At 53.3% G+C, this 115,263-nt stretch overlaps 6 protein-coding genes and 1 long non-coding RNA gene across 24 annotated transcripts; 4 read left to right on the forward strand and 3 right to left on the reverse strand.

The window, feature by feature from the left end:
• The first annotated feature begins 591 nt into the window (after window positions 1–591).
• NAGS (N-acetylglutamate synthase) lies at window positions 592–6,466 on the forward strand. The gene is made up of 7 exons (XM_033847911.2): window positions 592–1,017; window positions 1,584–1,858; window positions 1,973–2,186; window positions 2,487–2,667; window positions 3,221–3,392; window positions 3,491–3,673; window positions 4,877–6,466. The coding sequence occupies exons 1-7, from the start codon at window positions 592–594 to the stop codon at window positions 5,028–5,030; spliced, it is 1,605 nt and encodes a 534-aa protein (XP_033703802.1). The 3' UTR covers window positions 5,031–6,466.
• On the reverse strand, window positions 6,448–20,632 carry TMEM101 (transmembrane protein 101). 3 transcript variants are annotated; one of them, XM_019939464.3, is made up of 5 exons: window positions 19,619–20,632; window positions 9,754–10,119; window positions 9,247–9,427; window positions 8,214–8,360; window positions 6,448–7,495 (listed from the first exon to the last, which is right to left on the reverse strand). In XM_019939464.3, exons 2-5 carry the CDS (start codon window positions 9,888–9,890, stop codon window positions 7,187–7,189), a joined length of 774 nt encoding a protein of 257 aa, XP_019795023.1. In that variant the 5' UTR covers window positions 9,891–10,119; window positions 19,619–20,632; the 3' UTR covers window positions 6,448–7,186. The 3 variants fall into 3 exon arrangements, with proteins under 3 accessions (XP_019795023.1, XP_019795025.1, XP_073653798.1); XM_019939466.3 differs by lacking the exon at window positions 19,619–20,632 and adding an exon at window positions 16,451–18,779; XM_073797697.1 differs by lacking the exons at window positions 9,754–10,119; window positions 19,619–20,632 and adding an exon at window positions 9,590–9,747.
• A 150-nt stretch (window positions 20,633–20,782) lies between these two features.
• Window positions 20,783–40,522, reverse strand: LSM12 (LSM12 homolog). 2 transcript variants are annotated; one of them, XM_019939469.2, is made up of 5 exons: window positions 40,343–40,522; window positions 38,356–38,489; window positions 24,774–24,883; window positions 23,241–23,367; window positions 20,783–22,454 (listed from the first exon to the last, which is right to left on the reverse strand). In XM_019939469.2, exons 1-5 carry the CDS (start codon window positions 40,464–40,466, stop codon window positions 22,362–22,364), a joined length of 588 nt encoding a protein of 195 aa, XP_019795028.1. In that variant the 5' UTR covers window positions 40,467–40,522; the 3' UTR covers window positions 20,783–22,361. The 2 variants fall into 2 exon arrangements, with proteins under 2 accessions (XP_019795028.1, XP_073653808.1); XM_073797707.1 differs by lacking the exon at window positions 38,356–38,489 and having other exon boundaries at window positions 40,383–40,522.
• A 2,394-nt stretch (window positions 40,523–42,916) lies between these two features.
• G6PC3 (glucose-6-phosphatase catalytic subunit 3) lies at window positions 42,917–47,433 on the forward strand. 2 transcript variants are annotated; one of them, XM_033847932.2, is made up of 6 exons: window positions 42,945–43,486; window positions 45,382–45,488; window positions 45,805–45,895; window positions 46,093–46,211; window positions 46,395–46,536; window positions 46,762–47,433. In XM_033847932.2, exons 1-6 carry the CDS (start codon window positions 43,269–43,271, stop codon window positions 47,123–47,125), a joined length of 1,041 nt encoding a protein of 346 aa, XP_033703823.1. In that variant the 5' UTR covers window positions 42,945–43,268; the 3' UTR covers window positions 47,126–47,433. The 2 variants fall into 2 exon arrangements, with proteins under 2 accessions (XP_019795027.1, XP_033703823.1); XM_019939468.3 differs by lacking the exon at window positions 46,093–46,211 and having other exon boundaries at window positions 42,917–43,486; window positions 46,762–46,900.
• On the reverse strand, window positions 46,761–84,132 carry HDAC5 (histone deacetylase 5). 10 transcript variants are annotated; one of them, XM_033847888.2, is made up of 27 exons: window positions 83,974–84,132; window positions 78,365–78,575; window positions 71,443–71,514; window positions 60,329–60,588; window positions 60,087–60,231; window positions 59,862–59,976; window positions 59,449–59,579; window positions 59,167–59,313; window positions 58,965–59,077; window positions 58,541–58,672; window positions 58,098–58,320; window positions 56,911–57,122; window positions 56,311–56,637; window positions 55,368–55,533; window positions 54,418–54,551; window positions 53,940–54,060; window positions 53,448–53,497; window positions 53,198–53,305; window positions 52,776–52,831; window positions 52,551–52,638; window positions 51,506–51,625; window positions 51,156–51,253; window positions 50,865–50,983; window positions 50,261–50,394; window positions 49,912–49,996; window positions 49,603–49,768; window positions 46,761–49,511 (listed from the first exon to the last, which is right to left on the reverse strand). In XM_033847888.2, exons 2-27 carry the CDS (start codon window positions 78,384–78,386, stop codon window positions 49,472–49,474), a joined length of 3,384 nt encoding a protein of 1,127 aa, XP_033703779.1. In that variant the 5' UTR covers window positions 78,387–78,575; window positions 83,974–84,132; the 3' UTR covers window positions 46,761–49,471. The 10 variants fall into 10 exon arrangements, with proteins under 10 accessions (XP_033703779.1, XP_033703777.1, XP_033703778.1 ...); XM_033847886.2 differs by having other exon boundaries at window positions 53,448–53,518; XM_033847887.2 differs by having other exon boundaries at window positions 71,443–71,517.
• Window positions 75,163–77,070, forward strand: LOC117309611 (uncharacterized). Its single transcript, XR_004523931.2, has 3 exons — window positions 75,163–75,624; window positions 75,787–75,865; window positions 75,956–77,070. It is a non-coding gene; the product is annotated as an uncharacterized lncRNA (long non-coding RNA).
• A 15,483-nt stretch (window positions 84,133–99,615) lies between the features above and the next one.
• HROB (homologous recombination factor with OB-fold) lies at window positions 99,616–113,654 on the forward strand. 5 transcript variants are annotated; one of them, XR_004523861.2, is made up of 11 exons: window positions 99,616–99,843; window positions 101,177–101,227; window positions 104,428–105,597; window positions 106,808–106,891; window positions 108,004–108,144; window positions 108,743–108,851; window positions 109,040–109,125; window positions 109,501–109,626; window positions 109,978–110,018; window positions 111,474–111,594; window positions 113,521–113,654. XR_004523861.2 is itself a non-coding variant. In XM_019939472.3 (10 exons), exons 1-10 carry the CDS (start codon window positions 99,841–99,843, stop codon window positions 113,610–113,612), a joined length of 1,983 nt encoding a protein of 660 aa, XP_019795031.2. In that variant the 5' UTR covers window positions 99,616–99,840; the 3' UTR covers window positions 113,613–113,654. The 5 variants fall into 5 exon arrangements, 2 of the variants coding, with proteins under 2 accessions (XP_019795031.2, XP_073653201.1); XM_019939472.3 differs by lacking the exon at window positions 109,978–110,018; XR_004523863.2 differs by lacking the exons at window positions 109,040–109,125; window positions 113,521–113,654 and having other exon boundaries at window positions 111,474–111,543.
• Window positions 113,655–115,263: the final 1,609 nt, after the last annotated feature.

Genomic DNA, 115,263 nt, shown 5'->3' on the forward strand with positions numbered 1-115,263 from the left:
CAGCTGGAATTTATAACATTTTGTTCTCTCTTTATTTGTAAGACTTTCTTTCGAGTGATAATGGCCTTCTAGTTACACTCCTGATGTGGATACATTTTAAAATTAAGAAGTTCATTTTTAACAGGACAGAGGCATCCCCGCCCTCCACGCTCTCACTCTTCCCCCACCTCTCCCCCCAGTCTCCTCCCTCAGCCAGGCGTCAACTGCAACCTGCTCTCCCCTCTTGCCCTAATCAGACTCCCCCTTAATCATTCAAGACCCCGCAGAGCGCCAAATCCACCTGTGGGTCCCCTGAGCCCTTCCTGGAACCGGCCTTGGCAGCAAATTAAAGACACCCAGCCACCGTTTATCTCTGCCTCGTGACTCTCCCTAGCGGGTTCCATCCCCCCACCCCAGGCGGGGATCCTGTCGGCGCCGCCTTCTGACCCATGGCCTGACCCTCCTCAAACGCACCCGGAGGCGACTCCGCGGCCCCCGTCGGCGCCCCGCCCCGGCAGTCCCAGCCCCGCCCCGCCGTAGGTTAAGAGGCCCCCAGAGGCAGGAGCTCTGGACAGACGGTCACTTTTGGGGGGGCGAGCTGGTTTGGTTGTCATGGCGACGGCGCGGTTGGCCTGGGCCCTGCGGGCCGCCCCTGCGGGCGGGAGGCTGCGCGGCCCCCAAGGCACTGGGGGCGCCCGGAGGCTCAGCGGCAGCACGTGGCGGCGGGCGGCCAGGGGCACCAGCCCGGGACGCCGGCTCAGCACCGCCTGGGCGCCGGCCCAGCCCGCCCAAGAGGAGGCCGAAGGCGCCGTGTACGACATCCACTCGCCTGCAGCGGAGGAGCCGTCGTGGACACTGCCCCCCGCGCCCCCGGTGTCCCCCGACTCCCCCGGGCCCCCGGCCGGCCGCTCGCTGGTGCAGCGGGACATCCAGACCTTCCTGAACCAGTGTGGGGCCAGCCCCGGGGAGGCGCGCCACTGGCTCACGCAGTTCCAGACCTGCCACCACTCCGCGGACAGGCCCTTTGCCGTCATCGAGGTGAGAGAGCCCGGCGTCGGCCGGGTCACAGACAGGGGACGGGGGTTGTGTAGCGACGTTTTGCCAGGCATGGCAGGAATACGGACTCTGGGCAGCGGAGCCAGGAAGGGGCTCGACGGAGCCCAGACGAGCGCCTGGGACTGCGCGAGGCTGTGCGCTCCTCGAAAAGTCTCGCGCCCAGCCCGGGTGAGGAGCCTCGGGTCCCCAGCCCGTCAAACGTGATGCACCAGAGAAGTCCTCCCAACCTGGGCGCAGTTAGGGGTTCAGTTGGCGGTTAGGGAACCTGGATAGAAGCCGCCTGCGTCACCCCTCCCCCTATGGTGTCCTACAGTCCAAGGTCGCAGGGAGGAGCGGAGGGAGGAACACTAGTGTGAGATAAGAGGATGGCAAGACCCAACGGGGCAAAGGGCGAAGCAGGTGGGCGCAGGTGGCCAGAAATGGAGCCTGACAGCTCCTGGGCAGGGTGGGGGCCCCGAGAGGGCCCTGAGGACCCGGCTGTAGGAGCAAGCGGGTGCAGCAGGAGTCAGGGCCGGTGTCGTGCCCGTTGAACGCCCACTCCTCCGCAGGTGGACGAGGAGGTGCTCAAGTGCCCTAAGGCCGTATCCAGCCTGGCCTTCGCCCTGGCCTTCCTGCAGCGCATGGACATGAAGCCCCTGGTGGTCCTGGGGCTGCCCGCTCCCACGGCACCCTCGGGCTGTCTTTCCTTCTGGGAGGCCAAGGCACAGCTTGCCCAGAGATGCAAGGTGCTGGTGGACGCCCTGCGGCATAATGCCGCCACTGCCGTGCCTTTTTTTGGCGGCGGGTCGGTGCTGGGCGCTGCTGAGCCAGCCCCTCATGCCAGGTTAGTGCTGACCCTGCGTGCCCCTGCGTCCTCAGATCACGCTACTCCACCAGCCCAGCCCCAGACCCGCGGGTCCTGGAGGCAACCTCCTTGAGCACCACGTCTGGCCCCCAGCTATGGCGGCATCGTCTCGGTGGAGACCGACCTACTACAGTGGTGCCTGGAGTCGAGCAGCATCCCCATCCTGTGCCCCATCGGGGAGACGGCCGCCCGCCGCTCCGTGCTCCTGGACTCACTGGAGGTGACCGCGTCCCTGGCCAAGGCGCTGCGGCCCACCAAAATCATCTTCCTCAATACCACGGGCGGTCTGCACGACAGCAGTAACAAGGTGTGTCTCCTCCTTTTGGACCCCACTCCCCGCGACTCTGCGCCAGGCTGAGCCCCTCTCTTAGGTCCCCTGCACGCCTCCCAGACGGGCCCCAGAGTCACTCTCTCTCCAGCCGCATGAGTCGGAAATGGAGTGTCAGGGAAGGACTCAGCCTATGGTGCTCAGATCTGAGTCCCTTACTGGCCAAGGACTTCGGGAGGAAGTAAGGGAAAAGGGGTCAGTGAGGAGAGGTCCGTGGGGCGGGGGCACAGTCCTTGTCCGGCTGCAGGTCGGAGGCTCACCCCCTCGTCCTGGACACAGGTCCTGAGTAACGTGAACTTGCCCGCCGACCTGGACCTAGTGAACAACGCCGAGTGGGTGAGCACCAAAGAACGGCAGCAGATTCGGCTCATCGTAGACGTGCTCAGCCGCCTGCCTCACCACTCCTCGGCCGTCATCACCGACGCCAGCACGCTGCTCACCGAGCTCTTCAGCAACAAGGGTGAGGGCCGGGGCGGGGGGTGCGCCGGGGTTTGGGGAGCCAGGAGAAGCGGCTTCCTCTCCAGACAGTAAAGGCTTCCTGCTCTTGCCAAACCTAGGGGAGGTGAGCAAGGAGGTGGACGGCCCTGGGCTAGAACTTGGGTGGAACTAGACAGATGGGAGGGACTTGGGTGGGTGGGAGGAACCACAGACCCAGCGGAACCAAGTGGAATGGACAGAGCTAGGAAACGTGGGCGGGGTTTGGACGGGTGGGCGGGACCAGGGGCGGGGGAGGGCAAGGGTAGGCGGGACTAGGAGAGGTAGGTGGGACTACAGGCGATAGGCGGAACTTGAGGGACAAACTGCCTGGGGAAAAAGCAAATCCCTGAATGAAAATCGCGCATAAATCTATGCAGATCTTAGGAAGCGTCTCACTATGGAGAGCTCCCAAAGAGAGTAATTGCCCCACTAGCCCCTGTCCTATCTGGAATCCCCATCAGGCTGCGCAAACGGAGGAGCGAAGGGTACCTGGATCTCGGGCCGAACTCACCCCTCCTCCTCCATCCCACCCCCAGGGTCCGGGACGCTGTTCAAGAACGCCGAGCGGATGCTGCGAGTGCGCAGCCTGGACAACCTGGACCAGGGCCTCCTAGTGAACCTGGTCAACGTCAGCTTCGGCAAAAAGCTCCGGGACGACTACTTGGCCTCGCTGCGCCCGAGGTTGCACTCTGTCTACGTCTCTGAGGGGTGAGCCTGCGGGCCCCAGAGGGCAGGGACCAAGGGACAGAGCCGGGGAGCTTTGGACCAAGGAGAGGTCCCAGCCTGCCTCTCCCCCGCTGCGCCAGGTACAACGCGGCTGCCATTCTGACCACGGAGCCTGTACTTGGGGGCACCCCGTATCTAGACAAGTTTGTGGTGAGCTCCAGCCGCCAGGGCCAAGGCTCCGGCCAGATGCTGTGGGAGCGCCTGCGGCGGGACCTGCAGACGCTTTTCTGGCGCTCCCGGGTCACCAACCCCATCAATCCCTGGTAGGTCCCGCCCCTCCCGGCTCTGGGCTGGGCCCCGCCCCCACTCTCCTCTCCAGCTCTGGCCAGCTACTTCCGGGGGACCACCAGCCAGGAAGGCTGGGCCTCCCCTTCTTTCATTAGCCATTCTTCCCCAAGGGAAATGGCCCGCTCAGTGTGGCCCCACATTCCCCAGGGAGTGGACCACACACGGAGCCTGAGATTTCCCTAGAGGCAGAGCACACTTAACCCGGCTCTGCCCGGCTAGGGTAGATTCCTTGAAGACAGTCTCCACCCGGGAAGCAGCCTGCCTCTCCCAGGGTCTGCAGAAATCCAGCACCTCAGGGCTCTATTCCAGGCCGAGTTGCCAAGCTCCGACCCCAGGCCCACTGCATCTCCAGTGGAACACTCCCTCCTCTCTTTCCTTCTGCAGTTATCACCTCATCCCCCACTACTCTGCTCTGTGGGCACCAAGAAGTGAACAGGAACCCCTCCCCGGGCTGCACAGCCAAGGCAGTGTGCAGAGAGCAAAAGAGGGCCTCACTCTAACCCTCCTAGCTGTGTGACTCTGGCTAGTTAGCTAACTTCTCTGAGCCTTAGCTGCTTCTCCGTGAAAAAAGCATACCACCACCAGGCTATTGGCTAATGCTATAAGGATAAAATCAGATTACACACCATAGGTCCTAGCAGAGTGTCCAGCATGTACAGGCATACCCCAGAGATATTGCCAGTTTGGTTCCAGACCTCCACAATAAAGTGAATATTGCAATAAAGTCAATCACATGAATTTTTTGGTTTCCGAATATATATAAAAGTTATGTTTACACTATACTGTAGTCTATTAAGTGTGCAATAGCATTATGTCTTAAAAAAAAGTGTATATACCTTAATTTTAAAATACTTTTATTGCTAAAAACTGCTAACCATCACTTGAGCCTTCAGTGAATAATCACCTATTTGCTGGTGAAGGGTTTGAAATATTGCAAGAATTACCAAAATGCAACACAGAGATACGAAGTGAGCAAGTGCTGTTGGAAAAATTACCCTGATAGACTTGCTCCACACAGGGTTTCCACAAACCTTTAATTTGTAAAAAACGTAGTACCTGCAAAGCACAATAAAGTGAAGCGCCATAAAACGAGGTATGCCTGTAGTAGGTCCTCAGAAAATGAACCAGTGAGCAGTGAGCGCTGGCCTTGCCTAAAACCTGTCTCCCACCTCCACCAGGTACTTCAAGCACAGCGATGGCAGCTTCTCCAACAAGCAGTGGATCTTCTTCTGGTTTGGCCTAGCCGACATCCGGGACTCTTACGAGCTGGTCAACCACGCCAAGGGGCTGCCAGACTCCTTCTGCAAGCCAGCTTCTGACCCAGGCAGCTGACCCTCTCTACCAGCCCTGCAGGCCCTGGGACAGCCAGGGTGGACCAAAAGCCATGCCTGCTGAAGGTGACCCGAGGCAGCCACAGGCCGGACCAGGCTTGTTGGCTGAGTGAGCTGCAGAGAAGGCAGCAGCCCCTACTCTACCCTGCCCAGAGGGGGGCACCCAAGTGAGGACAAGTGCAGGAAGGAGAAGGGCCTGCCCAAGACCCCCTCCTTGCTCCAAAGCCACAACCAGATGGCCTTGAATTTTCAGTGTAGGGATTTGGGGGGAGGAGGGCTTGCCTTTGAGGGCTCTACTCAAGGCTTGAGGGTGGGCCAGTGTCTGTGGTCTCTGTGCTGTTTTGAGGCTCCCTTGCCCAAAATATCACCCACATCTGCCTGATATTCTACCATTCGTTTTAGTTCCTTCGGGTCTTGCAACTTTTCAGGAGACCTTGATTAAAATGCAAATACTTGTCTGAAAGTCAGCTCACACTTGAAAGGAAATTAGCAGTGACCCTCTGGAAACAAGATGTTGAGGGCTGGGGAACCTCTTCCTAGAGGGAAGAGAGGAGCTAAATGAGGCCGAGGCCCCCAGATGAATGCTGCCACCACCTCCCTCCCCCAGCTGTCAGCAGTCCCGAGAGACTCCCCTACCCCTTAGTTAGGAAACATCTTCCATGCCACAGACCAGACTGACAGCAGCCCCAGCTCCCTTTCCAGGCAGGGCTCAGGGCCAAGCCCAGACTTGGATGTTTTCCCCTGGGCCCCCCTGGAGGTTGTGTCTCCATCTTTGCAGGAAGAGAACATCTCAGACGGGTAGGAGTCCAAAGCCTGAGGTTTCGTTTCACATTTCTGTCCCCCACCGTGTGCCAGGAACCATACTGGCTGCTGGGGCTACTTTCTGTCAGGAGGTGTGCGGACGAGTAGGGAGAGGGTCACCATGGCGCACACACGGGGCTGCTGTGACACAACCCACCCCCAAGAGAGGGCTGGTGTCCCGTACATATCTGGGCGTGGGCATCAGACAGACCTGACCTGGAACCCAGCTCTGTGGCCTGAGGCAAGCTGCTCACCTTCTCTGAGCCTCCATTTCCTCACCTGTGAAATGAAAACTCCTCAGCCTCATAGTGACACTTATCAGTTCTCTCCCTCCAGCTGCCCTCACCAAAGGTTTCTTCGAAAAGACCTGGCACCAAATGGGGAGGAAAAGCTAAGCCACGAGAGGGACTGAAGTGAAAGGTCAAAGCATATACCACAGGGAGCATTCGGAGACTTGAAAAGAGAGCCAAAGGACTGTGGGAACTCTCAGAACAGGGGGAAGATCATGGGCGGATCAAGGTGGGGCTTAACCAGATATGGTATTTCAAGAAACCCGAGATCAATCCCAGCCAATGGCTAAGTGCCCCGTGGGGAGAACAGAGAAGCAAAGCCAAATGTCTATATAAAATGTTTATTTTCGGAGGACTGTGTGGTCTGGTGTTTGGGCGGGCACTCACCCCCACCAGGCCAACCACGGAGCTGGAAACAGAAGGCCAGAGGCAGGAAGCTGGCTGCTGCCTGTCCCACCCCTGCAAACCCCAGAGTAAACTGGGGCCTGCTCTACCCTCAAGGTGGGTGACAGCTAGTGCTGTTTCTGCCCCAGCACACCCTGAGAGCCCACATGACTTCCGTGGTGCCCGGCCCCTCTGCTCCTCCTGGGCCTGAGCCACGTGTCAACGTGCACACTCACTCGCTCTCAGTCTCAGAAAAGCACTGCGGAGCCTAGCTACATCTGCCAGGTTCAAAAAGGGCTGTTTCACATTGGCTCTCTTCCGGTTCTCCTCTGTCTCCCACTCTCAGTACCCCACCCTAGCCCTGCCTTACTCCCTTCCCTGGGACAGGAGACCCAAGGGAGCAGCTGGCCTCAGCTCTCCTCATAACAAACAGGAAAAAGAAACCTGTAAGGCAGAGTCATCAGGGCTCCCACCTCACCAAGGCCCAAGCCCAGGAACTGGGGAAGAGACCTGCCTCTTACCAACACACGCACACACATGCGTACGCACACACATGCACACAACGCAAGTGATCAAACAAACAGACCAAAAAGCATAAGTAAACATAACTGGGCCAGCAAGGAGGAAGGTAGGGTAGCCCTCACTGGCTCCCTGCACCCATCTCAGACTCCCGCTGTGCAACTCAGCCGTCGGTGGCCAGGATGACAGCGGCCCCAAAGATGCCCACGCTCTCTCCAAGGAGCTTCATCTGGTTCCAGAACTCCACACGCCGCGTGTTATGCCAGTAGGCAACGTTGCCATCAATGAGCAGCATAACCGGGGGCAGCAGAACAGCCAAGATCTGGGCAGCCAGGGTCACGTAGTAGCCTGACAGGAAAGCCAGGGCCAGGACGCCATACAGCACGAAGAAGAGCTGGATCATCAGCTCCCCGCCCGGGAGATGGTTCAGGTACGCCAGCCGGTCCTCCTTGCTGTGCTGCAGCGAGTAGGCCTAGAGACACACCATCCTCTAAGGCTCTCCAACAGGCTGAGGAGCCTGTCTGGGTAAGGCCACCCCTGGCATGCAAGCAGCCCCTACAAGGTGGGCTTCTGACTCCCCTCTCAGACTTGGGGCTTTCGGAAAGTAAAGCCTGTGTCTCCCCATCTGACTAGGGAGCTCCATGGGGTTAGGACCTCTGTCTCTCCTCACTCTGGGGTCTCAGAAGGGAGGAGGTTCCACGGTCAGACCGGGGCTCTCACCTCTGAATACAGAGCTCTGCACATGGGAGATGGTGCCCAGCAACTAAGATGAAGCCAAGTGACTTGGGGCCTGTTCACGTCCCCATCCACACTGGCCTCCCCGAGCACCAGGGAGGACATAACTGGCTACACTAGGCAGCCCCATCAGCTCCAAGTGGCAGAGTCCCATCTGGGACCTGAACTCTACCCAACCTCTCCTTTGTCCCCTCTCCCAGTCCTCTGGGGGCTGAAGCCATGAGAGGACCCGTCCCGCTTGCTCTTCTGGCTCTCAGGCTTGGGACTGAAGGATCAACCCATCCTCTTCTCTCCCCAGTGGCAATAATGCCGGAAGAAGGGCCTCTCGGCCAGGTCTCAGGCACTTGAAGGGCCCCCGAGGCCCAGAATTTGGCAGGGGCCACTGCCGGGAGCCAGGCACGGGCTCACTTCTCACTCCCAGTCAGGCACCTCCAGCCCACAGTCCCCCAACCTACCACGCAGATGAGGTAGATGCCCAGGAAGACCTGGCCGGTGGACTGGAGGGAACGGCTGCGGGGTTTCCGACGGTACAGCTCCCCAGCACCGCTGGCCAGCACAAGAAAGCCACCGATGATGGCAACTGTGCGAGAGTACATACGGACCTAGGCCGAGGTGAGGGGACCCCAGTCAGGACCTGAAGCCACCACACTCCTCCTGGCTTCCCGGAGCGCAGAACTGCCCATCTCTATACATCCCATTCCACCTGATGCACCCTCTTACCATTTCCAAGTGTGGTGGGCAGGTAGAGCAGAGATAGGTAATTTTTTTTTACCAGAAGTAGGAACGGAGGCCCAGAGGGGTTAATAAAATTGTCCAAGGTCCTACAGAAAGTAAGTGGCAGAACCCAGATACCAAGCGTTGCCCCCCTCCCCACCCCCAGGTCTGCACACTCGAAACCCAATGTTCTTTTTGCTATATAGTATACGCTGTTCCATAACTAACCATTGATCTCACTGTCCTATAGCTATTCACACATCTGCCTCCCCTGTTGGACTGACAGTCCACTCCTTGCGGGTAATGCCTTGGTTCAGGCTTATCTCCAAGCCTGTAGTGCCTGGCACAGGTCCTGGCATCTACAGGCTTAAATGCTGCCCTAGGATTAGATAAATTTCATAAAATCGGTTGGGTGGACCAGGTACTCTCTAAGGTCCCTTTTGCCCTAAGAGTCTGAGATAACTAATGGTTTAAAGGGTTCCGGGAACCAGGTGACCTGGGTTCTGGTCACACCTGTAATGCTAACTGTGGTGTAACTTTGGGAAAGTCTGTTTTGCACCTCTGGACCTCAGTTTCCACACTCTGAAGGGGAGGTTTGCGTGGTGTCTAAGGTCCTTCCATTCTCGCCGTCTGTAATAACCTCTACGCGCCTGGGGGTTCAGCCTTTCCAGGCTTCGCACTGTGCTCCTGGATAGCACCAGGCATCGCCCAACTGTCCCGGGCATTGGCTCCCCAACACCCCAGCGAAGTCCCACTTAGGGCCGAGGCGCTCACCTTCAGCCAGTCCCCGTAGTGGACGTAGCCCCCGATGTAGGCGGCGTAGGTACTAATGGCCAGCTGGAGTGCGGCCCCCAGAGCGAACCAGCGCCGCTTCACTCCAAAGGACATGAAGCTAGCGCACAGCACGGCCGCCCCCATGTCGAAGTACAGGTAGGGCACTGGGATGTCGGGCTTCCTGCGAGCCGGGAGGGGGGAAGGAACGAGGACAGCATGAAGCACAGAAGGAAGCGGGGAAAAGAGCCTTGAGACCCCTTAGGTTCCCGCAAGCTCCACTGCTTCCCCAAACCGGCGGCCCCTCTCATAGCTAGGACCCCCCCACACTCCGCTCCACGCCCACCTTGCTCCGGACCAGAGTCCCCAACAAGTCCAAGGTCCCAATTCCTCCCAGTCCAAGGGTCCCAACTTGTGGGCCGCAACTTCTTCCCCACCTCACCGCACCCTCGTTGCTGGGACAGGCCGGACCGCCCCCACCGCGTTCGGCGGCCGCGCGGGCCTGCTCACCGGCGCGCCTCGGCCCTCTCAGCGTACAGCATGAGCTGGCTGAAGCAGCCCCAGAACGGGCAGCGTGTGAGCAACACCGAACCCAACTGCATGATCAGCTGCAGCATCCACCGTCGCGAACCTATCTTCGACGCCATCTTGAGGAAGGGCAGTCCGCCGCGGCCTCACCCCGCGGCCCAGGAGGCCGGCGCGAGGACGCGACGCACAACTTCCGGCTCTCGCGGGGTTTTTTTCCCCCACTTCCGTCAGGAAACAAAGCTCTCGCTCTCTAGTTCTGGACCGAAGGAAGTGTTCTAGCTGCAGGGTTGTCTTTCCTTCTGCCCATGGAGGCTCAAGGGTCCCTTCTTGTAGCTGCAAAGTTGAAAACTAGAGTAGAGGAAGGAACAGTAAGCGAACTAGCCTTTGAATGCAGCTAAACTTAGGCTCCAACCCCTAATGCAACCCTGTGACTTTGGGCATATCGCTACACTTTCCAAGATTCATCTGGGAAACGGAGATGACGCCTATCTCACAGGGTTGTTGTGAGGTTTAAATGTGACAGTGTTGGTTCGAGCACATAGTAGGGGTTCAATAAATGGTACACAACACACACCCCAGAGGAAATCCCTCTGCTTCTGTTAAAGCTGAAAGTAGAAGGTTTTCCCCATAATTCAGAAAGACACATGCACCCCAGTGTTCATTGCAGCACTACTTACAGTAGCCAGGACATGGAAGCAACCTAGCCAGGACATGTCCATCAACAGAGGAATGGATAAAGAAGATGCGGTACATATATACAATGGAATATTACTCAGCCATAAAAAGGAACAAAATCGGGTCATTTGTAGAGACATGGATGGACCGAGAAACTGTTAAGAGTCTTTACAGAATGAAGTAAGTCAGAAAAACAAATATCATATATTAACGCATATATGTGGAATCTGAAAAAATTGGTATAGATGAACTTATTTACAAAGCAGAAATAGAGACACAGATGTACAGAACAAACATATGGATACCAAGGGGGAAAGGAGGGGGTATGATGAATTGGAAGACTGAGATTGACATATATACACTATTGATACTACGTATAAAACAGATAACTAATGAGAACCTACTGTATAGCACAGGGAACTCTACTCAATGCTCTGTGGTGACCTAAATGAGAAGGAAAACCAAAAAAGGGGGATATATGTATACATATAGCTGATTCACTTTGCTGTACAGTAGAAACTAACACAATGTTGTAAAGCAACTATACTCCAATAAAAGTTAAAAAAAAAAAAAAGAGGTTTTCCTAAGAGCCACTTGTAGAGAAGTGTGATCTTGGTCTGGCTTCCTTCTGTCCCCTGAGAGAAGAGAGATCTGATGTGGACATATGGGACAACTCAGGCAGTCCATTTCTCCAGCTCCGACGCTCCCACTCTAGCCCAAACTACCACCTTTTGTCAGTTTAGCTGCACCAGGTTTCCAACTGGTCTTCCCCACTTCTCCTTTGGTGCTGTCTGTTCTTAGTTCCTCTATTTTATGTTCTCATAACCAAAAGGCACCCTTCCTTTGAATCAGCACGGTGGCAATTATATATTTGTGATTTTTTTGTTGTCATTGATGACAAGATTAACACTAGACTGTGAGCTCCATGAGGGCACGGACAGTGTCTGGTTTCTGTTTACAATTATATCCTCCGGGCCTAGTAGACAGGATGCATTCAGGAAATGTGTGCCGAACAGATAAATAAATGAAAAGGTGTTACTGCTATTTCTTGCCTGAGGAATCATTTGCTGAATAAGTAAATGAGCAAAAGTTCTGGACACTCTGGGATTGCCACCACAAAGCCACCCCCACCTATCTTCCTGCACACCCCACCACCACCCTGCAACATACAAATTCATCTTCTGATATTCAAGTTAAGACTCTACAAGCACTTCCACAAGGCCATTTAATTCAGTTTTCATTCCCTGGGAAAGGGGCCTCCTGCCCAAGAAACATTTCTGACAATATGAATTTAAAATTCCCAATCAGCCAGTGAAAGCTTGGGACAACAAAACACCTTTTCACATCTAATTTCTTACAAAGTCACTAGGATAAAGCCTGGGTATGTGAGAAGGGATGTATCCAGGCAGAAAACTAGGGAATGAGATTGTGTGATTGCGGGGTGGGAAGACGCCAGTCAAGGGGAATGAGAAAAAAGACTGGGTTAAAGGTCATTTTGCCTTCCCCTCCCACCCCTCCCACCCCCTACCACATGAGGCAAGTTTTCTTCACCAAAATGCAGGCACATACTACAGAATCAACTTTCCAACTGATTTTCTTTTTCCAATCTCCTCACCCAACCCCGATTCAAACGGGACAAGACGCACAGCCATCGGGAAGGAGCTAAGGTGTTGAGAACTGGGATAGTGTACATCCACAAGATAGTTCTAGGAGCCTGCCTGGGTTGTGCCCACGGGAACAGTACCCTTACCCCACCTCCATCATAACTTTAGCAACCAGTTTCTGATCAAGTCCCCAACAGCAGAGGCCAGGGACATGTGTGAGGAAGGGGAAGGAGATGAGGATTAATGCTTTCCTTGTACCCATCCCACCCCAGTTCCCTCTGGTCTTCAGTTTCTACCTTTTAGTGTCCTCTTCCCCAAAGAAGTGTTGAGGACTAGGGGCCAGATCCCTCTTTTTCTAGGGCTGGAAAAGATGGCATTGTGCTAGATCGGGGGAAATACGTGAGGAGGGTGGTTGGCCCTCGGCCCTGAGAGATGAACACAGCCATTTCTCTCCCCTCCCACCATTCCTCCCACCCTGCCTGGGCAGACAACTGAGCCCCGAAGACTTCTAAGGACCATCCCTTTTCCTCTCTCACAGCTTCATCTTCTCCCCCTCCTCCAGCTGCCTCTCTAGAGGGCTCCCCTGCTCTCCAGTTCTCCTGGGGCCCCACCTGCACTTGCACTCAACCATGACCACAGCCACATTGACTAGAATGGTGCCCGATACCTAGCCAAGGCAGAGCTGGGGCTCCGCACTGCTTAGCACCGCCCCGCCAGCCGCCCAGGGCCACCACAAGTCATGCTACCCAGGTCAGCCACACACAAGCGCCACAGGTGGTCCAGCTTCCCAAAGGCCCACCGCAGGTCAGTCGCAGACCCAGGGGTTGCTGGTCAGCAGCAGCAGCATGCCTGCTGTCCGGATGCCCGCCACATCTTGAACTTGACATGCTGCAGCAGGCTGCCTACAATAGAGAGCTGGCCCAGCGCCTGCAGGGCTGCAAAGGCCTCAGCCTCCTGCTTGCTGACGTCGGTCCCAGCCAGAGAGCACCTCCAGGCTGGCGCCCCTGACTCACTGTGCCGGTTCCCAGCCAGCCCTGCCCGCACAGGTGGAAGAGGCCCCTGGCTCCAGCAGTGCCCAGCTCAGCCCGGCTGTGTGGCTCAGGTCCAGCTGCCCCAAGTTTCCCAGGCCCCACAGGCTGCAGGGCTCCAGGGTAGCAAGCAGGTTGTGATAGGTCTAGACAGAGCAGAGAGCACAGGGTGATGGAAAAGTCTGGGCACAGGTGAGCCAGGTGGTAAGGCTGAGGGCCAGATGCTCCAGGAAACCCAGCCCCTCAGCCAGGGCTCCACCAGCCAGATCCCACGGGACACTGTGAGAAAGCAGCGGCACCACAGTCCCCACAGGCCCTGGAAGGAGCCACCTGCCAGGTGGCTGAGACTACTGTGGCTCAGCTCCAGGAGCTAAACGGTCAGGGAGCCTGGGAGGGGGCTGAGCAAGTGGAGGCCCCCACAGTCCACACAGTGCCCAAGGCTGGGCAGGTACATGGTGCTGGCCACGCTGCCACCAGACTCCCAGCAAGGCCAATGCCACCATTGTGGCCACGGTCACCGTAAGGAAGGAGTGGCCACACCTGCCCCATCCTTGCCCCGTGAGGGGCTGGAGTGAGGGTGGCACCGGGCCGTCATGGATGCTGAGAGCCCACGCCACCCTCCTCCACCCAGGAGCCCGGGGAAGCACGGTGATGCCAGGAAAGAAAAATACACGCAAACACCATTCAGAGGTCGCGCCATGTTGCCAGGTCCCCCAACATGGTCTCAAGGTCACCTTCCCTCCATCTCCCAAGATTTTACCTGCTACCTAGGCTTCTGGCAAAAGCCAAAATTTCAGCCTGAGACCCCAGCAACCAGATCCCCCAGCCCCAGACACCCGCCCCCCCATTCCATTATTCCTACTAGGATGACAGACAATCAAGGAAGGCGGCCTTTTTAATCCTCTCGACCTTTTTTACTCACACTCCACACCCCACCTCACTTATTTCCCACACGATCGCAGGAGAAACGCTGCCTTCTCCTACAAGAAGAGCTTCAGCTAGATCCTGGCTTAATTTGGCCACTGAGGTCAGGGACTCAGGCGGAAGCCCTGGGCACTCACATATATTCCTGGCACTACTTGCTGAGTGCAATCCCAGCCCAGGAATGGCAGAGGAAGCTCAGCTCTAGTTACCTGCCTTGCTGGCCTCCTGCCAGAGCCCCACCCCCCAAAGCAGGAGCAATCAGCTCTCAGGAAGCCATAATCCTGAGGGTGGGGATGGAGGACAGGTTGAGGAAATCTCCAAGGCCTTTTGGCCTTATATCCAGGGGAGCAGGACCCTGCCCTGCTTTTCTAAGAGCAGGTGTTCCCCCCTCCACCTCTTTCTCCCTTCTGGAGACCCAGGCCCTCCTCTACTTCTTGTCAGGATGGCAGCTGGAGGCCCCTTGGAGCCCTCCCTCAAGTGAGGAAGCAGCCAGGTGTCTCTTCTTTCATTCTTACTTCCTGCCTAAGACATCTGGAGGCAAAGGAAGGGAATGCTCGCTCTTGTTCTCACTAGGCCAAAGGTCAAAGTACTCCACTCTGGCCTTCCAGGAGTACCCAGCATCTCCTTCTGAAACGGAGGGGTCTGGGGCCAGGGTACCCCGTGCTTCTGCCTTGCCCTGGGAGGCTAAACAAGTTACTTTCTCTCTAGGTTCCTGAGTGTGCTCACGAGCCCCACCCAGCAAACTCTTAAAGAGAATAATAATAATGGCCGTATGGAAGAGATGGTTACCAAGGGCCAGGCATCTCATTAAAGGCTTCATTTAATTCTCAACTAAGACACTCATTTCACAGATGCGGGAACTGATGCTTGGCAGGGCAAGGTAAGTTGCCAAGTCATACTGCTAACTAGTGGCAGAGGTGAAATCTGACATGACTCAGGCTTCTTTGAATCCAGGCAAGCGCCTAACCACTAAGCTACAAGGCCCCAAAGAGTGGGCCACTGTTTCCCATGCCAGCCAAACATCCCCCTAAGAAGTCAAGGTCCCAGGTGAATAATACAGATGATGCCCAGAATGGTAAGAGCAGCTGAGCCACCACCAACGTGGGAAATTAGTCTCGGCTTGTGGTTGATCAGACTTGAGCCCCTTTGAATTAATTCAAGTGTGATCTCGTTCAAGCAAATTATACCGGAAAAACTTGAGGAATCAGTCAATAATCTTTGAGAAAACATTACACACAGAGGGTTGCCAGAGACTAGAACTCAGCACAAGTTCCAGTTTTCAAAAGTCGATAAATGTAACAACAGTTAACAAAATTTAAAAAGAGCTCATGAAACAGGTAGTCTCATCAGTTACCGAAAGCATGATGGCCACTAGGTGCCCACATGAGTCTACCCAAACAAGTTTATTTCCCTTTTTGGTAAGAGTTGTCATGTGGCTATCACAGACAAACATCTGGATCTTATTAAAGTCTCTCATGATATCCCTTTAGATAATATGAAAAGACAGTTTATAAAAACTGGAACACAACGTTGGGATGGATAACTAGTATATTAGATTATAGCACCAAAATTTTTTAAAAGCTCTTAAGAGGCTGGAATAGTTGGCTAAAAATAAGCCATTTCACTGGAGAAGACAAGACAGCTCCCAGTCATATCTGCCTGTTTAGCTACTTCAGTGACCCTCACTCAAGGACATAAAGAGCAAGGACTAGAGTGCAGGAGACCGGAGCTCTAGCCTCAGTTCTAGAGCTGCTGCGTGGAGGACCAAACAGCGAGGTACAGCTATCACACGTTGCTTTTCAAAGTAATGAGCTCCCCATCAATGGAAGTGTTCGAGTAGGGGCAGCCTGTCAAGGATGCTATAAGAGTGGATATTTAAACTGGGAGGCAGTTTAAAACAAGCTCCAAAATCGTTGGCATTTCTCAGTGCTAGGATACCTGTGCTGAGCTTCGGACACCACACCTGGGCCACCCCTGGAACTAGAAGCATCCTGTCTAGAAGCACACTGTTCACACACTGCCTTCTGGAGTTACATGGCTGCATATCCTTCCATTAGCCAGTGCATGTGAATGACGGCACGACACTTTCATAAAGGTTAATCTGAGCAAGAACTGAACTGTATTTGACAGGAGCATGCATTGTAGGGGTCAAGGGACCACGGCTATAATCACTCCCCCTTGCAAACATCCTCAGCTGAATTCCCTTCTCCCACCACAGTACAGACCTGATAAACCTCCCATCCTGCTTACACCTAACCATCCACTCTCTGTGTCTACACCAAGTCACTCAATATGACTCACACAGTGGCCACGCGGTTACACCCTGATGCTTGAGCAAGCACCTCTGAAGAGCACTCAGCAATCTTAAGGTAGTTCCCTCACGTGTTTACTGAACCACTGGCCACATACTCCTTCACCCCCAGCTCCCTGCCAAATCTACAAACTCACCTGCAACGGTACTATCTTCTCCTTCCTTCCTCTTTATTATGGAGGAAGAGCCCCCTTCAATCAGAGGCCAAAACCCCTACTGCGGCCATGGATCCTCATCCGCTTCTCGGCATTCAGGACGAGGTCACAACTCCTAAAAGTCTAGCTCCAGCCCACTCCTCTCCTCTGAACTCCAAGCTCGTTATCCAGCTGCCCATCTGCCATCTGCTCTCCAGCTTTTCATGGGTGAGACAAAATAACAGAACTCCACTTTCCCACAAACCTCTTCCCCTCCCACTGTTGGCCATCCACTCAGATGTCATTCTTAGTTCCTCTTTCTCTGACCACCTTGCCCTCACATCCAATCTATTAGCCAGTCCAATCAGTCCTGCAATGTTTCTGCCACCACCATCTCTTCTCTGAACCACTGCAACAGGCTCTTAATGCCAACAGTCTTTCTACTTCCACTGCTGCCATCTAACATCAGCCTACATCCCCTGACAGCTTAAAACCCTCTAACACCTTCCCACTGTGTCTGAGAGCAGAGATTCCAGTCCCTGCTACAATGGCTACAAGGCCCTGCGTGATCTGGCTGCTGCCAAGTTCTCCATCTTGCTCACCAGGCTTCAGCCTCCTACATTCTAGCAGTTCCTGAACATCCCTAAGCTCCTGTCAACCTCAACTTTACCTCCTGCTGGTCCCTCTAACCAAGCACCCTTTGCTGGCGCCTTGTTCTTCAGATTTCAGCTTCAATTACATCTCAGGAGCCATCCCAGAATACTCTCTTTAGAGCAGTACACGTACCTCCCTACAGTAAGCATAAGCAACTACTTTAAGACTAACTGCTGCAGTCAGCATCAGGATTAGCTGGGGGAAAGGGAAGAGAGGTTGGTTGAGAAGTCACTAGAGAACTGCCTTACCTTGCCAGTTCAGGAACTTAGTTTTTTAGTCTTTTCAACAAAACTGGAAATTTGGGAGGCCACAATCTGACCTACCTTGGTCCTAGCTGCCAAAGTCTGCTCTGGAGAAACCTGGGGGAGGGCCCCGGTGCTGTTCAAGCTGGAACCCGGTAAACCCTCCTCCCCAGCTCCTCCCATGCTCTTTACTGGACCCTCATCCTTTTTCCAAATTTGACTTCAAGCTTTCCTCAAAACTCAGTCAGCCTGGACCACTTTTCATCTTGGCTCAGGCAACTCATCCGGTTATTAAACTGATGACTTTCAAAACTCTACCTTTAGTCTTACCTTGATGGCTGGATGCTAGGGAATAATACATTATCCTCGCCTTAGGGCCTCAAAATTCCTCATCAGACCATTTAAGATAAACCCAAATAACTATAATGCAGGTTATACATGCCACACGGTACGAGTGATATAAACAAATTGTAGGAACCCCTTTCCATTCTCACTGTCAAAGATGGCTTCACAGGTGGCACTGAAGCAAGATATTGCAGGAAAGGACAGAGAAGATAAAATAAAATAGAACAGATTATTGAGCTTGGAAGTAATCTTAGAGATCACCTAGCCCCCATACCTTTTACATGTATCAGTTCTAAGGTGCCAACTGATTAAAGAGTGCACTCTGCGGGCTGGGGATGAGGGAACTGGTGGGCAAGTTTCTTTTGACATGGTGAAGCACGCTGCATTTTCAGAAATGCAAGGGTCAGGGAGAAGGGTGTTAACATCTAGAGGATATGAAAGATGTCAATAATGTTTTGGGGGGTGGTAGATGGAACATATTTGACTTGCTTTCTCATTTTCCCGTAACAAGCCATGTCAGGTTTTTATAATAAAGAAGAACAAACCCATTCTGAAACTTCATTGCCCAGCAGCAGTCTATCACCAGTGGATGGCAGCCCAACAGCACCCCTTTTTCACCTGTAAAGTACTTCACGCCGTTATGTTAAACCCCTGAAGTCTAGGCAGTACATGACGATTTCACGTTTCTTAAAGGGGAACGTTCTGGCACCGGCGGCCTCCAGCAGGGATGGGAAAGCAAATCTGCCACGTAAACAATGACTATCCTCCAACCCAGATGACCAATCCCAGTTCCCAAACTCTTGTCCCCAGCCTGTCCCCACAACACATCCCGTACAATGCAGCTTCTAAGCTTCTAGTATTACACATTCTCAGTATCCTCCACATCAGCAGGACAGTAGATTCTATTTCTGTGCATGACTGAACGCCCTCTACATCTTCCTTTACCAGTATGTCTTATGGGAAAACAGATTTTTGACACACACACTCTTACCTTCAAAAATGTCAAGGAGGGCTTCCCTGGTGGCACAGTGGTTGGGAATCTGCCTGCCAATGCAGGGGACGCGGGTTCGAGCCCTGGTCCAGGAGGATCCCACATGCCGCAGAGCAACTAAGCCCGTGCACCACAGCTGCTGAACCTGCGCTCTGGAGCCCGCGAGCCACAACTACTGAAGCCCGCACGCCTAGAGCCCGTGCTCTGCAACGGGAGGCCACCGCAATGAGAAGCCCGTACACCGCAATGAGGAGTGGCCCCCGCTCGCCGCAGCTGGAGAGGGCCCACGCCCAGCAACAAGGACCCAATTCAGCCAAAAATAAATAAAATTATTTTTTAAAAAATGTCAAGGAGCCTTTACCATGAATCAGTGGTTCCTAGGCTGCAGCCCCTTAACTAATATTGAAGTGCTTGAGCAATATTCAATACACGAAACATAAATCAGCAATGAGCTGTTCAGACTTACAACAGCACAGATTCAGTATCAACTCACCGTGGTAAGGCTGTTTTACCATACTGACCAGACGCTCTAATTAGCAGTAAACCCAAAGGCATGTATGTGGTAGTGCGGTGGTGACCGGGTGCTGGGGTATAAAGGTATGTGTGTTTCAGGAGAAAGGAGAATGCCTCAAAACTAAGGAAACACTGCAAAACCCCCTGTACGTGTTCCACCATAGATGCAAGCCCTCTGCACCACATTCAATAGTTCAATGTTCTTTCCATCCAGGGCACAACTCCTGCCCCTCTCACCAAGCTCCTCTGTGTTCCACCCCAAACCTGGCTAACAAAGTGAACAATACACATACCATCAGTTCGTAAAGTCACAGGGAAGCACTAGGAGCCCACAAGTGCATAAAGCCTGGGGTTTGTCCCAGCGCTGCCACTGTGGGCAGCGGCAGTTTCTAAACAAGTCACTTAGCCCTGGTGGAACCCACTCACCTTCTGTAAAATGAGTGGTTTTCAAATTATAATCAAAGAAACTTCTCAGAGACTTCAGGGAAGAGGTAGGGATGAAATCTGTAAGAGACTGAGAGGGCAGGGCTCCGAGGCCCCCTATCTCTGCCCAAATGTTTTACATATTAGCCTCACTTAAAATGGCATCTAAACAAAGACTTCTAAAACAAAGCTGGAGCTTCTGAAAACCAGGTAATTCAATCTCATCTCCAGATTTAACAACCCCAGGACCAAGCTAACATGTATACTAACATTTACAGAGTACCTTCTAAGTATTAAGCATTTTAAATATCTTATTTAACCCTTCACATCAGTTCTAGGAGACGAGCATTAGTTTCATGTTTACAGGTGAGGAAACTAAAGCTTGGACAAATAAAATGACTTATCCACAGTCACAAAGGGAGGAAATGGAAGTGTGAGAATTTGAAGCTAACTATTTATGTCTCCAAAGCCTTTGTTCTTCCTTCCACACTGCATGTCTTTCCCACCATACTAACTCCACCTCTTGAATTGCTCAAAGTTCCCCCACATCATTTCATGAAATAAAACCAAAGAGTCAAAAGTGCTTCCTACCAGAAACAGTTGGTACCCACTGTCTCCCATTCACAGACCTAGAGACCAATGGGGAGAAAGTGATGATGTGGGACACGTGACACAGAGCTTCCTTCCAGGATTGCCATTTCCCATTAACCACGTTCACTTCTTTAATCACATCTCTCAGGTTTTCTAGACCTCGCAAGGGCGCCTCTCTTCTCCCTCTTTTATCTTCTCCAGAAGTCTACATTTCCATGCGGACTAAATCAAAGGCTTGGTACTTTAAATCAAGTTTTGGCCAACGGCAGGTGATATGAAAGTATACTTCTTAGTCTTCTCTCATTTTTCCTCCAACCAGTCCTATAACAAATGGTCTCATGTATGTACCCACCCCCTTTATTTCCTCTACTCCACTTACATGCAGCTCCCAACCCTGGATCCCCTTCTTAACTTATATACCTGGCACTGTTTTCTAGATGAGTTCTCAGTGGTAGAAGGAGAGAGGGTAAAGAGTAGGAAGCCAGAGAGTTTAAAGGGAAAGCTTAAACCAAACACACACATCCTCAGACCCCTCCCTCTGGGGCCTCTAGAGCACGCACAAACCCGAGACATGAGTGATGGTTAAAAAAATTTGGGTTTTATTGTTTTTGCTAAACAATACTAAAAAAAAAAATTTCATTTTGAAGGCAGGGCTTGAATTATTTAATTTTGATCCATTTATTTAATTAAAAAAAAAAGGAAGGGGAAAGAGATCATGGCCAAAGCAATAGTAGTTAACCCCCACCCCACCCCCAAAGCTCTAGCCAGTCACATGAGCATCACCCACCTCCCACGCCACGGTGCCTGATATTCAGATGGTGGTACACTCTACCCACTGGACCGCCTTGCAAGTGCAGGGGCAACGGGTGCCAGTCTAACTCTCAGCAGGTTAGTCAAACCAGACAAACCGGTGGGCTGAAGTCCAGAAATTCTTCCCAGGTTTTCTGCCCATCGGCTGAGCACATACAAACTGTCATAAGCTTGTAAAACTTAAGGGGGGGTAGGGAAGGGCATAAGAGCAGGAGGTTGGCAGAAGAGAAATGATAGGTCACCCAAGCTTTCTCCTGGGCTAGTGGCTCTGGATACAGACTTAAAGAGAGGTCGGAACAGGCAGACTCCAGGTTTCTCATGAAAGAAAACCATCCTTCGAGAAGGAGCTGAGATGTGCCGTGCAAAACAGTTCTTCCTGCAGAGGGCACAGGAGAAAGGGCAGTGGACGCTCCCATCTAGGAGACAGGAGAGTGGTGAGGAAGTTCTTCTAGTACCGTGAAGTAAGACAAAGGCAGAGGGAGAATCCTGAGGTTTTTGCCAAATGGGAGACTGGTACACATACAGTTAAAGACTAAAAAGCTACCAGGAACCCTCAAAGCCAGATCCCATCTGCATACACTGGCTCTACAAAGTGCTGCAGGAGATTCTTGCTGTGAACTAAGTCAAGTCAGTTGCCTGGCTATGGGTGGTGGGGAGGACAATACACTTTTATTTTCAGAGGGATGAGGTGGGAAGAGTGGCCATGATCTAGTAAAAAGAGACCTGCAAGAAGCAGAAAATATTTAGAGAACATTTTAATATATATTTTCATATATATATTTAAAGTTAAGAAAAATAAAACTAATTCAAGCCATGCCCTGTGCAAAAAAAGAAAAACAAAACAAAACAAAAAAAAAATTTAAAGTGAGACCTCTGTCTGCTGCTCTAGTCTCAACTTAAGTATCACAGTCAGCTTGTTACTTTTATTTTGGAAGAGAAGATGTAAAAGTTTCTTTCAATCACTCAGAAGGCAAGTGTAGCCACTTATAAAAACAGAATGGCAGAGACAGACTGGGAAAGGAAAGTCAGAGGTGAAAGGGCAGAGCAGGAAAGGAATTTTCAAAAATAAAATTAACAAGGTGACTGTTCCAGAAGGGGGCTGTGAAAAGGACATGGTGGACCGAAGTCTGTTAGTCAAGTAATGATTCAACTTTTAAATTATTCTCTTGTTCTTTTCTGTTGGGTGTTTTGTTTGTTCAAGTCTAAGATTTGGAAATGCTGACCCTTTGTTGACAAGAGCCAACAGGAAATATGGAATCCCTTCCCTCCCCCGGCCTGCCTCCGCTGAAGCCACCACCATCGCCTCCTTGGCTGGATGCTGGAAGAGTCCTCTGTATGTGTGGACTCAGGATGACAGGGCAGCCTCCTTCTGTGGTTGCTGGGCTTGTGAACGCTGCAGTATCTTTTGGCTTTCCACGTCTCTAAAATGTTTTTCAACCTGAAAGAGACCAGTCAGCCTAGATCAGAAAAAGAGATGGGCACACAAGGCCTCCCAAACAGTTCACTCTAGACGTCAACAGCCCGTCCTGGCTGTCTAGCTCGTGGGTTATTCAGCACCTTTGCCCTTGCTGTCTGTTGGCCTTCCCGACAAGATAGCTGGGGGGATCCTCTTGTTTCAGCCACATTTTTTTGCAGCTTCAGCTAAGACTGTCTAAAAGAAGGGGAATCTATAAAGTAGAGTATGAAGGGAGATTATTATGACCCAAACTCCCTCTCCCCTCCTTACACAAGTGCAGAATGAAAAGCTGGTGGGGAATTACAGTCTTAAAACTTTTTACATCCACAATGTTGGTCTCTCAATGCTCAGTTTGTTTTTACAAATGCTGCAACTCAATCTAGAAAGTCAGATGACACATGAAGGGTCACAGACTCCAACAGCCACTGATGTACACTAACCAGCCCTTCTCGAGAAGAACCCTGCCTGGGTTCAGACGCAATATCATGGGATGGTCTGGATAATTCCAAAAGGCCACACTGCAGAGGACACAGGGTTGACCACTCGCTTTATTCTGCACCGCCCAGTGGTTCCACACCCCCCAAGTGTCCAAGCCATGGCTGCAGAGCACCATGGTGCCGGGAGGCAGGGTGATCAGGCAGGGCTGCTCGCAGGCTGGCTGTGTCGAAAGGGGCAGGGACTGTGGCGTAATGTCTTGCCCTGAGGCTGGCGGGGGGAGAAGGCTGAGGAATCACCCTCTCCCTAAGGTTTCACGGCTTCTTTACTTACTATTTTGCGTACATGGCTCAGTGCACTCCCCTCTTTGCCTTTACAGTTTTCCACTTGATATGGGGGTGTAATAACAACTTCTTCCATGACTACGATGTTTTTTTCTTGCCATTTACAGTCTTTAATGCTGGAAGGAGAAGAGAGCAGGTGAAAGTTACCTCTTGCGGGGCATCCCACACCTCCTGCCTGATGAATAAATAACTCCAGAAAGCTAACCCCAAGTTCCTAGCTCACCACTCAGCCAACAACTGGTTGCCATCAGCCCACAGGGAGAAGTAGCCAAGAAACATTTCCTGGGCACCACTGGCTAGGAAAAGCAATGAAACCAATGCACACTTATTCCAAGGATGGTCCAGAAGAGTTAAGAAGCATTAGGGACCTGAAAAACCGCAGAAAACTTGGTGGCAGCCTCAGAAGTCCAAACTAATTTGACTTACAAATAAATAGCTAGGCTCAGGCCACTAGATTCAATTTAAATAGCAGCCTAGGGCAGGGGTTGGCAAATTTTTTCTGTAAAGAGTCGGACAGCAAGTATTTCTGGCTTTGCAGGCCATACAATCTCTGTCACAACTACTCTGCTGCTGTACCTCAAAAGCAGTCACAGATGATACATAAACAAATGAGTAGATCTGGCCCACTGGCTGCAGTTTGTCAACCTTTGGCCTAGGGGGAAATGGTACCTTTAAAAAGACAGAACAAACTCCCCATCTTATTGCAATCTGTACTCTGCTCCCCACCACCCGAAATGATAGCTGCTCCTCAAACTGGCCCTTCTCAATTATCAGACAGCTGGGTAACTTGCCAGACTGGGAAAATCCATCCCAGTTCACACTTGGGGGAACCTAGGGCAGCTGCCACTGCTAAGAGAGTTCCTTCACATACCTGTAAATGCTTAGATACTCACACCATGGCCTCAAACAGCTCTGATGCCAGCTACCATCTGTGCACCAGACTCAGGTGGTTAAATAGGGTAACAGAAGGCAGCAGGAGGAAGGGGGAGTGTCAAATGTTTCCGTTTTTCAGCAGCTAGGGAAGCTAGTGGAGAGTCAAATGACTTCTGCTGTGACAAAATGTCTTTTATGAGGTGGTAATAAGGTGGCCTTCTGCTCTCCCTATGTTCACCCCAATATATAATTGGGAAGAGGGAGACAGATATAACTTTCCCTTAATAAAACTGCATCAGCTTTTAGAGAAAGGTACAAGATCAAAATAATAAAAGAGAAAGAAATCACTAGTTCTAAATTATGGAATACTAGGTCTGGAAGGGACCCTTAGGGATACTCTAATCCAAAACTAAGTTCTACAGATGAAGAAACTGAAGCCCAGAGCAGACAACTTGTTGGAGATTACACCATTCTGCCATATAGAAAGGCAACAAGCGCCGCACCCCTGGAAGCCGAGGTACTGCTAACACACTACCCAGCTTCCCTTGTGACATTCATAAACACAACTACCCCAAAATCATCCACCAGACAGCACAGCCAGGCAGCATCACCCCCGGGGCAAGGGACCCCTATGCTCCCCCCAACTCACGTCTTGTGTATGGTCTGGAAGAGCTGCTGGCCCTCTAGGGAGACACCAGCGCTGATTGCATAGGCCTGGCTCAGCTTCTCCTCCTTCTCTGTCCGTGCTTTGCTGGCAAGCTAGGGTGGGGGAAAGGAAAGAGACTCAGAAAAGCGTTCACCTTCATCCTTCCTTCAGGACCTAAGTTGAGGAAAAGGTGCTGGAAAAGACTGATTTGGGTAGATTCAGTTTTCTCAGAGATCAAAAGTGAAACAAACAAAAACACACACAATATACCTCAACAGTTTCTGCTATTCCTGGCAAACATGCGTTCCTTCCAGTACTTACTGAATGCCTACCATGTGCCAGACACTCACTGCACTAAGCTAGAGATACAGCACAGAAGGGGGCAGGGGAGACCGACTATAAACAAAAACAAACAAGATAACTTCAGACAGGGCTAAGTGCTAGGAAGAAAACAGAGCAGGACAAGGTTATAGAGTATGACTGGGGGGCGGGGGGGACCCTACCTGATGGAAAGTGATGGTCAGACATAAAAGGTAATGCATACATTTCTACGAAAGGAAAGAATTAAGAATTTTTATCAGCTACTGCGCTAGAGCCTCAGGTTTAGAAATAAATGTCTACCACACCTTCAAAGACCAGGATTTGAAGTTCTAAAGACTCAAGCATTCTAGTACCATTATCTGTACTCACATAGGGAGCCAGGACTCCAGGAAACCTAACCATGGATACCGTCCACCGACTTGGGCTGTAGATACCATGCTCTTTAAAAAAAAGGAATGGTCTGCATTCTACCGCGTGTCTGTTCCTTAACTGCCCTCTAGTGGAACAACCATAAACTGATCAAGAATTGTAGTAAAATCTAGTAGGTCTACTCAAATCTAGTAAATCGCTCCCAGCAGGGGTGGGTATCCTGTCTATCCCTACTGCCCCTCTAATACATTTCTGGTCCCCAACCCACACTATTGGTTGCTAGACTACAGAAGTACAAATTCGAGTGGAAGCCAAAACAAATACACTGATGGTTTACACGAGAGGCAGATAATGCATCTGAAAGTCAAACAAATGACTTGGAGATTTTCAGATCCATGAACAAGAACATATACTTAGTATACTGATGCTGCAGCATACTAAAGAGATATGCACAAACATACACATGAGAACACCCAACCTGTCCCCAAATACCAGCTCCTTAAATGCAAAGAGAGATCATACCTCCAGCACATTCCCAAAGTACCTAGATGCTTGGAATTCTTAAACATTCATATTCTGCTTTAACAGTGACCTTTCAAACCATAAGCCAAACATAGTTCTACAGCGGGAAAAATAAGCAAAGTGTCTAATTGTTGGTAAAATGAAGCACTTTCTTAAGTGTGGGTTTGACTATGAAGAAGAGAAAAGGAGGCCTTCAATCAGGTTAGGGTAACTGAGGAGTCTCAACTGCCCCTGAGTTTCAAGGACTGTCTGAGGGAGGAGGGGGTATGAGCACAGCTCATACATGCTGTCACTTCGGACTCCCTAGGTAAAAGCGGGAAGAAAGGCCAAAACTCTGCAGTGATTTAAAGCCAGAGCTCCCTTTTCACTTGGTCCCCAGGACATGGAAAGAGACAAATACAGCAGCAGTAAATAAATGATCTTTCAAGCCAGGTTCTGCCATTGTGGTCCCACCAGGCTCCAACTTTACAGAGAAGGAAATGCACAGGGCTGACTCCCCAGAGCACTGGCAATCCCAACTGCAGCAAGGAAGCCTCGTGGCTTGAAAGCACTCAGTTTCTATGGAACGAGAACTGCTAGGGGTGTGTTTTAAGCAGCAACAAGCAAAGCTTACTTGGTCACCAAGAAAACCCTAGTAACAAGGAGTTTCCTTGAGTCTCACTTTCCAAACAATCCTGAAGAAAATCTGAAGTCTCCAAGGAAAGAAAGGAAAACTGGAGGGAAGCAGAGCTCCCTTGGATTAACCAAGCTCCTGCAGAGCTCCTGAGAAGTGGCTAGTGGTCAGGCAGATGTCTACCCCATGAGCAGGCAGAAGGGTCTCACTTTGAGGTCTTTTAAAAAATATTTATCCCTGAAGACCAAAAACATCTCCCAATGTTGGGTCAGACAAAGCTGCTTCTATAAAGCTTGTGTTGCCTAGATAGTAACAGCACCCATTCAGGAAGACAAGAGTTGGCTCAGGAAAAGCAGGCATCCATGCAGAATATTTAAGAATGGAACTGACAAATTAAGCTGGGGTTGGGGAGGGGCAGGAAGGCTGGAAGAAGAACCAGTTTTGAATTTCTGCCAGAGGCAGAGTAAAATGGATATAAATCTCAGCCACAAGTGACTTGTTTAGACAGCCTGAGTCAAATCAACACAATGGTTATAGAACAATGATTTCAAAATACGCCCTAGCCACTCCCACCCCCGACCTCCGCCAAATACCTGTTGTACAATCTCTTCTAAAGGGTCTGAAAGCAAAGGAGAATGGACTAGATGACTCTCCATCTCAACCCATAGTGCAGACTGATCCCAAATGCTAAATGATACAAGGGAGAGCCTTGGAAAAGTCAGCAGAAGTCAGTGTAAGCTGACTATTTCAATCTGCCCCAATACCCTCAACTACTCTACCTGTACCTGCAATTGTGCTTTGGGGATTTGGATTCACAGCAAACCCTGAAGCCTCCAGCTGCCAGTTTATGAACTATTTTCATGGCTATCTGAAAATGCTTAAACCTAATATTCAGCTACACAGATCTGCTTTCACTAAGAAGCTGTATAAATGGGGTAAATTTCTGCCACAGAGAACTGCATCAATTAGGCAGGAGGAAGATTACCTTCACAAAAAGAATCTAGAAATGTTTCTTCTCAAAACTGGGGTGAGAAGGGAAGGGAGATTACCCTGCTCTTTTCACACATGTTCCTGAAAACCCATAACAAACGTGGATAAGCCTCCTTTTGTAAAGCAAGTGACTATCACTCTACCCTCAAGTTAGCTGTAGCTCTACATTTCCCCACATCATATTTTTGTAAACTAATGCATATCTATAAACGGTCCAGTTACTCCAAGTTCATAAGTTTATGGTTACTGTCAAATCGCCAGACAGAACCAATAAAAGCTGTCCCCAATAGAGAAGGTGTAGGGTGTGCCTTTTAGGCTTCGGAGGGTCTTCAGGACTGCGGTTTTTAAATTCAGTAACTAAAATTAAATTAAATTCAGTAACCATACTACATTCATTTTCAATGCAAGCATGCTAACTGCTGGCCTCTCTTCCAATCAAAACTGAAGCACTAACCGGTTAGAATCATAAAGAATGTTAAAGGCACCAACTTTAAGAATACACTGGGTTCAGGCAAACTGAGAAGCACAAACCTACAAATACATGTTACTAATGTACATGTGACCTAATTGAAATAACTGCACAAGACAACCTGCATTTATCTACCCCTCCTTTTATTTTGCACAATTCCCAGTGAAAACATTCATTCTTTGTCTACTAACCAGTTCTTCCTCTCTTGGCCATTTTATATATAGCATCTTGATGTGGGCAAAACAAAGAAAAGTGCATGAACGTGACTCCAAAGCACATCAATATTAAAAGGCTTCTAGTCATGCCCGCTGCTGGGTAACCCTCAAGTGAGTGAATCAGTGAACAGCGGCAACACATCTCTCCTCCTGCACTCAGTGACATGGAGAAGAGGAAGCAGCCACAACAACATAATCCAAGCATCTTGTTATAACCTCATCTTGTTACTTGGTAACCAGCTGGGCCATCTTATTTCCACATACCCAGACCAGGAAAGCACAGGTGCTGTGAGGAATCCAGAGGGATTCCTACTGCAAGTATTTAACAGGCTGTGACAGCTGATCCAACAAGGGAAGCAAAGTCCAGAGAGGAACCTGCTGGATGTGACCTACTGACTCCACTGAGCCACTCTTGGTTTGTCTTCCCTCTGTATTCGGGCCTTCCAACCAGCTGCCCTCACTGAGGGGTTAGGAAGCACTGCAGCTGCTGCCCAGAACTGGCAGTGCTGCCTGCAAGGCCTGATGGAGGCTGAGGGACGGCAGACCAAAGCAGCCAAGAACCACTGTCATCTTAAGGGCCCACACTTGCTCCTGCTGTTTCAATTCTGGGGTGCACTCCTGGAAAGCCCTCATTCTTGGCTAGCAACAAGAAGGCTCAAAAATATTTCTTCTGGGGCTTCCCTGGTGGCGCAGTGGTTAAGAATTCGCCTGCCAATGCAGGGGACAAGGGTTCGAGCCCTGGTCCGGGAAGATCCCACATGCCGCGGAGCCACTAAGCCCGTGCATCACAACTACTGAGCCTGTGCTCTAGAGCCCGTGAGCCACAACTACTGAACCCGCATGCCTAGAGCCCGTGCTCCGCAGCAAGAGAAGCCACTGCACTGAGAAGCCCAGGCACAGCAACGAGGAGCGGCCCCCACTCGCTGCAACTAGAGAAAGCCCGCGCACAGCAGCGAACACCCAACGCAACCAAAAATAAATACATAATATAAATAAATTTTTTAAAAAGTAACCTGAGATAGATGAATAATATGAAAACCCCAAAATAACCCAAATATTCATCAATATGAGATTCATTAAATAAAGTTATTTTAAAAAATATATATATATATTTCTTCCAACTATCAATATCCCCAAGTCTTCCTGCTCCCTGGCTGAAAGCTCCTGTCTGAAAGTTTCTAAAAAAATACTGTTCTTTACAACCTCAGATAGCTGGGAACTCAAATAGAGAACCCTGCTTGAAGTCATGTCCCAGAATACATAACAATGAACCAAAACACTGAATCAAACAGGGGAACAGTAGAGTCCAAGAGGCCTGGCAGTGAACACTAAAATCCTAAGAGCTAATTTGTTGAGTGAGAAATTACTCCACGCAATGCACGGAACAACACGCTTTACATGTATTAAATGTTTAATCTTCCCAACAATTCTGTGAAATAGGGACTAAAATTACTCCAACTTAACAGATGGACTTGCCCAAGTTTACCAAGTCACATGTGGGAGAGTCTGGATTTGAACCCAGACAGTCTGACTCCAGAGCTTGCATTCTGAACTCTGCACTATACTCAAATAGTTCCACCTAAGAGAAATGTTGAAAATACACTTATAAATTTGAATGTAAAAGAAAATGTTTTATAAAAGAGAAAACATTTTAAGCCTCAGCTGCCATCTTCTTTTTATCAGTGAATTCTGACATTTCCATCAATGTCCTCTGTACAGAACACAATTGTCTGCCTTTTAATGAAGGGCCTCTGTTTTCTGAAAAGGGTCCCAGTCTCACCCTAAACCTCAAGGACATCCTTTATTTCTTTGGTTGAAGGTAATTCATAGGAATGCATTTAAGAAAACAGATCCTATGTGAGAAAGCATTTCAGGCCGATAATAATGGGCATTCCCTGAACCCATCATTTTCTGATGTGCCAAGACTAGAGAAGGTAAGTCAAGCAAGTCTTCTGCACTAGAAAGTTAAGGTACATTGAGAGTGTTGAGCTCTGATGAAAAACACCGTGCAGCAATTAAACTCCAATAAAGATGTTTTAAAAAAAAAAAGGAAAAACACCCTTGCAAATCCAGGGGCCACAGTGCCACCTCAGTCTCCAGGCTCTGACCACCATATTGCTGTCGTACAATACAGGCCAGCCTCAAGACAGTCAGTACACGCTATAAGCAAAGTTTTATACTTCACCTGGCTTAGAATAAAAACTAGTTGCCAGCAAAGTCAATAGTTTTTCTTAGTTATTTGTAATTATGTCAACAAACACTATTCATAGCTACAAAAGACAGCTAAACCTCCTGGACACCAACAGAGTAACTTCCTAGTCCCAAGACCCTGACACCAGCACTGCTGTGGAACCTCCACAGGACTCTGCCAGGAAAAAAAACTGGCGCAGATATAAACTGAAATTTGACCTCAGCAACCTATCTGTGAGAGTACACGCTCAAATTAGCCATCTCACACATGGCCATGAGGATTAAGGGAGATAACATGGGTGAAAGCACTAGGTGAGTTGTAAAGCACTGTACAAATATTAGCTGTTAACATTATTATTATAATAACATCATTATTATTAGCACAGAGAAGGTGGCTTGTGTGTTATTTCAAAAAAATTCATATAATCCAACCTTCCTTTAGCCAATGAGCTCAGGGCTCTCTCTCTTCTGCTTTCTGTAAGAGCTGCTAGAGAGGCTATAAATCCTTAACAGAATAAATTCCAAAATATAACTGGAATAGTAAGTTGGAAAATGCACTTTATGTGCCAAAATGGGGGCTTTGCTTATAGAATAAAGAGTTGATTTTATTCAGAGATAGTGAAAGAACCAAGTGCTGTCGTTTCCTGGGCTCTGAAGAGGGCAGAAAAAGAAAAGTAAAAATGAAAAGCCACCCCCTTGCCACCCCACCCCAAACAAAAGAGATTCCAGATCAAACCCCTACCTACCACTCCCTAGCTACATGAATCTGAGCAAGATGCATAACCTCTCTTGAGCCTTAGTCCATTCATGGGGGCCCGTCCTAAAGGGTTGTTATTGGAGTTCAGTAAGATACACATCTAACACCAATACTGGCACTTAACTAGTCCCTTCCTTCATTTCTAAGAACTGCCACCAGTTTAGCTCACTGACAGAACAGCAAAAGTTTTTAAAATTGCAAAGATGGACAAACTGAAGTCAATCCAAGTCAGCTTGATTCCATTTAACTTCCCTCCCTTTACCTAATGAATTGTGATTTATTCTTCAAGACCCTACTCCACTGTTACATCTGAGAAGGCTTTCCTAAAATGTTCACTACTCTAAGCCAAGGATTGGCAAACTACAGCCTGTGGGCCAAATTCAGACAACCACCTGTTTTAGTTAAGTTTTATTGGAACGACCATCACCATTTGTTTACATATCACCCACGGCTGTTTTTGCGGCAAAGGCAAAGTTGATAGTTGTGACAGAGAATGTATAGCCCACAAAGCCTAAAATATTTACTATTGGGCCCTTTACAGAAAAGGTTTGCTGCCCCCCTGCAAAAAGTTAAATGCTGCTGTCTCTCACCACTCCCAAACATGAGATTTTTGAGGGCAAAAGCAGTATCTTAATCATCCTGACATTCCCAGCACCAGGAAGGCAGGGGGAGAGAGAGGGAAGTCAGATCAAAGGAAAAGAAACCTTGACTATTAGAGATTCACAGAACAGTTCCCAATGGTTAAGTGGCTAACACACAGTCATACAACAATTCACTAGCAGCCCAGCTGTGAAAAGAACCCAGTTCTTCAAACTCCCCACATTCTACCACACTATACTGTTAGCTTTTGGCATGGTATATAGATCCTTTAACTTTCTAGTTCATGTACAATTTGCTTCACTCTCCAGGGTAGTTTCTGGTATTTATCTAAGCTAGCCTTAAATTCCAATGCTAGAACTTGACTGCACCACTTGTTTTTTTCTTCCCCCCAAGCCTGGTCTCTGCCAGGAAAATTAAACCAGTTAGAATGCCCCTTTCTTAACACTGTAAGAGATACTACCACTGAGCTATCAGTAAAGTGCTTATTTTGAATCGTCTCTGTGTCAAAGAGATAGAATGCAGGGGTGGCTGCAACAACACACCTATGGCACGTCTCTGCCAGTCACCTGGGCCGAGCAATCTGTCTTTTCACGTAGACGATTCTCCCCACACCCCTGTGATGTCAGGAAAGCCCCCTTCAGAACCAAACTCTTGACCTGAGGACGGCTCCACCAAGTCAGCTGGCTGCCATGCACTACAGCCTGAAGTGAGTCATGAGCTGTAGCCTGGAACACCGCACCCCCTATTATAGTTATCAGGTTGACCCCAATGTTTTAATGCCACCAAATGTGACCTCTTTCAAAGGTTAGTGATTTTTAAAATGGCAGTCAATCACCTACCTCTCTGACTTCAGCTCACACCACTCACTACTTACTGTGTCCCTGTTACTCAGCAATGATGGGTTCTTCCTCTTCACCCCACACTTGCTTGCATCTTCATGACACTTCTGTGAGGAAGCAGCTGTCTGCTCAGAGTCAGGTGCAAAACTTACTGGTGGACTCTAACCTGGGACTGTGGCCTTGACAACATATTTTAATCAAGTGAGCCAGTAGGTTACACGTAGCTTCTAGAAGCCAGAAAAATTTTATCTGACAAAAAAGTCTTGCCTTCCCTAGACAAGTTATTTTCCTTCCACTTTCACAATATGAACACATTCTACCTTTTACTAATATATACATAGCTAAACATAGGGTGGTCAAGTCGTCTGATTCTACTTGGTGATAACTCCATACCTCAACACATTAGGGTCAAGATATGGTCAAGGTCTCAGCTAACAGGATACGTCCATGAACACAGGCCACAATGCAGTAGCTACCAACGACCCCAGGAATTTTCTCACACTTGAGGATTATCCCTCACATCAACAAAAAGCCGTACGGTTATGCTAAATCTTAGCTTTCAAGCTGGTTAGAAATCAAAACAAAAACCAAGTCAGTTCTTCCCTGTGTGACATCATACCTAAAGGTAAGCAATGACGTCAGTTCCTTTCAAAAGTGAACTTTGTGACTCTTCCATTTTCTCAGCCTTCCCAGGCCCTTCCACTCCCAGACCAATCTCCCAAGTATCATTTTTATCCAAAGGCAGCAAACTCATTCTTCACTACCAGGTGCTGATGAAAAGCTCTTTGAATCTCTTCTTCCTGGTTCTTCTTCCATTTAATCACTCACTGCTGGTTAGTAAGGTACAAATGGGTAATAAATACTCAAAACAGGCTGATCAATCAGTCAGTGGTTTGGTAAGGGAGGTAGATGCCTTATCTGTGGAGTTCACTTTTCCATGCTTTGTCCCTTTTCCTGCCTCCTGCACAATATACGAGCATCTCCTCCAGAAAGTCTTCTCCAAATCAGCAAAGTGAAAAGAAGACTTACATATCATTCGATGCACTGGAGGCATTTATCCAAACAAATGAATACCTAACACTTGCCTTGGCTGTCTCAGTGAGTTTTTTCCTAAGAGTCTCAGGAGTTGAAAGCACAACCTCTTAGGTTCTGTGACTGCTCACACTAACCTCCAGTACTCAGGCAAGAGTTCACTTAATTATGCCCCTTGATAACACTGCCCTGGAAACTCACATTAATTCTGGTCACAACAAGAGGTATCCAATATAATTTTGATTTTCCCCAGTCTTGGGTTGGCAAGTTCTGATATCTGAGTGAATGTCAGATCCAGTATCAGGAAAGACTGATATAGGAACAGTGCCAATGTTCTTGGCTGCTTCCCTTTGTCATACTGTCCCTCTCCCCCCATCCTGCTCCTACACCATAATTCAAGGAACATCAACTGGCTGCACATAGCTAATGCGGGAGAATAGGACTAACATCTGCCAACTCTGGTCAACTTGACCTAATCCTCCAAACAACTCTATGAGATAGGCACTAACATGATCCCATCTCCATAGTGAGAAAGCTGATGCTTAGCAAGGTTAAGAGGCAGAGAAGTGACTTTAACGACTTATCCACTTGGTTCCAATGTTCTTTCTACTAGACCATTCTGCTCCTGACCACACAACACAGATGTTTCTCTTTACTCAGAAAGATTACTTAGGATTATAGATATCTGCATACTCATTTCATGTCATCAACCTACTCTATAAGTTCCTTGGGTATGCACACTGAAGCAGAAAAAACATGGAACTTTGCCATCAAAACATTAGACCTGAGTTCAAATCCCAGCTCGATCACTTACTAGTTGAATGACCTTAAGCTAGTGACTCATCCTCTCTGAGACTCAGTTTACTCTTCTGTAAGATGGTGATGGTACGCACACCGTAAGAACTATTGTTAGGATTAAACGAGATGTCTACCGATTACTAGTTCAGAGCGTGGCATGTAAAAATACTAGTTCCCACACTACTTGCCATATAACCTAGAACAAGTCACTTAAACTGATAAGCCTATCTTCCCATCCGTTAAACTAAAAGGAAAAGAATACACTCTAAAGATCACAAAGCATGGTTTTGAGAATGAACCTAGATGTGTCAAAGCTCTTTGTAAACTGTAAAGCCCTAGAAAAATGTAAGGTGTGGTCCCCAACAGAGCTTACCACAATGCCTTGCACAAAATAATTTTCAGTAAATGTTTGATAAATGCTACATAGAAGAGAACTCTGTTAATACTGACATGTCCCAAATCATCTGAGAGCACTGCTAACTCATGGGCAATCTCTATCCCCAGAGAACAAAATGTGGAGTCAACTCAAAGGAACTTGTTAAGAAACACTTTACTTCACCCTACCATGCAGACCCTGGGCTCTCATCCTCATGCAAGATTTAAACCTTCCTTGTGACAGAAAACTAATAAGCCACATGGTGAATAACCTGAACCTCACTTATGATTGGCTTTGGTGTGCTTTTGTACTTTTACAGTCAGGAAATTCTAAACAATTTTACAGGGTACAATGTTACTGTGGAGAAGATAAAATGACATTCAAAACTTCCACCTTCTGCGACCTCACTGTCGTCTTCCAAGCTTCCTCCTACATCTCACTGCTGTGGACAGACATAGGACATCTTAGCCTGCAGTGAAAGTGCCAACCAAAAACTAAGCAAACTCATCTCCAAGAATTGCTAGTTCATACCATCTCTAGTTGGGCTGGAATTAAATATTTCCTTTAAAAGGCCTTCTATTCCATTTCCTGCTGGGTCGGAGTAAATATCCGGTTTATATCAACACGTTTAATTAAACACAGCACTTACTATGTCAGCAAGATGAGCCATCATGTGATGTTATCTTCCACTGCAAGTGGAGTACACAGGTAGTGCTCCCTAGACTGCAAGTATCAACAGTTTTCTTCCAGGGATTTCAAGGCACTTTAGTTCCCTTCTAAAATGCTTAAACAATCCTCCATCCTAAAAAAAAAAACCTCAAGCTCATGCTCTTAAATGAGATGAACTTTTCATGTCATTCAAGCAACATGTAGTTGCCCAGATTAGCTGTTTTCAGTAACAGTAAGAGCCCTCAGGAAGAATCACAAAGCATCCTCAAAGGTTGGTTTCAAGGGAAAACCAATATAGCTTATTCATAAACAACTCTACGAATGAAGAATGAATAAATGAAACCCAAAGATAGCCCTCCAACCTAATTTTAGTCTTCAGTTTCTGACTCCTTTTTCAAGACTTGGCTAGCAGGCCACAAAGTAAGAAAAGTAAAGATTTCTGGTATTCCACAATCTATTACTTCTGGCTGCTTTCTTGAAAGAGTGGGTAAACAACTAGTTTACAATAATGCCAGTAGACAACTGACCAGCAGAAAGCAAAACCCTAAAGGCAAAGATAATCCGCAAACTAATAACCAAGAACCATTTATACTTGAAGTCAAATGTAAGAAAAGAATTGCTTCTCAACAGCTCCCACTTAACAGTCCCACCCACACCACTCCAGCCCCTCTCAGATAGATGGTGGCACTTGGTGGTCATAAGAGCAGAATCTTGTATCTTTTAAATTTGAGAAAATCATCCCTCTTTCAGATAACCTTTCCTCAACTACTCACTAAAGGTTGTTGACAAACTTCTCATACCCTACAAACACTAAAGGATAACTTAGAGCCCCTTTCACCCTCAACATACCAGGCATAAACTATTTTATTTGAAACTTTTTAAATCTCTTCTGGGGACTTCCCTGATGGCACAGTGGTTAAGAATCCACCTGCCAGTGCAGGGGACACGGGTTCGAGCCCTGGTCCGGGAAGATCCCACATGCCACAGAGTCACTAAGCCGTAGCACCATAACTACTGAGCCTGCACTCTACAGCCCGCGTGCCACTACTGAGCCTGCGCTCTAGAGCCCACGAGCCACAACTACTGAGCCTGTGCTCTAGCGCCTGCGCTCTAGAGCCCGCGAGCCACAACTACTGAAGCCGTGCACCTAGAGCCCGTGCTCCGCAACAAGAGAAGCCACCGCAACAAGAAGCCTGCGCACCGCAATGAAGAGTAGCCCCCGTTCACCACAACTAGAGAAAGCCTGCACGCAGCAACAAAGACCCAACGCAGCCAAAAATAAAATAAATAATCTCTTCTGCTAACAGAAGATCATCCAAAGACGACCTATACTTTAATAGGAGGACTGAGCCAGTGTTCTAAAAGTCTATAAGTCTAAGAATGGGACATTCTGTGCGCAACAGCCTTTAATATGAAACCCAAGACCCTTCTGAATCTGTCCTCAGACATCAGTAAAACAGAAAAGTGTGGCACTTCCCTGGGACCTAGTAAGAAGGGAGCTCCAGATCTGAGGTAACTGCGTTCTGCCGGCCTCAGTCACTCTCCTTTGTTTCAGCTGCCTGAGTGTCTCCCTGCTTTGCTGAATTGTAGCAAACACACTACATTCCCAAGAGAGGCAAGAGAATATACATTATTACAATACTCATATACAGGGAAAAAAACTTCCACCACACTAACTCAAGAGACTTAAGGCAACAGTTATGAAAATTGAAGGCCTAACTTACTCATTCAACAAGTACTTACGAAGCACCTACTCTGTGCAAGGCTCTGTATATTTAGTGATGAACAAAACAGGTATAGCTCCGATCCCCACAAAACAAATTTTGGTTAGATAGAAAAGTAAACAAATGATATACAATTATAATTACAAAAAAGCTATGAAGAGGGTAACCTTAAGTCGCAATTTGCCCAGGACACACCAATCTATACTTGGTGTAAAACAAAAGCACCACCCACCCCTTTACTCTCGAAAATGTCCCAGGTTGGACTGTAAATGATATGTCACCTTATCTCTGAAGGCTAAGGTACTGTAAGCGAGAATGGGGGCAAATCACTTTAGCCCGAATGATCAGAGAAGACTTCTTGAAAGAGGTGCCATTAAACTGAGTCCTGATGGATACGACTCCAGTCATTCTGAAAGGGTGTTCCCAGTGCAGGGGACAGCAAAGGCTACAACAGGGCTTGGGGTATTACTATTATTGACCAACATGAACTCTGGCTAACAGAACAAAAGAATCAGGAAAGTTATTTGAGGGTTCCCAGAGACCAATTTGTACATCCAAGATTAAAATATCCTAAAACTCTAATTTTGTTAGACCTCGAAATTCAAACATAAAGACAAAAACAAAGCTCTAAGGCAGTGGTTTTCAAATTTTTGTAGGTCATTAATCCCTCTGAGAATCTAAAAACATATTCCAAATCTTCACCCAGGAAACATATATTCTCATGTGCACACATACACAATTTCAGGAGGTTCAGAAGCAACGCCCCTACCCAACCCTCCCAACACTGGAAGTTCACACATGGACTGCAGGTTGTGGGGGCGGGGGGCGGGGAAGCCCTCTTTCACAAAGGACAAAAGCCAGCTCTCAACTCTATTTCTCTATTTGGGCATTAAGACATTTCTTAAAATCTTCTGAAGATACCCAGGAATAAAGAGAAAAGTTAAACTGATATATTTTTTTAAAAAATATATCAAAACAAGCAATTGTAAATCACTGGAAAAAATGAAAAACAAACAATGGACAATGTATGTACCACCAAGAGTCAATGAGACTCAAATTTCCCATCATTTTGGAGAACCAGAACTGCCCTCAAGTCCTTACCTTACTAACATTGAGTGAAGCTAGGGGAGGAGGGGTTTCTGTTCGGTCATTAATTATTTCCACTTCTGAAACATACTGTAAGTTTATGAGCAAGATGTCTGCGTGGTTGGGCTTTCCACTGGAAGAGGGACATTCTGGTGAAAAAATAAAGTTAAGGAAAATAGGGGCAAGCAGAGAACTGACACATCCCAAAGGGGCATGGAAAACACAATTCACCCAAGGCTTGTGTAAAAGGTGTGCCACAAGCAAGAGAGGGAGCCTCACAAGAATCACACCTCTCCTCAGGAAATCTCTGCCTGTCACTTTCCTGCCGCACAACCCCATAACCAAAAGATCTCAAGCTTTTCAAAGCCAAACACGATCCAAAACTGGAAGCCTCAACAGTGTTTCTGTCACCTTCTCTTTACCGGTTTTATGAAGAGGCTTAATACAGTTTTAATGCCGTTATGTATACTGTTTGTCTTGAACCTAATGAACCACACTGAAGAGCAAGTACTTTCTGTTCTTGGTATAATACTCCCTATATCTAAACAGTGCTCTTTTCTCTTTTTCAGATTTGAGATTTCCCATTTTGCACAGGAAAACTACAACACTGGAAAGGAAGCTCACTCAAGGTGACCCAGCTAGCTAACCCATTCATTCATTAATTCATTCATTCACTCACTCACTCATTCACTCATTCTCCAACCATTTCTCAAAAGCATACTGTATGTCAAATAAAGGTAGAGTAATTCTTCATTCCGAAACCCTTCCAACTAAACCACTAATGTAAAAGGTCTTACTTGGTCCAGGTATGAAGTCTTGTGTTCAAAAAACAAAAACAAAAATTAAAAAAAACCTGCAACTCTTCTTGCTGTAATTAGTTTCAAAGGACATCTTCCTAAGCTACAAATCCACAACCAGTAGTTAAATGAATTAAAATACTTGCCAGTCAAAGGCAGCAGCAGACTCAGTAAGAAACTTCCTTTTGAAAGGTGCCATAAGAGATTACTTAAAAAAAAAAAATCCAAATAAACCCACCTGTGGCTCAAATAAAAGGGGAAGGGGTGGCATATTTATTACAACCAGGTAGTATTCCATTTCCACGACTGAGTTTCCTGGAGTAATTCAGAAATCACTTCCACCCCAAAGAAAGAGACCACCTTTTCCATTCTGTTAAACACTGACACATTCAAAAGGGAAGGCTACTGCTATGGAGAAGTCAGGACTCCATGTGCTGAGCTGACAAGAGAAGACAGTTTACTCTTTCACCTGTAACCCACACGTCCATACATAAGCCCCTGAAAAACGTGGTCCTCTCTCTAGACCAGGTTTCCAATACAAACATCCCCAAAACAGCAACTTCCAAATCACTGAGAAGCCGAAAATTCAGCACTCCCTGCCCCCAGCGGCACCACGCATACACAAGCACCAGCAAAACAAGCCCCTATCCCCAGTTCTGCTACAAACTCTGTCCTGCAGTTACTCTCCCCCCAAACAGGCGAGGCCCATTTGGTCACCACCCCACCGCCCTTTCTTGGACCAAATCCCATCAGTGGACAACCCCTCCTGAACTCCATACCCTTGTACCACTCACTAGCAGTTCCTTACTCTACACACCCCTTCCCCACATGATTTTACCCGTCCCCCTCCCATCCGGGCTCCAATCACCAGCCCCCTCCCACGACCACCCCTCTCCGGATTACTGTGTCCCCTCTCCTAGCGTTCCCCCCGAAAAGCAATCAGCGTGTCAAGCCCCCCTCCACCCACCCACCCTCGATCGGGGCCCAGCTCCCACAAGGGGTGGGAGACAAGGGTCCCCAAGGCGGACCGAGGGACCCACGAGAGGGGGAGGGGAGCTCAGGGCCGTGCGCATGCGCTCCGGGCGCCGCGGTAGCCGGTCGCCCCTAGGCCCGGAGAGGGCCCCAGCCACCGCCGTCGTCCCCCGCCCCCCCACCGCCGCACATACACGCCGGCCCGGCCTCGGGCTCCGCGCAGGGAAGGATACTTAAAGCCAGCATCTTGGACTGGTAGTCGAAGGCTACCACCTCGCCCTGCAGCCGCTGCTCCTGGCACGTCCGGCACGACACCTGGCTCCCAACGCTGAAGTACTCGCCCGGAGGAGCCGCCATCTTGGGAGAGCAGCCGCGGCCGGCGGCGGCGGCGGCAGCAGCGGGCGAAAGCCGGGCCCCCAGTGAGCGCCGCGCCGCGACGCACGGGGCGTGCTGACGTCACACGCTAGGGCGTGGCCTGGACTGGGTGGGGCGGGAGCCTAGGTGGATGAGGAGAAAAGAGGAAATAAAGAGGAATGTGAATAATTACGTTTGTGCGGCTGCGCCCGGTTTGTAACAGGCTTGCAAGGTCCGTTTTAGAAGTTAAAGATAAATGACCTACGTGGAATGAAAAGGGGAGGGAGGAGGGAACTGCAGTCTCCCTTATGTGCACACCTTGACACAGGAGTTTGATGAATGAACTCTATATTTTACAAATGAGGAATCCGAGGCCCAGAAGACTTAACTAAACTTGCTCAAAACGGTTACACCTAACTACAAAGTGGTAGTGGAAAGAACATTGGCTGTAGACTTAGCTAAAACGGAATCGGAATTCCACTGAGTTATGTGACCTTGAGCAAATTACTAAGCCTGATTCTTTTCTTTATTCCTTCTGTATTACCACCGTTGAGCATCCAGCAACCTTTCGATGTAGGAATCAATATCCTCATTTTACAGAGGAAGTAACTAAGTCTTAGACTAAACTTTGTCCAGGGGGGTCGCACAACTAGCAAGGATCCGTTCTACCTGTTTCCAAAGGCGGTGCTATTTACTGCTATGCTAATTAGATAATACCTCACAGAGTAGTTAGGAGGAGCGGGAGATAATGAGATAATGTGTACAAATGCATGGCACGTAGTAGATCCTCAATAAATGGTAGTTCCTCCGTGATCACCCATCACTGTTGGAACTCAAGATGCTTCCCCATCTCCCATCTTGCCCTCTCCTCTAGAAAACCGGGCAAAGAGCCAGAATGAGGAGCAATGGTATTGACAAAGGGAGCCTTGGGGCAGGAGTTTTGGGCCCCCCATTAATGACTGTGTAATATACGAAACAGTTTTCTTAACATGTAAGTACGATGCAGATGCATTTTCAAGCCCTACCATCACCAGTTGCCATCCCTAACCCACCTACCCTTCCACTAAAGAAATTCTAGAGCCTCATGTATGAGTAACAACAGGCAAAGAGAGGGAGGCAAAGGGCCAGTCCTGGCACTACTTAACCTGAACAAGTTTCAAAAGTGTTTCCTTGCCTTGCAAGAGACATCAACTTCCTAAAGTTGGGCCCATATTAGTACAATCATTGTAATAGAAATAAACATACTGCTCCCTCATACTTGGGTTTTTCCAGAGAACTTTCACATCTACCCCATAACAAGTCATACATAACTGCCACTCCACCTTTTATATAACATTGTGATTATAGGTTCTCATAAATGACTGCCAGGCACTGTAAGGAAAAGCTTCCTGGAAGAAGTGGAAAAATCTGAGATCTGAAAGACAAGCAGGGAGAGTGGCCACGTTCTAAGCAGAGGTAACTGCAGACGTCAGGACCCCTAAAAGGAGAGAGCTTGGTGATTTCAGGGAGCGTAGAGTAGCTCAGAAATATCATGAAACAGAATGTGGGACTGGGCTGGTAAAGGTTGTTGTGGCTAGAGGCCAAGCAAACTTTCAAAGACAGAAAATTTAGGCTTTTTCCTTGGGGCAATTGAAAAACATTTAGCAAGGGAGCAAAATGAGATTTGTATCCAGCTTCCTTTCCCCACACCCTTTTAATTAGTTAAATTAATCTCTTTCCAAGAAGAACCCAAATTTACATTCTCATTTTTACCCCTCAAAAACTCTCCAAGAACAAAGTTGCTTGAGGTAGGAAGGAACCACTTCACCAGTCTCCTCCCACCTCACCTCTGCCTCTAGGCAAGACCTCACCTAGAATTGCTGAGATTTCTATTTTCTGTGTGTTCCTCCAAGGGATTATTCCAATTTTTGTCGTGAGTGTGTGCCTTTCCTCTTCCTTTACCAACCCAGCTACTATCTCATGGTTTATCTGCCCAGCGGGGTTCTGGAAGGCAAGATGACAAGACGACGAAAGGAGAGGAGCAAGGCGAGCACAGAACTGGGAGGAAGGGTGATTTAGACTGTGCTATGCGTAACAACTCTCAAGCCGTTAGGCATGACCCCTCAAAATCAAGAGGCTGATCTGTCAGCCTCCAAATCAACAGCAGAGGAATTCAAGCAGGAGAGTCTTGGGCTGGGGGAGGAAGGCGTGTACCGATTAGCCAGCTGTGTGTGCAAACGTAGGGGCCCGCTTCAGCACCAACCAGGGATGCCCGGCTCCCCGGAGCAGGGGTTGTCCCTAGCCTTCTCTCCAAGAGATCTCGAAATATTTTTGGAGGGTAGCTGTACTGGAGGAGAAAGGTCTGGTCTGGAAGGAATCCTGGCCCGGGATATTACATATCCATCTTCACAGAAGTAAAGGAGGGACCCTGGACGCACCGCCGACCCTCAGGTTAGTCTGTCCCATGACCCGGAACAGCAGCTGGAGCCGCCTCTACGCCCTCTGCCCACGTGCCGGCAATAGCAGCCACGTGGGGCTCTGCGGAAACGCCTTCGAAAAGATTTGTCCCCTGCGCTGCCCAGTAGAGAGGGAGGCCCGGGAAGAGCGCAGGAGGAGGAAACGGTACCGGCAGGAGGCCTGGCTCGCGCGAGCCTGAGGCTGCAGGGGGCGGGGCAGGAGGCGGGGCTTTCCCGGCCAACGCCAGGGGGCGGGCCTCGGATCCGAAGGGTGGGCTTTGGAGGGCCGTGAGGAGCTGCTTCCTGGTCGCCTGGACTCCTCGGCTTCCGCCTTAGCTCAAAGCCTGGCCGGGCCGGCCCCGTGGTCGCCATGGAGTCCACGCTGGGCGCCGGCATCGCGATGGCCGAGGCGCTGCAGAACCAGCTGCCCTGGTTGGAGAACGTGTGGCTCTGGGTCACCTTTCTGGGCGACCCCAAGAGCCTCTTTCTGTTCTACTTTCCCGTGGCCTACTACGCCTCTCGCCGGGTGGGCATCGCGGTGCTCTGGATCAGCCTCATCACCGAGTGGCTCAACCTCGTCTTCAAGTGGTGAGACAGCGAAGCCCTCCCGCGTCCTGGTCCCCCACCCCCAAAGGCCCTGAGCCCTGTGCAGTCCTTGATCTCTCTCGTCAGCTGCCTCAAAGGCCTGGCTTCCCCCCCACCCCACCCCGACAGTGAACCCATGGCCTTAAGACGTCCCACCCCTACCCCGTGGCCACTGACTTTTCCCCTATGAGCATCTTTGTGCATCTTGGACCTCAGAGTCCCCATCCTAATCACTAAACTAGTGTTTAACGGGCCTGATCAGAGAAATCACCTAAGGGGGCGTATTTAAAATGCAAATACCCCATTCCACCTCAGACAGACAGATTTTGAAACTCCAGGGGAGGGGCTGGGAATCTGTATTTTAACAGGCATCTGTGGTGACTTAAGTAGCAGAAAGTCCTGCTTCTCAACTCACTCTTTGATTCATTTATTCATTCGTTTATTTGACATAGTTTTTAAGAAGCATGCTTTGTGCCAGGCTTCACACTAGTGGCTAAGGACAGAAAAGGCTTGCAGATTAAGGTGTGGTCCCCCAGACCGTGGCCAGCAGCATAAGGAGCATTTGAAAACTTGCTAGAAATGCAGAATCTCAGGCCCCACGCCAGAGCTACTGAATCAGAATCTGCATTTTAGCAAGGACCCCAGGCGATTTGTGTGCACAGTAAATTTCAAAAAGCACTGGGCTAAAGCATTGCCTTCCAGGGAACACTTTCTCTTCTCCCTTTTCCCCTTCATTCACTAGTAGGCTCTGCACACAGACTTAGAAGCCAGGAACCCCAGGCAAGTGGGTGGGGCCCTTGGGGTGTATCTCTTTGTGCCACCTGTTCTCTCTTGGGTGCAGAAGGGAGCTATACTTCCCGCTGGGCATGCAGCTGCACCTCCCCTCACCCCTCACCACTGTCTCTGTTGCCAGATTGCCAGCCTGGGGGAGGGAAGGGAGGTTCATAGGAGACACTTGAATGGATGGGCTGGAATGACTTGCTGAAAAACAAAATACCTTCCCTTCCACTCTTCTCAGCCAGGGCTTCATCCCTGCTGTAAACGGAAAGCAATTGTCTGATCATTTCCTTCCTACTGAATTGCTCTTTGCTTTGTGCTCTTCTTCCTCAGAGTCTGTATAAGCCTTCCTCTCTAGTCCTGTTCCCCTAAGACCGCCCCCTTGGGTAGACACCCTTAATGCCCCCCACATGGCAGAGCCCCTGTTCATTTCCTAAGTATGTGTTGAGCATCTGGTGCATGATCCAGGCTCACTTTTTGGCAGGGAGAGGCAAGTCCCTTCCGCACCTCCCTCCCCAGCACTTGGCTTCCTGCCAGCATCTCTTCTGCTCTCCCACCTTTTCTCTTTCTGGCCACAGCAGCCTCTGCAGTGTGTTTCCCAGGGTCCAGTGAAGCACCTGGCTAAGCCAGTGGATTTTGAATTTTTTTGTCTTCCTTATTCTCTCTCAGCCTCCTTGTCCATTCCCCACTCCCATTTTCAAAGACCAGAGGCTTAACCTAAGTAACTCAGGCTGGAATTTGGGAAATGGAGAGAGGAGAAGCAGGAGGGTCAGTGAGGGTCTGGGGAGGGAGGGCGAGGGGCAGGTCCTGGGCTCTCTATAGATGGCAAGAGCAGAGCTGGCCCTGTAGCGGGAGGGCTAAGGATGGGACTTCTGAGCATCTCAGAGCACACACACGCACACACCACAATCTCTTGCCTCCTTATCACTTTAAAAAAAAAATAGCATGCTTTCTCCTGTTCCAAGGTAAAAAACCCTGGCAAGGCAATGGCACAGAACTGGACACCCTTTCTGACTCCAGCCTATAAGCCCTCCAGAGTACTCCAGGTGTCCTTCTGCCTCGGCCCCCGTTCCCCTGGCTGTGTGTGCGTGTCATGGCATCTCGCATCTGTTCTCTTCTAGGTTTCTGTTTGGAGACAGGCCCTTTTGGTGGGTCCATGAGTCTGGGTACTACAGCCAGGCTCCAGCCCAGGTTCACCAGTTCCCCCCTTCTTGTGAAACTGGTCCAGGTGAGAAGCCTCAAACTTCCCTCTCCCAGTGTGGTTAGGGTTCAGTGAGTGTTTGGTCGTACTTTTCAGCTAGGGCAACCTAATCAGAGGCCCAGCCTCTCAGTTACTGGGCCAGAGAACAAAGAAACCCAGGGAAGACCATGTTGAATTATAGGAGGAGAGCACCCATGCCGCTTCAGGGCAGAGGGAGCTAAGGGTCAGTGCTGGAGGAAGGCTCCCCCCTCGGCCACGGGGAGGCAGCCGTGTTGAGCGATCACCAGGGGCACCTGGGTTCCACCAGCATCCTCTCACCACAAGCTTCTAAATCCCCTGGCAGGCAGCCCTTCCGGACACTGTATGATCACAGGAGCAGCCCTTTGGCCCATAATGACGGCCATCTCTTCCCAAGTGGCCACTCGGACCCACAGGTACACCTTGGCATTGCCCACCAACGGGGGCAGAGGTGATGGTACCCTGGACCCAAAAGACCCAGCAGCAGGGCAGCCTGGGAGCTGGAGTTCTGCAGACGCCAGGGCATCTGGTCAAACCGTGAGGTGCCTGGGTGCTGAGGGAAGCGCAGCTGTGCGTGGACGCCTCCTGAACCATTTGCCTCTCTTCTTTTTAGCCGCTGGGTGAGGGTGATGCCTAGCTTGGCTTACTGCACCTTCCTGCTGGCGGTCGGCTTGTCCCGGGTCTTCCTCTTAGCACATTTCCCTCACCAGGTGTTGGCTGGCCTAATAACTGGTGAGCAACTGGGGCAACAGGGTGGACCCAGAGGGTGCCGTTGGCAGTGGGAGGACCAGCGTATGATCTTCCCATTGTACAGCCAACCCCAAGGGCCCCCTTCTCCTGCCAAACTACCCTGCGGCTCGGGGTGGGGGTCATATCCCCAAACTCCTTGAAGCTGCTGTCACCCCACTTCCCTAGGTGCTGTCCTGGGCTGGCTGATGACCCCCCGGGTGCCCACGGAGCGGGAGCTAAGCTTCTACGGGTTGACCTCACTGGCCCTCTTGCTGGGTGCCAGCCTCATCTATTGGACCCTCTTTACACTGGGCCTGGATCTTTCTTGGTAAGTCCTGCTTTGAAGCTTGGGCAAGTTGGGGTCTCACCTATACCTGGCCCGGTGGGTCTCTGGTTGGTTGTAGCTAAAATGGGACACATTAGCTGTTCACAAACATTGAGTCTCCTGGGGTCACGGCAGAACATGGCGGTAGGCCCCAAAGGGGTGGAGAGCCATCAGCCCTCTAGGACCCAGGGGAATCTCTCTCCTGGCAAAGACTCTCGCTCCCCACAGGTCCATCAACCTAGCCTCTAAGTGGTGTGAACGGCCTGAGTGGGTGCACTTGGACAGCCGGCCCTTTGCCTCTCTGAGCCGTGACTCAGGGGCCGCCCTGGGTCTGGGCATCGCCCTTCACTCCCCCTGCTATGCCCAGGTGCGGCGGGCATACCTGGGACATGGCCAGAAGCTAGCCTGCCTTGTGTTGGCCATGGGGCTGCTGGGCCCCCTGGACTGGCTGGGCTACCCGCCTCAGATCAGCCTTTTCTACATCTTCAGTTTCCTCAAGCACACCCTCTGGCCATGCCTGGTCCTGGCCCTCGTGCCCTGGCTGGTGCACACGTTCAGTGCCCAGGAAGCACCACCCATCCGCTCTTCCTGACTCTAGGTGCCTCCTACTGCCACTTTCCCTCTCCCAAAGCCCACACACTCCGTGACCTCCACACTCCGGGGAGGCAGCCCCGTCCCCTTCCAGCCCCCAACAGGCCCTGCTCATGGTGAATTTTCTACTTCTCCCACCACCTGGTCTCAGCCCCAAAGAAGGGCCTTCTCTCTCCCAGGAAGGCTGGTCCTCCTCCTGCCTTCCCTCCCATGTCCCCAAAGGGCAAAGGCAACAGCGAGACCAGTGGGTTCCTGTAACACTGTGAGGGGCTCAGAGCAGCCCCAATAAAGCCCTTCCACACCTCTGGACTCCTCTCTTGACTCTGTGCACATCTCCACTGGACTTGCCCGTGTGGCTGCAGGTGGAACCCTTGCCAGGCCACCTGTTCTGCACCCGCTTCAACCCTGTGCCCCCAGAGACTGAGAGTCAAAAGGAACAGGGAGACCTTCAGCCCGGACCCTCTCCCCACCATCACCACGTAGGCCACACAGAGGTTCCAGGAGATGCTGTGGCTACGTTCAGTGAAACCTTGTTCTTAACCCACAGGACAGAGATCCCACTCCCTCCCACCCCAGCCTCTTGTTTCCTAAATTGGCTAGTCTAGGGGCTGGAGAAAAGTAGTTTTTTTTTTGGCCAGGAGGGGGAATGAGACCCTCAACTCCATTTGAGAGCCCAGAGAACAGAGACATTGGCCCCAGAAGGCACTGCCAGAAACAAGTTTATTTACACAAGGACACACAGTGTAACAGGTTACACAATACTTAACTGAAATCCATGTCCAAGGAGACAAAGCAAGGAGTGGGTTTACATGAGAACCAGACCAGCCGTGGGGAGAGGGAGGGTAAGCGGCCCGGAGCTGGGGCTCGGCATGGGGAGGCCTGGTACCCTGGGCCCAGCCCCATCCCCATCCCCCAGGAGGATCTAGAACACACAAGACACAAGCGCACAATGAACCAATGGTGGTGGGACTCCTGCCCCTCCCCTGGCTCCCTCAACCCTGCTCAGGCCCCCATTAGGATAATAAATATGTAAACAGATTGGTGGAGCCCTGGGGACGGGAGGAAAGAAAGTATATGCGGTGTTGGGGAGAAGGAGGGAGGAAGACTCAGCCCCCTAGGAGCTGCTTCCCATCTTTGGTTTCCCACAGGCTGGAGAGCATTTGCTAGAAGCCTTGTGGGCTCCTAGCCCTGGAAACAAGAAGGCTAGCAGGGCTTCTGGGAAAGAGAAAGGGCAGTGCCCAGCCCCATCCTGGTCTTAGTTCCCTTGGGCTGGTGGCCCACAAAGGAAGCCCAGGAGGAAGGCAAGCTACAGCTGAGGGCAGACTCCTGGGTTCTGGCCCTGCCCCTTCTAGAACTCCCACTCACCATCCCCAGGCTTCAAAGCCAAAGGCCCCAGGAGAGAGGTGGGCCACTGACCCTTCTGCTTGCAGCGTGCTGGACGGCTGGGGAAATCTGGTCCTGAACAGCAGGGGGGCTCTCACCAGCCTGGAGCCCCCCTGCAGGGACCACCTTCTCCCCGCTCCCCAGACTGTGCCAGCAGAGGGGCAGGGAGGCCGACAGAATAAGATGGAGAGCAGGCCCGGTTCTGCGCCTCCCCTTGGCCCCTCAGAACCCAGGAGTGCAGCTCCAAACCTCCCCCCACGCTTTCACCCTCTCCAGCCCCTGAGAAGGGGAAATAGGCCCTGAGGAGGGTAAGGCAAGACAGCCCTGCCCACAGACCTCAGGCCCACATCCGACGGCACAAAGCTTCCCTTCGCTGCTGAGGCCAGGAGAAAGGAGGAGGAGAGAGGGGTCTGTGTGGAGATGGTGAGGACACTGGGGGAAAAGAGTGAGAATCGCAGGGCGGGAGCCCACCTCCCCTCCACGCTACACCTTAAGACTGTAGAGGGACCCTCCGGACCCTCCCCTGGGGCTGGAGAGGGGAGGAGGGTGAAATTAAGGCATTTCCCCCTAAGTCAGCTGAAGCCAAGGCACCAAACTTACTGTTCCCTCCTCACTCGGGGACCCCAGGACCGGAAGGTGCTATCTGGGCCCCAGGCCCACCTTGAGCTGGCCCAAGCTCCAAGGGGGACAAAGACAGAATGCAGGAAGTGGGTGTGGGATACAACGTGAGGGAAGGGCTGGAAAGGGTACCCCTGGCCCTACAGAGGGCGCAAACTTCTAGAGCTGAGACATGGGCCACGGGGGGTGGGGGGAAGGGGGGGCCTGAGGCAGCTTAGAGGAGCAGGAGGGGCGAGGCTGAGAGACCCACACGGCAGACGTTGTTGAATGTGTGACTTTTTGTTTTTTAATAGAAAAAATAAACAAAATCACAATGATGAAGCCCAGAGGGGTGGGGGCCAGGGCGTCACAGGGCAGGTTCCTGCTCCATGGGCTCCTCTGCTGGCCTGTGGGCACAAGCACAGGGAAGGGCACTGAAGCGCCGTGGGATGGGGGGCAGCAGTCTGGGCGAGGGCAGGGAGGTGGGCGGCACCTCACCTGGGGCTGTGCTCCCGGCCTGCAGCAGCCTGGGCCTGCTCGGCCCCCACCGACAGCAAGGCCATGGCGCTCACAGTCTCAGCCTCCTCTGTCTCACCGGCCTGGGCCTCCCGCAGGGAACGGCCTAGACCAGCAGCGAACCTCTGCACACAGCTCCAGTGTTTGCCTGTGGATGAGGGATGGGCCGGGGGTCAGGGAGAGCCAGAAACCCCCAAACGTACGGACACCCCCAGCCCTAGCCCTGGCGTCGCGCAAGCTCCGCCCCCTTGGCAAGCTGGGCCCTGAGTCCCTCTGCCTGTGCCCACGCACTCTGGATCTCGATGACTTTCTCTAGCGTGGCCACTGCGTTGACGTTGGGCTTTTGTTGCAAGACTGCCTCGTCCAAGGGCTGCAGCTGGCAGGGGAAAGAAGAGAAGGCTTCGAGTGGCTGCCCCTCTAACCGTCCCGCCGTTCAGCCCCATGACAGGGGCAAGCATAGCCTTTCTGGGGAAACCTCTATTTAGAAAGCCTTCCCTGGCCACCACCTGTCCTCAGGAATCAGGAAAACCTCCCCAAGGGCCCTCGGTGCTGCCTGACCCAGGAAAGGGACCCTCCCTCGCTGGCCCCTTCCCCCTGGCCTACTGGCCCACCTCCCCCAGTCCCACTGTGCACCCCTCACCTCCACGCTGAGCAGAGCGGAGACACAGGCCTCAGAGGCATCACAGATGGCGGTCAAGTCGTGGCCTCCCTCGAGGGCCAGCACCACCCGGCCCCCTGCCAGCGTCATCAGCTGCCTGGTCAAGTGGCCAAAACCTTTAGGGACGGGTGAAGGGAGGAAGAGGAAACGGTTAAAGAAAAAACTCAACTCAAGAAAAAGTCAGAAAGGAGAGAAAAAGAAACGAGATGGGACAAACAGCACAAAAGAAGATGGTGGATTTAAACCCAAATAGATATCCATAATAAAATTCAGTGTCAATGGACTAAATGCTCCATAAAAGACAAAACGTAAGAGGCTAAAAAGATCCAGTTACACATCTCCCAAGGAGCACCATGAAAAACCACCACTGAAACATGAGGGATCAGCGAGCTCCATCCCTACAACTGGAGGAGATGCTCCCCCGCCACCTGCTTGCCCCTCAAGGCCAGGATTGGCAGAGGGAGAGTGGCAGGATGCTGCCAGGACGATTCCAAGTCTTAGACCTGCCTTCAACCCTCCTCCCAACCTCCCACTCGACCCCACCTTCACTGCTCCATAGCCTCCCTCGATCCCCCCACAGGCTCACATCTGGCGGTGACCGAGTAGCCACCCAGCGGAGACAGGTGTCCCTCGACAGCATCAAACCCGGCGGAGACCAGGACCACGTCAGGTGAGAACTCGTGGGCAATGGGCATCACCACTGTCCTGCAAAGGGAGGGCCCAAGCTGACCCTGGCAGGTGGCTCGGCCAGGCCTCCCCAGGCTCTGCCCCCCACAGAGCCGACCCCCTCCACCCATGCGGAACTGAGTGCCTTCTGCCCCTCCCGAGGCAGGGCCCGGGGGTTCCCACCCCTCCCTCGGCTCTTCTCAGTCCCCACCTGAAGGCCGTTAGGTACTCCACGTCTCCGATGGGGGGATCCACACCTCCCGTCCATGCCACGTTCACATTGTACCCCACGCCCGGCCCTCCGCCAACCTGGCAGCATGGTGGGGGAGGGGTTACTCTCACTGCCTGGGGATCCCAGACGTTGCCCCGCCCTCAGCCCTGCCTCCAGCCCTCACTCCACTGACCTCTGTTCTGCATGGAGGGGCAGTTGGCTGGCGTGGTCCTCCCACTAGGAGCCCAGACTCCCCAGGTACCAGCACCACCACGGGCCTCCATGGCTCCCTGCCAGGTCCCATTCTGCTATCTCCCCGAGGGCCCCACGTTTGAGCCCAGGAGCTGTACCTCTTCAGGAGCCCCAGAGCCCGGAAAGAAGTTCCCGTTGTCATAGCGATGCAGGGAGATGTAGAGCACGGAGGGGTCGTTGTAGAATGCTTGCTGGGTGCCGTTGCCGTGGTGAATGTCCTAGTGGGAAGGGGCGGGAGCGTCAGGGAAGAGGCCCAGGGTCTGACCCAAAGGTCAAAATTCTGCTTGGCCCACCCCAACCCTGTGGTGGACTCTGGGGGTGCAGCCCACCACTAGCTACGTGGCATCTGTGTTCTGTCCGCCACGGAATCACCCCACGCTTTTCTAACCAGGGTCTGCGGGCTGGGACATGGCACTGCACAGAGGAGACACAAAGCCAGGGGACGAATGTGGTGGATCTCCCTGCGAGCCCACTCTGCTCAGCAGTGTGGAGGGAAACAGTACGGCTAGTCAGGAATTGAAAGCAAACAGATGCATTCTGAAGGAGAACCCAACGTCATGAACTTTGAAGCCCAAGCTGGGCTTCGAACAGATTAGATCCCTCCTTGCTGAGGCCTGCTCCTCACAGGGAGCGGTAGGGGCCTTTCCCTCTGCTGTGAGAGGCAGAGGCGGAGAAGCACAGCGTGGCAGCAGGAGCAGAAATGCCGGGGCCCACAGGCCTGATCTGAAACCCAGTACCCAATATCCCAAGCTAAGTAACCTTGGTTGGGTAAGTCCCCCAACAGCCCAGTGTCTCTGTTTATCGAAATGGACATCCTACTACTTAGGAAGCAAGGCGGCCACGAAGCAGCACCGCGTGTCTGGCACACGGTCAGCCCCCAGTCAACAGGGACTCCAGCAACGGCAGGAGCTGTCTCTACCACTCAAGGCAGAAAATCTCCTCGGCCGCTCAAGGCTGCGGGCTGGGGGCCAAGGTGGACCAGGGGCTAAAAGCATTTCGAGTCTCCACTAGTGAGGAGGGGGGCCCCATGGGACTGTGAAGGCTGGGCTAACAGCCCCAGCACGGGCACCTGAGGACGAGGGCGTGGGGCTGGGGTGGAGGCTTCCTGAAGGCTGACCCTGGTCCCACCAGCCCACTGCCTACCCAGTCCACGATGAGAACCTTGCCCACATTCAGCTTCTGCTGCAGGAGTTTGGTTGTGATGGCTACAGAGTTGAAAAAGCAGAATCCCCTGCGGGGGTGAGCGGAGAAGAGGGCAGGTCGTCAGCCTTAGTGGACGTTTGCTCACAGATACACGCGCATCAGCTCTGCTGAGAGGGAGACGGTGTGAGGGCAGTGGGTCTGGGGCAGGGCTGCGGTGGCACTCACATGGCTGTGGACTCCTCCGCGTGGTGTCCTGGGGGCCGGATGATGGCAAAACCATTCTGGAGAGGTACAGACGGAGGGACAAACAAGAGGCAGACAGGCGGGCAAGGTGGCCACGAAGTGGGTGGACACAGAAGGAGAGAAGCATAAGTCAGGACGAGAACATACGTCATAAGCATCAATCCCACGACCTTTAGGAACGCCAGCCGAGGGCCACGTGAGACCCATGACAGCACAGACCTTAGTGCCTCTTGGTCGTTCCCGCTTTACCCCTCACCCCCCAGCTGGCCTGGAGCTAGCACCTCCTCCCCACATCTGCACCTGAGAGTTGAGATTACAGAGGATGGTGCCTTACTGACAGGAAAGCCACAGCTGCCCCCATCACCCGCTCCTGAGGCAACAGGACCAAGGCCCCACACACTCACCTTGAGCTCCCCCGTCGCCACCTTGAAAGCCAGCTCCACCAGGCAGCCCACCGCCATGCGCACGGCACTGGAGGAGTGCATCTCATTCCACACGGTGTCACTGTCTACCTGCGGGGGCAGGAGAGCAGGCTTCAGCGTGCCCCCTGCAGGGGGAGGGCGAGAATGGGGGTGCAGCTGTGGTGGGCAGGAAGGGAGGGGCTGGAGCTGGGAGCACCACCCACCCATCCCCACTGGCAGGTGCCCTACTCACCCCGATGCCCCCACAAGGCAGCATGGCGTACATCTTCTGGCTGATGGGGCCTGCAGGGAAGAGGAACAGAGCTACTCTGGAAGTTGCCTCAACTGCCAAAGCCGCAGGTTGGGGTGTGCAGAGGGCAGTAAACTCAATCACAGAAAAAGAAGGCCAGGCCCCAGCACACGACAGGCCTCTGCAGCCCATGCCAGCTGGGAGATGTCTGTCCCCCGTGCTGGGGGGGGGGCATCCTACCTCTGGGGCAAATGGCAGGGAGAAAAAGGGGCCTGACAGGTTAGGGAGAAGGGCAAAGCCCATCACCAGGCCTGACCTGTCACCTCCCATCCTCCTGCACACATCCCACCAGCATGCCGTAGTCTGTGTGAGTGGCGCCCTCTGGAGGCGTGCAATGTAGCAACTGCGCCCACGGGAACCCACCCGCCTACCCCAGTCCCACCGGGGCAGAAGACCTGGCCTGGCCCACGCCCCGCCATCGGCCGGCCAGCTCACCGAGCAGCTTCTTGCTGTCCAGCTTCTGTCGGTTGAGGGGGCTGGTCCCATAGAGCAGGGTGTGGTATTCGGAGTGCACCGTCTGGATCTCATCCAGCGTGGCTTTGCGACCCCGGATCCGCTGCCAGGAAGAGAGGCCGGTGAGAGGGATGGTACCACAGGCTCAGCTCCCCCGAGGCCCAGCCCCTCTCTCTGCCCCACAGCCTGGGGCACATGGGGCCACTTTCTAGCCTCGGGAGATCAAAGGTTGTTGAGAAAGTATGCCCCGGTCCCCCAGGGACCCCAGTCCAGGACCCTCCCCCATTCAGCTGGGGATCATGGGGGAACCAGGCTACAAGGGATGGAACTGGCAGGTGCCTGGGGGGCCTGGCCCTGAAGTCAGGGGTGGAAGAGACCCAGACAGAGGCTTCCCCGACAGGGGAAACACAAAGGCTTTCGCTGGGTTTGAGGTGGAAGCTGGAAGGACGGGCTCCCTTACCTCACACTTGCTGAGCAGGCCTGTCTCCTGCAGCCGAGACCAGATGCTCTGGATCCGGCCAGCGTGCTCAGGGTGCACGTGTGTGTTGCCGCACATGCACTGGTGCTTCAGCATGAACGTGTCATAGACCACACCTGGGCCAGAGACACACCTGTCAGCCAGCACTGCTCTGGGCCGTGTGACAGCCTGGCCCCCGCCATCCTCAGCAGAGCTCACTGAGCTTTTCCCCAGCCCACCCTGGTCCCAGCACCTCCTCACAGGCACCCCAGCTGCCCTCCCACACACCTGCCCCTCTTCTTTTCATGAAATTCCTTTCCCCCATCGCCGCCTGTCAAAAGCCTCCCTGCTCCTCAAGGCTCCAGCAGGCCGCCCTTGACACCCCCGTCGGTTTTGACCTCATGGCGCATCCTCCTTTCCCCTCCTGTCACAGCCCCTGTGTGCTGCCCCTCTACCCCCCGATGCACCCCACTGGTGAGTGGGGACCGTCCTCAAGCATCTGTGCCCCTCAGAGCCCAGCACAGAGCAGTTTCACATGGAAGAGCTTCTGGAATGGACTGAGGCCTTACAGGGCAGAGGGAGCTAGAACAGCAGGACCAAGCTGAGACAGTGGGCTCCCTCCACCTAGGCCTCCAGGGCTTGTGTGGCGAGGGCGCAAAACTGGTGGTCCCTCAGCAGTGGTGGGATGGGCCCCTGAAAGACGACGCTGCCCCAGTGGGCAGGGACACTCACCGCCCTCCCACTGACGCAGAGGCTGCCACCACTACCACAGGTGGCTGTGGTGCAGAGGGAGGGGGCCAAGGCCTGTTTTCTCCCCCTTCGGGATGCTCTGAGGGGCCCTGGCCCTCTCTCCAGGGCAAGGGCTGTATCTTATCTCTTCACGATGCCCAAGGCTGGATGCCATGCACAGGCCCCCTGGCAGACGATGTGAGGACAGCGGGCGCGGGGCTCACCTGTGGTGAAGAGGTGCTTGGTGGGCTGGTCCGGGGGGCTCTTCATGCCCCCAGGGGCAGCAGGTGAGGACTGGGTGCGGCCCAGGGCCTGATGAGGCACAGTGGCCAGGCTGAGGGGCGCCTGGTACACCTGCAGAGGCTGCAGCTGCTGGGCATCTGCAAACACCTGGGAAGGAGGAGAGTGGGAGGGAGCCTGGGTGAGGCTTAGTCTGAAATGGAAGTGAGAACAGGTGGCCTCCCAGGGGGTGGGGGGCCTGAATCCAGCCCTTCTCTTCTGTATCGCCTCCTCCCCCCACCCTCCTCCCTCCAGGGACAGGAGACACTCCAGCCTTAGCCATCCTCATCTCCATCTCCGAGGAGATGGGGAGAGATGGGGGGGGGGGACGTGATGAGTCATGCTACCGGAGTAGCATTGAGGTAAGAGGCTGGGAGGGACGGGGGTGTGAGAGGGGGTGGGATGAGTCAGGCCCAGAGGGCTCAGCTGTGTCCGCAATGAATGGAGTGCGTGCTAGGCACCAGGGCAGACTGTAGTAACAGCGGGGGCGTGTGTGTACACACGCACGCAGAGACCGACGCACAACCGGCCCTACGCAGGCAGAAACGCAGATATACATGGACCACGTGCACGTGCACACGTGCGCGCGCGCGCGCACACACACACACACACACACACACACACACACACACACACTGAAGCAGACAGGCGGGGGCAGTCACAGACGCAGGGAGGGGCTGGCAGACGGGGCACAGACAGCTGTGAGACTGACACAAGCAGCTCCCTCCCTTCCACAGCCCCTTGTCTCTTTCCTGCTCCCCTTTCACTCTTAAAAAGTTGTTCCTGCACAGCCTGGAAACTGCAGACTGGGGAATGGGAAGGGTAAAGGTGGAAAGATAGCGGGGAGGATGCAGGGGTGGTGATCAAGGGCTGGGGCGGACGGGGCACCTTTTTGTAACCAGCACTGGACTCCTCCAAGTCGGGCCCCTCCTCAGCACCACTCTCGCCCTCCTCATCCTTGACCTGGATGCAGTCCTCCTCCTCCTCCTCCTCCTCCTCCTCCTCCTCCTCCTCCTCCTCTCCCTCCTCCTCCTCCTCCTCCTCTTCCTCCTCCTCCAGGTCTTCCTGTGTGCTCTCACTCTCCGTGGAGCCTTCTCGGGGTATGGCCAGGGCCCCCTCCCCCAGGAAGGCCTCCTGCTGCTCTGTCAGCTCCTCCTCTGTCTCCTCGGGGTGGGTGGTGGGCTGCCGTGGCAGCTCCCCAGTCTTGGTGAGGATCTAGGAGCAGAGCAAGGAGGCACGTCAGCTGGGAGGGGGCGCAGCTGTGCAGCCTGCGGCCCAGGAGGTTCTATCCTTCCCTCCTCTCTCCCCGGCAGACAGCCGCCCAGCCCATACAGACCTTTGATGTGAATCAGAAAAAGGCAAGGCGGCTCCTCTGATGCAGCCTGGGGAGTGGCCTGGGTGTCAGCCCCCTGCCAGCCCCCTGCCAGCCCGGCACCCTCTCTGTCCTGACCCCAGCACGGCCCCGGATGTTTGCTTCTCCCGGCTCACCTTGCCCAGCTGCAGCTGCTGCTGCTTCTGCTTCTCTAGGAACTGCTGGTGCTGCTGCTGCATGACCAGCTGCTGCAGGGCCTGGGGGCTCTGGGGCAGCGGCGAGGACTGAGTGCGGCTCAGGGGCCGGTGCCGAGGGAGCTTGCCCACCGTCCGCATGCTGGTGGCCACGCGCTCACCCGTCACCAGCGGGGACTGCCCGTGGAGCGGCACTGTGGAGGTGGTGCGGGGAGGGGAGTAACCATCACTGTCAGGGCACCAGGCTCCCACTCCCACCCCGAGACTCTCCCCCTTCTGGAACAGCGCCGCCTCCATACTCAGGAGAAACCCGCGAGGGGCCTGGAGCACCCTGTCCCCAAACCTGAACCCCATTCTTCCTCCTCCCCACAACTGAACAGTCTCGCAGCTCAGAGCCACCACCTCCGGCAAGACGTCCTGGATTCACTTACGAGCACGTATAGTCTCGGGCCCTCCGTGTGCATGAACAATGACTAGTTCTCCCCAACTGCAAGACCTCCCTGATCATGGACGTGGATCCCACCCAGCTGGGAAGCCTGGAGGCCAGGATCACGTGTCTTTTAAGCAGGACCTCTTCTGATGCCACCAGCTACTTATGGGCTGACTGTCCAAAGCCGCGCTGTCCAATCCCATAGCTGCCAGCCACACGTGACCACTGAGCACTTGAAACATGGCCTGTCTCAACTGAGATGTGCTCTAAGTGTGAAGTACGCACCAGATTTCAAAAGCGGTATGAAACAAAGTAAAATGTTTCATTGCTAACTCTTCATATTCATTTCATGCTCAAATGATAGTATCCTAGATATACTGAGTTAAGTATACGTTATTAAAACTAATTTCACCTGTTCCTTTTTACATTTTTTAACGTGGCCACCAGAACACTTTAAAGTACACATATGGCTTGTACTATATTTCTACTGGACAGCACTGCTCTGGAATGTGAGCTCCATTACGACGGCAGAGTTCGGGAACAGTGCCTGGCCGGCTGTAGGTACTCAATAACGTCTGTAGAATATGGAAGAAATCAATGATGCCATGGAGGGGAGCTGTGACAGGGCTGGTGAGTATCCCTGGCTACTTCTCCCTGGCAGTTGGTCCTTCCTTGAGCCCTCAGAATGGGGGGGGGGGGGCCTGACACCCCCTCCTTGGACAGCTGCCCGCCCACTCACCAGCAATGAGGGTGCTCTGCTGCCGGGCCTGCTCCAGCAGCAGCACATGCTGCAGCAGGGAAGCATGCCCGTGGGGGCTGGTGTCGCCCTCCAGTGCCACGCCCAGCAGGCAGCCGGGGATAGAGGATGTGCTCATGAACTTGCCCGTCAGTGCACCACCCTGCCGCAGGGACTGGAGGGCCTGCCTCTCGGCCTCCTGCTGCGTCGAAAGCTTTGGGGAGGCCTGGGGAGAGGAGATGGAGATGAGGGAGGGGTTTATACTGCCCCCAGTCCTGCCGACTTTGGACCAGCATCCCTCACCTACCCTCTGCCCACCCCCAGCTCTGGGGGAGGGCCATCTGATCTCCATCAGGACCCTGGGAGGACAACAGCCCCAGCCGGGGACATCCAGGACCGAAGACCTCAACACCAGAGGGAGGACACGGTATGTGCCCCGTACTTACGGTGAGGTGCGAGTTGGTGACAGTGACCGTGGCCTGCAGCCCTAGGGAGATGTTGGGCAGAGAGGGAGACGTGTAGAGGCTGAACTGGTTGGGGGAGCTGTCCAGAGGGAGGGCCCGGTGCTGGGGGAGCATCTGGGGAGCAGTTGGGAGAGACAAGCATGAGAGCAGGCAAAGGGGGGCCACCTGGGGCCAAGGCTGAGGGCTCTGAATGGCGCCCCGCTTCCTGCACCAAGCCCCACCTTGGGGGGGACTGAGAGATAAGAGCCCTTCAGAGGCCCATGGGACAGATCCCACTTCGGGGCAATAGGTCCCTCTAGCCTGTCCACGCAGGCAGAGGGTCCCTGCTGGGCACGCTCAGCCAGACAGACTGGACGGGACAGAAAGCAGCGCTGGCCCACCCGCCCAGCCCTTGGCAGGCCTGTACCTCGGTGGGGATGTTGGGGACTGAGCCAGTAAAGCCATTCTCGGCGATGGTGCTGTGGGAGCTGTTAGGAGAGCTGGGGCCGGAGCCTGGCGCGCTGTTGCACACGGCTGCCGCTACGGGAGAAGTGGCTGTCACCTGGGCCTGCTCGGAGCCACCCCCCACTCCCCGGCCCTCAGAACAGGGACAGGAGAGGAGCCCTCACCTCCAGGCCCGGCACCTGTGATCTCAACAGCTCTCTTCTTAAAGGTGCTAATGACAGTCCCGTCCTTGCGACGCAGGAGGGGACTGCTTCTCCGCTCGGCCACCTTCTGCTTTAGCCTCGAACGTACTTTTAAGTTGGGTTCGGAGGCTGGGGAGAAGGCAGCCGGGGCTCAGACACACGCACACAAACGGACACACCTGCGGCCTAGCCTGGCCCCTCCACATTCCCACCTCTGCCCACCCCCCCACCCATACCCTGGGAGGCCAGGTTGTACTCACTCACCTGTTTTGCGGAGGGGGAAGTCATCACGGCTGTCGTAGGGCCCAAGCAAAGGCAGTTTGTAGGAGGGAGGCGTCCCAGGGGGGCCGCTCTGGGGAGGGGAACTCTGGTCCAAAGAAGCATGGTGGGCTCCCCTGCAGGGTGGAGGGAGGGGAATGGAAACAGATGTAGGTTATCACCCAGGCAGCTGGACCGGCCACCAGCAATCTACATTTATGAAACATCCGCTGCATATGGGGATAGGAAATGGATCCTGGGGAGGGCAGCGAGGAGACAAACAGGGGTGGGAGTCTCGTCTCCTAGGAGAGGTTACAGGGCCCCTATATGGCTTCAGGCCAGGAGCCCCTTGCCATCCTGCAGCCAAGCAGCCCCTGAGCAGGACACCTGTGCAACCCGTGCCTGCCGAGGGCCATTACCAGCATTTGGGATGCTGTGGGAGGGAATGGTTGAGGCCGCCTGGTGTGGGCTCCTTTGACTTCGACAGGAGGAATTCCTGGAGCCTCAGCTTCACCTCGGTGCTGGCGATGGCACCTGCGGGACAGGGCACAGCTGACCAGGGAGCTTGGGGCCAGGTCCCCACAGCTGGGAGGCGTGGGGCGGGGCAGGAGTCCCAGCTGGCCCCGGGCGGCCCCAGGCCTTACTCTCTTTGCTCTTCTCCTTGTTTCGCAGGATGAGCAGCTGCTGCTCCAGCCGCTGCTTCTCCAGCTCCTCCTGCCGTTGCTGCTCCCGCTGCCGCTGCTGCTCCAGCTCCTGCTGCCTCTTGGCTGCCAGCATCTCCTGCTGCTGCTGCAGGGGCGCAGGGGGAGCGAGGCTGGGTGAGCCGGGTCCGGGCGGGGGTCAGAGGTCTGGGTGGCCCCCCACCCCCGCGCCCTCCCTCGCTCACCTTGAGGTGCTTCTGCAGCTGGACCTCATGCTGCCGGGTCAGGTGGTCGTGCTGTTTCTGGAACTCAGCGAACAGGAGCTGCTTCTGCAGCTGCTGCTGCTGCTTGAGCGCCAGGAGCTCCTGTTGTAGCTGCTGCTCCCGCAGCGCGGGGTCCACGGGGCCTGCCAGCGCACCCCGCAGCTCCACGGGGCTGGGGCTTCCTCCTCCCCCGCCCCCCATGGAGCTGGGCATGGCTCCTGGCAGCACCGGCTTCACCTCCACTGCGGGGAGAAGAGACAGGAAGGGGTCGGTGAGCCATCCCAGACCCCACCGGGCCCTGGCCGCTATGCCTGGGGCCCAGAAAGCTACCAGGCAGGACTACTAGACCCAAAGAGAATGGGGGAGGGGGGAGTCAAATCCCTCTGCTCTGTGGATACAACCTTCTGCCTTAAATAGATGAGATCGAAGCCATGAACTTCACTAAGAAAACGTGCAGGGCTTCCCTGGTGGCGCAGTGGTTAAGAATCCACCTGCCGATGCAGGGCACACAGGTTCGAGCCCTGGTCCGGGAAAATCCCACATGCCGCAGAGCAACTAAGCCCGTGCGCCACAGCTACTGAAGCCCGCGTGCCTAGAGCCTGTGCTCCGCAACAAGAGAAGCCACCGCAATGAGAAGCCCACGCACTGCAATGAAGAGTAGCCCCTGCTCACCGCAACTAGAGAAAGCTCGCATGCAGCAACGAAGACCCAACACAGCCAAAATTAAATAAATAAATTTATTAAAAAAGGAAAAAAGAGAGAAAACATGCATAAGCAAAGCAGGGTACCTGGAAGATCACGAGTGTTCAACGAAGAATATCGTCATTGATAGTTAAGGCCACTGAGCATTTTATGTGAGTTACTTTAGTGATAAGGAAATTGAGGTTTAGAGAGGTGTAAGTAACGTGACCAAAGACATACAGCCAGGTGATCAATGAACCAAGATGTGATTCCAAACCCTATACTTTTTTTGTTTGTTTGTTTGTTTTTTTGTGGTACGCGGGCATCTCACTGTTGTGGCCTCTCCCGTCGCGGAGCACAGGCTCCGGACGCGCAGGCTCAGCGGCCATGGCTCACGGGCCCAGCTGCTCCGCGGCATGTGGGATCTTCCCAGACCGGGGCACGAACCTGTGTCCCCTGCATCGGCAGGCGGACTCTCAACCAATGCGCCACCAGGGAAGCCCCAAATCCTATACTTTTAACCACCGTCCTTCCTGTGCCTCCTCCCCCACCTCTCAACACCACACAATCCCCGCCAAGAGGCCTAAATACTACAGGAGAAACCGAGGCACAGACGTTAGTTCTAGAACTAACGTGGCTAGCAGCCAGGGATCTTACTAAGCCCAGGAGAGGCCTGTGGAGAGCCTCTGGGCATCCCTATCTGTTCCCCTTTTCTCTGCCCCACACTCAGCTAGGGCAGATGGGGCAGGCAAGAGAGGCTATGGGAATACGGGGTGGGGTGGGAGCAGGAGACCGCAGGAAAAGGGGGGGGTGCAGGGCTGCACCAAACCAGGGACAGGAGGGGGCTGGGAGTCAGACTTGCTTCCTTTGCTGGATTATCTCCTTTCAACAGTTTTATTGTAATTACCCTGAAAATGCCGCTATATATAGAGTGAGCCAAACAGCAGCTGTGCCTGGGGGGAGGGGGGAAGAGAGAGAGAATGGGCGGGCAGGCGCGGGGAGGAGGTGGGAGGAGGAGACAGGAAAGGAAAGGGAATCAGACAGGAAGAAGGGTAATGGCAGGGGGGGCTGGCTGGAGCCAAGGCAGAGATCTCAGAACTCCAGTCCCAGGGAGAACCCGCGGGGAAAGGGGAAAGGGGTGGAGGGACCTGCTGGGTCCCAAGACCTTGCGTCCAGGCCCCCATGTGGACCATGGACCAAAGGGCCCCAGGAAGTGGCAAAAGATTCCAATGGGTTTATGGGAAAGATGGGTCTCGACCTCTTGATCCCTGTATACTGTCCTCTGGTCACTGAATGTCACTCTCCACCACTGCCCTATGGTTGCCAGGGCAACTGGGCAAACACCACGCCAGCAGGGAGCCCCAAGCCCAGCCCACACCCCACAAAGCCTCCTGACGCCTGCAGGAAAGGGAAGGCAAGCTACCCACTGCCTGGAAAGGAGGAAGTGAGAGAGGCAGGGCCAGACCGTCTTGTTTCTTTTCCACTTCTTTCTCCAAAGACAGCCCTCACTTTCCCCACTCCAGCCCAGGGAGGCCACAGGGAGCTGGGCAGACTTTCCGGTGGCAAGGAGGCCCACTCCAGCCCAGGCCTGCAGAAGGAAAGACCCCACCATCCTGATGGCTGCCGGTGTCCCCTGCCCTCGCGAGCAGGCCTCTGCCCAGGCCCCCACTGCCATCTCTTATCAGGAGTGGAGAGGGAGCCGGGAGGGGGGCTAAGGGCTGAGCTAAGAAAGGCTCCCACACCCACTGCAGTCTGTGAGCCTGGATCTCTCCAGGGAGCCTGCACTGAACAAGTGTCCCCCCAAGGCAGGGACAAGGCCTGCTGAAGGCCAAGGCCATGCTACCCTCATGGCTGAACATGGCTCCTGGGACCCATTGGAGATGGGAGAGGAAAGGTGGCCTGAGCAGAGTTATCTTTCATGCTCCCCATTAGCCCTTCTTCCCCCAGCACTGCCGGGCACATTCCTCTGTGGTTTGCCCGCCAGCCACACTGACGACTCTGCGGCCACAAGGCCAGAGCCACATCTGCAGGAGTGGCCAGATGTGACCAGGAGGGTGGGGTCCATGTCCTGCCCCAGCACCAGGAGGAAAGGCCCTGGGAAACTACAGAGGCCCTTTCTGGAGGTGGCCGGCCCTGTCCAGGGTGCAAAAGTAGGGTGGCAGCAAGGACCCAGCAGCCAGCCTCAGGTGTCCCCAGCCCTGGAAACACTCAGCAAGGTCCCGGGCTGGCCGCAGTGTTATCTGTTCCTAGGCGAGGCTGGCTTGGCCCACGGCACTCTGATCACTCAGCCAAGGTGGACAGGCTTCAACCTGCTGCTCCCGGCAGTGCCGGGGCTGTGGGAGCCGGATGCCAGCCCGCCTGCCCGCCCAGGGAAGGGCAGGGGTCCAAGTGCTCCTGGCTCCCAGCAGATAACCCTGCTTGGGCTGGAACTGCCGCCAGCAGTGCTGGCTTCCCTTGCAGGAGCCCTGCAGAGAGGGCGCGGGCTCAGGCGAGGGGACTCTCCCACCAGGGCTCCTGCACAGCCGCTGCCACCGCTGCCACCGCGGCAGAGATGCTAGGTCCTGTGCTGCAGTCGCAGCCTCAGTCCCATTGGTATGCAGGTGGCGGGGCGGCCGGCGGGCTCTGCCACACAGCCTTGTTCCCACACAAGCAGGAAGCACGAGCGACTGGGAATATTAATCTGCAGGCCCTGTGGGGCCTGGACAGGATGCAGCAGCCCGTGGGTCTGCAGGTAGTAGCCCAGCTCCATCCAAGATGGAAGGGGCTGCGGCTGGACAGCTGGAGTCAGGGAAAGGGTGGGGGGAGGCACAGAGCCCCCCAAATGCAGTTTTCTGGGCATGACACCTAGAGTGTGGCTGGCCTTGCTCCCCTCGAGGATCTGTGCCCTCTGCAAGCTTAGCATGAGCAGAGCAGGTGGTAGTGGCTGCCTTGAGAACCAAGCACCTGGAAGGGGAAATGGGAGTGTCATGATAGGAGGAGGCTCTCGACCGCCTCCTGGTGGACTGAAAAAGGTGGCAGGACCTCTGGAAAGGGAAGAAAGTAGATGGAGGACAGGCTGGGGACTCTGGCCAGCAAAGGCCTGGGAAGGGGTCACATGGGAGGGCACGGCATCCTACCCCAGGGCTCCTCCTGACAGAGAGCTGCAGAAGTGGAGAGGAAGCCGGTAACTGACCCAGGGACCTCCTGCAGAGGCAGACAGAAGGGTTCAGGTCTGCCCGCTCCATACTCCTCCCCTTCCGGGGACTCTGACCCTGCCTCCTGGGAGCTGTGGCCTTAGGAACTGGCAGCAAGAGCATCCTGTCCTCCAGCCTTCGGAAGGACTAACCAACACTGCCTCCCCGGAGAAGCCCCGGCCCAGGCAGCTGGGTAGGCAGCCATCAGAAGGGCCCCGCACACACCAGGCTCTGGCTTAGAGCAGACCACTCTGCCCAGCTCATGGGTACAACTGAGCAGCGCCAGTGATACTTCAGTGACACTTCCTTCCCATCTAGCTGGGCCTCCGATCTCTCCATGAGCCCCACTGCCCCATCAGCCCAGCGGGGGCTCCCACAGCAGATTCTCTGGGCAGTACAGCCAGGGATATCCTGACTCCTGGGGCGGGGGCGGGGCCGGGGGGGGGGGAAGGATGACGCAGGTGCTGACAGGGTAACCTCTGGGATGACTGCCAGCACAGACTTAGACTAAAAAGAGAGTGTCCAGGCAAAGGGACACTGCCCCCCGAGCAGACAAGGGGTTCTAGGACACCAAGAGCAGGTTTTTAGCAGCACCTTTGGGAAAAGGGTTCAAAATAAAAACCAAGGTCAAGCCTTCCTCCTTGCTCTGAACACAGCACAGGCCATGCCCCAGCTCCCAGCCTTCTCTTGGAGAAGTCACCAACTCCAGTATCCCTGTGACCCAAACCCTAGCAGCAAGGAAATGGTACCTTGAGTTCCCCCTGGAGAAGCACCAGAGTGGGTAGACTGACCTGGCTGACCTAAGCAGCTTAACAATTGGCTCTAAAAAGACCCTGCTCCCAGAAGCCACCAGCCACAGAAGGCTGGGGGGAGGAGGGGAGCCAGGGTACACAGAGTTTGAGGGAGGGGTGTATTAAGCGGTTTGGAATGTCTACACAGGATGAAAACGAGGCCTCTGCAGATAAGCCCTGGATCTGAAGAGCTACCCCCAACAACAAGAGCGAAGAGGGAGAAAGGGGAGGGACCATCTGCTTCAGCTGCCTCGTGTCACAGACAAGGAAACCAAGCCTCTCAGGGACTCAAACCCAGGTGTCCTGGCTCCCAGCTCAGGCGGGCTCCGTCTGAACACTAACCTATGCAGTGCTAACTCCAGTGCGGGGCATCCTGGGTGCTCAGCAAGAGCCAGCCTGGCCCCTCTGGAGAGGCAGCAGGCTGGCAGCCCACCCTAGAGGGCAGTGCCTTCCACCAGCACCCAGGCCCTCCGGAGCTCCCTCAGCAGTCTGGGGTGTCAGCAGCTTCCTTAAATGTCAAATGACCTCGTTCTGTTCCTCTGGAGAATGGGAAAAGGCTCTTGTCCCCTTGCTGGCCTTGAGGGATTTTGGAAGGAGGCAGGGAACAGCATTTCACACTCCTCCCCATGACGCCGATGACCCCTCCCCACCAAGGACGGTTTCCCATGATCTATTTCTGGGCTCTTACGTGACTAGGGAGGCCAATTTAGGCTCGACAGGTTCTACCACAATGCAGACAGTATTTCCACATGTGCGAGCTGGGGATGACGCTCACCTAGCAATTTTCCCAACTCCCCATGCAGCGCAAGGCAACACACATCACGTAATTGGTTAAGAGCGAGGGCTCTGGAATAAGAGAACACCAGGGTTCAAGTCGGCCTCTGCCACTTCCCAGGGCAAGACACCAAGCCCCTCCTTGTGCTGCGTGCGGGCATCTGTGAAATGGGAGGAAGAACAGCACCCACCTCCCAGAGCTGCTAGGGCTCCGGAGAGATAACACGTGCAGTGGGGCTTGGCGCAGAGCCTGGGAAAATCTCAGGAGGCACTAGTAGAGGCTATTAATGGCTGACATTTGTGTGTGTCCTGGACCCCTCTGGCGGTCTAGTGAAGCCTAAGCCCTCTTAGCGCTCTCATTTCAGACCGTCCCAAGGTCACTCTGTGGTCCTGTCCCAATCAAAGCCCTTCCAGTGGGCCCCACACAAGCTGGAGCAGCCGGCAGCTGGATCCCAGCGCAGGAGGAGGCATCCCTGGGGAGAGCCTCCTCCCGATGGCAGCTCTTCCTAGCCTGTCTCTCCGGCCTCCCCTGCCTTGTTAGCTCCAAGAAGGGCCACCCTGTCCTCTGAGGCTCAGCCCACAGCGGTGGGATCCCTCAGTCCCTTAAAAGCATTACTTAACACAGGTGAACACAAGCTTTGGTCCCTGCTCTGGGGCCCCAGCTCCCGGCAGTCAGAAAGCCTTTCCAGGTATCTAACTTCGCTGTGCCTGCTGCAGGCAACACCCCTCTCCCCAGGACCATTCTACATCCACCTGGGGCCAGGACTCGGGTGACCCGAAGCCCCTCTTAGGCGGAAGCAACGTGAAACTGATGTCAAAGACTTAGAATGTCACTGAAAGGAGTGCCAGCCGGATCAGCCACTCAACTCCCCCAGCTGACAGAGGAGGAAAGCAAAGCCAGAGATGGAAGAAATTCATCCAAAGTCACCTGGAAAGGAGGCAGAGGAGCCGGGACTTAACCCTGGGTCTTCTGGTTCTCTCTTGCCTCCCACCAAAACCCAGGAGAAATCTTGAAGGCTATTCCTGAACTTAATGACAGCAGGGAGACAAACTCCGTATGAAGGATCCAGGGATCTAGATGGGAGACCTGGTTGGCCCCAGAACCCCAGAGCCAGGAGTGCAGGGGAAAAGGGGGCCAAGTGAACGGAACCCCCAGAAACCTTGAGGTAGACTGTGCCTCTCAAGGACCTTAAGCTTAAGGGATGCAGAGCCCTGGCGGAAGGCACAAAGCATCTCTCACCGGCAAAAACAGAGTCAGTCACTGGTCTTGAGCAGCTCTCTGGAGGAGAAGCAGACTCACTTCTCCCAGCCCAGCCATTTCCAGGAAACACTTGGGCACTGAGCTAGAGGCAATTAAAAGACACACTAACCATTCAAAGTCTGCAGATGTCGCTGGGACTGCTCGCTCCACACCTGGGGTGGACAGCAGGGGCTCCAGGGCAGGAGCTCTGCCTGCACTACTCCCCGAACACAGCCCAGCCCAGAGCGTCCAGCAGAGCGCCCTGTCCCCCTGGCCACTTGTCATAATCCCCTGCCCCGCTGGGATTTAGACACCTGCTCCCCAGTGTCTTAAGACATCCTCTGTCTCCAGACTGCCAGGCTGCTGGGAGCTGGATTTGAATCTGACTGAGGCAACAGCCTCCCTCCCTCTGCAGCTGGCCTTCTCCCAAGAGTCCCAAAGCCCATCGAGGCCTTCTAGGGAGACGGGTGACATCCACGGGCAGGCTGCTAGGCCCCATGACCCCTGTCCATAGGACCCCTGCCCATACTCCAAGCATGGTCTGAGCCTACTCACATCAAAATCATCTGAGATGTGTTAAAAATGCTGGTTCCTGGGCTGCCCTACGGAATCCGAACCTTGGGGTGGGGGGGTAAGGCTTGGGAATCCTAATTTTAATAGCTCCCCTCGGTAACTCTGTGGCAACGGAAAGTTTGAGAACTACTTTCTCACAGTGTCCCCCGCTGGCGGCATTTCTGCTGCCAACCTGACAGCTGTTACAGCTGTGTGCGTGGACACGGTTAATCTGATTTCCTGTCTGGCAGCTGTGCAGCAGGGAAGGGACAGCTGAGGGTCTCAAAAACAAGAAGAGGGGATGGGGTAGGGGGGATGGGGGCAGGGGAGGCTGTCTGAATGGGACAGGGTGTTCAACTTTGTTCCTGAGCCCGCTTCTCCCGCCTTGGGCCGAAATCCCTACAGGGAGGGAAACAGCAGATCCAGCGGCCCCCAGTATTGGTAGAAAACAGTCTCCTCCCAGAAACCTCAGGAGCCCCCCAAGACCAGAATGGTCTCTCTTGTCGAGGAGCACAAACTTTGGAAGCAACAAAGGCAGACCCACCACATAAGGTTGTGCAGGCTGTGTACTGCACAAGGGCACCCAACTGAAGGGGCAAGTTGGGGGCTGAAGTCTAGCCCATGCTCCCAGTGCTAAGCCATGCACTCTGGCTTGAGGATACAGCCACCTGGAAGAAGGGCCGCCTTTAAGACATTTGTCCAGGGAAGCTCTTGTACGGGTTAGACTTCGCCTTACACAAAGCCCTGAGTCGGAAGCCCAGCCATCATTTACTCTGGGACCTCGCGCAAGTTCCTTAACTTCTCAGATCCTCCTCAATTGTAAAACATAGCTATTAATACCTTTCCGAGGGAGATAAGGTAAGGAAAGCACCCTAATACCCATCATTTAGTAGATTATAATATTAATTCCCCTCCCACCCCAGTCTCGCACTTCCGACCTACCCACACCCCTATGCCTACACACCCACCTACCTAGCCAAGCTTGGAATGGTATGAAGAACGTGAATAAGAATATCCAGGGGGAAACCTCAATACCAAAACCAAACCCCAAGGCACTTCCATAGCATCCCTTCCTGGCATAAGCGGGATTCACACCCTCCCTCACTGGGGAAAGAAGACTCCTCCTCCACGCCTGCTTTTAACATCCTACACGTTGCCCAAGCAGCAGAGCGCTGCCCAGTCCAGGCCAGAAGGAAATCCAAGGTCCAACAGAAGGGAGGCAGGGGATCCCCCAGCACCGCATCCCTGGGAAACCCTCACCAGAGTTCAAGCTCCTGGGCTCCCCGAGCCGGGACCGAGCCTGTACGAGAGGGGTGTCCACTGTGTGCTGGGCTGTTGCGGGAGGAGCCAGGCAGAGACCCCATCTATCAAGGAAGACCTGACGGCACTAGCAGAAGCTGTGTTTTGTCCCCGTCCTCAAGCAGGAACAGAGGCGAGCACCCCACATCCTTCGTGGGCTCGCCTGCCAAGACTCTGGCTCACCCACCAGGGCAACTTACCATATCTGTCTATTCACCTAGAGGGCCAAGCCCCAGAATAGAGCCCAGGAATCCTGCTGTGAACCCTGGATGCCAGTCCCCTCAAGCAACATTCATTCATCCATGTGCCAGGCACTGTGCTAAGTGCGCACAAGACAGTCCAGAGAGCCAAGGATGCCCCTAAAATAGGGCTCCAAAGACTTACTGCTGGAGCGGGCGGAGAGTTCGGGGCAGACACCCACCGTGGAAAGCCCCTTTTCCACAAACCCTCCGGCTGGGGAGGCCTGGCAACACACACGGCCCAAGAAGCGTCCCTGGACACCTGCTTTTTTAGCCACAGGCTTTTGCATCCTGTCTGGAGACTGATCAAGAGATGGAGAGAGGAGGTGGCGGGGGAGGGTTGGGGGGGGGAACACCAGGCTGCCTGGCCCTCATGGCCGTGTTTATCCGGGGTGGATTTTTTTTTAACCCAAAGGTTAAAGCGTTTCTATTTGAAACATCTATTTACATTCCAGAGTCCAAAAAAAAAAAACAAGGCAGCCGAGCTCCAGGCCTATATCTGTCCCCAGCCGCGTCACAGACACAGCATCAGAGCTGCGCAGGGGGAACATTCTTAGCCCTCTCCCCGAGCCGCTGAGGTGACTCACGCCTCCCTCCTGCCAGCATGGACCACGCCACCGCTCAGAAGGCTAGGCAGCGTGCATGTGTCGGGGTGGGGGGTGGGGGGAGGGACTGGCTGGGGGGTGGTCTATGCAGGGACAGGGAGCCTTAGGGAAGTGATGGGATCAGCAGGGTTCCAGCCTGCAAGGACTCTGGGGCCCAACTAGAAAGAGGATGAGAGAACGTGCTGAGGAGGAAACTTCAGGCCAAGCGCCAACTGCTTCTGGGAGGCAAGGGGCAGTGGGGACAGGAGGGGTGGGCTGCTATGGCATCTGCCGAATGGGGCAGAAGCACCCCCCAGGCAGATGCTCTGCACAGTCAGCCCTTTGCTTGGCAAGGGACCACCTTGACTCCCAGAGGCTTCAGGATAGGAGCGAGCAGGCGGGTCTTTAGCTAGAGCTGTGAGCTCCACTAGACCAGGGCTAGAACGGCCCTCTGCGTTTACACCCCTCCCAGGGGACTGTGCAGAGACTCTGCACGGCTGGCCCCAAGGTTCCACCCCCCCCCCCCATCCCAGGGGCCTGCACGGGCACTCTCAGGGCTGGTCCCCAGGGTTATGCCGCGACCTTAGGAGACTACATGGGCATCCCTGCTCAGGCAGACGGTAGGCTTGGTTTGAAGGCTTTTCCAAATGTTCCCCAAACCTCCATCCTCTCACACATCCCAGTCCAGCTGCAACCTTATCCCTGGACAGCTCAGAGTCAAATCACTGGCACTTACACAGGCACACGGCTCCCACCTTCCAGTTCAAAGCCTGGGACCCACACCCACATATCCAGAGGCAAAGACTCCTCACACATACACACACAGACGCCCACACCCAAGTGCCAAGCCACTGCCAGGAGGGGCCAAGTGGGCATGGATCCAGCAGGCCCCTCCCTAGAGGAAGCATCTTGTGGTGCCGGCCTGGTGGGGAGGCTGTGCCAGGAAGGCCTGATGCTGCCAACAGGTTCCTGGGAGGGAGGGAAGGAGTGGCCTGGCTCTGGGGGACGCCATCCCCAGCCGAGAGCCAAAAAGGTCCCCGCTGAGAAGGTGGGAGGGCTAGGGAGTCCTCAAGCCCTGTGAGCCTGAGTAACATTCCTTCATCCTCATGGGCTGAGGATAAACCAAAGCTTGGGGGGAGGAGAGGTACGGGGGAGCCAGAAGCCAAGGCAGCCAAGGCCCCCAACATCCCAGCTGCCGGCCTCTGCCTACCTCCACCACAACTGCATCAAGCCTCCTCCCCAGGTGTGTGATTCCCAGGGCACTCCTGACCGGGCACCGGCAGAAATCACTGCACTGGACCCTCTGACCCTAAGAACCCAGCCAGAGGAGTGGGGGTAGCCTTTATTCTTATGGACACTCGGGCCGTGGGTTCCTCCCTTGTCCAGACCCGGGGAGCAGACAGCCTGGAGGCAGGTCACTGACCCACTTCCTCCCCTCTGACCATGGTGCCAACTAGGCCAGGATCCTCTAGTAATCCACAGCCCCCAGCAGCTGATGTCGACCCTGCCTGAGGCCAAAGGGACTCGAAGAGATGCAGCAGAGTGCAGCTGGAGGGCATGGTGGGAGGGCAGGTTTTGGCCCAGGGAGAGCAGGGAAGCCCATCCCGGTAAGCACACCTCCCCTGACTGCACATATCCTCAACAAAGACCTCCAGGAAGATCCAAGCAGGACCCCATCTGGGTGAGACTTGGAGCCAGACGCTCAGCCCCAGAGGCAAGGATGCCCAATGGCAGAGGGCAGGCGGGGACACCGAGGCACTTACCTGCCACAGGGAGGCCATGTAGAGGGGTCCGAGGCAGGATTTCCAAGGATGGTTCCCGGCCTGGCATCCCATCTGCTGAGAAACAGGATTCCGTCTCATAGATGGTCTGCAGCATCTCCACAAGCCCCTGAGCCTTGGGCACCAGCAGCATGCCCGGCAGGGGGCCGCCTGAGGCGGGAGTCGGCCAAAGGGAAGGTGGCTGGGCGGGGCCCTCGCTGCTCAGGGGCTCCCTCAGGCCACTGCTGCTGGGACCCGCGCTGCGGGGAGGTGCCTCATCCGGCCTGGGCACTGCAGGCGGCAGGAGGAGCCAGGAGCCCCGGAGCCACAGGCCCAGCTCCCTGCTAGAGGGGCATCCAACCACTGGCCCTTCCAGAGCTCCCAGAAGCGGGTATGGCTGAGCACTCAGGGGACAGGAAGGGGAGCTGAGCAGGCAGGCGGGCTCTCTGCGTTCCCTCCCAGCCCTGGGTGACAGCTCTGGGCCCGGCTCCCTGCTCCTCCTTCCCGAATGAGCCGCCGGCAGCTGGCAGGAGACTGAAATAGCAGTTGGGGGAGGGCCCTGTCTATAAATAGGTGGAGCATGCTCAGGGAGCCGCCGGCCGGCTGCCAGGAGCCGGGGCCTGGCGGAGGCCCCGAGTGGGGGAAGGGAAGGCGCGTTCCACCCCAGGAGGAAGCGCCAGGCAGGGGGATGGGGACAGGGGAGGGCCTGCATTCAGGGCCAACGCCACAGAGCCGGGTGGCCAGAGCCTGCGCTGGGGAAGGGCACACGCTGGAATACCCACGCATCTGGGAGCAGCTCTGGCGCTGCTCTTGGCAGGCGAGGGGCTAGAGACCAAAAAGCCAGATTTCCTCCTCTATCTGCCCTCTTGCCATCCAGAGCAAGTAAAGGAGCTGGAAGGGTCTGGGAGAGGGTGGCAGACAGGGCCACCTGGCCTAAACTTGCATCTTCCCTGGAGTCCCTCTAACAGCCGACGGATGGGAGTTGATTTAATTTCTGCCCTCTTTCCGAGCTGGGGGGTGGCTCCCCCACCCCCTCAACCGGCAGGGAGACCCCCGAGCAGCAGCTAAAGGGCAGCTCCCTCCTACCCATTAGGGGTGTCACCTCCAGAGGCTGCTCGGCTTCCTTCCAGGGGGCAGGGAGACTCTTCCTGGACGGGCCTCACCCCACCCAGGGAAGGGCACCTGGGAGCACCTGCCCGTTCTCAGAGCACAGGTAGCTCTTCCTGTGGCAGTGTGCCAGGTGTAATGCTAAGAGCAGCACATACATCACCTTGTTTATTCTGCACGATCACCTCAGAAGAGAGGTGCAGACGGGGAAACCGAGGCACAGAGAGATGAAGTCGCTCACCCTAGGTCATACAGCTGTTTCAGTGGTAGGTCTGGGATGTCTGAAGTTCAAGTCTGAGCTCTAACCACCACAGCCCACTGCCTCCTGCACAGGGAGCACACGAAGCTGCCCCAGGGTTTCCATTAACAGGTATAATGACCCCCAGTTCCCAGGCAGGAAGAGACTTGAGGTTGGAGCCCCTTCAGGAAGAGTCAAGGGGCTGCCAGCATCCTGCCCTTCCCCACCAGCCAGCAGCCCCAGGCCTGGCAGAGCAGCCCCGGCTCCTGGGGCCCTGCTGGCACCTAAGGCTAGAGCGCCATGAGGACTGGTGACACCCGCCTACCCAGCCCACTGCTGGCCCATCCCTCCTCCTGAGGTTGTGCCTCCCACTTGGCCCCCTGACCTCACTGGAGCCTTTTAATAGCCTGGTTATTCCTGGGTCTGTGTCCCCCTCCCCCTTCCTGACGTCACAGTGGCTATTTTGGAGCCCCCTCCTGGCCCCCTTTGCCCCCAACTCTAGGCATGGAGCCAGGGACACCTGTCCTCTCCCTGGACTGGATGACCTCACCCTCCTGTCGGGAGTCCAGGAGGAGCTGGCCAACCAAGGTCACAGTAGCTGTGGCTCCCGCCAGCTGGGGATGGCAAAGGGGCCTCCTGCCCTCAGGTGGGGGGATCACGTGGATGGGTAAGGGGCAGAGGTGGGCTTTCCCAGGCCCTAGACTGGCTGGCAAGATGTATGTTGAGGGAGTTGGAGGTCAACAGGAACGAAAACAAAGCTCTGGAGCCTCAGCTTCTCAGCCAGGGCAGACTCCAGAAAACTGGTGATGGAGCAATGCTCCCCACAGGGCTCTGGAGTCGGTGGACATTTCAGGGTAGGTCTGGGGACTTTGCTCAGCACCCCTTGCCCTAATCTCATCCTAGCCAACCAGGCTCTCTCAAGAGCAAGGGAAGGGAAGGTCAAGGTCTCCTTAACAGGTGACAGGCAGCAGACTCAAGGGAACCCAGAAAGCTGGGGGCAGCAGCCCCTCCCAGCCAGGACTCCACCCACCCACGCTGAAAGCAACCAGAAGGGCTGGCTAGCCCTGTCCTGACTCTCTCTGCCTGCCCCAGGCACAGGAGAGTATGGTAGGGCAGCCCTGTTCTGGAAGAGAGGAAATCATCAGTTACAGTGACTCAAAAGCAGGGGCGCCAGAACGTGGAGCAGTCAGAAACCTAAGCAAACACAACTCCCTGTTTAGGAAAGCTGGGAGCACCCAGGAGACTGGGCACCCAGAGGTGGCCAGAGCTGGGGACTCGGGGCAGTTCCCAGCACTACTATGACTTCCAGTAACAGCTTGAAGTGGGAAGTGAAGTGTCAGACACAGCCAGACAATCCTCAGTGTAGTTCCCAGAATCCTCCAGGGGAAGACAGGAGGCCTGGGATGGGGACAAGTGTCTTTTTTTTCCTTCGGAGATTCAAGTCATGCAACAAAGTCTTCCTAATGTCTAACCGCAATCCTTCTCGCTTTCTGGCCCCTCTCCTTGTGGTTCGCGTCTCTTCTCCATCCCCACGCATCTGGCTCTCCCGTGTGTCATCCCACAGACCTTACAGAGCACCCACAAAGCGTGGCTTACAGGGGCCCCGTTGGGAACAGGCACCGACCCCTCCCTGGTGCCGCAATGACCTTGCTCACTCTGCTCCCTCCCCCGAAGGCTGGGCTCAGGCCTCCTAACCCTCTAAACCTGGAGGAGGAGAACCTAATGTGGCTCCTTGAGCTCTCGAAGGCTCCCACTTCCTGGGCTCAAGAGGCTGGAGTGGGGGCCTGACTGAAAAGAAAAAAGCAAAGTCTGCTCTGTGCACAGTAAAAAAGCCAAGGGCTGGCCGGGGAGCACCCCACATGGAGTGTGGGGTGCCAGCTGCCCTGGGGTCCTGGAGATACAGGGCCTGCCTGCCCTCCGGTCCTCTCCTGCCCTTGCAGCCCAGTCATGCTGGAGCCCGTCAGCATCGCCCAGGAGCTGCCATGCGCCAGGTCCCATGCTAGGTGCTGGCTGAACCCTCTCATTTGAGACCGAGTCTGGGAAAAATGTGAACACCTACTTTGGCATCCTGCACATCCCCTCAGGGTTGAGCCTGCCTCCTCCGGACGTCCCGTGCTAAGCCTTCAATCCCTCTGGAATGATGGGACAGGGGAGGGGAGAGTGGGGCAGATCCTGATCTACAGTGAGCACAGAGGTGTGCCAGGGGGGCATCTAAGTGGAGAAGGGACACCAGAGTCCACTTCCCAGACCCCCCGCCCCACGCCGACTCTGACCCACTTTCTCCGCCTTCCCTGGGGGCTCAGAGGCAGAGCCCAAGGCTGGGAGGCGGGACGCCGAGGTTCCTGGCTCCACCCCACGCCTATGCCCCAGTTTCTCTGGTCACCCAGAAAGGAGGGGGCAGCCAGGAAAGGGAAGGAGAGAAAGTGTGCAGCGAGCTGGGAGGTGCTGGGCCAGCAGGTGTTGTCATGAAGCTTCTCTCCCTCCCAAGCTGGGGCTAAGGAACCTGGCCACCTTCTCTCCTGGGGCCCTGTCGCCCCACAGACTGGCTCGAGCCTCACCCTTGCCCTCTCCTCTGGGCAACAGCATGGAGGACAGGGCGGGCACCAGAGTGGGCCCAGGCTGGCCAGGGGCACAGTCTGTCAGTCCTTCAGTCCCACTAAGGGGAGCAGAAATGAAAATAAAGCCTCGCTCCTCAAGTCCCCCGTTGCCTGAAGAGAAGCCAGCCCCCGGGCAGTGGCCTCCTCAGGGAAGCGGGCAGCCCATCAGCGGCTCTGCCTGTACTCCCGAGACTGCAGGAGAGGCAAATCAGGTCAAACGCTGGCCCTCGGCCCGGCCCAGAGGTAACTGGATCAGCTCCCACTCCCTGGGGAGGACGGGCGAGCCCCAGAAGTAAACCTCTCCAAATCTCTACCTGCCACCCCTCACCCGGAATGTGCTCTCTTACTAACTTGTTTGCTATGAAGGCCGGGATGGACCATCTTCTATTTTTCTTTTCCAAACAGGGAAGTTCCTGCACTGAGAGAAATGGAGGGAAACTGCCCCTCACCCAGGCCTGCCGTTCTGCGCCCTAAGGAGAGAGAAGTGAGTCTCGGGACGGGGTGGGAGGTGCTCAGGGGCCGGGGCACCCAGGCCCCGGGTACTAACCGTTCTCATCCCCACCTCTATCCCCAGCCCCACAGCCTCATGCTCTTCCTGGGGCGCCCTGTGAGGTGTCTACCCGGGATGTGGACATCCAGCTACAATTCGTGGTTTCATTTGACTTCCGTGGAGTCCAAGCATGTGGTTTCCAGGCTTCTGCCAGGCGCCGGACACCCGCAGCCCCAGCCCAGATGCCACCCTGAGCTCTGGGAATGGCAGATGCTGGGCCCCTCGAAGGGGGAGGCTGTGTGGAGGCTGGCCCTCTCCCTGGGCCAGAGCAGCTGGAACTCCACAAGCGGGAGAGCCAGGCCCGGAGCCCCGGGAAAACTCGGTGGGAAAGACTTCAGGGCGCTGCCCTGAACAATGACGACGATCCCAGCTCTGAGGTCTGGCCACAGTCCTAAAACCAGCTTCCCAATCTCTGGCCCCCTCTCTTTCTCCCTCCTTCCTGAACACGAGAAGACGGCATCTCCCCCTGCTGGGGGGAGCGGGAAAGCCAGCCAGGAGGCACGGCCAATTCCATAGGCCCCACTCTGGAGGCCCCTCCTGGCCCAGCTCAGCGCAGATGGATACCTCCAGCCCCTGCCAGCCCTGGCACCAGTGGCTACAAGGGGGGACTCGGACCACCTGCATGTGGAAAGGCAACCCACTGACCTGATCTATCTGAGGCTGATTACCTCAGCCTTTCACTGTAAGGGAAGAAAATCCCAAAGCTGGAAGACGTCCTCCCCACGCCACCAACGGATGCCTCTGGGAGGCTCCTGTTCCCTTGGCCAAGGGTTAGACCCCAGGCCCGGTGTGACTGGAAGTGGCTCCTGGACAGGTCAGCATAGTAGCTCAGAGGAAGGGAGCGGTTGGCACCCCTGCCGGGCACAACTGACCCTGCAAGGGGCAGTGTCCAGCTGAGATGGCCGAGGGGTTGATGAGAACCCACCAGGCCTCTCCTTCCCTTCGCCAGCCCCACCTCAGAGGAGGAAGCAGGAAGTCAGGGCAGCCCCCCTCCAGCACCAGAGTCACACAGACCTCTCCACGTCTAACACCTGGCACAGCCCCTGCAGGGGGAATGGAGGCAGGCAGAGGCGGGAGGACCTGAGGGGGAGCCACAGACCCTGCAGGAGGGGGCCCATCGGCAAAGCTGACCCGGTAAGTCTCGGGAGCCCAGCCTCCTCCAGCTGGCTCTCTACTCTCTCTGTGCCCGGGGTATGTCATGCTGGAAAGGGAAAGGGGAGGGGGCACAGCCTTGACCAAAGCCAAGCAATCCCGCCAGCTTCGGCTTCCCTGTATCGAATCTGCTGGAAGCCCTGGGGCCGTGGTCAGGGCCACAGGTCGCCAGCAGGGGATCCTCACAACAGGAAGCATGAGATTCAGCACAGTGACAAGGACAGGGAAGGAGAGGCGAAGGGGCCTGCATGCCTCCCTGCTGCTGCTTCAGTACCATCCTGCAAGTGGGTTCTGGTCTCTAGGCCCTAGTTTCCCTATCTCTAAAGAAGGAGAAATAGCTCCCACCCTTACAGAAAAAGATGTTAAGTGACCGGATGGCCTGTGTGGGGGGGCGGTTAAAGTTGAGCAAGATGGACTCTGATCCTTTAAGTCTATGCAGAAGGAGACAGCCAAGGAGGGAAGGCAGTTATTACTCTGACCACGCTGACCCAAGACCCCCCGTGACACTCCTGAGGGTCCAGCTCAGGCCATTTGGACACATCCTCACGGGCACGAACCCAGACCCACCCGTTCACAAAGCTGCCTGGAGTCCTACCCCTAGACTATTTCTGGAAGCACCAGGCAGGCTCCCACGAGCAGAGGGGAATAAGAAACCTCAGAGACCCCGAATTAGGACTCTCCCATGTCCAGGGCATGTCTACCTGGACTCAAAGGAGAGAGCCGAGTCTCCTCCGCCAACATGTCACTGCACGCCCACCCCAATACCACATATCCCAACATAGGCTAAGGCTGAAGGCCCTGCAAAGCTCCAGTAAGAATAAAGTATGGAACACAGAGAAACACTCCACCAGGAAGAGGACACCACCACAGAAAAGGAAGCTGGACGTTCAGCTATCATAGGGACCTTCTTCCAACATCATCCCCGCACCGCCTGCAGAGGTTCAGGGGCACACATTCCCCTCAGCCCTGCCTGTCTTGGTGAACAGGGCAGGGTGGCACGGAATTGAAGGCCCCCGAGTTGAGAGGGCAGGCCTGGGCACAGAGTTGAACCCATGCCCTCCCAGGGCCAGGCTGGACCGTCAACCCATCAGTCTCAGGTCTACCCCATGGTCAATCACTTTGGGTTTGCCTCTGTCCTTTTCTCACGATGCTTCTCCACTCCTCACCCCTTGTTCCCTTACGGCTCAGACCCTGAAGGGCAGCTGGCCTGGGCTGGATACCCATACAGCCCATTACATCCAAAGCCACCCCAGGTGCCTTCTCCAGCCTCCCAGCTCTTACCCGACTCGGTGGGAGAGTTCATGCCGGCTCTGGGCCCGCAGGAAGCTGGCGTTGGGGGCTGGGACGGGAGGGGGTGGAGCTGCGGTGATGTCAAGAGAGACAGACGATAACAGACAGACGGACGGGACAGGAGCCCGGGGCCGCTGTGCCTCTAACGCCCATCCGAGGCCATCCTTCGGGGCGAGGCAGTCAGGCACTCAGAACGGCATCCCTGGGGAGAGACGGAGCAGGGTTAGAGGTCCCCAACTCTGGAATCTGAGAGTCGAAGGAGACCTTGGAGCTTGTCAGTTACACCTAGGGAAGAGAGGGAGGGCCACGGGCCCAGGGGCACAGAACTGGACCAGACCCTGGTTTCTTCTCTTTCTAATTGGTGAGGACGTCAGCCCTCAAGGGAAGGGAAACGGCTACAGTAGCCACAACAAAATTCTTTTTTAGGTGACAATGTCCACTGCCAGGTGGGGAGACCTCACAGACTCCCAAGGGTGCCTGACGTGGGAGATGGTGCTCACCAAAGGAGAAAGTGCAGGGAAAGTGCTTCTGAACTCTGTCCAGGGCAGCGGGGAGACGCAGGGCTGACCTGGAGCCCCTCGCAGAACTTAAGGGAGAGACTGGTATCCCAGCCCCAGCAGCCTGAGGTGGGACTCTCATCTTCTCCCTACTCCCTGATCCTTGTGCCACCCAACTCTGGAAACGTGATGTGCTTCTGTCTTGGTCTCCCCCATTCAACAACAGGTCAGAAAAAAGAGGGCAACAATTGCTTTTCCTCTACCCATTAACCATGCTGTTTCCAAGAATTTCGAAAGACAGAGACGTTCATCCCACATCCGGTGCCCTCTGGACTGGGGGTCCAAGGCCCAAGCCCAGGGCCTTGTGTGTGTTGTATAGGTTGTGCCCTGTGCAACGAGGTCTGAAATCCAGCCTTTGCTCTGCCTGCCAAGCTACACAGGCTAAATCCACCCAGAATAAGGGACACCGTTTTCCAGTTTGTACAAAGGCACCAAAAGGCCCAGCAGTACACCTGCTGAGGCCAATACAGTAAGAGAGGATGTCCCCGTATTGCAGGACCATGAGTTTGCCAACCTGTCCCCACCTCTCCAGCTCCCCACCTCGCTCCAGCCCCACAGCTAGTCCTCAAGCCTCAGACACTACACACGCACCCACCTGGGCCCATCCCTAAACAGTCCACGATCCACCCTAGACACGATCTCATTCGTTTTCTTCCAGATGAAGGCAGGCCCTCCAACACCCAGTGAAATCGAGGTAGCTGGAAGCGATCGATGAGGCTGAGATTTAAACCCTAACTCTGCTCCCCAAACTAGGAAGAGACACTCAGCTCCAGCCCAGGACAGCCCACCTCCTGGCAGGATAAATTCTCGGTAAGCTCTGCATTCTCAAGGATCGCCAGGCGTGGGGTCCATTTGGAGCCGAGGAGCGCAGGAGTCAGCCACGGCAGGGACACAGGAACATACACACAGACATGCACACATGTGTGCCATGCACAGAGTAGGAAGACCTCAAGTCCTCCTAGGCCTGCTGCCCCCTAGGTTTGGACTCTGTAGCTGGAGAAAGGTGCACTCCGATGGGGAGGTGGGAGGAGGCAGAGAGAAGGGGCTGAATTGCTCCCAGAAGGTACAGGTGTGGGGCAAGGACAAAAGAGGCTGCGCAGGACTGGGGCCAAGCTCAGGAAGGCGGCAGGTGGGCTTGTTGGTGCCCTGGCAGGGCCCGCGTGGGCAGACAGCTCAGCCCATGCCCACCCCGGGGCTGGCGTCCAGCCCTGCTCACACCCTTTCCCATGGGCTGGGGAACACAGGTTCAGAAATTCCCATAATTCCCAGCAGCCCAAGTGCCCCAGCCCATCTCCTTAGTGAAAGGAACCTCCACAACAGGGCACTCAGGAGGGGCAGAGCCTCCGTGGTACACAATCTGCGTTAAGATCTGCCCTGAGCCCCCATCTTCCTCACCCCCTGGGGAGAAGAGGAAGGGAGGGGCTCCTAGAACTCCCAAGGGGCTCAGGACTCTGTTAGGCTGCACTCCTGCCCACCCTGCAGGATGCAGCAGGACCCCGGACCCCCATCCACCTGTGGAGAGTGTCTGCCAACACCCCCATCAAGCCTCCCTGGGAAACAAAGCAGCATTCACGGTCTAATCAGGACAGACAGGACAGGTGTAGATTTTGGACTAAGGAGGGCCATGCAAGGGGAAAGGGCAGCTTTACGGTTAAAACCTGAGCTGTTGGGTGCCTCCTCGGCCAGAGGACCTCACTGCTGACCATTTGTTGTAGGAAGGTCTTGGTGGGCAGTCAGGGACCAAGGGCTGTGTGGCTCCTGGCACTTTGCTGCCAAACCAGTGAGCAGCCTGGCTTCCGTGACATCCCAAGTAGGCAGACCGCAGGGCCCTGGCCCCATCCCCTGAGAACTCTCTCTTCCAGTCAGACCTCTGGCCCACTCCAGGATCCAAACCCACTTCCCACCTCCAGCCAGGACGGCAGGTAACCTGCTGCATCTCACCCTACAAGCTCATGGCTAAGCCGGGGGAGGAAAGGCAAAAACCCTAGGGGAATATCCCGCGCTCCATTCACGAGCAATAAAAGCTCTGGCAGAGGGTGGCAGGAGAAGGGCAGACAAGTGAGGGACATGAGGAGGACGCAACGTCTCAAAGGCCAGAAGTTCACAGTGCTGCCCTGCAGGTATCTTGTCCCTCAAGGAAGCTGAACTCCAGCACCACCAGGTAGCCGCTCTGCCAACACACCAGCTCCAGCCCTGCTAGAGGCAGGCCCAAGTCCTGAGCACTGAGGCTGGGGACCTGTTCCCAGATCAAGGCAGCCAGGTGAGCTGTCTGAACCCAATCCTGTGAGCCTGAGACTGCTCACGATATGAGATGTGCCCCCAAAGACGTCATCAGAAAGCTACGAGCCCAGACATCCCATCCCAAGGCACAAAGGAACTCTCATCTTGACCCCTCCTGACCGTGGCCACGGCTGATCGCTTTCCCCAGCCTCCAAAAGCTTCCATCGCCGTGTGCCTTCCCCCAAGCTGGCCCACCAGAAGCCTTCAGACATCAGAGCCAGGACGGATGGCTGACTTGGATGTCCAGGGCCCAAACTAACGGAGGGGGGAGGGCAACAGGGGAGGAAAAAAGGCACCAGGCTGACAAATTCATTTTTGCAATCGGCCCATCTCTGTTTGTCTGCTCAGACGCAGCTCCAGGCATCTGCACAAGCCAGATGGACGAGGCTGCTATTTCTAGAAAAAGAAAAAGGGTGGGGGGGGGGGTGAGAGGGGAGGGAGGGGCAAGACGGAGGCAAAGGGCAGAAGACCGGGTCTGTTTGCCCTAAAACCTCACGCAGAACGGTACCCCCTCACCAGCACGACCAGACAGAGTCCCCATCCAAGAAACGGCTGGGGCCGAGGCTGGGGTGAGGTGGGGTGGGGGAGAAGAAAGGCAGAGAAAGTTTAATTAGCCAAAGTCGGCTACAATAGGCCCCCTCACGGGCTGCATCAGGTTTTCATTCATGAGCAAGCACCAGTGCTCCAAAAAATGCCAAGAACCGCACCCCCTCGCCGTCTCTCCCCCACCCCCCACCAACAGGAGTGCGTCCTCCAGCAGGCTGGCTGAGCCTGATGCCATGTTCCAGACATCCCTCCTCAAAAGGATGTGAGTAGGAAGAATTAATTATTAAAGAGCAGCTGGTACTTCGGCACCAACTGCACTCCCCCCAGCTCCTATAGCTGATGCCCCCTCCCCCCTGCAGAAACACAAACTCCCCGCCCCACACCACCACCCCCCAGCCCCAGCCCCCATTTCTAAACACACAGCTAAGATGCCACCCCTAGGGAAGGGAATGCAAACCTTTGTCTCTGCAGCTACTTAGAGTGGGTGGGGCATGTGATAGTGCTGCCCTCCCCCCCCCCAGATTACTCCATCCAGCCACAGAGGAGGATATATTGGGAAGGGAAGGCTGGCACGGAGCTAACATGTCCTCCATCCTTGCCCCCAAGTAAACTGCACCTGGTATGTCTCTCTGGCCCCTGGCAGGCATACATTCCCGGCATACAGTGGAGACGCTAGGGGCCCACCCCTCTAACTCAGAGACGCCCACCCTGCCTTGTCTGGACATAGCCCAGATCCAAGTCCAAGGGGAGACAGAGCAAAGAGAAGATTCAAGAGAAGGGGCAGGAGGCAAACTAAGGGCTCCCCAAGCTTTGTGTTTAAGAGGAAGAGGAAGGAAGGAAGACTGAAATGAAGAAGCAGGCAGCCCCCAACATGGCTCACCCACCATCCCCAGCCCAGCCCAGCCCAGCCCAGCGCCTAAACAGCCAGCATAGGCTCAGGGCCCCTGTTGCCTGGAACTCGAACTGAGGACCCTCCCTGCCTACATCCTCTGAACCTGAGGAGGCCCAGGGCAGGACCCAGCTCCAGGCTCCAGTCCTGCAAAGCAGTCTGGTCATGGGTCCTTCTGGCTAAGACTCCTGATCTCCCACCCCCTGCCGCCTTTTGTTCCTATGGTCTGCTCCATCCTTCCCTCCCAGTTGGACCCTGAACCCAGTCACCACCATCATCACCCCCAGTCGCCAAAGCTCATTCCAGGCCCCAGAAGCACAGTGGTCACTGTCAGAGCGGTGGGTCTCTTGAGCACCCCCAAGAGCAACTGCAGCTGCTACCCTTCCTCTTTAGGGACACACCTCATCTCAGAAGGCCAACGGGGGATATCAGGTGGTCACCTCCTCCCCCAAACGGGGTGCTCCCACCTTCCCCTCTTCTCTCCCCACAACCAGACTCCCAGATTAATTACTTATCACCCAGCCAATTCTCATCTTCCCCAGGGGCCCAGGGAAGGGTGGGGTGGGGAAGCAGCCTACCCAAGTTAAAAGGCACAGGCAGTGTCCCTCTCTCTGTGAGATACAGACCCAGGATGAAAAATGGGGGGCCTCCACCCCAGACAAGAAGGGGGGCAGCTTTCATCTCCTAGCTCTCTCTCTCTGGCTCCAGGGTGTCAGACGGGAGAAGAGGGTGGGAACAAACGCAGTAACGCCTCACGGGGGAGGGGGTGAGAATAATGGGAGAGAGAAGTGAGGTGGGCCCGCAGGCCCCCTCCTCAAGCACGGATGTCAAGGACACAAAATCAAGGATGCGTTCTGAGGTATGGCTAGAAGCGCTGTGGGGTGGGCAGCGCCCCTCATCTCAGAGTACCAAGAAAGGGTGTCCAGCGAAGAGGGCTTTGCACAGAAACCGGGTGCAGGGCTCAAAACGCCCTGCAACGCACCACGCGCCTCCCGGGAGAGGGCAAATCAGACATCCCCGGCCGGTCTCCCGGCCATCTGGGGGTGTAGGTAGCGGGAAGACGGGCCCCTCCCTTACCTGCAGGGAAGGCGCCCCTGCCTGGGAGGGGCGGGGAGGGGCGCGCGCAGTAACCCAGAGGCCCGGCTACCGGCTGGCGATGCTCCCGGGGGGCGCCTACTGGCACCCGGGCGCCGGGAGGGAGGAAGGGGGGCGCGGAGCGCGACGCGCGCTCGGGGAGCCCGCGGGCAGCGACGGCGGGAGGAGGGGGCGCCGCGTCGAGTCCGGGGAGCCTTGGGGAGATGGGATCGGGGCTGGTGGGGCGCGCTCACCCCCTGCGGCTCGAGCTCCGGCTTCGCGGGCGGCGGCGGCAGCAGCGGCGGCGGCAGCAGCGGCAGCACCTCCTCGACGGCTCCTCCATCTTTGCGGCGGCTCCTCCGGCTCCGCTCGCCGCCGCCACCAACAACAACATTCGAGACGTCACTGCCGTCACGTGACTCGACCCGGAGCTAAAAATAGACCCAGACCACCCCCCCACACACACCCCCACCCCCAGCTTCAGCCACCAGCAACCCCTCCCCTCCTTCTTGGCCCTCCCCGCCGGGCGGGGCCAACAGCGCCACCGTGACAGCTTCTAAAAGGGCCAGTACCCAGCAAAGAGTTGGGTTGGGGAGGGGAAGGAAGGCAAGGGATCGGAGCCCTGGGAGTAGTGGTTGAAGGAGCCCTGGGAGTAGCGGTTGAAGGAGCGCTGCAGGCTTACGGGCCTGGCTGCTGGGGGCTCGGCGTTTGGGATGCACGATTTTCCTGCCTGAGCTTCCTCCACTTCCTTTTCAAACCGTGGATGGTGCAATCGTTGCCTGCCTAAGCGGCTCCCTAACACGCCCTCCCGCGGTGGGGGAGGGGAACTGGGGATGGATTCTCAGGGGCTGGGAGGGCCGTGGAGGCCCCAGCTAGGGGTCCAGGCTGGGGGTGGATGTCTGGGACAAGTCTCGAACCCGCCAGTTCCGACCGCACACGCTAAATGTGTGCCAAGCAAAAAAAAAGAAAAAAAAAAAAAAAAAAAAGAATGGGAAAGGCCAGGGTAGAGCTGTAATGTAGTAACAGTCCAAGGCCTTCAAAGGGAAGACTTCCGGTCCCTGGCTTCGGCGCCATCCTCTTCTACAGCTCCCCTTAGAACACAATACGAGTGTGTGTGATAGAACCTAGGTGGTTTGTCAGTGACCCGGTCATTCCACTAACGAAAATGTATTCTAAGGAAATAAATATTGTTGTGTTCAAAACTGAGTATAGAAGGAAAGAGATCGCTTCTAATGATGTGAAAAGTTGGAAGCAACCTAACTATCCATCTGTAGGGGATTGGCAATAAACCAAGGCACATCCATTCAGAGGAGTACCATCCAGATCCAGACATTTAAGATGATACGTCCATAGTGACCTGAAAAGGTGCTCAAGGTATACGGTTCTCTTGAAAATCAGAAATCAAACAAGTACTACAGAATTGTTCCATTATTATAAACAACAAAAAACTAGATCCATATGTCTGAATATGTTTGTATATCAAAAAGCCTATAAGAATATATGCAAAATATTTACCTTTGCTTTCCTCTTTATCTTTTTCTGTATAGGTGAAATTTTGCAACTATCATGTGTTACTTATCTGATCGGAAAAAGTGAATATATAAATGTTTCTGTAATAAATTTATTTATTTATTTTTGGCTGCACTGGGTCTTCGGTGCTGTGTGCGGGCTTTCTCTGGTTGCGGTGAGTAGGGGCTACTCTTCATTGTGGTGCGCGGGCTTCTCACTGCGGTGGCTTCTCTTGTTGCGGAGCACGGGCTCTAGGCTTGCGGACTTCAGTAGCTGCAGCACACAGGCTCAGTAGTTGTGGCTCGCAGGCTCTAGAGTGCAGGCTCAGTAGTTGTGGTGCACGGGCTCAGTTGTTCCGCAGCATGTGGGATCCTCCCAGACCAGGACTTGAATCTGTGTCCCCTGCACTGGCAGGCGGATTCTTAACCACTGCACCATCAGGGAAGCCCAATGTTCTGTAATAAATGATAAAGGTTCCTGCTACAAAGTATCTCATGAATAGGTCCCACCCGTCTTCATCCCCACCCCTTTTCTGAAGCCAAATCATGCCTCACCTGAGATATTATAGCTGCCTCCCCAACCAGTCCACTCCCCACATCCATCCCAGCCTTCTCCCAAAGTCAGAACGACCTTTTTAGAACACAAATCTAATCAAGGGAGGGCTTAAAACTTTTCCAATTTTGTCACCGAAATCTGTATCTGTCCCAGAAGAGTGGTTTTCAAACTTTAGGGTACTCACAAATTACCTAAGGAACATGTTCAAAATGCTGATTCCGGAACCCCACTGACAGAGGTGGGGATGGGGATGGGCCTAGAATCTTCATTTTTAGTAAGTACCACAGGGAATTTTGCTGCAGCTGGTCATACTTCTCCTCATACTTGGATAAAAAACAGCCTAGAAGCTTCTACATGATCTGGTCCCACCTCACCTCACTTCTCTTAGCTCTCTATACTCCAGCCATTGTGGCTTTCTCTCATGTCCGTGAATAGTGTGTCCCTTGCTCCCCAGGACCTTTGCACAGGCTGTTTTTTCTTTCTGGAATACTCCCTTCCCCTCTTCTCTTTGCCGAGCTAACTCTTACTCCATAGAGCTCAACTAAATATCACTTCTTAGGACTCTGCACTTTCACTGCCAAGGGCCTGGGTTCAATCCCTGGTCAGGGAACAAAGATCCCACAAGCTGCAAGGGCGTGATCCAAAAAAACATCACTTTCTATAAGAGGTCTTCCTTGGTCCTTTGATTAAATAAGATCCTCTTGTTACATGTGCTTTCCTTTTTAAAAAAATATTTATCTATTTATTTTTGGCTGCGTTGGGTCTTCATTGCTGCGTGGGCTTTCTCTAGCTGTGGAGGGCGGGGGCTATTCTTTGTTGTGGTGCGCGGGCTTCTCATTGCGGTGGCTTCTCCTGTTGTGGAGCACGGGCTCTAGGCACGCGGGCTTCAGTAGTTGTGGCACGCGGGCTCAGTAGTTGTGGCTCACAGACTTAGTTGCTCCGCGGCATGTGGGATCTTCCCAGACCAGGGATCAAACCCGTGCCCCCTGCATTGGCAGGCGGATTCTTATCCACTGCGCCACCAGGGAAGCCCACATATGCTTTCACTGATGCTGATAACAATTTGTAACTATACATCTATTTATGGCATATGGCATCTCTTCCCCTAATGAGTGTTAAATGACTTAGCCAGGATAAGCACTTTTTGACTGTGGACTCTGAGCAGAAAGGCCACCCCAACAAAGTCATCCTGTGTCACTCCAAGACAGGGGTCTTCTTGCCTCTATCCTGTAATGACGGTGCCACCCATTTCCCGTTATTCTTGTGCCATCTTATGATGTCTCTTGGGTGGTTAGGTTGGGTTGGGATTTTGGTTTTTCAGTGCATATACTTTACCTCCCCGAGCAGAGTATGAGCCACTTGAGAAAAGCCGTAAGATCATATATATTTTGTTGCCTTTCCAGCACCTAGCACATCACCTGACATATAGCAGATAAAGTTTAAGGGACACTGAAGACTCTGGAATTTCTTCTCTCAAGATCTCAGAACATGGGGAAGAATCTCCCCATGTGGTATGATAGATGTCAGTAACTGTCTTATGGCCAGGCCCTTTCCATTCCGCAGATGAAGGGGCTGAGGCTCAGAGAAGCTAAATAACTTGCCCAGTCACAGAGTTCATGCAAGCAAGAACTAGGATTGAGACCCATGTCTCTCTGGCTCTCCCACCAAATACTAGGAAAAGGGCCTGGGGGAGCTGGGCTCCCAAGCCCGGCTCTCCAGCCCTGTTCTCTGTAGGTTTCTGAGATCAACACCTTGTCCCCGCCATGGCCAAATGCCCCAGAAGTTAGGAGAATTCACCATACGGGGCCCTGATGAGCCTTCGGATTTCTCCTTCTCTGGTAAGTGGGGTTAAATAATTCCACATGAATTCTTCTTACGTTTCTTGAGCACAAACGGTAGGTGCTGGAGATATAGAGATGAAACTGCCTTTAAGGATCTTAGGGTCTCTCACAGAGAATAAAACTATCTTTTGTTATGAGTCCCTCGGCTGGGCCATTGCCAGGACCATTCACCATGGAAACAGGAGTCACAGGGTTGTCTCCTTAACCAGTGCCTCAGTTTCCCAATTTAGAATGATCGGGCAGATGGGATCTAGTAGCTGATGGGAAAACTTCTGACCCTGGGATCCAGTGGTGAATTTGGCCTCTTGGTAGAAGGAAATCAATCTCGGAGGAGAGCCAGGTGTTTAACCTATAGCCTGACAGGTTGGCAGCACCATTGGACTTTGAGAAGGAGGCATCAGGGCTGGGGAGAAAAACGAGGAGTGGTGAGCAGCGGTGCCAGGGGCTCTGGGAGCGGCTACTCCTGTCTAAAATCATGAGAAATGTCCTGGCCAGTTCTTGGAGCAGGACAGAGAGCAACCTTCCTCCCTGCTCTTCTTCCCTGCTCGGTGAATGCTGCGGAACTAACAGCTACACCCACCTCCCTCCACATCCCTCTCGCTCACACAGCATCTAAAGTTAGCATTAGGGACTTCCCTGGTGGTGCAGTGGTTGGGAGTCCACCTGCCAGTGCAGGGTACACGGGTTCAATCCCTGGACCGGGAGGATCCCGCATGCCACGGAGCAACTAAGCCCGTGCGCCACAACTACTGAGCCCACGCGCCACAACTACTGAGCCCGCACGCCTAGAGCCCGTGCTCCACAGCAGGAGAAGCCACCGCATTGAGAAGTCCACGCACTGCAATGAAGAGTGGCCCCTGCTCGCCGCAACTAGAGAGAGCCAGTGTGCAGCAATGAAGACCCAATGAAGCCAAAAACAGATAAATAAATGAATAAAAATAAATAAAGTTAGCATTACCTGGGGAACAGACAGGGCACCCAGTGCCAATGTGCTCTTACCTGCAAACTCTCACCCAGAATCTCTCCTGGGATAGAAAGCCTCAGATCCATGGATAGAATTCCAGAGGCTCTGGGGTGGCCCTTGTCAGAGTGGTCCAGCCCACAGCTCTGGTCCCTGGTGGAGCAACACTTTTTAGGTGGCCCTGCCGGTCTCCAAAGGGTGCCTGGTGTGGAAATAGTCCAGCTGTGCCTAAATACAGCCTCGGGTGGAAAATATTTAATATAGAACGAGGAAGAACTGAGCTGATAAACTCATGCAACACGGATTTACTGGATATTTATCAAAGGAAATACGCATTCTTTAAAGCTTTTATCAATTACCAAGGGCAACTTGTACATAGAGGCATGTTGTTTCTAGTCCATTCAGCAAGAATTTATGGAGCTCATTGAAAAATTGTCAGGCTAGCACAATACTAGGTACTTTGGGGACTGCAAAAATAAATAAATAAATAAGAAAACAGGACAGGAGATGAGAAAACCTAGGTCCTAGGATCAGCTCCATCCGGGTGTGCTATTGGATGAGTCCATCTGGGCCTTGGTGTCCTTATCTGGGGAACAGAACTGGACTTCTGTTCTCCAAGGTTCCTTTCAGTCCTGACCCTCTGAGAATCCCAAATTAGATGTGATGACAACATCCAGCGTAGTGCTAGGCTTCGAAGTTTAGGCCAGACCTTCATTCCTTCAGCATGCTTTAAGGTTCAGTCCTGCCCATGGGCGGTTTACAATACATTCAAGAGTCAAGAGAGTTTATTTCAGGGCAAACCATTCATGTGCCCCAAGCCACAAAGCAAAGGAGTGTCACTGAGGACTGAGTTATGCAGAGTGTAATGAAAACTGCCCCCAGGATGCCTGAGCGTGACCCTGGACAAGTCCCTTCCTCTCCGTGGGCCTCTGTTTCTTTACCTGTAGGATGAGAGGGTTGGACTGGATTTTCTTCCTTCCAGCTGGAGACATTTCTGGAGGGTCCAACAGGTGAAGTTGAAAAGGAAAGATGGAAAAACAGTTTCCTCCTCCCCTCCCTCTCCTGCCTTCCTCCCAGGACCCCCTCCTCCAGGCTTGGGGCAGAAGGAAACCTGTTTCAGGCCAGCATGCAGGATATAGTCACGCTTGACTATTTGAGATGTTTGGAAGAAGAGCAACATACAGGTGCCTGGGAAGGCTGCTACCCCCTGGACCTCACTTTGCTCATCTGTAAAATGGTATAATTGAACAGATGACTTCTGAGGATTTTTCCAGCTCTGTGAGCTAACGATTCTACAGCTGTAGCTCTAAAAAACCAAAAACAAAACAAGTGGCTAGAGGAGAGGGCCTCAGTCATTCCTCACTTGAAAGCCTTACCTAGCCCTCGACACTTTCTGTCCTTTCCCAGGCCTCCTACCTCCTATCTTCCTGGGCCAGAGATTGGAAGCCGGTCACTGTCTCTTCACTCGGCGATGACCGAGCCTTGAGAAAGCCAGCGCTGTGGCTCCTGGAATAAGCTGTGAATTTGTTTAAAAATAAAGACAATTCTGGGTGCAGCTACCACCATTTGTCATGGTACCTTTAATATATATGTTATGTAGAGAGAGAAAGCAGAAAAAAGCTGCCAGTATATCGACCAAGAGCCTCGCATAGCAGCGAGCTACCTGCTAAAGGACAGCAGGTGACCAGGAGGCCTGGGACAGAGGTGGGAAAAAGCTTCCCAGCCTAACTCCACCCCCGCTACCCGCCAGGACCCAGAGTGACCCACACGGAGGCTTCTTACCCCTCTAGCAGCAAGAAGAGCAGGAGGCCCAGGGGACTGTAGCTGAAAAGGAAACCTACGGCCTCCCCCACCGCCCTGCTGGGACCTGGAAGTGAGGCCCAGGATTTCCTGGACTATACGGGGTTCCTGCCTGCCCGCTGAAGAGTCAAGGCCACATGAGCACAACAGTGCAAGGGCAGTTATGGTCAGTCACATTCCAAATGTCTGCAGGTCCCTCCAGGGCATCTTCTCTGGGTGGGGTGTGCATGTCGGGGAGGGGACAGAGGGTGCAAATGTGCCTGCCCTCTGGGAGCTTATGATCGTGTGGAAACAACAGAGCCCCAAGAAGCAGAGTGAAGCAGTGGTGAAGGAGGGAACCTGGGAGACACAGGCCAGCTCTGTCTATAGAAGCTCAGGCAAATCATTTGCCCTCTCCGAGCCTCAGTTTCCCCTCTGTGATCGGAGGTTTGGACACTGTGATTCTGGAAGGCCCTCTTGGCCCCGAGGTCATGAAACCATAGAGAACAAGACACAATGGACTGATGCTACACGGAGGGGCATGGGCCACAGCCACACCAAACTGGCCCAATTTGTGTCTCTCCAGCAAGTCGTCTTTGGTTGACAAAATTTTGTTTTGTTTTGTTGGCTGCACTGGGTCTTTGTGCTGCACACGGGCCTTCTCTAGTTGCGGTGAACAGGGGCTACTCTTCGTTGTGGTGCACAGCCCTCTCATTGAGGTGGCTTCTCTTGTTGCGGATCACGGGCTCTAGGTACGCGGGCTTCAGTAGTTGTGGCACGTGGGCTCTACGGCGCAGGCTCAGGAGTTGGGGCACGCAGGCTAAATTGCTCCGCGGCACGTGGGATCTTCCCGGACCAGGGATCAAACCTGTGTCCCCTGCATTGGCAGGCAGATTCTTAACCACTGAGCCACCAGGGAAGTCCCGACATACATTTTGCCCCCTTTCTGCTAAACAGTTATTGAGCAACTTCCTTTTGAAAGGCCCTGTCACGTGTATTACCATTCTCACAATTCTACAAGGCAGATGCTATTCCATCTTAGAGATAAGGAGACAGACGCCCAGTGAGGTTAAGCAATCAGTAAGTGTCAGGACCAGGGCAGAACCCAGGCTCTGTGGGTACAGTGCCAGATGAGGTCTCCCCAGGTTTGAAGGGTCTCCCCCGAATACGCAGAGACATCGCGGTGTCATCTTTCTCCTGGGAACTCCTTGCGGAGCCAGGACCCCCCAATGAGAAAGCCTTGATTTACATGTCTGGAAAGGACATTCCATCATCCTCAAGCAGTAGGGCCTCTCTAGCACACCCACTGAGGACTCGTCCTGCCCAGCAGACAGACGGAGCAGCAGGCAACAGACTTTACCTGCACCATTTCACTTCATCCTCCCAACTCCACAAGATGAGTGTCCTGTTGCTATTATTATTATTGTTGTTGTTATTATTATTGCCCCCACTTTAAAGATGAAGGATCTGAGGCTCAGGAAACTTAAGGAACTTGCCGAAAGCGGCAGACTCAGTATGTAAGGATACAGGGATCTGACCCCAGGTTATCAGAGCCCAGAGTGCGATCAATTTAACCACTGGACCCAGCCCCAGTGAAAGGGTAAAGACCTAGACCTGAACTGATGCTCTGCCACTTACCAGCTATGTGAACTTGGAAATTTACTTTATCTCTTAGAATTTCCTCACTCATAAGAAAGGACAATGACCTCCTCCTCCCTGGGTCGCTAGAGCAGGATGTGGGGTACCCGTGTGAAGAGCTAGCACAGGGCATGGCAAAGGGTGAGCCCGACCCTCACCTCCAGCCTTGGTGTTACCACCCCTTGGTTCAGGGCCAGCTGTAATGCTCCGGCCACTCCCATTCCCTGAGCAAGGAACTCACCTTCTACGCTGGAAATGATCTCTGCCCCACCCTCTCTCACCTTGCAGCTTCCGACTCCTGAGATCCCCATCCCACTCTCCCAGACTTAGTATCTATAGAATTGCCCTAGGGGTGGGTGGAGGTGCAAGCCCAGATGTCCACCCCCAGGTCTGTTTCTCTGCCCCAGGGATGCTGTAGGAACAAGGATTCCAGATTAAGGTTGCCAGAATTGGGGGGCGGGGTGGGGGTGGGGGGAGGATTCCCAGTTAAATTTACATTTCAGATGAACAAGGAATAATTTTGTATACTTACATAAAGAGCTCCTGACTTTTTTAAACTTATTTATTTTTATACTTATATTTTAAAATTATTCCTTATCTGAAACTCAAATTTAAGTGGGTGTCTTATATTTTATCTGGCATCCCTCCTCCTAGACCTCAAGTTCAGGTTGGAAGACAGCCCAGCAAATGGCTTTTGTTAAGAGTTAAGAGTTTTTAAACAAAAAGTTACCCATTTTAAGGATACAATTCAACATTTTTTTAGTAAATTTACCAATTTCTACAACCATCACATAATCCAATTTTAAAACATTTTCATCACCCAATAAAATGCCCATTTACAGTTAATTCCCATTACCACCCTCACAAATTGCTTTTTAAAATATTTAATAATTATTTTTTTCTGTTGTAAGATGTCACACTCTTTTTTTCTTATATAATTTTTTTTTTTTTTTTTGGCCGCGTGGAGCAGCATGCAGGATCTTAGTTCCCCGACCAGGGATCGAACCCATGTCCCCTTGCAGTGGAAGCGCAGAGTCTTAACCACGGGACCGCCAGGGAGGTCCCAAAAATCACAAACTCTTAATGTAGAGGGAGATTAGAGAAGTACAAAGAAGAAAATAAAATCACTCCTAAGTGCATAATTCAATGAGAACAATTATTAGTAATTGGGTAAATGCTTTTCTTTTTCTTTTTCTTCTTTTTTTGCGGTACTCGGGCCTCTCACTGTTGTGGCCTCTCCGGCTGCGGAGCACAGGCTCCGGACGCGCAGGCTCAGCGGCCATGGCCCACGGGCCCAGCCGCTCCGCGGCATGTGGGATCTTCCCAGACCAGGGCACGAACCCGTGTCCCCTGCGTCGGCAGGCGAACTCGCAACCACTGCGCCACCGGGGAAGCCCGGGTAAATGCTTTTCTGATCTTTTTCCTATGTTCGTATTTTTTCAAGAAATGGGCTTCCCCGGTGGCGCAGTGGTTCAGAATCCACCTGCCAATGCAGGGGACATGAGTTCGAGAAGATCCCACATGCCGCCAAGCAACTAAGCCCGTGCACCACAACTACTGAGCCTGCCCTCTAGAGCCCGCGAGCCACAACTAGTGAAGCCCGCGTGCCTAGAGCCCGTGCTCCGCAACAAGAGAAGCCACCACAATAAGAAGCCTGCGCACCGCAACGAAGAGTAGCCCCCGCTCGCCGCAACTACAGAAAGCCCGCGCACAGCAACGAAGAGCCAACACAGCCAAAAATAAATAAATAAAGTAAATAAATAAATTTTTAAAAAAAGAAAAATTGTATCACACAGTATACAATATCTTACTGTCTAATTTTTTAATGTAATACATCATGAAAATATTCCCATGGCATCAAATCTTCTTCCACAACATAATTTTTAAAGGTTGCACAGCATTCCATTGTGTCGTTTTACCAGTTTCTTTATTCAATCCCTTTTTGATGGAAATTTGGGTTGTTTCAAATTTTTCACCATTTTAAATTATGATGCGATGCACCCTCTTGTAGCTAAATCCTTACACACATCAGTTTTTATTTTCTAGGATAAATTCTTAGAGGTAGAGCTGTTTTGTCAAAGGGTCTACACATTTTTAAGGTGTTTGATGATTTATTTCCGACCCTGTAAGGGACACCACTGTGGGACCAAGTTGTCCAAGCCCAGGTGACATTCAGCCCAAGAGAAGAAGGCTGATTGATGCTGGGTGGTGGGGTTCAGGCTGGGGGTTGGGGGAACAGGTAGAGGAGGGCAGATGAGAGCATCTACCAGGTTCTGAAGATTGTCAGGTACTGGGAAGACACTATGTGGGACTTCCCTGGAAACCAGAGGAATGCTGCTGCCCTGCCCCATCCCCTCCTCACCACCAGCCACAGGTGCTCCAGACAGCAAGCTTCACCAGCTCCTTCCCTGCTGACCCCTGTTGGTCTTGGTGCTCCAGGCAAGCTGGAGGTCGGCTCTCAGAGACCCAGCCGGCTGCAGCCTGCCCTGAGCCCCGCCCACCCCCACGGTTCGGAGAGAGTCAGCCTCCCGTCCAAAGCCAGACCTTGGCGCCCCACCAGGTGTCCAGCCTCCTTGCCCCCACCTCCCAACCTTGGAAGAAGACCATCCGCGAGAGGCTTGGGGGAGGTGGGTGTTGGACTGGAGGCGTAGATCTTGTGATGATTCACATGCCACCGGAGGGGAGAAAGGGGCTGGAGGATGAATGGATTGCAAACCAAAGGGAGGGGCCAAGGAGATGAGCTTTAGTGCCTTGATCCGCCCGCGTCAGTTTCTTCAACATCTGCAGTGCGTGGGGTTGAGCGATCCCACCGGGGGGTTGGGGGGTAGGACTGGGAGGCTGGCTGACGTTAGCTTCCCGCCTGCTGGGTCGGCCAGAGCAGTTCATGAATGACTCACCTCATTGTCAGGCTGATTCACTGCTCGCCTGGGGACTTGCGGGGGGTGGAGGGGGGAGCTGGTTGGGGGGAAGCGGTAGCAGCCCCCTCTGTACGTCTCACACGCGCGCACACGCGCATACACGCGCGGGCGGGGCTCCGGCGGGTCTATTTCCCTGCTGGGGTCGGGACGCGATGGATGGGTTTCCATGATAAGAGGGAGGAGAAGCACATCACTTGGTCTGTGGAGAACAAGTTTGAGGTTTCTGTCAGTAGTCTACCTGTGACTATTTACATTTAAATTAATTAAAATTAAATCCAATTAAAGCTTCAGTTCCTCAATCTCACCAGCCACACTTCAAGTGTTCAATAGCCACATGTGCTCTTATTAATAGCTACTCTATTGGACAAGGCAGAAAGTTCTATGCGACGGTGCTGGTCTACACAGCCTTCACACACATAATGCCACACAAACAGACCAGCCCTTCCCCCACTCCCATACGCTCAGACCCCCACCCTCGTAGGTAGCACACAACACACACTTAATTCCACACACATTCCACACGCTCATTCAACATGCAACACCCACCCACCAACACAGCCACACAAAACTCTCAGTGTGTGTACACACTTCCAGCGTATGCCACTGTCCATACCAAGACAAACGTAAACACATAAACACGCATCATCACCCTGAATTGCATACAACTGTTCATACGATCAAAATACAAATTAGGAAGAAATGCATTTGCAAATATGCTGAAATAGATACAAACTCAAGCCTTGTGGTTCCCATAACAAATCTCAGCACAGGTTTGCAAACTCAAGTAGAGGGGGAAGGGAACCCACATTGTTTAGCCCCTGCCAATGTGCCAGGCATGGAGTTAGCCATTTCAATGCATTAATTCCTTTAATCTCACAGCAACCCTGTGAGGAAGATGCATTATTCCATTTTCATAGAGGGGACAACTAAGGTTCAGAGAGGGAAAGCAACTTAGTCAAGGTCACACAGCCAGTTAGCAGCAGGGTCAAATAAGAAACCAACATTTGCCTAACTCCATAGGCAGTGCAGCATGCTGTCTCCAAACACACACACACACACACACACACACACACACACCCCACACACACACAAATACAGGTTTTCTCTCTCTTGTGTTTAAGAAGGTGAGGCTCCGCTTCCAATAAGTACAGGTACTGTACAGGGAAGTCAGCATGGATTTACCTAGACTCCTTTGCACTCCCTTCTGACAAAGGGCATTAGGTCATTCAACAAACGCTTACTGAGTGTCTTCTGTGTGCCAGGTCCCATGCCAAGTGCTGGCTCACAAAAGTGAAACCCTACAGTCAATTGCCCTGAAAGAGTTCAAAGGCCAGCAGGGAGGTGTCAGGGAAATTTGAAGGCAATACAGGGCATACAAGGGACCTAAGCTATCATGGAGGTAGCCCCCAAGTGCAAGGAACCAAGAAGGAAACCTGGGTCTGCCTGGGGCAGTCAAGGAAGGCTTCTTGGAGGAGGCAGCATGTGACATGAGGCATGAAGAATGAGTGGGGTGGAAAGGGATTGGTATTGACTGGGATATTGGTTGAGAGATGAGATAGGGCAGGGGATCAGATGCCAGGGCATTGCAGTCCCTGGGGATTTTATATGTCATCCTCAGGTGACTGGGAGGGATTGAAGAATTTTTACAGTGGAAAAATAGTATGCCATTTGCATGCTCAAAGAGTGGACAGAAAGGAGGAGAGTTTGGACTAGGGAGACCATGCAGGAGGCTATGGATGGCGATAGCCCAGGCAGGAGATGGTAAGGCCTGATGTAGAATGTAAGGCATCCAGACAAGATAAGGGATGGAGGGGGATGAGGGGTTAGGGTGTATCCTGGTCCTGAGACAGTGCAAGGCAAAGCCTTCTGACCCATGAAAATGTCATAAAAGCCATGATTTTCTTTCAGAATAAGGCATATGTGCATAGGCGCATGATGTTTTGGGCAATTATAAGGGATTCATATTCCCTAAATCCCCAGGTTAAGAACCTAGTTCATTGGAATTCTAAAAGGCAAAACAACATAATGGGGACTTCCCTGGTGGCCCAGTGGTAAAGAATCCGCCTTCCAGTGCAGGGGATGCGGGTTCATCTCTGGTGGGGGAAATAAGATCCCACATGCCTCAGGGCAACTTAGCCCACACACTGCAACTACTGAGCCCGCGTGCTCTAGAGCCCGTGGGCCACAACTAGAGAGAAGCCCCTGCGCGGCAACAAAAGGTTGCACATGTTGCAGCAAAGATCCCGCGTGCTGCAACTAAGATCCAGTGCAGCCAAACAAATAAATAAAAATAAAATCAGGGGCTTCCCTGGTGGAGCAGTGGTTAAGAATCCACCTGCCAATGCAGGGGACACGGGTTCCAGCCCTGGTCCAGGAAGATCCTACATGCTGCAGAGCAACAAAGTTCATGCGCCACAACTACTGAGGCTGCAATCTAGAGCCCATGAGCCACAACTACTGAGACCACATGCCATGACTACTGAAGCCCGCGTGCCTAGAGCCCATGCCCCGCAACAAGAGAAGCCACTGCAATGAGAAGCCCGCACACCGCAACGAAGAGTAGCCCCCGCTCGCCACAACTAGAGAAAGCCCGTGCAGCAACGGAGACCCAACGCAGCCAAAAATAAATTAATTTAAATAAATAAATAAATAAAATAAAATTGGAAGATGGAAATTACGGTGTGAGTAGGAGTTGATATTATTCCTTTTGGCTTTTTGGGCTCTGTGGTGTCCTTTCAACTGGAGCTGACAGAGCCCAGATCCAGGGTGAGCTGTGCCTGGGATTCCTGGGAGGAGAGGGGGGCTGTAAATGGGAGGGTTGGGGTTTTGTCCTCTAGCTCAGAAGCACAGAGACCTTGAAGGAATTCCTAACTTGAATGAGAATTAGAAGTCCAGGTTTCCTTTCTCATCACCATTCTGGCCTCTATTCTGACATATGACAGGTTAGCTGGTCCACATGGAGTAATGATGGAAGCCATAGGCTGCCCAGTGGCCAGGCCAGACCAAGCAGGCTACCCTAGGGAAGATCCATGGCTGGTTCAGATCAGATTGTTAAGAACTCGAGTCAGCTACCTTCCTCCTGCCTTTTGAGTCCTCAAAACCATGCAACTCTTGTCTCTCTGACTATCTCTCTTGTGACAAGCAAAAAGGGAAACTGAGGTTGGGCTGAATCAGTAACCACAGTAGGCTTTAGTGATAAGAGCTGGCCTTCCCAGATCTCTGGGCCCCTGCCCATCTGTCTGCACAGCTCTCCTGGACTCTATCTTTTGATCTGTATCTCCCTGACTTGTTCATATTTTATTTATTTATTTTATATATTTTTTGGCCACCGTGCGGCTTGTGGGATCTTAGCTCCCGAACCAGGGACTGAACCCATGTCCATGGCAGTGGACATGGTCCTAACCACTGGCAGTGGACATGGTCCTAACCACTGGACCACCAGGGAATTCCCTCCCTGACTTGTTCATGAACTTGAGAGCACAAGGAGTCATTGATTTCTTCATCTCCAGTTTCAAGCACTGTGCCTGTTAAATAGTGGTCGCTGTGTCACTGATTCAATAACTCTGTGGGTCATTGTTCTAAGTGCTGGGATACAAAGTTGAACAAGCCAGACAAGGTGTCTACACTCATGGGGCTCATATTCTAGTGAGGAAGACAGACAGTAAAGATGTAAATCATGGGACTTCCCTGGTGGTCCAGGGGTTAAGAATCTGCCCTGCAATGCAGGGACGCCGCTTCTATCCCTGGTTGGGGAACTAAGATTCCACATGCCGCGGGGCAACTAAGCTTGTGCGCGGCAACTACTGAGCCTGCGCCACAACTAGAGAGAGAAGCCCGTGCGACGCAATGAAGAGCCCATTGCACCACAACGGAAGATCCCGGGTGCCGCAACTAAGACTCAATGCAGCCAAAAATGAATAAATAAATATTTTTGGGCTTCCCTGGTGGCGCAGTGGTTGAGAATCGCCTGCCGATGCAGGGGACACGGGTTCGTGCCCCGGTCTGGGAAGATCACACATGCCGCAGAGCGGCTGGGCCCGTGAGCCATGGCCGCTGAGCCTGCGCGTCCGGAGCCTGTGCTCTGCAATGGGAGAGGCCACAGCAGTGAGAGGCCCACGTACCACACACACAAAAATAAATAAATAAATAAATAAATAAATAAATAAATAAATATTTTTTAAAAGATGTAAACCATGACAATTATAAATAATGAAAAATGCTGTGAAGGAAATTAAGCGTTGTGATGGGGGGAGGGATGTTACTTGAGAGATAAGGTGACAGGGAAGATCTGAGATCTAAGCTGAAACATGAAGGATGAAAAGAGCCTGACGGAGAATACCTTGCTTAATATACGCGTGGCAAGAATAGATGGATGGATGGATGGAGAGATGAACAGACAGACAAACAAACAGGGTAGATTCTGGTGTGAATCAGAGTCACGCTGTAGTACTCAGTCCCTAGTATGCTTAACACAAGAGAGGAGGGTGGGCAGGATGGGATGCAATGGGCCCCAAATTCCCAACCTTGCTCTCACCTGAGCGCGCATTGAACAAGCGGATTGGGCCCTAGGGGCCGCTGGGAGGCGACCGAGAGCTCATTCGTTTCCCTTTAAGGCCGGGGCGGAAGACTGCGGTGAAGGGCCTTTGTGTCGGCGGGATAGAAATAGACCTGCCCCTTTAAGAGGGCGGAGATGATGAGTGGCGGCGGCTTCGAAAGCGGCCTAGGACGCCAGCCGCAGCTTCCCGACCACCCACCTTCGGCCGCCACTTGGGCTGCAAAGACGCCTCTCTCCGAGCTCGCCCCAGAGACTCTGTCGCCCGGACTCTGACCCTGCCACCTGGACCAAGGCCGAGGCCCCGGTGACCCCTAGAGTCGGAGTCTACCCGGCCAAGCCGCGGCCGGAGACTACCGGCCGTCGCCATGGTAATGCCCTGCCTGGGACCACCAGGCCGCCCGGTCTCCTGGCCGCAAGGACCTGCCTTCCGGGTTCCAGCCCCTCCCCCGTGCGAGCTGCAGGGCCGGGTTAGGGTTTAGGGGAGAGCTCGGTGGGGTCGGGAGGCCTGGGCCCTAGTCAGGGCTCGACATGGACACGCCCGGACCCTCAGGGAAGGCCTCTCCACTCACCTCCCTCTGGGCCTCAGTTTCCTGCCTCTTGCCTTCCATTTCATCTTGAAGAACTCCTGTTCATCCTTCCCGGTGTGCTCAAACGTCACGCCTCTTGGGCCCTCCTTCTCCCCCTAACCCTTCCAGTCTGATCCTTGACATTCCGGGATAGGTCTCCCTAACTATAGCTCTTGCTGCTGTGGCGTCTGAGGTTAGGCACAGCCCTTGACTCTAGGAGTGAGACACTTTTAATGTTGGCCACAGCAGCCCTGCTGCCCAGAAAGAAGGAACTGAACTGTGGACTGGGAGGCATCCCACCCTCCTGGGACCCTAGCTTTTGGGTGTTGGATTAGATAAAAACTACTGGCTTGACTCTCAGAATCAAGGCCACTAGGCTGGGGCATGCTTGGATTTATGGGAGTGTCCGTTATGTTTGACAAAGGTTCCAAACGCCAAACCTTTGGGATGTTGCAAAATCCTTAGGCCCACTGCACAGTGCTGGGTCTAAAGAATGACGCAGGCTCCCGTGGGCAGTCTTCTCTTTGCTTCCTCCCTCTTATTACAAGATTAAGGCAGGGCTTCCCTGATGGTGCAGTGGTTAGGAATCCGCCTGCCAATGCAGGGGACAAGGGTTCGAGCCCTGGTCTGGTAAGATCCCACATGCCGTGGAGCAACTAAGCCCGTGCGCCACAACTGCTGAGCCCACGTGCCACAACTACTGAAGCCCGCGTGCCTAGAGCCCATGCTCTGCAACAAGAGAAGCCACCACAATGAGAAGCCTGCGCACTGCAACGAAGAGTAGCCCCTGCTCACCGCAACTAGAGAAAGCCTGCGTGCAGCAACGAAGACCCAACACAGCCAAAAAAAAAAAAAAACCACCAAATAAATAAATCTTAAAAAAAAAGATTGATGCAAATGGACCTGAGTGAATTATTTTACAAGAAAGGATTCTAAGTCATCTAAGTCTTTAAGTAAATCCCATCTCTTCTCTCCTCATCCCTTATTCCTCCCCCCAACACTAGCAGAAAAACAAACAAACAGAAAACAGTAAACCTGATGGTCTTGTTAGAATTGGGAAAAAGCAGAGTGAGGACAGAATGTACTTGCAAACGGTGTGTCTCCTCCAACCTCAATTGCTTTGTTTTCCTTTCAGGCATGCAGTCTGCAGAAGCTGTTTGCTGTGGAAGAGGAGTTTGAAGATGAGGTAAAAAAGTGTTGGTGAACAGAGATGGCAGAGAAGGTCTTAAGATGTAAACACCCAGGCCCAGAACCCAAGTTTCCTTTTACTTGACATGTATATCTTTTTTTGTCTGTGAGAGGCTGAGAAATGATGAGAAATGTAAACAACCCACTTAACTGTCTTAGAAACAAATGAAAAACCAGAAAGATAAGCTGCTTAACTGTCATCCTTTAAATTATAAGGGCCCTTGCCTGGAAGCTGTGTCACGTAGATGATTGGATTCACCTTCACGATGACATACTTTTTTTTAATATAAATTTATTTATTTATTCATTTATTTTTTGGCTGCGTTGGGTCTTCGTTGCTGCAGGCGGGCTTTGTCTAGTTGCAGCGAGCGGGGGCTGCTCTTTGTTGGGGTGTGTGGACTTCTCATTGCGGTGGCTTCTCTTTGTTGTGGAGCACAGGCTCTAGGCATGTGGGCTCAGTAGTGGTGGCTCACGGGCCCTAGAACGCAGGCTCAGTAGTTGTGGCACATGGGCTTAGTTGCTCTGCTGCATGTGGGATCTTCCTGGACCAGGGCTCGAACCCGTGTCCCCTGCATTGGCAGGCGGATTCTTAACCACTGAGCCACCAGGGAAGCCCCACGATGATGTACTTGATGTGGGAAGAAAATTTAGGGAGAGTCAGAGACAGCACAGTTACTGGACAGCAGCAGGCCTGGGGTCACCAACTGGCTACCTGAGCCAGGGCAAAGTACTGCATTCTGTGGCCTTCCATTTTCTCTCCTATCACACATGATGGCCGTTCTTCTGCCATAAACATTCTTCCCTTCCCGCTCTCTCCTCAGAAGATGACACGTTAGACTAGATCTGAAGCTGGCATGTTAGAATCACCTCTGCCGAGGCCCTACCACGTATCAGTTACATCAGAATTTCTGGGAATGGGCGCAGGCAGGGGTATTTCTAATCTCTGGGTGCAGCCAGAGACCGCTGAACTAGTGATCTGCACAGCTGTCTTCCCACTCAGATCGAACAGATATAGTTTCATCTAGGAGGCCCAAAATTGCTATCTCAAATCCTTTTCAGAAAGAAACAGGATTTAAGTGAGTAAATCTCCAAAAGGTAAATTAAATTGCTTAAGAATATAGCACCAGGGACTTCCCTGGTGGCGCAGTGGCTAAGAACCCGCCTGCCAATGCAGGGGACACCAGTTCCATCCCTGGTCCAGGAAGATCCCACATGCCACAGAGCAACTAAGCCCGTGTGCCACAACTACTGAGCCTGCTCTCCGGAGCCCACGAGCCACAACTACTGAGCCCGCGTGCCACAAATATTGAAGCCCACGTGCCTAAAGCCTGAGCTCCGCAACAAGAGAAACCACTGCAATGAGAAGCCCGCGCACTGCAACGAAGAGTAGCCCCTGCTCGATGCAACCAGAGAAAGCCCGGTGCGGCAACAAAGACTGAACGCAGCCAAATAAATAAAAAAATAAATAGATGAAAAAGAAAGCTACGACACCATCAGCCAGGATGGCCTCCTGACTCCAGTCTAATGTACATGGAAACTATTAAACTACATTTATAGACTAGAGTTGCTCTAGTTTATCAATGACAAGCCATTCAAACCTAGTTTTTTGTCTCCCAGTGATTTGCTTTAAAAATCACGTTTAGAATTTGTCCAGATGCCTAATTGGTGCCTAGTGAGATGGTGAATGCTGCACCAGGGGCCCTTCTGGCAGCCACAGTCCCATGCTTCCCTTCCTCTGAGGCTTTTGGAACCCGAGGTTTGAAGGGAAAAACAGACCTTCCTCAGATCTCTTAAAATTCCATCTCTGGCTTGTCTCATTCATTGAGGCCCCAAGACATAGTGACAAAGGCACTTATGGGTCCCAGTCCTGGTTCTGTGAAGTTACTTAACCTCTCTGAGTCTCCGTTTCTGTATCCATAAAACAGGGACAATAATAGTACCTATTCATAGGGTCATCATGAGAACTCATGGAGAGAATTCTGGTAAAATGTTTACATGGTACCTGGCACCCAGTGAGGTTTTTCAAATGTTAGATTTTGTTATCACTTGGGGACTTGATTTTTGTTTTTACAAATAATTCAAAACTGCCAGGTTTGTCAAGGAGATATGCGTCCTTGTCTTTGTCTTTCAGCTTTGGAGATGTGTAATTACGGGCTGAAAAAGATGACCCTCCTGGGTCTTACCAGGTCATGGTAGGACTGCTAGGCTAGTAATGGAATTAAGAGTGAAGGACTCTGACAGCTCAAGTTTCTGTTCCATGACCAGTCCCTTTCCCCCTTCCCAAGACAGATGACATCATGTCTGAGAGTGAGCTCTTCAGCGGAAAAGGGCTACATCACCTCCCAGGGTCATCAGGATTTTCTTGCTGTTGTAATTATAATATCATTATTACTAAGTCCTAAGGTAGTCCTGTTAGAGTATGCTACTCTCCTGATAGTACACGAAGCAAGAAAGATCCTTTCTCTAGCCTGGACAGTCCAGTGCAGCAGCGGGGGGTGGGGGTGGAGGGGACCTTCCTGTCAGTTAAATCAGCAGTTCTGACACCTTCAGAACAGGTCTGTTGCTCTTGAAGGTGTCAATCTCCCCTTGCTTCCCAACCGGAATCCATACTTCGTTTACCTGCCTGAAAAGCTATATTTAACTTCTATCTATTTTGCAGGCTCCAAGGACTCTCTGGCTTACTGAAGACTAAGCATGTGCGTGCGCGTGTGCGTGTGCGTGTGCGTGTGTGTGTGTGTGTGTGTGTGTGTGTGTGGTGGGGGTGAGGAGTGGGTGGAGGACAGGCAGCAGGACCAGATGGATAGATGCCTAGTGCACAGGTTTGACACCACGAAGCTAGTTTCCTTGAGATGGGTGTGTGACCTTGGATGATTTGTTTGACTCCTGGGTGACCTGGTTCCTTTGCTTCTCCTACTGTTCCCCCAACTGCCGCCACCACCCCTCGCCACCCCTCACCTGAGACTGAAGAAAGAGAGAAGCTACCTGAAGACTTAGCCTTAGAATGCGTCTGGTAGAAGCCTCGTTGTGGGCTTCTGGGCAAGGTCAAAGGTGGTGAGAGAGTCCACCACTGCCTTTCACACCTTGGTTTCTTGTTTGCGAGTATTTGCACACACAGACACACCACATACCCGAAACAGTGAAAGCAGAGTGTTTCTTGATTTCCAGATGCCAAGACCTGCTGTCTCTGCTTCTTTGTAGGATTTCTTGTCAGCTGTGGAGGATGCAGAGAACCAGTTCGTTGGCTCACGGCCTGTGAATGCTGGGTGCCTGCGACCTGTCTCTTCCCGGCCACAGGAGGCCCAGCTACTGCCATGCCCCACTGCTCCTTCAGAGGCTGCGGGCCTGCCAGCCCTGGGACTCCGCCTTTCTACCTCCGGCATGCCCAGGGCCGTTGAAGGTCCACCTTCCACAGGAACAGCTCCCCTAAGGCCTGTCTCAATGTCCAGCAGCTGGACTGGCAATCAGGGAAGAGTGACACTGACAGAAGTGCTCAGTGAGACCCCAGTAAGACCCCAGTCCTCAGTCTCCCACCCCCAGCTCACCTTCAAGAGCAAACAGCAGGTGATTGGTGGCTTTGAGGGGCCTGAACAAGATGAATTTGATAAGGTCCTGGCAAGCATGGAGCTGGAGGGCCCCGTCATGGAGCTGGAACTTGGAGTTAGCGGTGAGGCCACAGGAATCCTGCCCACCTGGTGGTGGGAGGACTCAACATTGGCTAAAAAGGCCCGGGCAGCTGATCTGAGCAGACCTTGCCAAAAGGGGCCCATGCCTGTAACCCACATAGCTGGTATCCCGTCAGCTCGGGATGTGCCCCTGGATCCTGTTGTCCGCTGTGGGACTCCACAGTCCCACTTGAGGCCTGGTGCCATGGGTAGCCTTCCTGTCCCAACTGCCTCGGTGGTTCGCGGTCAGCAGCCCCATTGGGAGGTCTCTCCCGGTGGTCCCCGTCCTCAAGCGCCCCAGCCTCTCCAAGCTGCTGGCAGGCTCGTTCAGAGCAGCCCTCAAAATCATTTCCCTGGTCAGCCATTCCCGTCTCCAAATGCCTGCTTAACTGGCAAACCTCATTTTCTTACACCACAAACTCCCAACTCAAGCTGTGCTACTCCCTCAAGGACTATCTCTGGATTATTTCCTCGGGGGCCCTTCCAGCCCCGAGCTCCAGCATCTTCTGTCAAGTCTCCTGTCAGCACCCTGAAGGGCCCCCGTCCTTCCCCAGTCCCTCAAGCTGCTCTGCAGACGCCCATCGTCACGAACCACCTGGTGCGGCTGGTCACTGCTGCCAACCGGACACCCCAGCAGCCCGCTTGCACTTCCACCCGCGCCAAAACACGCCGCTTCCCCGGCCCAGCAGGGCTCCTGCCTCACCAGGTGAGTGACGGCTTCTCTCTGGCCAGAGCCTGAGCTCCCCAGGCTGCTGGGGGCCCAGGAGAGCAGCAGAGTCCCAGAGGATCTTCACGCCCCCCCAGGAAGGGGAGGAAGGAAGTGCAGAGAGGGAGCGCTTCCAAAGCTGTGGAGGAATTCAGAAGAAGTGGGAAGAATTGAATGCTTGAAAACCCACATGCGAGATGCTTAAGGCTTGAGAATGTCACAATTTCCATACGTTTGTTGAACATCTACTGTTTCCTAGCACCAGGGCAGAAAGATTCATTCACTTATATTTGCTAAAGACTGGTATGTGTTGGGCACTTTGCTTGGACCTGAGAATACAGAGATTAACATAGAAATAGTTCCCGTCCTAAGGAGCTTCCAGGAGAGTGGAAGAAGCAGACACAAACGATTACACATAAAAGGCACAGGGAGAGTAGAGGTCATTCCCTGGGTGCTGGGGAGACACTGGGCTCCTTGGGCTTGCTGCGTGGGCTCTGGAGGGATGAGTAGGAGGTTTACGGAGGTGTGTGTCAGGAGGCTGTGTCTTGGAGGACATTTCAGCAGTGGAAAGACGGGAGAGCGTGTGCAAAGGCACAGATGCTCTGGGAGAGCCACAGAATCGCTCGTAGCTGGTGTGGGGTCAGTGTGGGGGAGTTGGGGCTGAGCTGCGTGTGTAGATTTCGGCAGCAGTGGAGAGACAGGGTCCATCAAACTACTCTTGGGTCAGATCCCAGATAATTGGACTCTGAGGATCCAGTCTGGTTGTGATAGGTTACCCCCTTTCCTCACATTTGAAGGGTGTTTGAAAAGATTCCTGCCTGTTAACTTGCTCTTCCCTGGCACTTTTAAGAGAAATCCAAGGAGACCTGGGATGGACCTCTGTAGGGAAGGATGAGGTCCCTGAGAAGGGGTGTGGGGAAAGCTGCCCTTTTACTCATCTCGGGCCTCTCTATTCAAGTCATCGCCCCCGTCAGGAAGCCCTGGGGTTTGTTCCTGGGCCAGCTCTAGCTTCCTCACACTCCCAAAACGATCCCCAAAGCATCTTTTTTGAGCTGCCAGCGAGGCTCCTGAGACTTCCTTAGGAGAGATGTACTACGTGTTAATTGTCCCTGGTAGTTTCCTGAACTCATTATGTAACCCAGACAAGAAGCCGTACTTGTAAATAACAGCTGCTGAGCTTGCTCTCGCCTTCTCCTCTGTCCCCTTGTAGCACAGTGGGAAAAATCTGGACGACATCATGGTTTCCACGCCCCAGACTCCGACTCATGGTGCTCTGGCTAAATTCCGGACAGAGGTAACTAATTCCATGCAAATGTTAACTTCCTGGGGATCGTTCAAGAGTGAGGGACATCCCTACGTGTTTCAGTAGCTGAGGATGAGAGTCTGTGCTGCTCGGCCCGTTCCCTGGGGTCATACACCACAGGGCATTTGGGGAGGTGGCAATTTTCCTGGCATAAAGTGAAGCCTATCCTGATGCCAGAGGGGTGTGAACCGATACCTTGAGTCCAGCCTTCTTTCCCAGCTAAGAAAGAAAGGCCCAGCTAACTCCATCTTCCCTCAGAGGAGGAGAGTGTAACAGTTGTTGAAATTGTATCTCAGGAACGCTGCCTTTCAGGTTTCTGGGAATCAAGCTGGGAAGGATCTGGCTTCATCTTGCCTCTGGTGGGTTCCCTCTTGGTGGGTGAGACCCAGCCTCCCTCCTCCCTGGGATTCTGGTTGACCTGCTCTGCTCCCAGACCCACTTTTGCTTTTAATTCTCTCTAGAAGTTTTTCTCTTTGCTGTAGCTCTGCAGATCCACCAGTCCATTTCAGCTCCAAAGCAATAAATACTCACCTGGATTCAAAGCTTTTTTTTTTTTTTTTTTTTTTTTGCGGTACGCGGGCCTCTCACCATTGTGGCCTCTCCTGTTGCGGAGCCTCCGGACGCACAGGCCCAGCGGCCATGGCTCACGGGTCCCAAAGCATTTTTTAATATAATAAGGTGAATAGTTAAAGCCAGAGGCATCCCAGATAAAATATAATTGGTTTCAAATTGCCTGGAAGCCTATAAATATATGTGGGAGCTCCCTAGCCCTAAGACTTTGCAAGTCCATTGTAAGAGACAAGCATAGATAGCCTTTTGCATTAATGTAATTAAAGTCAGGGCCTGATTTAAAGTAAACAAATGCCTCAGTGAAAGTACTTTTGCTAGTGTACCTTTGCTATTGCTTCTCAGTGAAAGATGTGATATGCCACAAGGTTTCACACACCATTTTCTGAACTTGGAGATACACGAAGGGAGAGAATGTGGCCACCGTGCTGCAGGGAATTCACCCTTGCTCTCCCACCCCTCTATCCCAGCTCAGGCAAGGCCTCTAGCAAAGCGGACCTGTTAATGCAGGCTCCCCTTCTGCTCTGTTGTGCCAGATGGTTACTAGTTCCCAGGCATCGGTGGAGGAGGACTTTGGGCGAGGGCCCTGGCTGACCATGAAATCTGCTCTGGGCCTGGATGAGAGAGACCCTACCTGTTTCCTCTGTACCTACAGCATCATCATGGTGCTGCGGAAGGTAAGGGTCCTGGGTGCTGAGACCCAAAGGGAAGACCATTTTTATCCCTTTCACCAACCTCCTGCCCTGCTCCACCTTAGGAAAGGGGCTCTCTGTTTGCTCCCTGCTACCCCAGGCCTGTCTCTGAGTGGCAGCGTGAAGCCCCTTTGGTTGTATCTTCCACTCCCCTGCCTTTTCACAGTATCTGGCATAGGTGGAGGTGGGTTATGGGCATGTCTCTGCACATCTGGGCCCTGAATGGGGTAGGGTAAACACACTGCTACCCCTAGAGCTCCCCAGAGGTCAAAGGTCACGTGCAGACGCACGTTAGTACATGTGCTGACGTACTCCTGCCTGTGGCCTGTGAGATGCAGCTCTATATGAATACATACACATAAACACACAAAAGAAAGGGGGCAGGGCAGACAAATGAAAGGCCCGCAGCTTCAGGTCTGCCAGAGGGAGATGGGATGAGCCCTGTAGACTGCCCCTTGGCCCTCTGAAAAGGAAGACCATCACCACACCAGTGCTCTGCCCCCCTCCCTGGGTTGCCCTGGCACACTTGGGAACCTTACAGGTGGGACGTGGCTCCTCAGCAAATGCCTCTCCTTGTAACCAGGCAGCCCTGAAGCAGCTGCCCAGGAACAAAGTCCCCAACATGGCAGTGATGATCAAGTCCCTGACCCGGAGCACAGTGGACGCCAGTGCGGTTTTCAAGGACCCCACGGGTGAGGAGTTAAGTCCTGGGAGTGTCTGACGAGTGGCCGCATTGAGGTCAGGAGGTGAGGAGGAGCCGCCCTCTCCATTTGCAGTTAGGAAAATTGAGGCAGTGTCCAGCCCCCTTCCCAGCCGGGGCCCAGGCCAGTCACTGTGCTGCCCTTGGCCCTGATACTGATGGGCGGTGTGGTGTTTGCAGGAGAGATGCAGGGCACGGTGCACAGGTTGCTGCTGGAGACACGCCAGAATGAGCTGAAGCCTGGCTCAGTGCTGCTGCTACAGCAGGTACGGGAGCTGCAGGTGGGCCCTGCCCTCCCGCCTCCCACCCTGGAGGAAGCCCCGGGTTGTCTCTCTGGCTCCCTGCCCTCCCAGGGCCCAGGCAGAGAGTGGCTGCCCCAGTGCAAGCCCTTGGCTCACTGGAGCCGAGTAAAGGCCTGGCTGCCATCCTTCAGGGGGCGGATGGGGGTGGAGGTCGTGCTGTGAGGGGCCGAGGATGGGGTACGCAGTGCTACTCTGGCAGCAGGGCTGCGGCAGGAGTGATTTCTGTGACCCTGGTGCAGAGGCTAGCAAGGGTGAGGCAGGCGGGACTGGGTGGCCGCCCGGCAGCACCTAGCGCTCTGTCAGGACATTGGACACCTTCCCCCCCTTTCTCTACTCCAGATCGGAGTGTTCTCTCCTTCACTCCGAAATCACTACCTCAACGTGACGCCCAACAACCTGGTCCACGTTTATAGCCCAGATTCTGGGGATGGGAACTTCCTCAAGCCATTGCAGCCCTTCCCCAAGGTAAGAGGAGCAAGATGGAGTGGGCATGGGTAGGGCCGCTTTCCGCCTGGGTCTTCTGATTTCTTCCCCTCCTCTATCCTGGGGAGCAGGGATGTGAAGTGGACAGTTGCCCTCAGGTGAAAAGATGCCCTTTGGGGACAGGGCCATCTCCTCCTGTCCCTGGTCCAGCCACCTGCCAGATGGCACAGTAACAGGACCTAGAGGAGCAGCTGGCTTCTGGGTGGATCCCTGAGTGTCTGATGGCAGACCTGAACATTGGAGAGCATGGGAGTCACCTGAGAACTAACCGAGTTGAGGGTCCACGATGGGGTGGGGCCCTCAGTGAGTGACTGAGGGTTGGATTTGCTGCAGGTGGCAGTGCAGAGAACAGACAGCTACAGATGGTCTGTCAGGTGAGCCAGCACTTGCTCTGTATCTTCCCTCCTGGTTTCCACCTCTGCTAGGTGAGGGGGCGCCGGCCCAGAACTCCTTTGGGAGCCAAGGGAGGCTGGGTTCCAGGCAGTTCCACTCCAGGGTGAGGGTGCAGGGCCCGGCCTTGACTTGACACACAGTGTCCCGTCTGTGGCCACCCCCACCTTCCTGGGATCCTGGGTTGTCGTCATGACCTGGCCTGGGGGTCAGGAGACCTAGGTCATGGCCCTGCTCTGCTGGGAATTTGTAACATGACCTTGGGCAAGTCCTGTCCCCTCCCCTGCTGTTGCTTTGTCTATAAAATGAGTGGGTTAGACTAGATGACATCTAGTCAAGTTACATGTTTAGTTCTAACTTGCTGCTTCTCATCTTTTTCCCTAACCTTCTTCATTCTCTCAATATCACCCCACTTCTAAAAAAAGCATCTTGATTTCCATTTTTTTTTTTTTAATTATTTTTTTGGCTGCGTTGCATCTTTGTTGCTGCGCGTGGCTTTCTCTAGTTGCGGCGAGCGGGGGCTACTCTTCACTGCAGTGCGCAGGCTTCTCATTGCAGTGGCTTCTAGTTGCGGAGCGCAGGCTCTAGGGCGCACGGGCTTCAGTAGTTGCAGCGCATGGGCTCAGTAGTTGTGGCTCGCAGGCTCAGTAGTTGTGGCTCACGGGTTTAGTTGCTCCACGACATGTGGGATCTTCCCGGACTGGGGCTCGAACCTGTGTCCCCTGCATTGGCAGGTGAATTCTTAACCACTGTGCCACCAGGGAAGCCCCATCTTGATTTCCTTTTAAATTTCAAGTCACCCCAGGAATTCCCTGGTGGTCCAGTGGTTAGGACTGTGTGCTTCCACTGCAGGGGGCACGGGTTCGATCCCTGGCCAGGGAACTAAGATGCCCCTCGCTGCAAGGTGTGGCCAAAAAAAAAAAAAAAAAAAAATTTCAAGTCATCCGTACTTGTTGAAAAAAATTGTACAGAATAAAGCAATGTGAAACTGACCCTTCTCCACTTCCATTCCCTAGGGCTAACCATGGTTAACAGGTTTAATTACTAATTTTAATTACCTGTTCATATATTAGTTAGTTTGGGGATTGTTAACAGCTCATTTTTAATTCCAGGCTAACTCCTCAGCATAATTCTGAATGGCGTCTTCACTCTCTGCTCCAGTTATAGAGATTCCCTAAAACATCAGATACCAGCAGAATTAGAAAAGAAAGTCGGCCAAAAGTTTTCTGTTTTTCTTTTATTTTTTTAACTGTCTGCTGTTTGGGGTGTTTGGCGTTTCAGCCCCCTCCCCACAGCATGGGCCTGGGTGACTGGCCGCTGCCACGTTCCTCTCTCCTGTCTTTCCTGAGCCCCCACCTATTCCTTTGAGGTTGTTTGGGCAGAACTGTCCAGAGGATTTCAGGGGCACAGGTATTGGTAACCAGATCCTCTGTCCCCAGGATCCAGGAAGCTTCCATGAACGCCTCCAGCATGAGACCGAGAAGCCTGGGAAAGGCCTCAGAATAGCACAGAACCCAGAGGCAGGGGCATCACCTGAGAAAGAACTACTCCCAGAAGCAGGTAAGGCCGTCAGCCCACCCAGGAGCAAAAGAGGTTCTCCTTCTATTTCCTCTTGAATAGCTCAGCCAGATTGTTCCTCCTCCTGTGAGTCTTTGGATCTTACAGAATCTTAACAGAAATCCGATGTGGTGTGTTCTCTGGCGAGGCTGCAGGCCACAAACTAATTAACACAAAGAATGTGAACCAAAGTGCCCCAGCTTCCAGGCCATGTGCTGTTAGCCACAGGGGGAGGTAGACTGGCACCATCCTTGAGTCTTCTGTGGCCTGATGGCCAGACCTCAGAGGCAGATTTCCCCATAGTGACTAAGCTCCAAGGCCCTCCAGGCGGTGCTGAGGGGTCAAACATCCATGAGGTTAGGGTGGGGCCAGGATACAGACCTGAGAGGCCCAAATACAGACCTTTGAGGGGAGGGCCAACTTGTTCCTCAGGAGGGAGCCTTACCCGGGTGAAGCTAACACAGTCCAGGTCTGGTCCTTAGCTCTTTGATTCAACCCTGTTTGGCCCCAAAGTTCATGGGATTATGGATAGGTGTCGCGACGTTAACCAAATTTCACAGTAGACCAATGGATAAACCACAAAGCCCATTTCTTTATATTGTATGAAAAAGTATCTACCCTGTATGCTGGAATCTTCTCTAGAATCTTGCACTGTCTCCTTGGAAGTCAGCTTGATGACAAGCCGAACCATCATCAGAAGGTTGCTGGTGGTCACAGTATAAGCGTGAGGCGAGTTGCCTGTAGAGTGTGTGGTTGGTGTCATATCTCCACTGTAGGGACAGACCTGCCGGGCAGGCAGCTGCTGGTGGTGGCCGGGCAGCACTAGGAGACACAAATGCGGATTCCTGCTATGATTCCCATTTTCCTAGGCTCACACTGGCTGGCTCACTCCCCTTCATTTAACCTAGTGTTTCTTCAGACGGTCACAGTGTAGCTAGTGAGGGGCAACTTTTTTTGTTATAATCAAATTGCAGTCCTGCTTCCCTGAGTACGGTGCTGGTCACCCTAATTAAATTTGAATGCCCCCAAACTGACTTCTGTCCTTCCAGCAGCAGTGTTTATCGAGTGGGAGCTGGCCTCTGCAGGTATAGTTTCCAGCCGGACTGACTCTAGGGCTGCGTGATCCCGTCCATTCAGCGGGAGTTTTCTAGTTGGAAGCTAGGGCTCTGGTGTCAAAGGGATGCTACTTGGGGAAGTTGTTGACCTCTGTAAACCCTGTTCTCTCAGGTAAAGTGGGGATTCTAACATGAACTACACGAGATGCCCTTTAAAGGGGCCCCGTGAGACCGAAATGAAGTGATGAGTGTAACGTGGGCAGCCCTGTGCTGGCGCCCAGCATGCCCCCGGTACGTGTTAGCTGCCCTTGTTAACAGTCAGAGTAGCAGTAGGGCTTACTGAGGTCAGCTCTGTTTCCAAGTTCTCAGACAGGAGCACCCCATCCAAGAACTGTAGTCGGGGACAGTTACTTTTGTCCCCTCTGCCTACGAGGCACTTCGGGGGAGGGGACGATGATGTCTCCCACTCTGCAGATGAGAAACCAGGTTAATGAACTGTGTGATTCTGAACACATCTAGTGACTCTTCCTGGCCTTCTTTCTCCCTCTGTCCAACGCAGAGGTTGCATTAGGGGACCTCTGCTCAGGCACTGTGCCTCTGGATGGAAAGAGGAGCCATGAAGGCCCGAGGGGAGCCTCTTCTTAGCAAAGTGGCCCGGGCGTTTTGCCTCTGCCTTTGTTGTGTGTGGGTATGTGGGGAGCAGAGGGGAGGTGGAAGGCGGGCCGGCCTCAGGCCCGTCAGTGTGGGTGCTGGCGGCTGGGCGAGCCACCTTCCTGACAGCCCTCCCGAGGGGCGGGAGCCTTGGCTCTGAGTCACGTGGAGCCCTAATATTATCACTAAGTCTCCCCGCCCTCTCTTCCCCCCCCCCCCGCAGATGACCTAGATGGACTCCTGAGCGAGCTCCCTGAGGACTTCTTCTGTGGCACCAGCAGTTGGGACTCCCCCAAGGCAGGGCACCCCCCATGAGCCGGCAGCCTCTCAGCGCCCAGGAGAGAGAAGACCAACACAATTGGAAAACAAAGTTCCGGGACTTCTCTGGCTGCTCCACCCTGGACCCTTACCCTGAGAACACCCTCGTCCCTCGGGTTCTGCAGTGCCGTCACTCTGGGTCTCCCTTTGGCAACCGGAACTCTGCCCAGGATCAACCCCAGCTCTACTGTCCTCCAGGCCCTCGGGTGCACATTCCGTCTCCTCCTCCAACAGGGAAGGTGTGCCGTTCTCCCACCTCAGCTTGAATTTAGAGGATGCTGGGCCTGGTCCCTTTACTCCCTAGTCCGCGGGCAGCTGAGGAGCTAAGAGGAGCCGCACCACAGCAGTGGCGACCTGTCCCTCTGGACAAGGAAGGAACGCTCAGACTTCCCTCTGCGTCGTCTCTTGAGGCCTGTAGCTGGCCAGCTCACCTGTGCCCAGGGCTCCCAGGAGCGGGGGCAGGAGGACGGCTGAGGTGCCTTATTCTGAAATAAAGCAGCCGCCTGCTTCACCCACCTCTCTCTCGTTTCCAGCCTCGCTGCTCCTTGTTCTGTCTGCCCTGCTGGTGGTACCTTGGCCAGAGCAGAGCCAAGCCACTCGTTTTCTCTCTCTCTGTCTCTCTCCTTTTTTTTTTAACCATAAACTTTTTCTTGTAGACAGTTTTAGATTTATAGAATTATTGCAAAGATGTTACAGGGAGTTCTCATATACCCCACACCCAGTCTCCCCTATTGCTGCCATCTTACATTAGTATGGTAGATTTGTTGCAACTAAAGAACCAGTATTGATACATTATTATTAACTGAATTCCATACTTTATTCACATTACTCAGTTTTCCCCTGATGTCCTTTTTCTCTTCCAGGATCTCACGTTACATTTAGCCATCGTGTCCCTTGGCTGTGGTAGTTTCTCCAACTCTCCTTGTTTCTTAATGACCTTGACAGCTTCGAGGAGCGCAGGTCCGCCATGTTGTCGGATGTCCCTCTATGGGAATTTGTCTGGTGTGCCTTCATGATTAGACTGGGGTTATGTGTTTGGGGGAGGAAGACCTCAGAGGTAAGGTGCTTTTCTCATCACATCATATCAAGGGTTGGTGTTGACCTTGATCACCTGGCTGAAGTAGGGTTTGTCAGATTGGCCAGATTTCTCCACTGTCAAGTTACTCTTTTTCTCCCTTTACGCACGATACCCTTTGGAAGGAATTCACTCTGCTGCCCACACTTAAGGAATGAGGAGTTATGTTCTACCTTCTTAAGGGCAGAATATCTACATGGATTATTTGGAATTCTTCTGCGTGGGAGATTGGTCTGTTTTCCCTTATCTTTTGTTCAACCACCCATTTATATCAGTATGGACTCATGGATATTTATTTTATACTTTGGGTTAGAGTCCACTACAACTTTATTTATTTTGTTGCCAAGCAACTCTTTACCACTGTAGCTTCTCTGTACCGCTTTTCAGGCAAGAATTGGACGAGGGTCATGGGTGGGGTGTAAAAGGTCTAATTATACCAAGTTGCCAACCAACCTTGTTTTCCTTTCTGGAATGAAGGGAGGAAAGGAAGATTCTCTCAGCACATGGTTGAGGGGGTGTGGGTTAAAGACCCCAGTTTGGCAGCCAGCCTCTTCTGCCTCTGCGTCAGCCTTC

This window comes from Tursiops truncatus, chromosome 20, assembly GCF_011762595.2.
Source record: "Tursiops truncatus isolate mTurTru1 chromosome 20, mTurTru1.mat.Y, whole genome shotgun sequence".
NCBI lineage: Eukaryota > Metazoa > Chordata > Mammalia > Artiodactyla > Delphinidae > Tursiops > Tursiops truncatus.

Bases quoted from the DNA above. Each gene is read 5' to 3' on its own strand.
- G6PC3 (XM_033847932.2), top strand. From the start codon at position 43,269: ATGGAGTCCACGCTGGGCGCCGGCATCGCGATGGCCGAGGCGCTGCAG. The intron at 45,896-46,092 runs GTACACCTTGGC...TCTTCTTTTTAG, and splicing joins GTGGCCACTCGGACCCACAG to CCGCTGGGTGAGGGTGATGC. The intron at 46,537-46,761 runs GTAAGTCCTGCT...CGCTCCCCACAG, and splicing joins CTGGGCCTGGATCTTTCTTG to GTCCATCAACCTAGCCTCTA.
- LSM12 (XM_019939469.2), bottom strand. From the start codon at position 40,466: ATGGCGGCTCCTCCGGGCGAGTACTTCAGCGTTGGGAGCCAGGTGTCG. The intron at 38,490-40,342 runs GTATCCTTCCCT...TTTTTTCACCAG, and splicing joins GTCCAAGATGCTGGCTTTAA to AATGTCCCTCTTCCAGTGGA. The intron at 23,368-24,773 runs GTGAGTTGGGGG...TTCTCCTTCCAG, and splicing joins TTCCAGACCATACACAAGAC to CATTAAAGACTGTAAATGGC.
- NAGS (XM_033847911.2), top strand. From the start codon at position 592: ATGGCGACGGCGCGGTTGGCCTGGGCCCTGCGGGCCGCCCCTGCGGGC. The intron at 2,668-3,220 runs GTGAGGGCCGGG...TCCCACCCCCAG, and splicing joins CGAGCTCTTCAGCAACAAGG to GGTCCGGGACGCTGTTCAAG. The intron at 3,393-3,490 runs GTGAGCCTGCGG...CCGCTGCGCCAG, and splicing joins TCTGTCTACGTCTCTGAGGG to GTACAACGCGGCTGCCATTC.
- HDAC5 (XM_033847883.2), bottom strand. From the start codon at position 75,762: ATGGTCCATCCCGGCCTTCATAGCAAACAA. The intron at 50,984-51,155 runs GTGGGGACTGAG...CTCCCTTTGCAG, and splicing joins GAGTACCTAACGGCCTTCAG to GACAGTGGTGATGCCCATTG. The intron at 49,512-49,602 runs GTGAGGTGCCGC...TTGTGCCCACAG, and splicing joins GGCCGGGAGCACAGCCCCAG to GCCAGCAGAGGAGCCCATGG.
- TMEM101 (XM_019939464.3), bottom strand. From the start codon at position 9,890: ATGGCGTCGAAGATAGGTTCGCGACGGTGGATGCTGCAGCTGATCATG. The intron at 9,428-9,753 runs GTGAGCAGGCCC...CCCGGCTCGCAG, and splicing joins GAGAGGGCCGAGGCGCGCCG to GAAGCCCGACATCCCAGTGC. The intron at 7,496-8,213 runs GTAGGTTGGGGG...GTGTGTCTCTAG, and splicing joins GCATCTACCTCATCTGCGTG to GCCTACTCGCTGCAGCACAG.
- HROB (XM_019939472.3), top strand. The intron at 108,852-109,039 runs GTGAGGAGTTAA...TGGTGTTTGCAG, and splicing joins GGTTTTCAAGGACCCCACGG to GAGAGATGCAGGGCACGGTG. The intron at 109,126-109,500 runs GTACGGGAGCTG...TCTCTACTCCAG, and splicing joins CAGTGCTGCTGCTACAGCAG to ATCGGAGTGTTCTCTCCTTC.